General features: G+C 41.5%; 1 protein-coding gene across 1 annotated transcript; it reads left to right on the top strand.

The window, feature by feature from the left end:
- Window positions 1–7,681: 7,681 nt before the first annotated feature.
- TPH2 (tryptophan hydroxylase 2) lies at window positions 7,682–108,862 on the top strand. The gene is made up of 11 exons (XM_004583039.2): window positions 7,682–8,266; window positions 11,144–11,296; window positions 13,991–14,174; window positions 14,284–14,384; window positions 20,717–20,784; window positions 39,161–39,357; window positions 45,018–45,153; window positions 65,519–65,645; window positions 96,536–96,631; window positions 107,788–107,921; window positions 108,053–108,862. The coding sequence occupies exons 1-11, from the start codon at window positions 8,162–8,164 to the stop codon at window positions 108,225–108,227; spliced, it is 1,476 nt and encodes a 491-aa protein (XP_004583096.1). The 5' UTR covers window positions 7,682–8,161; the 3' UTR covers window positions 108,228–108,862.
- The last annotated feature ends 35,317 nt before the right edge of the window (window positions 108,863–144,179 follow it).

A 144,179-nucleotide genomic window follows, 5' to 3' on the forward strand; every position in this document is an offset into this window, starting at 1 on the left:
CGCCCCTTGGTGGGAACCTTAACCCAAGTTAGGGTGTCCCCTTACCTTCCCAATTGGGCCTGTTCCTAGCCGTAAATCACGCACCTGCCCGTGGTTGCTCTGAGGACCAGTAGGTGCAATTGCCTAGCTCGGTATGACCTGTGCTCCATGCTGGTTTCTAGTTTTGCTTGTAGGCTAAGGTTTGCTCAGTCGTGCCCAGTACATTCCTTTCGATTACCAATTTACACATTTTGGAGCTACTATGCCCTGCTTGTCCGACCCCCAGATCTGGACCGCATGTTCACCAGCGAGAGCTATGACTCGCCAAAGGAGTTTCTCAAGTTCTTCCACTTGATCCTCTCCCAGACCCAGTTCACATACATGCCATTGGATTTTAGGCCAGTGCCCGGTGTACTCTGGCCTTCCATTTGGCCTTGTATGAGCTGGTGAATGTTGCAGCCCGGCCCACTCCACACCCTATTCAGGATGCACATTTGGGCTGCTGCCTTGCCCAGTCTAGACTGTTGCGGGTCCCTTTATCTGTGATTGATGGCAGGCTCCTTGGTCACACCTAGCTTAGTTCATAACCACCCAAACTTTTAGGTTTACCAGTGGGGCTAAACTTTCTACAGGGTGTGGCCCACACATCTTGCACAGAATCTACCCCAGGATAAGGTTCTAGAGTGCTAGTTAATATTATGGCCCTGCCTAATGTGACCAGTCTCCTGAACCATCATCATGTCAGGCAAAACAATATCTTGCTAGACAAGCCCTGAGCCTTATCTTTTGTATGATAGGTGTTCACAGCTCAGCATTGTTAAGTGATTAGAAGTTCTTCAAAGGAAGAGTTACTGGCATTGGGAATCTTTAGGATTGACTCAGATCCCGGAAACAGTGGGATCAGCCTGGAGCTACCTAAGCAGCGATTTGGACAACCAATACCCCAGAGCTCTCTGGCCGGGCAGCCAGCAGGCACAGCCTGGCGCCAAATGGCACACTGGCAGCCTGGGCCCAGCTCATCATGAGCACATGGTGGCTGGGATCGGGATCCGAGCAAGAGGCTCCCTCCTGCAGCCCCCAGCAGCCTCCCGGCTGCCGAAGTTTAAACCCGCAGGCCCAAGGTCACACCCCACCCCAATCCCGTCCACCGCCCAATGAGGGCGGTGGGTGGGCCCCGGACCCCCCCAGTCCCAGAGACTGCCCCCATCGGTGTACTCACCGCGAAAGGAAGCAGTCCCCGAATCCAGGTAGGGCCCAGCTCATCATGAGCACATGGTGGCTGGGATCCGAGCAAGACGCTCTCTCCTGCAGCCCCCTGGAATTTAGCTTTTCTGATGAGACCTCACTGAATGCCTGCCTACTGTATTTCACACTTCCTGATTCTGTTGGCTCATCTATCACTGCTGGTTTCTCACTTATCATGATTATGAGGACAATGACCTCATTAAATCTCTTTAATTCTGCCAGAGATTCCAAACCAATGCTTAATATTATCTCCCTCTGGCTTTAGAATCAATGAACCATCGTAAGGTAACTAACACTTTGAGCATCCAATATCTGCCAGCCACTATGTTAAGCACTTTGCCTTCAATTTAATCAACATAACGATCCTCTAAATGATAGGTATTATCATCTTGCTATTAAAGAAAGGGAAGTTGAGAAATGTAAAATAATGTGTCTTCTGTAAGTACAGTTCTGCAAGTAGTGAAGCTAAGATTTAAGCACAGTTGTACTAAAAACCAATGTCCTATTTCTATGTGCTACAGTTTAGAGTTTTATTTTTGTAATCAGTATCACATGCGTATATGGTTTCCATATGATTTATCGTTATAACAGATGTTCTTTTCTTTTTGCCACATCCTCCAATTCCCTCCCAATGAAGGCTTTCAACTTTCAGCTGATTCTTTTGGTATTTATTTTCATGTCACTCTGTAATATATGTGTATTACTGCTGCTGAATTTTGGCTTTAGACATTAATTATTATCTTCCCATTTTGGAAGACAGGGAGTTGGCTCTTTATTCTCTCCTCTCAGTCCTTACTATTTGTACCAATCCCTTCCAATCTTTCCATATTCCAAAATAATTGATGTTGATTGGGTCAATATTCAGTACTTGTATTATGATTTTGTAAATGCAGTTCTCAGCTAAAACATGTTTCTCCTCAGGTCTAATTTTCATTTTCCTTTGAGAATTAAATCTTCCCAGTTTTTTTCATTTGCTGGCTTTATTTATCCACATGTTGTACCAAATGCTTAAGTTTGGACTTGTCAATATTGGGTAGTTCTATACGGTAATCTGTCTGCATTCTTTTGTTGAGTTTTCCAAGTGTTAATGTTAACTTTAAGTGTTGTTTTGGGTCTTTCCTCCCACCTTATCAGATTCTACAAAGTAAAGTTTTTCCCTTCATCTGGTAGCCTGAGTGTTAGCCTTCTGCAGTTCGGGAGCCCCTGCATGTAGTGCGTAATCATTCTCTTTCCAGAGTCCTGTCCGTGTTCTTAGTTATGCCTGAATATTGTAAGTACAGAGGATTTTTTGTTTTATCTATTCCAGAGAGTAACCTGCACTGTTATGTAGGAGACAGGAAGGTGGTTTGGCTTTGTAGAATTGGGGAGAACCACATAATATTCAACTGCTTAAGGAAAACCTGCATTATTGAAATAGAATTTACATATCACAAAATTTGCTCCTTCAGTGTTCATAGTTTGGTGGGGTTTTTTTTGTTGTTGTTTGTTTTTAGTTTGCTCACAGAATTTGCATCTTCATCAGATGTTAATTTTGGAGCATTGTAATCATCTAAAGAAACCTGTATCCATTTGCAACCATCCTTCTTCCTTCTTTCTTCTAGCTCCTGATAACCATGAACCTATTTTCTGTCTCTTTTATTCTATACTTCTTTAAAAATTCAGATATTTCATATAAGCACCATTATGTATTATGTAATACTTTGTGGCTGGCTTTTTTTCCCCGCTTGGCTTAATGTTTATATATTTATTTGAAAGCGGGAAGAGAGCACATCTTCCATCTTTACTTACAAAATGGCCACAACACCCAGAGCTGGGCCAGGCTGAAGCCAGAAGCCAGGAGTTCCATTCAGGTCTTCCACATGAATGCAAGGGGCCCAAATATTTGGATCATCATCTTCTGATTTCTCAGATATGTTAGTAGGGTGCTGGATTGAAAGCAGAGCAGCCAGGACTCTGGCAGGTGCTTCAATACAGAAAGTAGTCAAATAGCAGCTTAATGAGCTGTGCCACAGTGCCAGCATAATGTATTTACATTTATATGTAATATGTGTTAGCACTTTTCATATTTCCAGATAATATTTAACTTTATATACAGTGACTTACATCAGCTACTGAGTCATATACACTTTGTTCTTAGGAATAATGTTGCCATGACCATCCATGGGTAGTTTTTGCACAGATGTATGTTTACATTTTTCTTGTGTGTGTAACTAGGAGTGAAATTTCTGAGTCATATAGTGACTGAGGAACTGCCAAATGGGTTTTCAGAAGTGACTATATCATTTTGCCTTGTACCTAATAGTGACAACGTTGCGATAAATGGCAACTTTATGCTTCATATTTTTAGAAACTACTGGCCAGCTCTCCAGAGCAGCATTTTCCAGTACCATTAGTAATGTCCGATGGAGGGATCAAAATAGTCTTCTTACCACCACTTGTCATATTGCTTATCTCTTTGCATTTTAGACTTCTTTGTCTGGAGTAGTATCTTATTTGTGTGTGTGTGTGCGTGCATGAGTGTGTGATTTGTATTTCTCTAGTGATATCTTCAGTGATACAGAACATCTTGAAAAGATGGCTTATTGGCTTTGTCTTTGGAGAAATGTCTTTTCAAATCCTTTGCCCTCTTAAATATTAGTCTATTTCTCTTTCCATTGTTGAGTTGTAAAAAATTTTTTATTTTGGATAATGTCTCCTATATGACACATGATTCACAAATACTTTCTCCTGTTGTGTGAACTATTTTTTAAGAACAAAGTTTTCTTTTTTAATTTATGTGAATCCTATTTGTTTATTTGCCTAGATGACTTGTACTTTTGGTGTCATGTCCAGTTTAAAATCATAGAGATTGCTTCTTTGTTTTGTTCCAACAGTTTCATAGTTTTTGTTAAAAGTGCTTATTTTTATCTGTGAGAGAAACAGAGGAGGGAAGGCAAGATGAAGGAATGGAAGGGGAGGGAAGAAAAGATAAAATAAGGTAAAGGAAGAAAATGGAAAAGACAAAGGAAGGCAAGGGAAAAGGACAGAGGAAAGAGAGATTGATGTTCGACTTGCTGTCTTACTTCTCAAATACCACAACAGAACCAACTGGGTCAAGTTTAAATGAGAGGTCTGGAATTTGAAGTGTCTCCTACATGGGAGACATCCTAGGCAATATTAGCAGGAGGCTGAATGTAAAGCACAGTAGCTAGGACATGAATTGGCACTCCGGTGTGGGAGATAGGTGTCACATGTGATGGGCTTAACCCACTTCATAAAGTTTAACCCCAGTTTAGCTCTTATGTATATGACATTCTTTCCAGCAAGAATAACATGATTATTGAATTACCTTGTCATCTTGTTGGAAATCAGTTGACTATAGATGTAAAGGTTTATTTCTAGACTCTCAATTATATTTCATTTATTAATATGTTTTGATTACTATAAGTTTTTTAAAAGATTTATTTATTTTTATTACAAAGTCAGATATACAGAGAGTAGGAGAGACAGAGAGGAAGATCTTCTGTCCAATGATTCACTCCCGAAGTGAGTGCAATGGCCGGTGCTGTGCTGATCCGAAGCCAGCCGGGTACCTGGAACCTCCTCCAGGTCTCCCACACGGGTGCAGTGTCCCAAAGCTTTGGGTGGTCCTCGACTGCTTTCCCAGGCCACAATCTGGGAGCTGGATGGGAAGCGGGGCCACCAGGATTAGAACCGGCGCCCATATGGAATCCCAGTGCGTTCAAGGTGAGTACTTTTAGCCGCTAGGCCACGCTGCCGGGCCCGTACTATAAGTTTTGAAATGACATAATTAGTCTGGATTCCACAGCTATTTAAGCTTTGGGAGATTCTGTAGCATATCTTGAGTTGCATTTTGGTATTCTTGATTGATAGTGATAAGTTCATCTTTCTGCTGTCTATGAAGTTTCTAATTACTATTTTGTCTTTGAAGCACCCACTGTGTTGTTGTTCCTGTTTTCCAGCTTATACTGTTTTTGTATTACTTAACAAAGACAGTAAATCCTTCATTTTTTCTAACAGGGTTTATATTCTGAGAAGGAGTAACAATAGTTACACCTTTAATATCATAAATAAGTGACTTTTACATCCTTTGTTTCCTATCTCACATTTAGGCCTGGACATTGTCCTACAGATGTTACCTTTCACATCACTGGTTTTTTTAGTTACATCTTTAAAGCTGTTGCCTTAATCTCATTTTCATCTCTTGTCCCAAACCTGCACTTCATCATCATTGAGCAACCATAATTCTCTGTGTATTTTCTGACACTGTCTCTTGTAACTGGAATCATCTCCTTACTATTTCTCAACCCCTTCTGATGGACAAACACCAACTCACTTTTGATGATTCAGCACAGGCAGCTCAGCCTGGTCATCCCTCCTGATTCCCTAAAGTAGCATGTGTATACTCTGTCTCTTCTGTTCTCTGTGTTTACTATAGAGAACCCGAAAATATTTTGTTTGCTATTATTTTTGCATGTGTGTTTCTTTTAACTGGACTGTGGTCTCCTGGAAGGCAGACACTGTATCTCCTTCATCTTTGCATTTACGGAATTCAGTTTTAATGTCTAATGCAAAGGGAGTGCTTGGCAAATATTTGAATTACAGTGCTTCCCAAAGCACATGGTAGCTGAAATAATCTAGGTGTGGTATGTGGCACATGCTTTTGTAAATATATTGACATGAAGTAATGGTTGAGAAGATGGGCTTTTGAGCCAGACTGCCTGAATTTTAGTCCTATTTTAGAAATTAGTGTTGTGGTGCTAGTGCAGTGTAAACTGTGCTGACATCCCATATCCAAGTGCAGTTCAAGCCCTGGGTTGTCACTTCATTTATCATCCATAAATCGGCATGGGCCCATGTCTCCCTTGTGGGAAACCAGGATGCAGTACTTGGCTCTGGTTCTTGGCTTTAACCTGGACCAGTCGTGACTGTGGCATTTGGGGAGCAAACCAGTACATGGGAGATCGTATTCTCTCTTTCCCTCCCTCCCTGCCCTCTTTCCCCTTTGGCTGCTTGCTCTCCCTCTTCTCCTTCTTTCAAAACAATTTTTTAAAAAAATTCCTACCTGCCAACTCTTTGGTTGTATGAATTTTTACAAGGTCACCTAAATTCTGTGTCCTTCAGTTTCTCCATATATAAAGCAGAAATAACAGAGAATGAGTTCTAAGTGGCGTTGTGATGCTATTGAATGATTTCATGCCCTACAAAGTGCGTAGAAAGTAATTAAAAGATGGCAAATACTAAGCAATCAGCAATATCATCTATGATGTTGTGGAATCAGCTTTTTAAAATTTTCTTTCCTATTAGCTAGTCAGTTTATCTTTAGAGGCAGTGCAGCCAAAATATTTCCAGAATTAGATCAAATAAAAATCATATTCTTCAAGACTCCAGAAACAAAGTCTAGCCGTATTTAGTTTACCCACTATGTTTTGAATGTTTTGGGGTTTTATTTGTTACAGTTGTTGGAAAGAAAGATCAGATTTACAGAAACAATTACAGGCAGAGAGAATGATCTTCAATCTGCTGGTTTACTCTCCAAATGGCTGCAGTGGCCAAAGCTGAGCTGATATGAAGCCAAGAGCCAGGAGCTTCTCTCAGGTCTCCACACAGGTGCAGGTTCCAAGACTTTGTCCTGTCCTTTGCTGCTTTCCCAGGCAGGGAGCTAGATGGGAAGTGGAGCAGCCAGGATATGAATCGGTGCCTCATGGAATCCTGGCACTTGAAAGGTAAGGATTTAGTCACTGAGCTATTGCACCAGGGCTACATGTTTTAAAATCTTTTCATTTTGTATTCTATATGGACAAACAGTGTCAGTCTCAGATTTTGTGTAATTTTTCAGTCAAGCAAGAAACTTGCTCAAAAGTTTTCCATTCTTTGGGAGACTTGTAACATTTTCTGGTGTCATGGTTTTATGACTTTCTGAATTTTGAAAAGTAAGAGTATTGATTGATCTATACCTGCTGAATTGATTAATTTGATCTAGTTAGAAATGAAAAATTCTATAGCATGCAGCATATCAAAGAAATGACTTATGTATAGGCATTTAGATTTTTCTAGAGTTAGTATTTGAACTCCATTCATACATGGTTAAATCAAAGAATCACATTTTCTTTGCTGTGCAGTTGCTTAGAGGTACTGCAAGATTAGGAAGAAGTGCCTTTTATGAAAACCATCACATGCAGACACACTCACACATAAATGCATTAGGCCAAAAAAAAAAAAAAAAAGCTTGCTAACGCAAAGTGGCTTTAAGATTCAATAGTGCTGCGGGCTTGGCGGTGTGGCCTAGTGGCTAAGGTTCTCGCCTTGATCCCATATGGCCGCTGGTTCTAATCCCGGCAGCTCCACTTCCTCTCTGTCTCTCCTCCTCTCAGTATATCTGACTTTGTAATGAAAATAAAATAAATCTTAAAAAAAAAAAAAGATTCAATAGTGCTGATCCTTATTTTCCTAATTTTGGAAAGAAAGTGAAAGCTCTTTGAATTCACAGTAACTGACATACTGAGATGAACTTGCTGATAGTAGGCTTGAGAGTTGACAGCTAACACTGGGGACAGATGCTGACTTGTATAAATAATATCCCCTATGCATTGTTCTTCACTACACCCTGCAGCCTCCCTTGCTCTAACAGCAACTCCAGCTATGAAACAAATTGCACCATGAGGACAGATAACCTCTGGCTTCAGGCCTGTAATCTAACTGTGGCCATCGGCAACAAGAAATGAGTTTCTTTCTAATCAGCTTTCCATCAGTCTCCAGTCACTCATATAAAGGAGCCAGGGAGTGGAGGATTCGCATTGCTGTTCAGCACCCGGGTTCTGGACAGCACCCTGAGCAGACAGTAGATTGTGCGTCCCTCCCTCGCTCTCCTCTGCCAGCACGTCTACTGCCTCTCTAGTCCCCCCTGCTGCAGAGAAAGAAAATTACATCGGCATCCATGCAGCCCGCAATGATGATGTTTTCCAGTAAATACTGGGCAAGGAGAGGGCTGTCGCTGGATTCAGCAGTGCCTGAAGAGCATCAACTACTGGGCAACTTCGCAGTGAGTACCGAGTACCTGGCACCCTCTGGAGTGTTTTCTAGGGTGGTGACCATCTTAGCTTCACCATGTGGACACCTGATGCAGAGTAAGCACACACATCTCAACTTTCTCCTCCTTGATCATCTCTGTAGTCTGTTAAGCTCCTGTCTGCTTCGGTCTTCCTTCTGTCTCTGTAAAGGCAAGCAGGTGTACTAATAGCTATGTACTAAACACCCCTTCTTTAAAGTTTGTAAATAGGAGATTGATAACTCCCAGACAGGAGGTTGTATGCCTTACATCCCCAACAATAGCGACTAAAGTGTAGATTTTGAGAGTCAGTTTATCTTGAGGAGGGATGAACTGAAAGAATTAAAAAGGTTTCTGTGATTCTTGTAAGATCATTGTGCCTTGAACATCCCCGCCTGTCTACAGTGACTTATCTTTAACACATGTCTAACATTTATTGGCTATAAGATTAGATTATTTGAATAAAAGAGATAGAGCTCTTTTCACAGGTTTTCCTGCATGCCTCATTACTCTATCTCTCCCTTTTTTAGTTTAATTGGTAAATTAATGAAAGCGCTATGCCACTTTTTTTCAGTGTTTAAGGGAGTTTTATATTTGAAATATTGACAAACTTTAGAAAAGATTTTAAATTGAGGTAATAGCCGTAGGATCTAAAAAAAAAAAAATGGCAACAAAGTAAAGCATGTTCAGGTTCCCTCCAGTAATTACAAATAGGAAATGTTACTTTCATTCCCACCATATTGGAATTCATCAACTAATTCCCATTTGGTTTAAAGCACAGAAAAATCTGTTTTAATATTATTGCTCCAAATATGTGCCAGAGGGTTGTGTTATACTGACATTGTTACTGCTTAAAATGTTAAAAAGTAATCACAGCAACTTCTGTATGTAGAACTGTTAAATCAATTTGCAAAGGTGAGGTAAAAATGTAAGTAGAGTTTGTAATGTTTAGGTATTGCGAATGCTTGGATGAGACATTGCGTTAAGAAATTTTGCAGCAATCATGAATTTGAGGAGGAAAACAAAGGAAACTCAGTTATGGCTAACGTATTACCCTTTCATAAAAATACGCTGCTTGAATGTCTGAGATTAGTGCTATATGGTGAGGAAGAGGCAGATGTTGCAAGTACTAAGACATTTAAGGTTATAATGACTAAACCATATTGGCAAATATCAATATATATATATATATATGAATGAGTGTAGTAACTGGGGCAATAATAACATTTAAAAATATAGCTAGCAGAGCAAAGAAAGACAATAGCAAATGACAAGTGTACACTTGTCAGTTTCATGAAGATGCTATAGATTGATGTGATTGTATCAGATCACCACTTGCTAGGGAGATGGTTCTCTATTTGCCCAAGTCTGAATTTGCATATAATGAAGGCAAAGCAGATCATCATAATTTTGCATTGCCAACCAAAAAGTTCTGTTTTTTAAAGATTTTGCACTTCAGACAACGTGATCCATGTTTCCAGAATCTGTCATTTCTACCTTTAGACCAATAGTCATTATTTAGTTGTGCATGATAAGAATGAATGACTTATGAAGTATTCCTCTTTCTCAGACAGGGAGCCATTTTTTCCCCTTTATTTGTAGTTGATTTTTAACGACCATTTTTCAGATAACAGCTCCTGACACAGATGGCTTTTGCTAAATTCACTCCACTGACTGGATTTCTGCAGGTGGATTCACAAGGACAGTGCTTATGGACAACATGAATCCAATGGCATGAAGTAAACGTATCAGTTTTGGTGCTTGTCCTAACATATTTCAGAGAGAAATAAACATTTCAAATCAAAGAAAAAACTTTAAAACATTTTTAATTTTTGATGATGACTACATGGTTGATCATGGTGGGAAGGATCAAGGGTTAGGGAAAAGTGGGTGAAATCATTGTCTCCAAATTTTTCTGTTTCTTAGTCTTATCTTGGGGGGGGAAGGGGAAAGAAAAAGGGGGAAGCTACACTCAGCCTCCCCAAAGTCCCAGTACCAGGGATAGGGAACTGCCACCTGGTACCAATCCAGGGTCCTGCTCTTGTGCGTGTTCTGAGTGCTCTGACCAAGTGGTTTGGATAGTTCTGAAATGCTGTCAGTTTCACTGGTCCAGGGGAGAGGCAGCCCTCCCTATGTCCATGGGCTGACACTGCTGACCTCAAGTCTCCATTGGCCCAGAATTTTACTGTTATCGTCTTGCTGGGGTAGTTGTCCAATGTGTTCAGTTCTCCTTCCTCTGTTACTGTACCCCACGGGCTGCCGTAGTCTCCATGTGCATCGGGGTCTGCATGCACTACTTTGCTTTTTTCGTTCATAGGCAGGTCCAAGGACCTGGACCAGGAGAGCTGAGCCCTAGCTCCCACGTCCCAGGGGCTCAATGAGCCAGCACAGAAATGAACTTTTTAAAGAGAAAACCAAAACTACTATTGTTGAAATATATTGTTATTGCTTTATTTTTGTTATGTTTGGCCGTGAAAATATTCCTCCTTTGATTCAGCTATACTGAAAGGTCAGATTTCAGGCTGTAGGACAATCCTAGAAAGGTAGGAATTGCCTATACATGATATATTTTACTCAATGATGGTCAGATTTTCTGAAAGTGAAAGAGAAAGTGAAGCAAATCTAACTTCCTTCTTAACTCTAACCACTGTGTGATATCTCTGAACCCTGGACAATAGCATCTGTTGTAAATTAGATCAATATCTGTTATTGAAAGACATACATGAGGTGTAACCTTCACCTAGAGTTGCTATGGTTGATTGGACTTCTGGCCTATGAATGCAATATCTGGGGGAGAAAATCTAATATGGAAAAATTTTGAAATCCAAATTAACACTTTTTTTGTGTGTGTATGTGTCTGCCTTCTTGAAGCTAAATAAAGCTACCTCTGGCAAAAGTGATGACAAGAAGGGCAGCAAAGGCAGCAGCAAAGGCGAAAGTGCTACTGAAAGTGGCAAGACTGCGGTGGTGTTCTCCTTGAAAAACGAAGTTGGTGGCTTGGTGAAAGCGCTCAGGCTCTTCCAGGTGAATGTAAAATACCATCACGTGGCTTTCAAAGTGACTGTGTGCCTGCCTGGCAGCCTGTCCTCTGCTGTGAAACCTTGTTGAATCAATTTAGGGATAATATGGTGAAAAACACAAAGGAACCAGTTTCACAGGGGTCTGCGAGGAGACTGTCTACTAAACAATGAAATATAAGTAGGTTCCCGTCAGCTGTGATTTATTAATGCAGACTTAGCACATTAGGAACGCATCATGCTGTTGCCAGGTGAGAAAGTAATTCAGAAATGTGAGCCGCATGTCTGATACTGCAAATACCAAAGCAGGCAAACAGAATTCCTTTCAATGTCGAGAGCAAGCAACTTGATTTTGTTCATTAAAAGAATTGTAACCATGTCCTAAAATGCATCTCTTGTGTTTCATGAGATGCGCGTAAGTAGCCACTTGGTATTCCCTTAAACCTCATTGCTTGGTGAACTTACTATTTTTTTTTTCCTAAACCTGAGTTCCTGCCCTTATAGTGTTAGCTTTTTCCTTAACATATGTTAATGCAGTAGCACCCCTTCCTCCCTGATCTCTGCTCTGAATATTTAAAAAAGAGCCTACCTAGAGCTGAGTCTAGCAACCCCAGGAAAAGCTCATGTCTTCATGGGGGTTTGCACCTGATGAAGGCTCCTCCACCCTCTGACTGTATTTTGTGTTGGAGATGCAGCTGCTAATTAGAGCTCCAGGATAAGAACCAGGCTGTGTCTGGTGCCTTGGGCTGGTCCAGAGGAAATGTGGTTGGGATTACAGTCAGGGAACTTAGCCCTGTGTTCTCAGGCTTGGCTAATCAAGCAATAATAATTCCCACCTGCTAGGGTTGCTGGGATGAAATAACATAAGTGAAAGTGCTTTGTAAAGTGTACAGACATGAGGCATTATGATGATGCCTCTATGATGGTCGTACAGGAGGAATTAGCAAGCTGATTGGGCAAATATTTCCTTGTTCTCTTTTGACCCTGAAGAAAGATTAGGCACCATAAACAGTCATATTGTAAATGTAGGGTGATATTTTACACATAATTATGTCATACTGGGCTGCATCCATACAGTGCCCAAAGGCAAACCAATTCAGTTGGACATCTGGGTGCAGTGCAAAAATCCCTGGAGAAGGAAATGCCCTGAGTTTTCACTGTGCCATCAGCTAGTCATGGGGCCTCAGCTAATACACTTAACCTATCAGGCCTGCTCTTCCCTCACTTATGAATATCCGTTCTGCTTCAATCAGAGGACAGTAAAAGCCCAAAATGAAAAAATGTGTGTGAAATCTCTTGAATCTTGACTTCATACTAATCTTTTGTTATCAGCCATTTTAGAATGGGTGACTTCATTGCGAAAATTAATAAAAACAGAAATTAAGTATTTATTTTCCTGGAACCAGGAGTGGGCTTCTTTATATAGGGGAGGATGCTATCCAATTTGATGCTAATCTGGGGAAAAAACCAAAAATATGTTTTTGCGTTGATAGTTTTAATATTACCCAGGACCGCATCAGCAGTAATGCTGATGATCAGGTGTAACATCTGGAGGGCTGGGAAGGTTTCTGCTTATTTGGGAGTGGGTCGGGGTGGAGAAGAGAACTTTATTTTCAATTAATGAAGGAGAAAGAAAGCATCATTGGGGACATTTATATGTGATTTAAAAAACAAGATTCAATTTAGTTTTTTGAAAGGCAGAGTTGGAGAGAGAGGGAGAGAGGGAGGAAGGGAGGGAGAGAGAGAGCAAGCAAGCAGTGGCTCACTTCTCAAATGGCTGGGCTAGGCCAGAGTCAGAAGTTAGGAACTTCTTCCAGGTCTTCCACATGGGTGCAGGGGCCTAAGGGCTTGAGCCATCCTCTGCTGGTTCCTGAAGCACATTAGCAGGAAGGTGGATCAGAAGTGGAAAAAGCTGGACTTGAACTAGCATCAATAGGAGATGCCAGTACTGCAGGCGGCAGCTTAAGCTGATGTGCCACAGCTCCAGCCCCTAAACATAATTTTACGTGTTCAATGTGTGTCTTTGCTCCTTACTTTACAGTAAGGAGGCCTTTAACCTCCGAGATCCAGCATATGGTGAGAGTGGCTGAAGCATGTTCTCGGATGAAGAGTTTTTTTTTTTTTTTTAACTATGTGAGTGATGGCCAGACCAGGATTCCCCATACTTCAGCCATTTGCCTACTAATTCCCCCCATTTCTGACTGCCACTTACAGTATTTTCTTATCTTTAAAAGCACTGTTTCATTTTTAAGCTTACTTTTAAAAAGATGCTTTGTTATCACTATGCAGTCAGGAGTTGCATTTCAATTAGATTTTCTAGAAATAGCCTATGATTATAACATAATATGCACATGTTTTCTTGGGACAGTCATGAATCACTAGCAGGTTGTAGACTGCTCCAGGAAATAATGTCTGTAATTCTAGCACATGTCATAGGGATCCTTATTTGTTACAAATGTCCCTTTCTTTTTCAGATGAGGTTGGACAATCTAGACATACAGATGTAAGTACAAAGTTTTATTGTCAACAGAGATGGTGGCTGGAAACATATCCACATCTTGGTCACTGAAAGAACAAGATTGCCTTTTCTTCTATTGCCTTTCTTCTAGGTCACTTGCCACTTTGTTGCTTGAGAGTTGAACAAGAAAAGCTGGTGATGTCCGTTTCATTGTGACTTGAGACATCATTTATATTTTCACAGGAAAAACATGTCAACATGATTCATATCGAATCCAGGAAATCTCGGCGCAGGAGTTCTGAGGTTGAAATCTTCGTAGACTGTGAGTGTGGCAAAACAGAATTCAATGAGCTCATTCAGCTGCTGAAATTTCAAACTACAATTGTGACACTAAATCCACCGGAGAACATTTGGACGGAGGAAGAAGGCAAGGGCAGTTTTTGCTTGCTGGGTGATTTCACAATCTGACAAATGTTGCAAAGGGGGAAAATGCAATTTGTGAGCTAATATTTTTAAAAGTGCACTGTTTTTCACAGAGCTGGAGGATGTGCCCTGGTTCCCTCGGAAGATCTCTGAGTTAGATAGATGTTCTCACAGAGTTCTCATGTATGGTTCTGAGCTTGACGCCGACCACCCAGTAAGTGTCTGGTAAATCTATTCCATCCATTCTTAGCTCTGTCCATGTGCCAGGCAGTGTGCTCTATTTCATGCTGCTATACCTTATGATAGCACATTTGATGTTTGACTCCCCTTACCTGAGAGCAGACTTTCAAATGAAAAAGCTGTCCTGTACATGTGTGTTGGCTGGAACCAGCTTAGAAGGACAACATGTTCACCTGTCAAAGGCTTGGGTACAGGATATTCTAAACCATGGAGATTATTTCTGTTGAATTAGCCCAAAATATATCTGGAGATAGTAACTCTTTTTTTATGGTTTTTTTTCTTTTTTTTCTTTATTGTTTTTAATTCATTAATTACATTGTATTATGTGACACAGTTTCATAGGTACTTGGGTTCTCCCCACCCCTCCCCAAACCCTCCCACCATGCTGGATTCCTCCACCTTGTTGCATAACCACAGTTCAAGTTCAGTTGAGATTCCCCCATTGCAAGCATATCCCAAACATAGAGTCCAGCATCTTATTGTCCAGTCAAGTTCAACGGCTTCTTAGGTATACCCTCTCTGGTCTGAAGACAGAGCCAGCAGAGTGAGATAGTAACTCTTGAAAAACAATGAATTGAAATTGATCACACCTTGGGACATTGGTCAGACTAGGTGTGATGGGGCTCATTGAGAGAATAACATTCTTCTTGCTGTTTTCCTTGACTTGAGCTAGTCAGGAGTAGAGTGATGTGGTTGACTATGGTCTCAATGGAAAGGCATAGGGATTTACAAGAAGGCTGCGATGGAAGATAGATCTCTTTCCACATCCACCCTGAATCTATTTCCCACTGCTCTCCTCTACTGCAATAAAATGACCACCTTCTAAGAATTACGATACTTGGGTAAGCATTTCCATTATTCTCCCCCAACCCCCCTTATATCAGTTTTTATTTAACACAAGAGACATGAAACTTCTGGTGGTCAGAATGAAGTATAGTTAATAGTCTGGGAGCAGTAAGCAATGCATCCATTCATTACAGACATTTTTTCTCCCCTGGTACCACTTGTCTAAAAATGGGAAGATGAGAGGGTAACCCCTAGCAGATCAGTCATGCGAAAAGGAAGCCCTTGTGGTCTGAGCATCATCATTTACAGCTACTTACACTCTTAAAGTGGAGGAAACCTTGGAATCTGACAGTGTGGTGACATTTCTCTCTCAGCATCACCTGGGATCTTCTTTCCACAAGTGCACATCATTTTGAAAACCACTATTTTCAAGGAAACTATGATGACTTCAACAGCAAGGAAATTTTCAGTCAAGCTGGTAATTTGTCAGGATATACCACTTCAAACCAATTCAGAATGCCATTCAAACAAATGGTCAAGCAGACCTAATTTAACTGCATTATTTAAAAAAAATATTATTTCACTCAAAAATATGGTATATTGGCCCACATAGCCTTAAATTTCAGCATATGTACAAGTAATTTATATTCTAAACATTGGAAAAGTATTCCAAAGTGCCTTCGGTAAGCATGTTTGTAATTATTGCCTTCTTCCAAGCTCAGAGCAGTGAAGATCAGCACCACAGCTCGACGAGACTGGCAGGGTTCACTGGACTAACACTGCATGGATGCCAGCTGTTAACTTGCAGAATGACCCTGGCTAAGTCCTTCTACCTCCATACACCAAGTTTATTGTATAAAAGTGAGAATAAAATTCTTATTGACCTCAAAGGGGTGTTTGAAAAGCTTAGTTAATAAAACAACTGAAAGACATTTTGGCAAGAGCGAATGCTTAATTTCAGTAAGAGAAATGCTGTATTTAGATTACCCAGATCTAGGTCCGGACAGGAAAAGATGTTTTGATTACCTCCTATTTCCAAATTCTCTGGTTTGGAAAGTATTCACCATGGAGAAAAGAGCTGAGTCATTTGAATGGAACGGCAGGCACCACTGGGCCGACTGTGGAACATTTCAATCTAGTATCACACATAAATCTTCTTGTGCTTAATTTTATTCCATTACTGCTAATTATACCCACCTTAACATACACTCTTTTATTTTTTTCTGCAGCCAGTTCAAATAATTGCAATTACCAAGCAATCTCCTAGCTCTCTTGTCATTTTTTTTTTTAAATTGCATGTTTCTTTTACAAGTACACCAAATGTTCATTATGCAAACTTTGCTTTTGGTAAGTTGTTTTTTTCTGAGTTATTATTTGATGAGGATGGAAAAAGTTGTCTCCGCATGTTTTATGCCTGGGGATAATTCCTATCCTGACACAGACCAGGGACCTTTTCTGTTGTTTAGCTGAGAAGGGCCTAGGATAGAAGAACCAGTTGCCTGAAGCTCCCTAGAAGGGGTTACATGTCCAGTTCAAGTGCCTCTCAAATTCTGATGGACAATTAAATCATCTGAGAGATGTTTTTTGAAAGTTCAGTTAGTGATTCTGAAGAGCCTGAGATTTTCCACTTTTTGAGCTCCCAGTTGATGCTTACACTGGAGGGCCTGGAGAACATGTGGGGTGTTCAGGATCTAGATTGGGAGGGATATTTAAAGTGTAGTTCACAAGTATAGTTCAAGATGCCTGTTGAAAGTACAAAGTTCTGGGGCCTGTGCATTGGCTTGCCATCCTGAAATTCAAGTTCAAGTTCCAGCTATTCCACTTCCTATCCCACTCCTTGCCTATAGCTTGGGAAGGCAGCCAAAGATGGCCCAAGGAGATCTGAAAGAAGCTCCTGGCTTTGGATCATCTCAGCTCTGGCTGGACATTGCAGCCATTTGGGGATTGAACCACTGGGTAGAGGATCTCTCGCTCTCCTCTCTGAAAAATCTTACCCTTAGATAAAAATAAATAAATCTAAAAAAAAAAAAAACCCCAAAACAAAAAACAAACAAAAAAACCCCACAAAAAAACCCGAAACAAACAAAAAAATTAGCTACGTTCTAAGGCCCATCTGACGTCTGTTGAATCAGAAGTTCCAGGGATGAGCCCAAGAATTAATGTCTAAAAGAATCTGCAAAAGATTCTGATGAGCTGTGATGTTTGACGATCAATGTCCTACTCATGACTCTCAGGCCCAGCTTTCATTAAAATCATGTGTGGAGAAAAAAAAAAAAGACCAAGAAAGTTAATGCCAGGGCCTTAACCCAAAGTGCTTAAGGCAGAACCTCTGGGAATGTGGCCAGGTTTGGAGCATTATTTAAAGCTCCCCAGGAGATTCTAACATCCCACCAGGTTCAAGCTTTTGGAATAGTTAATGTAACTTTAGCTAAGAACTTTAGGTTTCAGGCTGGGCTTTAGCTCCCTTTGATTTAAATGGTAGGAGGAAGATGAGTTTGTGCAGCAGGCGTTCTCTGGACACTGGGGTTGCCAGTTTTCACAGGTAGCTATTTAAGTTAAATTTGAATTTCAGATAAACAATAAATAATTTTTTAACTTCAGTCTTAGGCAATACTCAAATGTGTTAGTGTTGAAAAATTGTATATTTATCTGAAATTTGAATTTCATTGTACAACCTGGATTTTATCTGGTAACTCAGTCCTTGGCTTCAGTTCTGAATGCACAGCCAAGGAATGCTGGGCCTGTAATTGCTGAAGCAGCTAGCACCCCTTCTTCTGCCAGTGCCTGGTGCAGTCCAGGAAGCTCTGGATTGCACACAACATTTGCATAATCATCACCCCACCAGGCTAATGAGGCATGATGAGGAAATCACTCTCTTGCATCCCTGGAAAAGGTGCAGGTGTTTGCTGAGGAGAGATGGTGGAGATTCTTCTGGAAGCCCAGCAGATTATGATGCTGTTACCATGGCGTCCAGTCTGGCAGGAATCAGGGAACAGATGCTGTGTTGTTCATAGTCCTCTTCCTGTTGTTGTGGCCTTCTTTCTCTCTCAATGGTTAAAGGGGCCTGGAATTCTTCTGTTTTCCCATCCCAGGTAGGCTGGCTTTTACTAGTGAGTATTGAAAACAGGTGCTTTCCGGTGAGACGGTATCTTCTACCACGGAGCCTTTTTAAGCTGTCAGACTCGTCCATAAATGTGCTAACTCTGGTCACAAGACTTTGCAAGTAGAAATTTTAGGGCCTCACATTGTATTGATTCATTTACCTGAAAGGCAGTTAGAGAAAGAGAAAATTAGAGAGAGAGAGAGAGAAAGAGATCTTCTGTTTCTTGGTTCACTCCCCAAAATGGCTGCACCTGCCTAGGCTGGACCAGCCTGATGCAAGGAGGCAGGAACTTCTTTCGGATCATCCATGTAAGTACAAGGATCCAAGCATTTGGGCTGTCTTCTGCCACTTTCCCAGGCCATTCGCAGGGAGTGGGATTGAAGATGGTGCCGTGGGACACAGATTGGTTCCCATAACGAATGTTGGCATTACAGGCAGTGACTTTGTTGGCTGTAGCAGGCACGGACGGGTCCCTCGTGTGTGTGTGTGTGTGTGTGTGTGTGTGTGTGTGTAAGCCTCAGTTTTCAGCACAAGAAAGAATGTGCTAATGTCAGGGTTGAAGTTAATTAATTTCTACAAGCTGTTAGGGTTATTCTAGGGCATTTTTCTCTCCATTCGTAACTGTTGTCACCCCTGAAATAAAGGTCATCCCAAGTGGAACTGCTTTCTGTCCAACATGCAGTGCTGTTAAGGTTTCTGGCCTCAAGACCAGTTCCTATTCAGCCAGCTAAGAGAATGGACAGCTTTGCAGGGAGTTGAGGTGGGCTCTCTTGTACAGCTCACTGTACAGGAAGGTTTGCACTGGTGCTGGGATAGACTGAGCTGTTGTGGGCTCCGGCTTGGTTCTTTTACTCTCCAACCGCATGCTCCCAGTGGCATGTGGCCTTCCTGGGACTCCATGGTTTTTTGGCCACCGCTTGCAATCATCCTTGAGAGCTGCAGGGTTTGCAGAGTTGAGAAGTCCAATTGAAGCGATTCCTTCTGGGAGTCCAACAGCTTGAAGAAATGACTGTGGAAAGAACTCTTATGGCACAAGAGGAAAAGGAAAAGTGTTGGCAAGAGGGGTGATCCTTGTGTAAACCATAAGTCCATTCTGTAGCATTCCGCTTGACTGAAAGTGACGGGCATGCTGTTTAACCTTCTGAGGAATGGTGGTGTATAAAACCCTTGGTGTTGGCTAAGACCAATTAGAATTACAGGAACTGCAGGTGAAATGAAGCCAGCCTGCGGCCTGTGCATGACTGCCTGGGGACTGACTTTGTAATCTGTAGCTACAGTCATCAAATACAGCAAAACCTCTTTCACGCAGACCGATTTGGGAGATCTGATAATTATTTTTCCAAAAGATAAAAATATTGAAGATTTATTTGTTGGAAGAGTAACAGAGGGAAAGACAGAGAGCAGATTTCCATTCAATGGCTTACTCTCTAGATGGCTGCAGTAGCTAGGGCTGGACCAAGCAGAGGCCAGGAGCTTCATCTGGGTCTTCCATGTGGGTGGCATGTGCCAAGTGCTTGGGCCAACTTGTGCTCCCTTTCTTAGGTCATAAACAGGGAGTTAGGAAGCGGAGCAACCAAGACTTGAATAGGATGCCAGTGTCACAGGTGGTAACTTTACTGCTATGCCACAACAATGACTTCATGAAAAGATTTTTTAAAAAATATTTATTTATTTTTATTGGAAAGGCAGATATACAGAGAGGAGAGACAGAGAGGAAGATCTTCTGTCCAATGGTTCACTCCCCAAGCGGCCACAACGGCTGGAGCTGAGCCAATTCGAAGCCAGCAACCAGGAACTTCTTCCAGGTCTCCCACGTGGGTGCAGGGTACCAAGGCTTTGGGCCGTCCTCAACTGCTTTCCCAGGCCACAAGCAGGGAGCTGGATAGGAAGTGGGACCGCCGGGATTAGAACTGGCACCCATATGGGATCCCGGTGCGTGCAAGGTGAGGACGTTAACCACTATGCTATTGTGCTGGGCCCTCATGAAAAGAATTTTTACCAAATGCTACATTTATTATTTATTTACCCCAGCCAGTTCAAATTAGGTTAACTTACTGAGCAACCATGTTAAAGGAATCTATTTTAATTTACAGTTCAACTTGTAATTAAGCCTAATTTCATGTAAATGATTTTTGAAAACCAAAAGATACTGTTCAAAATGTCAAGTTGCTTAACCAAGGCATTCTGCTTATTTTATGGAAAGGTAAATTGCAGCCCAAATTCCCACACATCTCGAATTAGTACAGACCAACTTTAAGGGGGTTTCACTGTAAGCACGACTTGCTTCTGCCTGTGCCGTTAGGACAGTCATCCCAGGATAAGATTTACATTTCAATGGGACAGTAATTTTCTTTTAGGCCTTCTGCAGCTAATTTTTCCGAACTTTGTTAAATAACTTCATCTCTTTCCTGTTTAAGGGATTCAAGGACAATGTCTATCGACAGAGAAGGAAGTATTTTGTGGACGTGGCCATGGGTTATAAATAGTAAGTACCTTGTATAACTTTCTTGTCACTGGCTGGTTAGGCAAAGCCCATGCTGTGTTCAACAGATCTGTCTTGACTTTCACTTTGGCGGCAGGCAGACAGGAACAATTTTACACACTCAACCAACTCCGCAGGTTTTAAATGCCGACACTGATGCCTGACACCTGGGTATAATTGTAAACTAATGAGACCTGCGGGCCACGTGCCAAGTACTGCATTTACCCCTGTGCTCGCAGCTTCACAAAGGCAGGGGACCCTTCCTGTACACTTCACAAAGCCTGGAAACTGCTTTCATTTTGCTTTTCACTTGAATGCTGAAAGCACTCATTTAACAGTCGTGCTTTACATGGAAAGGGAAACATCCCAGGAATCGGAGTGGCGTAGAAAACTTAAATCCGATTCCGGAGCAAGGGTGTGATGGAAGCAGAGAGCCTCGCTGGTTGGCAGAGAGCATCAGGCCTGGTGTGGGAGAAGCGACGGCGGCACCTGGGTTACATGTGGTGAGCTGACTTCAGACCCTATTTGGAAAAATGAAGTGAATGTTACATCCCTATTTATCATACTTGCCCTGGAGTAGTTTATAGGCCGTAATGATGCTCTCCTTCTTTTGTCTGGCTTGCGGTCAACCACATGAAGCTCTATGTCAGAGCATAAAGTGAATCCACACCCAGCCAGGGAGACACTGTTTCTTGTTGAGGTTAGCTAAGAATTTTCACTGTCCTGACAAGGGAAATTTGTAATTGGTGAGACTGAAGGATGTTGTATGTGTTATTATCTGTTGTGTTTTTCTTTTTTTTTTCTTTCTTTCACTGTGACACACAGGTGCTCAGAGGCACATCACACGTCACTGTGGGCCAATCATTTGTTCATCCCTGTCTGTCATGAGTGCTTCTCTGCTCTTCGTCTTCTTAAGCCCCATGCACCCTTCCTCCCTTGTCCATGAGGAGTAGAGGTTGAAGCTTGGAACTGGTGGAGGCCTCATACTGTACAGAAAGAACTGGATGGGTTGGAAGCGTTGTAGAATCTGGTTCTGGTTTGGAGGGCAGGGGAGTTCTCATATTCAAAGGGCTTGGCTCTCGGCAGCCCAGTGTTCCAGAGGCTGAGGGAGGCATGAAACTGCCAAAATCATCATTGTACAGTGAGGAACAAGACTCTCAGCTAGTCCATAAACCCTTCCCTGTTGGTATGATGGCAGAGAAAGTAAAATTTTCTGTTTTGTGCCTAGAGTCAAAGCAAATGGTGTTTACCTGAGAAAACCTGGAGGACAGTTTTGAACCCAGAGTCAGAAGGTAGAATGAGAAAGTGCTTAGAACCTGGGGCATTGCTTGGGCTCGAGACTTGGCTCCCTGGCTTCCTAGCTGGGTGATTCACCTCACTGTGCCTCAGTTTCTCCATCTCTGAAGTATGTTTAACAATAGAATCCAGCTAACATGGTTGCTGCAAGGCTTCAGTAAGAGAATGCCCAGGCTGTGCTTAGTAGAAAGAGCCATGGTCACGTGTCAGTCACTACTATCCTTCTCTGCCTCCTTTCTGTAGCCTGTTTTAGCTTCTGGTTGACTTAACTGTTTTCTCTCCTTTCTCTATGTGAGCCTCGCTGTTTATGCTGCTGTCTTAGCAAATCATGTATCTCAAACATCCATTTTGTTGGAAGAACTTTGGTTTCCCACTGAAAAATTGCTTCTTTTCTGATGCTTTTTAGATTGGCCCACATCTTTTCACGTGTAGAAACTACACTAGAGGCAATCCTATCCAATATTTGTGTAGGTGAGGGAGAAGTTGATAAAATACAGATAACAGATCACTGGTTGCCTTGGGTACTGCTTGTCAATGGACAGAGTTGAGGAGGTATCTAACTAGGAGTGGTCAATTCATGGAAACGAGGACCCAGAACTTGGTGAAAAGCAGAGTGTGCAAGTTCCTCAGTGCCCCAAGACTGTCCCTGCTGAGGTTCCTCTGAATGTGATTTTTGAGAATGGGTAGATGTGTGTGTGTGTGTGTGTGAGAGAGAGAGAGAGCGCACACCTGTAAAGTCACTTTCAGGCCCACTGCTACTTGCAGTGGTGCTCAGAGGGTGGGGTATGGACCCTTGTCTCTAGTTTGCCATGGTAAATGAAATTTCTTTCTTTTACAGAAAATAAAGATGTAATTTTCAGTTCAAATAGTTGTACTTCTAGTGCTGATAGCTTTCTGAGTTAAGTGAGGGAAAATGATGTCTATGCAGTAAGTATTTAAGTTAAGTTCATTAAAGTGTGCTTTGGGTTGATTCTCCATATCCAAACTTGGACCCACTTGTCTGAAGAGTAAGAGATTTGAGGTTTTGGGTAAGTTTTAAAACCTCCAACATATGAGAATCCCAGCAAATGGGAGCTGGAGGACGTGCTGGCCAAAGGGTACCATGTTTTAATTAGAAGGAGCACATGGTATCTGGGGTGACAGATATGTTAATATGGCTGATTGAACCATTCTCCATCATATGCACATATCATAGCATCCGATGTACCCCAGACATCTAGAAAACAACTTGCCGATTTTTGATTAAAAAGGCAATTAGGGGATCATTGTGACTTGGAGAGAACATTTCATTTTCCTAATGATAATTAGCTAAGGCTTTGAGCACACTGCAGAGGTGCCAAATACATGGTCAGGCAGATAGAAAAACATGGAGTAAGAATGACTTGGGTTGAAGACAGGAGCAGCAGGATGTGTTTTGAGGTGTCTAAAGGTAAAAAGAAAGAGAAATGGAAACAGAATAATAATACATTGAAACCACAGCCAAGAGGCCCTCTGGGGATTCTTGTTGAATACTGTATTTTCTATGATAGTCTTGAAAGGATAAAGCCGGAGGAAAGAATCAACACAAGCAGAGAAAAATGAAGAAATTCCACTCTATGATGAAAAAACAGCAGGCTCAAAGTCTGCATTACCAGGGAGCCGGGAGAGGAGAGGGGGCGGGAAGCAGCCCACGCTGAGCACCGTCAATAGATGCCACTCTGGCGAGCTTCTGATTGACAGCGTGGTGGAGAAACGTGAGTGATTACCCAGAGGCCCGCAGCGCCCGCGGACAGGCCTGCGCTCAGCTGCCCTAATTGCCACACGAGTAATAGCAGAGGAAGCGTTCGTTAGCACATATGTTTTTAAAAAAAAACACCCGAGAATAAATAACTTGGACCCAGAGGGCCAAAAATCATCCCTGCGGTTACATCCTTCTTCACCCAAAGAACAAATTTGGGTATATACAGGAAAAGAAAGTATCCCATGATTAGATAATGTGATGCGGTGTAGGCTTGGAGTTCAGGGGAAATGGAAGTGCGTGGGGGGCAGATGGCATGTGGAGGGAGAGAAAATGATGACTACCATGTTGGTTGCTGCTAGGGTTGTCTCGAATGATCTGGTTTTCTGTCATTGGCACCTTCATATTTTAACCTCAACATTAATTTGCTGTATTTCTGTGGGTTGTAAAATTGCTTAAAAAAAAAGTAGTACAGTTTTTTCCCCCCAATTGATTAGAAATAAACATTTTTCCCCTTTGGGGGCTGTTATAATGATTATTTCTCAACCCTTGCATGCATATTTAATTTAATTATATTTTGTTGGGGGTGGTGGAAGTTATTTCAGTCCATCTTCTGTTAGAAAGAGGCCCCAAGCTCTGGCTTTAATTATGCCGCACTTGTTTGTTTGACTTGATTTTGAACATCACAATGATTTTGCTATGAATGCTCTAAAGTAGCACATGAACATTATGTTAGTGGGGGCTGCTTCCTCTCTACCGCTTAGGTTTACATATATGGAATTTAAATATAAATCAGTAAATGCCAAAGTCAGTAGGCAGAGTAAGAAAGAGAATTTCAACATGTCAGAATTTGTTACCTAGATTAGGGTTGGGAAATCCCTCCATTTGCCAAGAAAACACACCTGATTTAAAATTCAGGGGTCCGAATGATTACTTAACATTTCTCAGCCTCAACTTTATCCCTGTAAAATAGACTAAAAATCTTCTCTCCTTCCCAGAAAATATTTTAAGGATTAAATGAGATGAGTAGAGAATTGCTAGGCAATATATTTTATTGTCTTGATGAACATAATTAGTAAAGAGTGCAACTGTAAACCAAATGTATTATAAAAACAGGAGGGGGGAGTAGGGAAGCAGAAAGAGAAAGAGAGAGAGAAATAAAGAGAAACAAACACTTCTACTTGCTGGTTCATTCTCCAAATAACAGCAATTGATGGAGCCAGGCCAAAGTTGGGAACTCAGTTGAGGTCACATGCGACTGGGAGGGACTCAAGCACCTAGAGACCACAGGTGCCTTCCAGGGAACATGTCAGCAAGAAGCTGAGGCTAGGAGCCCAGCAGAGGGTGGGATCCAGGTACTCTGAGAAGAAACAGATGCTTTAACTGGTAGGCAAGCATCTTCCCCTAATCGAATACCCCAGTGTGTGGAGTTTACTCAGAGTTCTGACCAATTTGGATGAACTTGGTTATTTTCCACCCTGTTTCTCTCATTTTTTTTCTAGGTTAACTTTTTGGTTTTAAAGTTATCTTTTAAATTAACATGTAAAGTTATGTACATTTATGGAGTACAGTGTGATATTTCAATTCAGGCGTGTAATATTTACAAATCAAGGTAATTGGCATTTCCATTTCCTTATTGAGTTTTCAAGTGACTCTCTTCTAGGATGGTGTGAACAAAGTTGCCCCATGCTGTTGAATGACAAAATTCCTATTCCAATCTAAGTGTATTTTGATACTTGTTATAAGCATCTTGTATCTATCCTTTCCCATTCGATTTCTAACTTCTCATAATGATTTATTCTTTCCCACTTTTTTTTTATGCTCCACAGCTGAAAGAGATAATTGCTTTCCTGAGTCTAACTTGTTTCACTTCACATGTGTTCTAGTTCTATTTATTTTGTTGCAGATTGTAGAACTTCATTCTATTTTGTCAGTGTTCACCGTATTTTCTTTATCTGTTCATCCACTTATGACTCACTTAGGCTTCAGTGTCTGCTTATTAAGAATAGTTCTGAAATAAACATGGAAGTGCAGGCACTTTCATATGCTGATTTCTTTTAAAAATTTTATTTTTTATTTGAAAGGCAGATTATACAAAGAGATAAGAGGAGAGAAAAAGCCTTCCATCCACAGCCAGAGCTGATCTGATCTGAAGCTGTAGGCCTGGAGTTTCTTCTGGGTCTCTCACATGGTGGGTGCAAGGTCCTAGTGCCTTGGGCCATCCTCCACTGCTTTCTCTGACTATAAGCAGAGAGCTGAATCAGAAATGGAGCAGCTGAGTCTCGAACTGGCTCCCATCTGGGATGCTGGTGCCACAGAGTGGAGGATTAGCATGCTGCACCACTTGCTGGCACCTCAGCTGCTGATTTCATTCTCTTGGATACATACTTAGAAAGCGGATTGCTGGTCACACTGGTAGACCTAGTTTTAAACCAGCACGGTTGAAGAGTTCCCTTTTCTCTGTGTTCTCACTGCAGTTATTACTCTTACTTGCTTAATAACAGTCCATCTACCAGGGAACAGAGTATCTTTGTAGTTTTCCATTTCCCTTACAAATAGGGATGGGGGAACATTTTTATACTCTTGTTGGCCATTTGTTGATCTCTGAGAAATATCTGTTCAGGGCATTTGCTCACATTAAAAAATATTTATTTTCTTGAAAGACAGAGAACCATAGAGAGCATCCAGGTTTGGGCTAGTCTTAAGCTGGGATCCAGGAACTCAATCCTGCTCTTCTCTGTGGGTGTCAGGTGCCCACTCTGTGTCAGGTGCCCAAGCACTGGATTCATGCATCTTCTGTTGCCTTCCTCGGTATTTTATCTGCAGACTGGCTCAGTAGTAGAGCAGCTGGGACTTGAAAAAGTTCTCAGGTATGGGATACCAGTGTTACATGTGGCAGCTTAGTTTGCTGAACCACACATCAGCCCCATTTGCTCACTGTACAACTGGAGTGTCTGCTTTTTTAAATTTTAAATATAGTTACACACACTCTCTCTCTCACACACACACACACACACACACACACACATATCACTGATTCACTCCTCAAAGAGCCACTACAACCAGGACTGGGCTAGGCTGAAGCCAGAAGCTAGGAACTCCATCTGGGCTTCCTGCATGAGTTGGAGGATCCCAAACCGTGGGGCCATCTTCCACTGCTTTCCCAAGCACATTAGGAGAGAGCTGCATCAGAAGTAGAACAGCTGGGGCTCCAACCGGCCCCATAAGGGATGCCAGCATTGCAGGCAGTTGCTTAATGTGCTGTGCAACAATACCAGAGGTTTTGGTTTTGTTTCTGTTTTTAGTTCTTTATGTATTCTGGACATTAATCCACTGTCAGATGAACAGTTTGCAGGTATTTTTCCTGTTCTGCAGGTTGTCACTTCCTTCTGTTGATTGTTTCCTTTGCTGTGCAGAAGCTTTTCAGGTTTGATTTATTTGTTGCCCATGCCTTTGAAAAGTCATTATAAACACTGATCTCTTGAAGTGTTTACTCTGTTTTCTTCTACTAGTTCCAGCTTTTGTGTGTATGTCTTTGATTCATTTCAAGTTTATTTTTGAATACAGTGACAGGTAGGAGTCTTCTGTTTATAGACTCAAATAGTTGTTTGCTTGGGGCTTCACTTTCTGGGGTGAATCCCAACTTTACTATTTACCAGCTGAGTGATCTAGGAAAGCAATTACGGTCTGTTATCAATTGTGTTACATGTACATAAGATTGTCATGAGGATTTAATGAGCTAACATTCTAACAACACTTATAGCATTATGTAGGAGTGATACCTGTAAGTATTTGCTTACATTGTTTTTTCCTCTTGATCTCTATTTTTATCTAACTTCCTGGTTCACACCTCCATATTGTCATTTTTTCAGCACCCTTCTTTACTCTCCTTGGTAAGGCTGGCTTTAGAGTCTGATATATCTATTTTAAAAAGATTATTTTTTTATTTGAAAGGCAGATTTTACAGAGAGACTGAAGTTTTCTCTCTGCTGGTTCATTCTCCAAATGGTTGCCATGACCGGAGCTGAGCTGATCCAAAGCCAGGATCCAGGAGCTTGCTCTGTGTCTCCCTGATGGGTACAGGGCCCCAAGACCTTGGGCCATCCTCTGCTGGTTTCCCAGGCCATTAATAGAGAAGGATTGAAAGTGGAACAGCTGGGACTTAAACCGGTGTCCATATGGGATGCCAGTATCATTGGGTGGAGGAGTAGCCTGTTGCGCTGCTGACCCCTGGTTTATGTCTTACTTCCATACTGACATAACTATTTACTGCTCCAAAAATAGCAACTTAAAACAACATATGTTTAACTGTTTTATCCTTTCTGTTAGGAATTATAGTGGTGAAGCTGAATGGTCTTGGGTCAGGAGGGAAGTGCTGGCCAGGAAAGCAGTCATCTGAAGGGTTGACTGCACTTGCAGGATCTGCTTCTTCTGTGGTAACTCCAGGGCTGATGGCAGGAAAGAGGCCTCAATTTCTTGCAGCCTGGCCCCTTCACTGTGCTTAAGTATTACTAAAATATCCCTAGAATATTACCCTGAATCAAATGATGAAAAGGATACATGAGAGAGATAGAGGGAGGGAGACAGAATTCATCATGTTGTTTATAACTTAGCCTTAAGTGACACACCATTACTCTTGCTATAGTCTGTGGTTTCACATGTCAACACTAACACAATATGGGAGGGGATCAAACATGAGCATGCATACCAAGTAATAAGGTTCTCTGGGGACTAGCTTGGAGGTTTTCTTATCATACACCTTTAACGTGTGGTCCATTTCAAGACCTTCCTTAACTGGTCTACATGGTTGGAGCTGATGTGTTATCACAACATGGTAACAGGATAAATCCTGGTGGAATCAGAGGTATCACAGGGCCACAGAACTTGTTGTAAAATGTAAATACTTTGGAGCTGGATTTGAGTTCTTATTCTGCCACTTGCAAACGCTGTGGCAATGCACCATGCCAATGTAAGTCTAATGTCTTCTTCGCATGGTGGGAGGGTTAGCAATGATCACAGCGACAAGGAGATGTCAAGAGGTATTAATATTAACATACATTAAGTAGCTAATGATTCTGTGATTCCAGGCAGTCAGTTTTCAAGGTCATTTAAAGTGAGTGAAGAACTTTAAAGGGGACTCTGAAGTGATTCAGGCTCTGTGGTGGGCTGGTTTATAGAAGATTTTTTTTTTTAGTGTGTATATGTGTGTGTGTGTGTGTGTGTGAGAGAGAGAGACAGACAGACAGAGACCTATCAGTGTCAAAACATCATGCGTGCAGTTTGTAGTTTGTTTCAATCTGGAAGATTGACTTGGTCAAAAGTCTCCAGATGAGCGAGTTTCAGGCAGAATACAAAGGAAAGGCCACTTTGTGATTGGGTTATTTGGACTCACTTGTGAGTGACTGATGGTGGCAGAAACGTCCATTACTGGGGCGGGCATATGCCACAGGGGTTGAGACACCACTTGGGATGTCTGCATCTGAAATCCAAATATCGAGTTTTGAATATTTACTCTGCTTCAATTTGGAGTTTCCTGCTCAAGCAGCTGGTGCTGGCCAAGTAGTTGGGTCCCTGCCACTCACATGGGAAGCCTGGCTTGAGTCCTTAGCTCTTGTCTTCTCTCTAGTCCAGCCCCAGCTATTATGGACATGTGGGGAGTAAAGTAACAGATGAAAGATTTCTGTTAGTGTCTCTCAAATTTAAAAAATGAACATGTATTTTGAAAGCGTGCATCATAAATAGACCTTAGTTCACATCTTCAGGCAGCTTTATTCCTTTTCTTAAATTCTCACCATTTTTTTTTTTCTGGGCACTGTGTTAAAATTGTCCATTTTATGCTATGTAACTTCACAATGAGTCTTTGAAGCAAGCGTTATATACCTTTTTGAAGGTGAGAAAATTCAGCTTCAGAGAAATTAATAAATTTGTTGCAAGTGACACAGTCAGCTGTGTGAATGAACATAGCTGCTGTTGCTTCCAGTCCATCAAGATGGGGCAGTAAGCTGAAAAGTAGAAATAAAGCAAATTTGTGCTGTGCTAGGTCATTTCCTAGGTAAGCAGAATAGTTTCTAAGTGAGGTTACTTTCAGTAATTTTATGTGAAACTCACTGTCTTTCTCTGCTTCAGAAGCCTTTCCCTGTGGCAACTTCCAAGTCACACAGAATGTTCTGTGTGCCAATTGAACATCACAGTAACAGACCTAAATGATTTAGCATGCTTAGAAGTTACTTTCTTTACAGAATTCTTAGCACATTCAGATGCACAGTTCATGGAAGTACTTAATATGCTTAAGGTTTCATAGTAGCATTCTCCAGGCCGTCCTGCTCAATGTCAAGGTTGTGGAACCTCTCAGAGATGGTTGGGAACATCAGCCATTCTAGAGCATGGCGGAACTGTGTCCTAATCTTATGTGGTGCCTTTCTTCTGCTCTTCCTGGTCCCACACTGTTCTCACCTGAAGCCTGATCCTCACGGGCTATAGGATGAATGGAAATAAACACAGCTGGGCTGACGCTTGAAAGCCAACCACCAGGGATTTGTCACTCTGGTTTGCAGCAGTTGGTAGCCTATTTATTTCTTGATTTTCTGATTTATAAAATTGCACCCTCTGTGATTCATTTGCTCTGAGTATAAGTACACAGCTAAACAGAAATCCTAAAACAAACAATACAGCCCCAAATGGAGATTAGCATATTTGAAAAGTGCAATCACCGGCCCAGCGGGCACTTTCAGTTTGGATGAGTTTGTGAATACTCTACTGTCCTATCAGCGAGAGTTTTCTTTTTTAACAGGAAGTGATAGTGATGCTGAATCTAACCTCCTCGCCATATCAAAGCAGGAAAAGGACTTTTTTTCTGGCTAATCTCTTTTCCCCACGCACACTTGCTAAATATTATAGGATGTGAGATGTCAGGTGTTTGGATACATAACTGTGGAATGGATGTGCCTTGGAATTAAAAAAAGAAAAAAAAAAAGCTGAAGTCTTGCTCTTCTAGAGCTCCTCTGAGTTCTCTCTCACTGGATGACTCATCAGGAGCCAGCTGAACTCCTCAAGGATGCTCAGAGACAAGGGAGCAAGGTTTCCAGACCTTCATTTGAGCTCTTTTCTTTGCCCGTGGCCTTTCACTTCTCAGCGTTTAGTTCTGTGCATACTGGAGTTTCCTCGGCTTATAAACAGCTCTTACAATTTGGCTTCGTATTGTGTTTCAGGTGGAAAATTACGGATACTGAATTTTTACTAAGATGGATTTACAGTTGTTGCAACCTGCAGAAAAATAACTGGGGTGCCTCCACCTTTCCACCTTTGCACAAATTTTACTTGACCTTAGTATTTCTCATTTCATGTGTGAAGAGGCGTGATTTATGGATCCTACTTAGTTTCAGAGTGCAACTTCAAGGAATACATTACTAAAAGAAGGCCCGAGGATCACATTACCTGTTTTAAGATAGGTGAATCTTAATTGGAAACATAGCAAATAGAAGATGAGAAAGAATGGAAGAGAAAGTTATACTTGACTGAGGGTTGAAAATTTTTATTATTTTTTATCTCAAATAGAATTTACTCCTTCAGTTTCATTGGCAGACAGTCAAGTTGATGGATTGTGGACTCTCCTGTGATGTGGAATCCTATTTTCATTTTTTCCCTCTTTCCTGGCTTTTTGAGAGGAGACAACTTAGAAAGCAAATATGTTTTCTCCCCGAGTGAGCTAATTTTATCCTTTTCCATTGTCCTCCATTGATTTGCTTTCTCAGGTTTTGAGTGAAACTGAGATGTATGTGGCTGTTTGGGTACTTTGTGGCTCCTGCATAAACACCAGTTGTTGATGCTTTAATTTCTCTGAAATGGAGCGGTAAATTGAAAAGTAGAACAAAACTAAATGTTTGTAGTGCTGGGGTCATTTCCCAGATGACTAGACTCATTTCAGAGCAAGGTAGCAAGGTCACATTAGGGATTCTGGAGTGCCTTGCTTGAGAATCTACATATTTTTCTTTGCTCATGAGGTCCCCACCTTCTTCTCTCTCAGTAATCTGTGTTGCCATTTTCATTGGTTATAGGTGATAGTGCATATAGGCTGGAAACAAATGCAATGACGTTAAATGACCTGAGCTTTTAAAAAGTTATTTTCCTCATTACCAAATTCTTAGCATATTTGAACTGCACAGTTCTTATAAGTATTTAGAAGATTTTAGGCTTTACAGACAGAATGATTTTCATGCCAACTGTTTCTGCCTACCTGAAGTTCAGCTGGATGGCTAAAAGGAAGGGAGCCTGGGAGTTGCAAAGAAAGACAAAAGGGAGAATTGATTTGGAACAAAGTTTCTCCTTTTTATTTTTTAAAGGCTTGTTGGGCTTTTTAGGTGTGCATGAATGCCTCAGTAGGATGTTGTCTGATTATAGCATGGCTCCCACAGCTGTGGAAAATGTTAACACAGTAAGACCCGTATGACTTACTGACAAGGGCAGCGGCTGCACCAAATTCTGACACGTTCCACATGGAAAGAGGTATGGGTATTTTTACTTTAAAATTATTTCCACGAACATGAAGGATTTAAATTACTACTACAAGTCCTGAGAGGTGAATGGGTTTATATGGAACAGTGCCATTTTGTCATCTCCTGACCTATTTTTAACCCTGCAGGAAAGTGATGAGATTTTATTCATTTTGCATTCCTGGAGGAAGGGAATTAGCAGTACTGAGTCCTACCTAGGGCCTGGGTGCTTTACTGATGGCCTCAGTCAGTTTTTTGAAATAATGTTGTGTCCCTATGCTTCCATTGAGGAATCAGGGGCTAAGCCTGGAAGCCGAGTGCACACTAAATACTCGATTCCTGTGTGGACTGTCAGAGTAGCATCTCTGGAGTCGGCCTTTCTAGGTTTGAGGTACCACCTTGCCACAGTCACTCATCTTGGACAGATGACTGTAAACCTGTTTCCTCAACACTAACACAGGAATACTACTTACTTAATCATCAAATAAAATGCGTCTTATAAAATATAATCAGTGCAATGAGATATTGCTGTTGTTGCAGTTCAGTAGATGGATGAACTGGTATAGGACCACGAGCTGTAGTGTAATTGTGTTTTTTTTAACATTTATTTATTTTTATCGGGAAGGCAGATTTGTAGAGAGGAGGAGAGACAGAGAGAAAGATCTTACATTTGCTGGTTCACTCCCCACATGTCTGCAGTGGTCAGAGCTGAGCTGATCTGAAGCCAGGAGCCTCCTCTTGGTCTTCTTCTATGTGAGTGTAGGGTTCCAAAGCTTTGGACCATTCTCTGAAGCACGTGGTTTGCAGTATTGAGTCCTTGTTCATCAAGGTACAAGAGCTATCAGTTTAAAACTATTGGAAACTTTGGATTTGGGTTTCTTCATCCTGGTGACTTGAGTTAATTGGATGCCATTGATTGCGGACAATGTTGGCTCTTTTTTTCCACTGACATTTTTAGTTCAAGCTCCTGTGTATGTTAACCATGCACAGAATGATGGATGTTAGATTTGCTATTGCTGTTGATATTTAATTTCATGGTAATTTTTGCAGATGAAAATCGCTTTTCTGGAATGTGAGAAGGCTTTCTCTAAGGTGAGAAAATGGTGAGAAGTCCTATCCTGTGGTGCACAAGACAAATAAAAACAAATAATTTCCAGGAGTTAAATCTCCACTCTCCCTGAGGCTCCTTAGGTGAAGTAGTTTATTTTCATTATGTCTCTTGTAAAGGCAGCACCAATATTAACAATGTGAACAAAACATAGTAACATTTTTGTTTGCTCCCATCTGAAAATTCCTTAGGGCCCATAGAGTCATTTATGAAAATTCATGTGCAAAAACTCATTTGCAAAAGCAAATAAAATATGTGATCATAAATGCTCTTCACCTTACTGGCCTAGGGGACTTGCTGTGCTTTCACATTACTTTCTGGTGTGGCCTAGGGAACTTTCTGTGCTTTCATGTTACAGTCTTGGGCCTGATCCCTCTTGAGCCCTCATCAAGCCATGTACATCAGAGGACTGGACTGTTCGCTAAAGTATTCTTGATGTAACTCAGGCGGTAGTTCAACTGTTGGCCTTGATTTGAGTTTTTTTTTTTAAGTTGAGGAAGTGTAGATGTTGAACCTTGTGGTCTTGTGGTCTTGAAAGTATCTCTGGAAGATCATTAGGATGCCTAGCCAAGGAAAAGTTTGGACTTTTATGTCCCTTTGGGCTTCTACATGCTACTTTTTTGTTTTTCCTGGTGGAAATGTTTGGCTGCAGTTGCAACTGGGTGACAACGATGGGATGGGGACCAGGAAATCTGAGTTGTGAAACTTCGAAAATAGGAAGTTATACTTGTAAAATACAGAATGCATGGGGATCCTTGGAAGCTACCAGATAAGTTATTAAAATTCCAAGTATTTGGAGTATCTTATCCCATAGCAATTTTCATGTATGGAGCCAAGATGAGGGAAGACAAAGATAACCAGAAGACTTTCTGATTCACACTAAATGTTCTCGAAATTTAAATTTATGGCCTCTTTTAGTGTGATTAGTTGATTCGTACAATCAACACACATTATTTCGTGAGCACCAATAACTAAGGTTCCATTCTGAGTGACAGAGTCCTACCTTTGAGAAGAGTATATTCTAACAGAAGGGTGTGTTTAGCAAAGTATTCTTTCGCCTCTTGTTTTTCTCCCTGGCTAGTACTGACATGTTACCATAAAGTTACTGAGTATCTTTTGTGATTTAACTTGAGAAGTATGATTTTGCATATGCACAGGGTATAGACTTATACCTTCTGAAAATTGTTAGAGAAAGTGACATTTTCTTTTGGGTTAAACCTTCAAGGATTCCAGCCATTCCATTTAGGATATTTTTCTCTTTGGGGGGCAAAGTTTTCTCACACGGCAGAGGCACAGGTAATCTTGCTCAACATTCAAGTTCTCTGGAGATCCCATCATCCAAGAGACACGAATTCACGAATCACTATACTGATTGATGGTCGTTGCTTACAGGTGAGAGCCATCGTGTGCTGATTGATACACCAGTGTATCACAAGCGTGGGCAGGGTAGCAAACACTTGCTAACAATAGTAGATTCTGTGTATGGTAATTATTTTCTTTTAAAGTTTTATTTAATCAAAGTAAAAGTTATTCTTAGAATACTTTTAAAAAATGACAACCTCGTTTTTTAAAATTCTTAGATGCTTCGTTGGCTATGAAGAAAAGGGGATAACAAATAAGTCCCTGGACATCATGCAGGATTCAGGATATGCTCACGGAAGAGTGCAGGGTGTGCACTTCTTAAATCAAGAAGGAACAAAGCTAGAGACCGCTAGCCTTGATGTTCCTATAATCTTTCTTCAAAGATCTGTAAGCCCTTGGAGGAACTGCCGATCACTAATGAGCTGCAAAGTTGATGGGTTTCACATTTCATGTTTTCATTTTCTTTCTCCAACACTCAGGTGGAGATGTTAATCAAGAAGCTCCTAAGGTAGGGAAGGAGGGAAGTGATGAGACACAAATGAGAAGGACAGTCTTTTCCAGGTAGATGAACAGCACTTGAATAGGCAGGACAACTCCTGCCCTGAGGAACGGATAATGAAATAATAAAACAGAATGTGTTCACTTCTGTTTCTTTGTCACCCATTCGCTGTTTAGGTTGTGCTCTGTTTGGTTTTTGTTACTGAAAAAGTCCAACTGTTTTCAAAGAACACAACTCGTGTTCTTTGCCCATCTTACTATCCATTGCAGCCTGTCACATCTTCCTCCACTCTTTAAGTGATTTGCTTCCCACAAGGGAGTTCCTTTGAAGATAACCCAAGCACGGAAGCCGCATTTCACATTCTGAAATCCGGCAGCAAGGACTCCAGGAGGCAGCCAGGTAGTACCATAAACAAGCAGTTTCTAATTCGCTTAAATAGAAAAATAGTTGGTTGTTGGACCTACTGGAGCAGAATATCATACAGTTAACTAAAATGACAGCATTGTTGCTCATTCATCTGCCTGTAGAAAGCACTCCTACCATTTTAGTCCTGGCAGGATGTGTCTCTCTGGGTTTCTGTGTCCAAAAGTGTTTATGAAAGAATATGGCTCTAACAAGCTCTGGTCTTGCACAGAATCATGGCCTGTCCCTGCCCCCAGTTAGATGGGTCGATGTGCTTCCCACTCTCTATTCTTCTGTGGGGAAAACAGCGTTTTTCAGTTGTATAGACCAATGCCTCCCACGGCCTTCAGCATTTCCAAGGTTCTTAGCACAATGTGAGTAATGGAATCCACCGGGGACTCTTGTCCATTGTCAATATAAATCCACAGGGTGACCATTTCTGTCCCTTTCAGTAGTGTCCTCACTGAACAGGTTCCCTGTCTGTCCTGATAAAGCTTGTATGTGCCATACTTTGACAGAAGGGGACAATCTGCAGCGAATGGAAACTGCCTCCAGCAACATCTGTCTTTCTCCAGTGAAGTAGGAATCTGAAAAATAATTTTGGTGCTGGTTGAGAATTCTGGAATTCCAATTCATTCCGTATCTGTGCAGCAGACTTCCAGCTATGCACTTAAATATTTGCCCATAGTCAGTCAATTGAGCAGTAGTATAAGGGTTTATGCCAACAGAAAATGGTCCTTTTTTCTCACTCTGCTTTCAGCTGTTTTGTGCTGAATCCCTCTTTCCTGCTGGGAAGCAAGTTCCCTAACAACATCTCATTTCCTGTTTTTCTCAATTGTAGGTGTAGTCTCACTTGGACATTTAAGATCTAGTCTTGTTCATTTTAGAAAAGATTAACCTAAACTTCATTCAAATAGGACCTCCCCACAGTCATTTGGATTGTATGTGCCTGTTTTGGTTTTTTTGGGGGGTGGGGAAGAGGTGTAGCTGGAGGGGGATAGGAGGATTGCTCTTGTTTTGAGGCTCTTTTCCTTCCTTCTTTCATGATCTCATTCCTCTAGAGCTGTGGGCTGCCATGTGGGTGAGTGGGCCAAGGTCCTTTAACATGATGGCTGGGACAGCATTGATGAGCAGTGCTTCTGCTCGAGTGTTGTCTGCAGAAATGCTGTTCTCTGTCCAGTGTTATGCCTACCATTCTTGGACACGGTCGCTCCCTTCAATTCTACCCCTGTAGAAATATGTCCTGCCACTCTTTGGCTTTGTTGGTTGGCAAACCCTCTACCTCTGCTCTGGGTTGGGCACATCATGGCTGGGGTAGCCCTGCTGCTTCGTGAGGAATGATGCAAACTACTGCGGTCGTCTTCCTCCTGAGAACTAAACAAAGCTTGATGGAATGGATCTTCTCCATCTTCCTCCCTGGCACACTCTATCCATTCCCGCAGAATTCATATGAACTTCAATTTCCAAGGTCTCCCACCAAAAATCATTTTTCCCTCATGGTGCTTCACATTCCTTGGCTTTCAGCTTTTCTCCAAGGACTATCCCTCCCCTACTCTACTCTGGAAGTAACACCCAGAAGGGATTCTGCTCTTGATGTTGGGATAGGTGAGACCAGATCCTCTTTGTGCAGGTATCTGCAGTTCCTGAAATGGCTTGTCTTCTTGATGTGTTGCAAATAAGACCTTCTCATTTTCCTATAACACTGCCTCCCACTGTGCTGAAGATGTCTCCTGATGTGTCCAGTTGCACGTTACATCAGTCATGAACCCAAAGAGTAGGACAGTTAGTTACTCAGGCAGGGCAGACATGCAGAAACAAGTGAGAGTTTGTGAGGCCATTGGTCCCTATTGCCAGGATTGCAAAGCTAGGAATTCATTATGAAGTACCAGATTTGTCTACCTCTCTGTTCCTTCCCTATTTTATCCTTGTTCGCTTTCTGTACCTGCTTTGTTCAGCATCACTGTGAAAAGCTGTATGTTTGCTCACCAGTAGTGGGAGGGGGGAGATGTTTGCACTAGGAATTCTGTTCAAATGGCTTCTCAATATTTCATTCATCATTTCAGCCTCATCACTCTCCCATCTTCTGATTATGCACAGCCTTTCATAGCTTTATTTGGCTTTACTCAGATTGATTGAGCTGATTTTCTTGGAACCAGAGTCAGAGCATTTATTTATGTACTTACATCCTTTTTATTTTTATTTTTCCTGGTCAAGTTTTCATTCTGAATCAATCAAAGATGCTAGATATTATCAGCCTTGATCATCCCTGCAAATATTTGCCAGGTTGTAATGTGTTATTTGCTATCAACAGCCAAATTTAAACAAGGTTAATCTTGTTCTAATTTGGTCTTGATACCCAAAGAAAGCACACATTAATTTCTGATTCTTTTCAGTATGTGCTACTCCCACATCTCTAATGTACTGCATACGTATAAATATATATGTCTGGAAAGCTGCAGAGATGGTCTGACCAGCAAGTCTCTGTTTAAAATTGTGCCTCCTTTATGAAGCTCCCTCTGCCCACTGCAGTCCAGGGAAGCTTCCCAGTATTCTAAAATGTCCTCAGAACACTATTGTTTGTGGGTCAGATCAAGAGAGTTTTATCAGTATACAACTGTCCATTTGTTTACATATTGTCCGTGGATGTGTTTGAAAATCGTGTGGCAACTGACTAGCTGTAACAAAGACAGTATGACCTACAAGCCTACAATGTTTCCTTTCTGGCCCTCTCTGGGATGTATTTGTTGACCTGCATCCCACAGTAGGAGGATTAAATGTGTGGGCCTTTCAGCTTGATCTGCTGTTTGTGGTTTGCAAAATTCTCACTTTCTATTCGCCATGTCTCATAGTTTTCCCCCAACATTTGGGGTATGCAATCAAAAAGATCAAAATTAGATTGAATTGAGTCTGGACAGGGGCATTTTAAAAAAATATTTTACATATAAGCATATATATTTAAAAAATATATGTGAGGCAGAAGTCCAAGTACTTGGGCTGTCTTTTGCTGCTTTTTTTCATGTGCATTAGCAGGGAGCTAAATAGGAAGCAGAACAGCCAGGACTGGAACTGGTCCTTCGATATATGTTGGAGTTGCAGACAACAGCTTAACCTGCCTGCCACATTGCTAGCCTTGGTGATTTTGGTTTATTTTCAAAAGACAATGTTCAGATGATTACAGAAAAGACTCTCTGATCAGTTTTGCACCTGAGCCAAGTTATTCCAGCCCAGAACTCTTGTTGCTTACAGAACATTTAATCTTACCAAAGCTCTATAAATCTGTATGAAGATGGAACTTAATGAAAAAAAGTTCATGAAAATCCAAACACACCCACACACATACACATACATGCAAACACAATGCAAACATAGATTAGCACAGACTTCTTCTTGGGAGTTTTTGTGGTACTCAGGTGTTATCCTTTATGAGAATCGGGCGGAGGTAAATGCTAGGATCAGAACACACAGAACTTGATGATCTGGATTTGCTTTTCTTGTCTCCTGCTTAGTGGTCAGCCAATCCCCAGGGTGGAGTACACCGAAGAAGAAACTAGAACTTGGGGCATCGTCTTCCGAGAGCTTTCCAAACTCTATCCCACTCATGCTTGCCGAGAGTATTTGAAAAACTTCCCTCTGCTGAGTAAATACTGTGGCTACCGGGAGGACAATGTTCCTCAACTAGAAGATGTTTCCATGTTTCTGAAAGGTAAGTCTTCATATGTGCTGCCTCTTTCCAGCTCATATTCTCATTCTGCAATCTAAGGACACATATCGTGGCCATGGCCCATTTTCTTTCTTTTTTTTTTTTTAAGATTTATTTTTATTACAAAGTCAGATATACAGAGAGAGGAGGAGAGACAGAGAGGAAGATCTTCCGTCCGATGATTCACTTCCCAAGTGAGCCGCAATGGGCCGGTGCTGTGCCGATCAGAAGCCGGGAACCAGGAACCTCCTCCAGGTCTCCCACGCGGGTGCAGGGTCCCAAGGCTTTGGGCCATCCTCGACTGCCTTCCCAGGCCACAAGCAGGGAGCTGGATGGGAAGTGGAGCTGCCGGGATTAGAACCGGCGCCCATATGGGATCCCGGGGCATTCAAGGCGAGGACTTTAGCCACTAGGCCACGCCGCCGGGAATGGCCCATTTTCTAAAAACAGGAACAGCGAATTAAAAAAAAGAAGAGCAATGAATCTTTAATTACCCATAGACTCCTGCAGGAAGTCGGGCAGGAATCTGGGGCAGCCCATGTTGACCCTGTTCTGGGCTTGCTGCAGCCTCTCTGATGGGCTGTAATAAACTGATCCCCAGAAGACATTTACAAGTTCACCTTTGAGCTTTTTCTGATCCCAAAACTACTCTGTTGGGTTATAGGATATACAAAGGCTGCCAAGGTGCTTTATATGCTTTTTTTGTTACTAAAAGTTACTTCCTGGCTGAAGAAATGTAAGAGATAATGTTGAACATTGAAAACTTTCCTCTGGAGGCAAATCCATCAATCAGTTGATCAATCAATCACTCATTGATCTACTGAAGTCTTAGATTGACAGCAATTGTAATCATGGTTGATGTGATGGTAGTAGCAAAGTGGCTCATGGAGGATGCTCAGTTGTCTGTCTGTCTGTCTGCAGCCTGGCCTTTCTGGGAGCAATATCTGGGAACAATTAAGGGCTCTTGGGAGGGGTCAGGGGTGAGGCAAAGTGTCGTGTGGTCCTATTCTCTCTGCTCTTCTTTGTGCTGGGGTCCCTGGGCTCCCTTCTCTCCCCTTCCAAGGACAACAGTGGGAAAAGCAGAAGCCATCTTGCATTCTTATCCTGGAACTTACTTTGTGACCCGATGCCTGCCTTTTGTTCAGGGAAACGTGCTTTCCCAAACCGGCTTCTAAGGGACCCTCTGAATTCCTAACACCCACTCCTCTGCCTCCCATAGTAAACACTCTTTGTACTGGTGTCCTATTGCTACTCTTAACACATTACTGTAACTTGTGACAAAAAATGACATGAATTATTGTCCTAGAGTTCTGGAGATCAGAGTCCAAGACCTGGGGTTGGCAGAGCTGTGTTGTTCTGAAGATGTTGTTGCTTCTGAGGATTCATGCCATATCTCAGCTTCTGGTTTCTCCCTGGCATTCACGGCCTCTTACTCTGTTGTCACATCTCCTTCTATGACTAGAACTTCTGCCTCCTTTTTTAAAAAAAAATGCTTTTAAATTTTCATTTTGCTTGGAAGGCAGAGAAATATTGATACAGACAGAAAATAAGGACAGAGTTACTCCATCAGTGGTTCACTCCCCAAATGCCTGCAATAGCTCGAGTTGGCCTGGGCCTAAGCCAGAAACCCAATTTAGATGTCTCAGATGAGTGGTAAGGACACAAGTGCTTGGGCCATCTCCTGCTCCCTGTAAGCGTACATGTTGGGAGGAAGCTGGATTGTAAGCAGAAGAGCTGGGGCTTGGATCAGGCACTCCAGTGCAGGGATCCTAAGGAGAAGCTTAGCTGTTGAACCAGATATCTACCCTCTGCCTCCTTTTTTAGTAGAGGTGTTGTGATTTTTTTTTAAAGATTTATTCATTTTTATTACAGTCAGATATACACAGAGGAGGAGAGACAGAGAGAAAGATCTTCCATCCGATGATTCACTCCCCAAGTGAGCCGCAATGGGCCGGTGCTGCGCCGATCAGAAGCCGGGAACCTGGAACCTCTTCCAGGTCTCCCACGCGAGAGCAGTGTCCCAATGCATTGGGCCATCCTCAACTGCTTTCCCAGGCCACAAGCAGAGAGCTGGATGGGAAGTGGAGCTGCCGGGATTAGAACCGGCGCCCACTTGGGATCCCGGGGCTTTCAAGGCGAGGACTTTAGCCACTAGGCCACACCGCCGGGAATGGCCCAGAGTTGTTGTGATTTTTTAAAAAAGTGTTTATCTATTTTTATTGGAAAGGCAGATTTACACAGAGAAGAAAGAGAGAAAGATCTTTTAACCACTGATTCACATCCTAAGTTGTCACAGTGGCTGGAATGGGCCGATCCAAAGCCAGGAGCTAGGAGCTTCTTTTGGGTCTCCCTTGCGGGTGCAGGGTCCCAAGGCTTTGGGCTGTCCTCGACTGCTTTGCTAGGCCACCAGCGGGGAGCTGGTTGGGAAGTGGAGCTGCTGGAATACAAACCTGTGCCCATATGGGATCCTGGAGGATGCAAGGCAAGGATTTAGCTACTAAATCATCCCACTTGGTCCAAGACCTTTGTGATTGTATCTATGATACTCAGATAATCTGGGATAACCTGCATATGCTAAAATCCTTGATTTAATTACATCTGCAAAATCCATTGTGCCATGAAAAGAACATGAGTAGTCAGAGACTCAAGAGATTAGGACACAAGCATCTTTTGGGACCATTATTTGGATCTCCATAATTTTCACACATCATCCTTGTATCTTTATGTGACACATCATAAGTCTGTCCTTTCCTTTGTTTCTACTGACACCAACCACACAGTTGCTATCATTTTATAACCTTGATGTCTCGTTTCCCCTCTGTTCTGTTGCCCACTGTTTCGAAATAAGCCTTGCTTTCCTAGCAATTACCTAGCACATTACTGGCTTCCTTTCATCTCTGCTAGAAAACTCTGTGCTCCCCATTGTTTTCACTATTAGCGAACTGTTTTGGTAGACACAGATCATGAGTATTTTAGACATTTTGGGCCCAGAGGTAAAATTATTTTATGGACAGCCATTTAACATGTGTCTATTAGAACGATATAAAAATTATTCTTTGCCAATGGGGTGTACAAAAAGAGACAACAAGCTGGATTTGTTCTGCAGGCCATAATTAGCTCACCGCTTGCTTGCAAGATCAAGTCTGAATTGCTCAGCCTCAGTTCTAGGGCCTGCCCCAGCTTTCCAAACTGGCCTCCTACTGTGGCTGCCCTGTGCACACCCTGTGCGTTTAGCATGGGCTCCACGCACCTTTGCTGAAACTCTGTCTTCACTAGAACAGTTATCTCTTCTCTACTTACTCGAGTACTGATTGTTCTGCAAGACTTATGCCAAGTCCTGCCTCCCCTGCAAATCTGGACCATAGGAGGGTTTCATTTGCTACCATGTGTGTGTCAGGAAAAAGCTGAACTAGGCCATGGCCTGGGAGAAGTACCCCTAATCTCAGGGCGATACCCATATCCTTCGTCCCTAGTGTGGACAGCATCTTCTATGCAAAATTTATTACTGAGGAAGAGATTGAGAACCACAGATCAGTGTCACATAATTGGCACCTACTTACATAGTAAATTATGTGACTGTGTACCAAGATTGTGGTCCTCTCTGTCATGGCTCTCTGTTATCTCTCTCTTTTTTTTAAAAGATTTATTTATTATTATTGGAAAGCCGGATATACAGAGAGAAGGAGAGACAGAGAGGAAGATCTTCCGTCCGATGATTCACTCCCCAAGTGAGCCACAATGGGCCGGTGCTGTGCCGATCAGAAGCCGGGAACCTGGAACTTCTTCCCGGTCTCCCACATGGGTACAGGTTCCCAAAGCATTGGGCCGTCCTCAACTGCTTTCCCAGGCCACAAGCAGAGAGCTGGATGGGAAGTGGAGCTGCCGGGATTAGAACCGGCGCCCATATGGGATCCCGGGGTGTTCAAGGCGAGGACTTTAGCTGCTAGGCCACGCTGCTGGGCCCCTCTCTGTTATCTCTTGAATGTATTTGTGCATTCAAAAGATTCCTGGAAGATGTGTGTGAAGAAAAAAATGCTATGCATGGATTTCAAATTTTTTTTAAATTTCCAAATAAACTCAGATTTTAATCAATTTTTGTGAACTTTTAACATTCTTTCCATTCTCCATTGCTCATATGAAGTTTATTTTTGTGCTATTGTTTCTCTAACCCATGTCACTTAGAATATTGTTGCATAATTTCCCTATATTTGTTTTCCAAATCAATATTTTTGTGAGAGAAGGTATAGGGTAGTGATATAGAGCATGGATTATGGGTGGAAAATGCCTAACCTCTTTGTGTTTGCTCTCTACATGGAGACAATAATGCTATCTGCTTCACAAGGTGATTGGGTGGGAAAGTGAGTTGGTGGATCCTAAGCTCTAACGTGCCTCACCCATACTGTGCTTAGCAGCATCTCACTGTTACTATTTTCACTCTTTTCCATGGGTCCTTGTGACCTGAGGGTGGAGCCTGATTGTCATCACTCATTAGCACACAGAAACTCAGTAGAAGTGTGTGTGTCCTTCTTTATTTCAACAGACTCCCTCTAAAAATTATTGTAAAAGGAAATGCTAAAAGTATCCACTTATTCGAAGTTCTTCACACTTGTGAAGTTTAAGAAACTTGAAAATACAGAAACAATAGAAAGGTGGCTACTGGGGGCAGGAGGGTAAGGGAAATGGGAGATGTTGCTGAGAAAGCAAGGAGTTAGGACAAGTCTAGTGATGTAATGGATGGCATGATAATCATGGTTTGTAATACTGTATAATGGGAATTTTCAAAGAGTGGATTTCATGTGTTTTTAACACATACAGAGAGGTAACTGTTGGTAGAGAGCAATATTTAATTAGCTTGGCTAGAGTAATCCATTGTATGTATGCACATCAAAGCATTGTAGTATACTTCTTAAATGTACACAGGTTTTATTTTAAAACATAGAAATGCAAGTGTGAGAACAGAACAGAATATGGACTAATCATTTCAAACCATGTAATTTTTTTAAAAATAAAATGTATATTTCCAAAATAAAATGAATGACCCTCCCACTGTAGATTCTCTGGATTTTTATGAGAAGGAAGCATTGGGGGGCTCTTAAACTAATGATAAACCAGAAGCTCACAGAAGATAGAGTGCTTTAGTGAACCACTCCAAATAAGAGCAATTAATGTAACACCAGAGAAAACAACACAAATGAGGAGCTGAGGGTATTGCCAGTATTGCCAGCAGAGTGGTGTAGGGTGAACTGTCTTCAAGATGCTAGTGAAAGGGGGTGGTTGGCTGTGTGGGACCCTACACACTCAGGTAGGAAACCCCAGGGAGGTATTTTAGAAAGATGCCAGACAACACATGCTAAGCATCACTTCAGAGTGTACTTTTCCTCTGTGTGTTTGATGTTTCTTGTTCTAATTTAATTTCTGAATTGAAACCCTTAAATATTGTTGCTTTCTGTTTTAATAAGTGTTTTCCCCTGGAAACTGTTATTTGTGAGTATTTTTGTCAGTAGAATTCCCACTTGATAGCTGTTAATAGCACACTTATCATTGAGCTGTTACATTGATTGCCTTTGTTTCTGATGTATTCTTAAAAATACTAGGTCTCCTTTCTTGGGCTCTGAAGTTCTGTGGGGTTCTCATTTAGTTGTTCTTTTTTGTTGCCTCTTTAGAAAGGTCTGGCTTCACAGTGAGGCCGGTGGCTGGATACCTGAGCCCACGAGACTTTCTCGCAGGACTGGCCTACAGAGTGTTCCACTGCACTCAGTACATCCGCCATGGCTCGGACCCCCTCTACACCCCAGAGCCGTGAGTACCTGTCGCGAAAGGTCAGGCTGGACTGACACTGCTGCTCTGTGGACTGGTCAGTGCTTGTCTGGCTTTACTTAGGCTATCTTTGACCTTTTTAGTGTTTTTTGTTATTTGAGCTAGTTAGTCTCAGTATGTGCTTTTAGCAGGAGCTGCGCACTTTCAGCTCTGGCTCATCTCCGTAATTCTCTCCCTGCATGGGCCTGCTGCTTGGTCTGATTTCCTTTGGGCCTTGTAGCCATTTGCTCCTGGGTGATGGGAGGACTAAGGGAGAGAAGAGAAGAGAAGCAGGGGAACCATATTCTATTTCACTACCATAGGTAGTAAACTGGAAAACTATGAGACCCAAGTGTTAGGTCATTTGGTCTCATCACACATGGGATTGCAGCCTCAAGATGTGAGATGCTTTTGTATACTTTTTATTTTTTAATGTAGCAGACATTTATTGGGAGCCTGCTATGTGCTTGAATTGTTGGGGAACAAGCCAGTGTGTCCCTGCCTTTCTGGATAAATGGAGAACATGGTGGGAGCATACAAGATGTGTAATATAGAGTTGAGTCTAAGGGTTAACAAGTTGACAAGTACTATGCATCCTAATCGAGCAGGGGAAGGTTGGTGGGGGTGGGGGGGTAGTGGATGGATGCTGCATTTTGGATAGGATTGTCAGGTCAGCCACTTGTGAATGTCTTAAGGTAGAAGACTGTAAGCCAAGAGAACATGAAAAGCACAGATCCTAAGGCTTGGAGCTGCCATGGGTTCTCTGCCCCAAGGTGGGTCTCCATTCAGTGAAGCATCTTGTCCTAATCATAGCCTGATTTGTTGCTCACTGTTCTTCAGGCCAGTCAGGTTATCACTTTGCTTATGATGCTGCTTTACTTGAATAAGCTTGTGATGAATGATCTGCCATGGTCTTCACTGGGGAGTGGAAAGCCTTCAAGGTTCAAGCAGTTAAGCAGCTGATGGTGGCAGACGTGGGTAGGGTTAGCGTGGAGGCTCTGAAGTCCCTCTGCCCTTGCTAGGCTGGCATAAGGCACAATGGCCTGGCAAGTCCCTGCAGGATTGCTACATTGTTTTTTAGCTCCTTTCAGCTCTTCTGAAGTGTTCAGGGTACTTATAGGACCCCAGATATTTGGAAAATAAATGCTTCTTCGTGTGGCGCGAGTACTCAGAGGACTGTTGTGAGTTAGACAGGCAATCTCTAAATCTAGCCCAGAGGGTTTACAAATGGCCCTGTTTACAAATAGCAGACACTCTGTTAGCGCCCTTTGAATAACTGGCCCTCCTGAGACCTGGGATAGTGTGCCAGTAGTAATGCAGAGAGAGAAATGGGGGGGGGCAGAGCAATGAAGTCTATAAAATTTGGAGATAATGTGTTCCGTTTTCAGTCAATTCATTTAGCGAGCATTTATGTACAGTGTTAGGGAGGTGCAGTGGATTCAAAGATGAATAAAATATAGTTGCTGTTTACTCAAAGGAGCTCAGAGTCTCACAAGGGAGATAGGAATATAAATAATCAGGAAGGAGTGTGGTGAGAGCTGTAATAGCATGCGTATGAAGTGTTGGAGGATTGCAGAGGAGGTGGAAGTCGTGAAAGCCTTCTCAGAGAGGATGGAAACTGAGTGGGGGTTCCAGAAGGGTGAATAGCCTTTCCAAGAAAGAGCAAGTTCAAAGTTGTGGAAGCATGCAAGAGAATGAGCAAGATGTGTTACACCAGAGTTTCAAGATAAAGTTTATATATTAGAGATGAAATGTATCTTCGGGCCACATTATAAATGCTCACTTGTCAAATTATGAACTTTAGGCTAGATTTTGTAAGCAGAGGGGGAAGGTGCTATCCAGGGTTTTCCAGGGGAATGTGAGTGCACAGGAAGAGAACCATTTTGAGAGATCACATTCCAGAAAAGGAATGTAGCATATAAGTGCTACACTAGAGAGGTAGGTGGAGGAGTAGCGAAGAGAGCCCATTTGATGTTAACACTATAGAGGTGGCATTAGCAATACTCATATTTGGTGGTTATGGGTAAAGAGGAGAGGACCCTTGAAATAGTCAAAAGAAATTTATATTGGGGAGCTTAATGAATAGTTATTTATGAATAATGATTGAAAATATTGGAGGGATAGTAAAGGTTGGAGAGAAGAGGGAAAGAATGAAGGAAGGAAGAGGATAATTTGGGTTTGGTCTATGTAAGCCTTTTTAAAAAAGATTTCTGTATTTATTTGAAGGGTAGAGTGATCAAGGGAGGTAGAGGGAGAACGATAGAGCAATAGAGGAGAGAGAGAGAGAGAGAGAGAGAGAGAGAGAATGCATCCTCTGTCAATCTAAATGCTGCAAAGGTCAGGGCTGAAACCGGTTAAATCCAGGAGTCTAGAACTGTGTATGGGTCTCCCATGTAGGTGGCAGGGGCCCCTTGTACTTGAGCCATGTTCTGCCGCCTTCCCAGACACATGAGCAGGGAGCTGGATTGGAAGCAGAGCGGCTGGGACTGGAGCCAATGCTCGGATAGGGGATGTTGGTGTTTCAAGTGGCTTCTTAACAATACTGGCCCCTGGTGTATGTGGTCTCTGGTGTGCTGTTGGGTGAGATCTCCAGATGGAGAAACCCCTGGCAGTTGGAAATAAGGGTTCAAAGTTCAAAAGTGAACTTAAAACTTCCAGAATAGATCTGTGTGTTTTTCTTCCAAGTCTCTTGTGACTGTTCTAACAAGCAGATTAAATCAGGGATGGAAACTTGGGTTTACGAACTCTTCCTTTTGTGAGTTTTATAACAGTTACCTGTTTTTAAAGTGTATGACTGTAGGAAAAGGTAAAGCTCAAGGAGGACTAGGAGGTGTCCTGTGAACTGTATGTTCCTTTCCATCCTCAGTCCCCTTGACATCCAATTCTTTCTGCAGACACCAACATGATCCCTGTTTTTCCATTACATCCCTCTAGAAATAGGTTATGCAGAAAAAAATTTCTCTGTGAAGTCTTCTCCAATGCTTGTATATTTTTGCAAAATCCTCCACGCTTGCTCAGCCGTGTCGTTTGAATCTATGGGACACAAGGCTTAGAGTGTTGCTTCCTGCCCAAGCATTTTTGCAGGCATTGTCTCTGTAATGAAACTCTATTTCCTCAACTGAAGACCAACTGGAGGGCGGCTTCTCTCTAATTTGTGAAGTTCAGCTTGGCTGCCGTGCTTGGTGCTTGTGCTTTGCTTCCAAATAACTGGCTGCAGTAGCGGAACAGTGTGGTGGAGGCAGCACTAATGAGGTGAGGCTGAGCCTTGCACACCCAGGTCGAAATGGGAATCGAAGCAGCAAAAAAGACATTATCTGAAAAATGAATTGTATTGTCCTTTTCAAGTTGGGAGGAATATATTTTACTATCACAGCTTTAAAAAAAAATAAAAGATGTATTTATTTTTATTGAAAAGTCAGATATACAGAGAGGAAGATCTTCTATCTGCTGATTGACTTCTCAAGTGGCTGCAAAGGCCAGAGCTGAGCTGATCTGAAGCCAGGAGCCAAGAATTTCCTCCCTGTCTCCCACGTGGGTTAGGTGCAGGGTCTCAAGGTTTTGGGCTGTCCTTGACTGCTTTCCCAGGCCACAGGCAGGAAGCTGGATGGGGATCAAGGCTGCCAGATATGAACCGGTGCCCATATGGGATCGTGGTGCGTGCAAGGCAAGGACTTTAGCCACTAGGCCCATGCTGGACCCATCACAGCTTTTGAAAAAATATTTGTTTTATTTTATGATACAGTTCCATAGGCCTTGGGATTTCCACTCCTCTCCTCCAACCCTCTAAATCCCCTCCCCATACTGATTTACTCCATATTATGACAATAATACAGTCTTTCAAAAACAGTTGTTAAGTCCATCATTCTGCTATTTAAGTGTGTCCTGACATTGTAAGCATTGACAGTGTCAAAGAGTCCAGCATCCTATCGTCAAGGTATATTTAACAGCTTCATTGGGAATCCATCTTTGAGTTGGAAGTAGAGATGCCTACAGCATTGTGTCTTCACATCTGAATACGATAATTCATAACAGTTACTGTACATCCCCTTAAAAGAAAAAAACCATAAAACAAAATCAACCACAAGAGGAAAAATAAAAAATTTACAACATGAAGTTAAATAACATGCTACTAATATGTTGCTGAAGAAATGAAAATCAAAAAGGTTCTTGAAGAAAACGAAGCTACTGCATGACTTATGTGTCACTGAAGAAATTAATATGAAAAAAATATTTTTGAAGAAATGAAAATAAAAACAAAGATTTCAAAACCCCAGAGATATAGCAAAAACAGTATTGAAAGGGACATGATCTAGTCATGTATCTCAAGGACTTATTAGAAAAGAAAAATGAACAAGAAGCAAGAAATGATACAGCAAAAATAAATGGAATTGAAACTATAAAACCACAAATTGCAATAAGAAAGAACCATTTTTTAAAGAAGATAAGCAAAACAAACTTTTAACCGGACTAACAAAGAAAAGCAAGAGAGAGAAACCAGGTAAAATTAGAGATGAGAAAAAGAAAACATTCTAAGAAACCGGTAAGGTGAGCTCTTTTTGCTGAATGGACCCTTTGATCATTATGTGGTATTCTTCTTCATCACTTTCAGCATTTTTTATGTCAAGGTTTATATTACCTGAAATAAGAATGGTTATACCAGCTCATTCTTCTTTTCCATTAACCTGGAAAGTATTTTTCTGTCCTTGCAGTTTCCACACATCTTTGTTGGTAAGATGTGTTTCCTGTCGACTTCAGATAGATGGGTTTTGTTTTTTGATCCAGTCTGCTAATCTGTGACATTTGATTGATGAGTTTGTGCCATTTACATTCAGAGTTAATATTGATAGGTAGTAATTTGGTCCTGTCAGTGTAGCAATGGGTTGTTCATTGTTTAGTCTTTTTTTGCTGTATTATTGGGATGTTCTCCATGTTTGCCTTTGATTTTGGTAGGTGCTATTAGTTTTCTCTGTCAAGAGAAAGAAAATCTTAATCATTTGTGGGGCAGGTCTGGAAGAAGTGATCTCTTTGAGCTTTTCTTTATTGTGGAAGAATTTTATTTCATTTTCAAAGGCAAGGGAAAGTTTTGCTGGGTAAGTTACTCTGGGTTGACTTTTTTTTCTTTTAGAATCTGGAACATGGCACTTTTCTGGCTTGTAGGATTTCCTCTGATAGGTCAGCAGTTAATCTGATTGGTGTTTCTGTGTTAATTGACTTTTCTCACTTGTATATTTAAGAATCTTTTCCTTGAGTTCAACTGAAGAGTGCCTGATTATCATGTGTTGTGGTGAAGATTGCTTTTGTTCAATCCTATTGGGAGTTCTGTGCTCCTCTTGTATTTTTCCCCCAACTCCTTTTCCAAATTAGGAAAGTTTTCCTTTACTATTTCATTGAATATGTTTTTTAAACCCAGCTTCTCTTTCTGTGGCTTCTCCCATAACTCTGATATTCAGCTTTTTAATAGTCCGTCTCTTAATTTTTGGGTACTTTTTTTTTTTTTAACTTAACTCAGTTCCTCTTCCAACTTTTTAATTCCACCCCCATCGTCAAAGTAAATGTCTTCCAATTCTGCGATTCTTCTGCCTGGCTCATTCTATTATTGAGGTTTTCCACTGAGTTTTTAATTTAATCCATTTCTCTTTCTCCCTTTAAGTAATCTGTGATGGAATGATTCTGTACTTCAGTGTTGTCTAGTTGTGGTCACAAGAAACTAATCAAGTGTTGACGTTTTCAAACTATTTCGTTTAAAAAACCAGTTGAATCAAATTTAAGGTTATTTCAGTGGTGCCATCTCATCATTAAAATGAAAGGAAAAGATTCAGAGCTCTAAATTATATAGACGTATGAGCAGCATCAGAAGCATAGTGACAGAATAAAAGTTTGAAAAGTCTTCTGCTCTTCCCTGTCTTTTGTCTCTGGTGAGAGCATTGTGGAGGCTGTTCTTCTGTGTATCCTAGCCATCGTATCTGCTTTAGAATAGTTTCTTTCTTTCTTTCTTTCCTTCTTTCTTTCTTTCTTTCTTTCTTTCTTTCTTTCTTTCTTTCTTTCTTTCTTTCTTTCTTTCTTCTCTCTCTCTCTCTCTCTCTCTCTCTCTCTCTCTCTCTTTCTTTCTTTCTTTTTTATACAACAGTTTCTAAACCTCAGCCCTATTGACTTTTCAGCCAGATGATTCTGAATTGTGGAGGATTTCTTGTGCATTATCGGATGCTCAGTAATATCCAACTATATGTTAAGAGCACCTGTCTACCAAAAACGTTCCCTGAAAGAGCTCATCAGGTGACTGTCCTAGAATAAGACATCCGACAGATCATGGTCACATTGCTTTGCCAAGGACTGTGCTCCTTTCTTTTAAGAACAGTCTGTACACTTAATTTCCTTTTAAATACTCGGATCTGAAACAGCATTCCCTTGTTTAAGTTCCGATGGTTCCTGTTACAAATAAGGAAATGATTGATCTCATCAATTATCTTCAGCCTTCCATTCTTTCTCTTCAAAACAAAAACCTCCCTCCAACCCCATGGGATTTCTCACCATTCTATTGAGACCACTGGTTTGTGGCTCTCTGTCTCTTTATATCGCTGGTCCATTCTGCTGGGAATGACTTTGGAGAAATACTTTTAATTCTCTAGAATAAGCTCAGATGTTGTCTCAGTGGGGCCATTTCCAGGCCGTGTTGCGTGTTCCTGCAGCACTTTGCTTTGCTTTTGCTTTAGCCCTCATCCCATTGCCTGTTAATTATTTCCGCATGAGCTTCTCTCTTGCCTGAGACTGTAATGGACTTAAGGCCAGTTGGCCAGAGCGATAGAGGAACAAGAAGACTCAGACCGGGGTTGGAGTGGATCCTCTAAGTTGGCATATAAAATGAAAACTGAATCCATTGTGGCCTAAAGCCATGAATGGCAGAGCCACTAGGAAATGCAAGTTTTGGGTCATACACAGAACCTAAGAACCAATCTCGGATGTGTGAGATGAGGGAGCACATGGGGAAGGCAATACTCCAGTCCTCTACGATGCCCAGGGCACACTCCATTGGCCTTTTCTCTGAAGCACTCTAGCCTTTTCCTGCTGGAAACCTTCCACGAATCCCTATGACTTCACTCTGATTTCTGATGCTGGGCATCCCTCCATGAATAAGGAATTTTTACATGTTCACTGTCCTCAGGTGAAACTATAAGACTTTAATGGTGGAATTGCAGGCACTGAAGCAGGTTATAAAGACAGGTCGTTCAAAGCAGACCAGTCTCCTCAAATAGCACCTACTGAGGGACCATCTACACTTTCATCAGTTTTTGCCTTTGGGATGAAGATAGTCTCATAAAAAAAAAAAAACGGTGAGTCACTGTGACACTATAGAAGTTAAGCTATGGGAAATTTTGAGGTTGCCTCTACTTCCTTACTAAAAAGAGGAAAATACTGGTAAAAGTAGAGGGAGAGACAGAAAGAGAAACTAAAAGACAGAGTAAATGAGCTTCAGATGGTGCTAAAAATTAGTACAATTGTTTTCCCCTTAGGATAATTAATCCTAAACACTATCTGCATAAAAGGCAGGAGAGCTTGTGGCCCACATTTGAAGAATGATGTCAATCTATTACATGTTCAAAATTACATCTGGGATATTTTAGGTTATGCTGGGAAAAAAATTTTTGTGAGACTGGCAGTTTCTGCCAGGTGTTGGTACAGGCCTAAAGGGGCTGTCGTATGGGTACTGTGTTGGCAAGGTCTAGGGTGTGTGGGTGGGTGCTGATTTCTGAGTACAGAGTGGATGGGTGATTCAGTAGTACCTCTCGATTTGTTTCCAGAAGCTTCTGGTAGGAGTGGAGTGGAATTAGAGGTTGGTAACATTCATGAAATTCTTGACCACCCAGGGACAAGGGACCAGCTTCATCTGCTTTGGCCTTTGTTGTCAGGCTTCTGTTTTCCAGAGAGCACTTTGTATTATCTGATGCTGTCTTTAGCCACCTCCCCCACCCCTACACCAAGGCTTGCTTTAGTTCATCTGGATGTTTTTCTCTGGGTGTTTCCTCTAGGGACAAGGTAGTCTCTACTCAATTCCTGCAGATTTGCTGCCATGTTTGGTGCAAGGTGGATGTTGAATAATAACTAGTTCATTTATATGTGTACATGCACTTGTGCATATGTTTTGCAGTTTTGTCTATGGCCTTAGTGATGAGGGAAACCTTAGAAACGCAAAATTTTTTAAGAACCCTAATTTAATAAAACCATATTCACCTAGGGCCGCATATCAGGTACCTTCAAGTACCTTTATGGAGCCATGGAGGTCTAGGAAATAGAGGCGAATAGGACAAGCTATTTTTCACATTAAGAAAAAATTTTTTTATTTGAAAGGCAGAGAGACATATAGAATCTATCCTCTAGTTTACTCACCAAATGCCTACAATAGTCAGGTCTGTGCTAAGCTCAAACCAGAGCCAAGAACTCCATCCAGGCCTCCCATGTGGGTAGCAGAGGCCCAAGGGTTTGATCCGCCATCTGTTGGATCAAAGTAGAAAACTGGATCAAAAGTAGAGCAGCCAGCACTCTAATCAGATTAGGCACTTGGATTGGGGTATGGGTGCAACAGGTGGTGACTCAATCACTGTGCCAATCACCCACTCCTCAAAAGATCATGTTTCCTAAGATACTATTTCATATATCTATCTATATATTCAAGAGAATATATAGGATATATGGCATGTAAAGTGAACACTGAATTCATATATTATATAATATTATAATCCATATAATAGTCTAAACCCACCCTGGTCTAGCTGTCTGGATGGAGCCAAAGGTGTCCAGTTACCTTATCCTGTGACAGGTGCCGTATGAAACATAAAGCACCTCCCAGAGCAGTGTTGAAACACACATTCACAGCAGCACTCCTGTATTCCTTGTCTATTACTTAGGAAAAAATAGCCAGGAATATAACATGCAAGCATTTATTTTTCAACAGTATTCTTTTGAAGTCAAGCCAATACAGTGTCTGTTTTGCTGAAAGATCTGTTGCCAAAGTTATAAAATAATTTTGTACCAGAAATTTGTCTTTAAGAATGTTTCAATGAAAGAAATTTAGGATATTCTGTTTTGTGCTTGGATATAGTGCTTAACCTGTCTGAAACAAAAACATCCTTGGCACAACAGCATGAAAGTTTTTAGAGTCAGGGACGTTCAATGGGATGATGGAGCAGTGTCTGTGCGCTTGCTGGTGGTTTTTATTTGCAAATCCAAGGGCAAATTCTAACCTTTAAGCAAGAATTCATGGAGCTAGTGTGGTAGCATTGCGAGATAATCCTCTGCCTGTGGCATCAGCACCCCACAAGGGCATCCCCTGTGTCCTGGCCCCTGCACTTCTGAGCCAGCTCCCTGTAGATGGCCTGGGAAAGTAGTACAGGCTGGCACATGGTCTTGGACTCATGCATCCATGTGGGAGATCCAAGAAAAGCTCTGGGCTGTCAGCATTTGATTAGCCTAGCTCTGACCATTGTAGTCATTTGGGGGAGTGAGTCAACAAAAGGAATTCTCTATTTTTCTCTCTCTGTTTAATTATTCCAAGTTAAAACAAAATCAGTCTTAAAAAAGGAATTCATGGGCCTGGCACGGTAGCGTAGTGGTTAAAGTCCTCACCTTGCACAGGTCAGGATCCCGCATGGTCGTGGGTTCTAATGCCGGTGGCCCTGCTTCCCATCCAGCTCCCTGCTTGTGGCCTGGGAAAGCAGTTGAGGACGGCCCAAAGCCTTGGTACCCTGCACCCATGTGGGAGACCTGGAAGAGCTCCTGGCTCCTGGTTTTGGATTGACTCAGTTCCAGCCATTGCAGCCACTTGGGGAGTGAACCATTGGATGGAAGATCTTCCTCTATGTCTCTCCTTCTCTCTGTATATCTGAATTTCCAATAAAAACAAATAAATCTTAAAAAAGGAATTCACAACACCATTGATTAATATTGCAATGTTTATTGCCATAATGCAACTAAATGTATTTACATTAAGGAAAATCTGTTTTGTTGCAGTTGAGCAGTTTAGGGGCAATAATGTTATTTTTAAATATAACTGTTTTAAAGTTTAAAATGGATTTTAAAATCAGATGATTTTTCATATAATTGCTACTGTATGTCAGTTTCATGAGGAAAATGAAGTGGAATTATTTCAGGTAATAGTTTTGTCCTTTTCTCAATCAAGTGAATTTTACTCTTAGATCTTATTATAAAGCCTGTCTAAAGCAGGCAGAAGATGCCATTTATTTTTTTTGAGGATTGGACATTAATGCAATTAATTTTTAACCAACGATTGTGAAGTAGTACCATTGGCGTGTAAAGACCGATGCTCTCACATTGGTAGCAGTGTGAACTGTTCCTCCCAGGGAGAACAGGTGCCTGATGCTAGTTGCATCGTGGAAGGAATAACAGGACCTGCCCTGACCAGCTTTCTCTCGTTCTCTCGTCTGTGAGAGTCTGGGTTACACACTTGTCTGACTTAAGCCCTCGGACTTACGGCTTCATCACTCCTCATTGAAGTTGATTCTGCACAGAGCCAGAAAGATAATCCTGAGGTTTCCTGGGTCTAAGCTGCCTTCCTTTGAGTTAGCTCCTTTTCACTTGCCCTTGTCCTTTCCTGCAGGACAGAGGAGCACGAGGCCAGGCCTCCTGGCCAGTTCCTGGCCTCCTCCACAGCCCTGTGTTGCTGCCTGGGATTGTTGAGCAGCATCCCTGCTCGGGATTCTCAGACACTGGCCTTTTCTCAGAAAGCTTTAGGCCAGGAATTCCAGGAGCCAGTTATCATCACACGGCTGTGGAAGCCACCTCCCATAGGCCAGGGGCAGGTGAGCAAAATGGCCCTGGCCAATCAGTCTTTCTTTAAAATAACTTGACCCCTGCCCTGGTTCATGCTCTGTCCTTGGCCGCCATCTTGCTCGCCACGTGTAACCCAGTGACCTTGACTGTTAGTTGCCATCTTGTTGACTTAGTGACCTCTTCCCTGAGCCCCACAATTTCCCACCTGTTCCACTGCTTGTTGCCCATGGAGCTCCCTGCTTGCAGCCTGTGAAAGCAGTTAAGGATGGCCCGAACCCTTGAACCCTGCACAAGTGTGAAAGAGCTGGAAGAGGCTTCTGACTCCTGGCTTTGGATTGGCTCACCTCTGGCCATCGCAGCCACTTGGGGGAGTGAACCAGCCGATGTAATGTCTTTCTCTTTGTCTCTTCTTCTCTCTGTAAATCTCCCCCTCACATTTTTTTTTTAAACTTATTTGAGAGGCAGAGTGAACAAAAAAATTCTAATCTCAGAGTTACTGCTTGAATGCCATTAATGACTAGGGCTGAGCTGGTACCTGAGGCATGAGCTGGGAACTCAATGCAGGCCTCTTCCTGCTATCACCTGCTGGCTCCTGGGAAGGTGGAGTCAGAAGATGGAAGTTTAGGGTATCAAACCCATGTACCCTGGTGAGGGACCTGCGTCTTAACTTCCAGTCCAACTGTCTGACCAGGCCACAATATTTTTACTATTACAGACAAACATGTACATATTGACTATGTATTTTTGTCATGCATGCTGTTAGGCACTGTTTTTCTGTTGTGTATGGATGAGTTATTTAAAATCCACCAAACCCTCTAAGCTGTTAGTGTTAGCATTCTGAGTTTATGGATGAGGAAATGAAGCACAGAGGGTTAATGAGTTTGCCCCTGGTGACACAGATGGAAAGGAAAGGATCTGGGATTGGAATTTGGACTAGTACTGTTAATCTTTAGGTTTACCCCCTATTTGTTTTTTTTTTTTTTTTTTTTTGATTTATTTTTTTTTATTTTTCTTACAAAGTCAGATACACTGAGAGGAGGAGAGATAGAGAGGAAGTGGAGCTGCCGGGATCAGAACCAGCGGCCATATGGGATCAAGGCGAGGACCCCAGCCACTAGGCCACGCCGCCAAGCCCGACCCCCCTATTTGTTAAATTGTAATATTCAACAGAAAAACTTGGACCTCACATGCATACTGAAGTTGAAGAGGTTCCTTACTAATTTTCTAGTTACAAAGTTTGTATGAGATTTGAACATGACCTCTTGCTTTTTTTGATGGTCTTGCTCTGCCACAATCCTGTGTAGTCTGTGCTGATCAGAATGGTCCACTGTTATCGCAGGCCTGTCAGAAGCCCACCTACCCCTGTGATCCTTGATTGGCCAGCTGCATTCCCTGGGAGGAGGTCTTTCCTGTTAATGCTGGAAATGAGAAGCGCTAGCCCCTCACCACTGTGCAGTAATGTAGGCGACAGACTGCTGTTTCGCATCCTGAGGCAGAAGGACCTGGGCAGATTGCATGTGCTCAGACACCGGAGCCCAGTGTCAACTCCCAGTGTGACTGTCCGCCAGCCACTTAGCCTCCCTGCATGAGGGATGATGAAGTAGCGCTTTGATCTTGGGGTGATGATATAAATACCAAATAGGCCCATTCTTACGCGACACCTCCTAACTTTGGGTGGTGTGCCACAGAACATTCCAACACATCCTTAGTTACAGTGCCATGTTCCAAGACTCAGACTCCCAGGTTTTCAAGCAGCATCTTTTCTCATTTTGTAAAGTGCCTAAAAGTAAGAATAACTGAAACTTTTTTTATTGAGTCCAAGAGCTTGAAGCACTCTAATGGTACATATTCTGTTAAAAAAAAATCTGGTACATTATTTAAAACCTGTGCATTTAGAGGTGAGATTTGTGCCTGCAGGGGCCAGTTCTTTCAGGTTGTTTCCTGTAGTGACCTGGGATGAAACTCCAGCTTCTCTCCCACCCTCAGCCTTTTAAGCAGATTGCCCCTTTCACATCTTCCCATCCATCCCACCCCTGCCGCTGACTTGTCTTCCTCGTGTGGAGCCCATAATCCAATATTACTACTGTGAGGAGTCACATCTAAAGGAAAATTCATATCCCCTCAGCATCCCGTAGTCAGGAAAAGTTCCTTGCACATCTTTAGGTGCGGAACAGAGGACCAAAGAGTTGGTTTTTTTTTTTTTTCAGTGATATTTGCATTTTAAAATTGCAGGTTCAGACGGAATTGAAAATGATTGAGTTTTAGGCAAGGAAGTGGTAATTGCCACCCATCCCTCTTCACTCTGGTCTAGAGAATTACATCGACACACAGGCTCAGAAGCCGCTGCCTCTAGAGAGAAGGGAAAATGGCCTTGACCTTTCCCACGCTTGTTCTGTCTGACTGCCATCATCCCGCTCTTCTCTGTGAGGAAGGAAGGATTCTCACCATTACACAGGTGACGATTCCAGGGTTCCGAGAAGTCATCATTTCCCTAAGGTTCTAAAGTGTGAAATGGCAAACCCAGGAGTCGGGTCAAACCCCATTTGTGATGCTGGGAGTTGGAGGCTGCACTTGGGTACACCTTTGCTTCTAGCACTTGGGGGCCAGCCTGTCTCTGGTCTGTTCAACCAAGTTCTGCAAGCAGTGATATGGGGCATTTCTCTTGTGCCAGGCTTCCCTAAGCACTGGGTATCCAGAGATAATCATGGCACTGCTTTTTTCCTGGAAAAGCCTACTGATATTGGAGTGATAAAATAGTTTCTAAAAGGGCAAAACTTACGTAAAAAAGACTTTGGTATAAATGTGATTTAATGTGCTGTGCGTAGTAATACCTGATTAAAGGCAACTACATTTTTAGTGCATTATTTAACCACATTGTTAAAAGAATTCTGGGGTGTGCATCTAGCCTAATTAAGATGCCAGCTAAGACTTCTGTGTCCCATATAGCAGTACCTGAATTTGAGACTGATTCCTTCCTGCTAATGAAGACTTTGGAAAGCAGCAAGTGTGGAGTCCTTAATTTTAGGGAAATTGGATAGGAGGATGGACAATTTGAACACATATGAAATATCTAGAACTAAAAGGTATTTTGTTGAAACAGGAAATTGAGTACTTCGTGTTTTTTCTTTTATGGGACTATAAGGTGACTTTGGCTAAGAATTCTAAAATTATGCTTTGTTTATTTTTCAGTTTGGGTGCCTGGTTCACAATAGGCATGGCATAAGCATTTTTGGAGCTCCATGTGAATAAAGATAACTTTCATATTTTACCATCTCACAAAAATTGGAGTGCAAAAGGATGGCACTAGTGGCTTTCCATACAGTTTTCAGGGTGGGAGTGGGGGACTAGTGGCTTTCCTTAAGGTGCTGGGGTGGGAGTGAGGGGCTGTTGTGGGGTGAGAGAGAGATCACACCGGACCCAAGTGTAGGATCTTAGGAGGAGTCTTTATTTTCCAAGCTTGGTGACAGCAGCTCCCACTACACTCCAGGAGCCACTGTGCAGAGTGGCAGAAGTCAGGGATTTTTAAGCTCTCATCCTCCAATCAGATTGCCAGCCACCCAGTACAAAAAAAATTTCAGGCAGGCAGAGAGTTACCAGAGCCCAAAGTTTTCCTGTAGTTAACTAACCTAACGTAGCACAACAGGAAGCAGGAGGGCCCGGGTACGTGGAACCTCCAGATTGATTGTCTTGCTGTCAGTTGTTGTGAATGGTGCAGAAAGCAGGAGGGGCAGGTGCAGAAACTTGGTTTTTGTGCCCTGGCTGCTGTCAGTGAACCTGACAAGCTGTGTGTGCCATTAATGGCAGTGCCCCATTACAGGGTTAGTGGCTTTCCTTGTGGTTCTGGTGTGGGAGTGAGGGTAAACTTGGGGGGCTGTGGCTTTCCTCACAGTTCTGTGGTGGGAATGGGGGCCTAGTGGCTTGCCTGATGGTTCTGGGGTGGGGTGGGGGGGAGCATAAAACTTCCCTCCAGGAATTTGCATTCTAAAAGAAGGCCCCATTTGTGTTGATCTACAATGATTAGGATGTGAGAGTTGCCTAAAGTCCTATCTGGGCCAGATAAAATATGCTTTTTAAAATCTAAATGAAAGAATCCTCAGTGCAAGCACCAAGCAAGGTTTCCTTAAAACCAAGTTCATTTCCCTTATCACAGTGCAGTGAAAGCCAATCAAGCCTGCCCCACCTCCAGCATCCACAATTACTTGCATTTACCCACAAAATGTTGTGTGGAAACTGAAAAAAAACAAGTAGACAAACAAAAAACCCATCAAAAACCCACCCTATTTTGACTCTCAGCTTGCTCTAACTGGCATAAACTCTCCTCTTTGCTCCTGCTCGGCTGCCTTCTCTGGGTGGCTTCGCCGAAGTGTTGACTTTGGAGCCATTTAGAACAAGCACTGCTTATACAAATACATTTTAAAAGGAAGATGTACTGATCTGGTGTGGAAAGGCACACCTTGGGTGCTCACTCGCTGCCTCTTAAAAGCTTTCATTCACAACAAGAATAAAAAGGAGTTGTCTGAGATGTAGTGCAAGGAGTCAGCTTTGAAAACTGATAAGAGGAGAAAAATGCCAACCTCATTTTGAATTTGAACTTAACAACCAGGACCCTTATTTCCCCACAGCAAGATGATTGCAAGTTTCTTAGAATGATTTAAGAATTCCCTGAAGGCGTTTTGGCCTGGTCCCCTCTGTGGGCCTATTTTGGCAGACTTTAGAATCCTCTGAGCAGGGCTTATCAGAGAAGATTCCAATTTAAAACAGCAGAAGTCTAGTGTCTGATATCAGCTCGCGCTTTTCATTTTCTCTAAAAGGAGACATGATGTTTTACAGTGTTAACAATTTTGAAAGGTCCCACATTTCCTGTGAACAGAGGGCTTTTGTGAAAGGGGCCCTGTGAAGCATTATTTGGGTTTAAATGCATCAGAGGCCTGGGAGTTCAAGAGAGAAAAGTTTGCCCATGTGGAAATTGGAAGGCAGTATGTGTGGACAGTGCAATTATAGATGAATAATTGGCACTTTTAGGAGCGATCTGGTGAAATATGGCAATAGTTGTAGAAGCACACTGGGTTTTCGTAATTCTGTTCCTTGGGATCCAGCTGTGGATGGTGTGACCAGTGTCGGGATCTAAAACCATTTTACACTTGGGACACAGACATGGAGGTTTGCCTGCTGTCAGATTGAGTGAAATGGTGTGATTTGGGTCCAAAAGATCTTGACTGATAAAAAAAAGTTTTGGGAAGTTTGTGGTGTGAAATTTTCCTCAGACTTCCAGAACCTTCATCTACTCTTAAACCCCAGAAGTGCTCATCACCACAGCTTCTAAGTCCTCAGAAAGAAAATGTACATTTTCTAGAGTTAGTAAGTTGCTTTATTACTAACATTAAACCTTTGTCCTTTGTTTGCAAAATGTCCAAGCACTTTAGTTCCCTTAGTCTACAGCGTATCTTAGCCTAAGACCGTGAAACACCACGTGGTGCTTATGTTTTTAGAATGTTTATGAAAGATATAATAACCTTGTTCTTGGTCTCAAAATAATGGAATGTGAAGCCTTGGCCCCATGACGGGTGAGGCTAATAGTCACATGACGTTTACCCTTTGGGAGTCTGAGGCTCTTTGCATGAAGACGGAGCTGAGAGTAGGGTGTGAGCTAGCAAAGTATAGTGTTTCTGCTGAAAACGGAGCAAAAGGCACCCCAACACTCCATTAATAGTTGTGTTAGATATCTTGCTTCAGGCTTTTGTTCTTAATGAAATAACTTATTCTGCTGTATATGATTTTTTCCTTCCAAGTTTATAATGTCTTTTTATCCACTTCTATGTGGATTGATTACTTAATGAGTATAAACTTGTTAAAGTTTCCTAAGTTGGCTGGTATGTTGTAGTTTTATGATACTGACACCTTAATGTAAAACCCAGGTGATAGCTCTTTTCCTGCTGTGAAGTGTCTGTTTAATATCATTTGGAGCTCTCATGCTTTCCTTTCTTTTGTCTTCAACTGCCTTTTTTTTTTTTTTACTTAGATTTTACCAATGTACTTTGGGATTTCATCAGTGCCCACAGAGATGGAAAACTGTCATTTGTATCAGTCTTTTTCAGATACTTAGCAACTTAAATTTCATGTTGCCCCAAGAATCTACTACCACAGAACCATGACCTCATTTCTTTTGTAACAAAACAGTGGGCAGGAGTGATTGGCTCATAGAGGAAATTCACTAGAATTGTAATTTTAGATTTTGCTCATCCTGTTTATTTACAGCTTGAGCTAATACCATTCTCAGCCTTTTCTTGGAGTTTGACATCTGTTCTAATTTGAAATTATCATATTTATAAGTTGTGCGGGGGATATTTAGGATTTTCCAGGTGGGCCTCTTGGTTTTAGTTCCATGCATGCTGCATGACCTTTTAAAAAATTGATCACAAGAGTCTCTTGGTTCCATTCCTGGCATGGAAATATTAGACTTATTTCTGAATTGAATGTGCCTGGAAGATTAGTTGCCTATTTGCTTTTCAATCAATATCTCCCGTTATTCTCCAATATCATAATATGATCTTAGTGGAATTAAACTTTAGCAGCTCAAAATTACATAATTACACTTTGATCACTTATTAATGTTTTAAAAACATGCATATTTTAATATCTGTGGGATTTCAATACATGAATATAGTATATAATGATGAGAACAGAGTAAATATTATTGGAGACATATATCATTAAAAATCTTGTTAGCTATTTTAAAATATTCAATTGATTATTGTTAATTACAGTTATCTTACTGTGCTGTGCAACACCTGGTGCTATCCACCTGCACCTTGAACCTGCTAATTCCCTCTCCACCCTCTCTCCCCCTTGCTCCCCCATGCTCCCCGGGCTGTGGTAACTATTATTCTGTTCTTTACTTCTTTGAGATCAACAGTTTAGCTTTCACATAGAAGCACTCTCCTGCAGTCTTTGTCTCCAGTGGATGGCATTTCATTGACCATAATGTCATTCATTCCTATCCCTGTTATTGCAAATGATTGATAAATTCGTTCTTTTTAATGGCTGAGTAATACTCTGTTGTGTTTCTAATACCTACTTTCTTTAACTGTTGTTCTGATAGTTGCCTGAGTTGCTGTCATATTTTTGCTTTTGTGAATAGTTGCACTGTTAAGTGCTGATTCATGCTGGAAGTCTCCCCAGGAGAACATCTAGCACCTCAATCAGAAAACTGCAACTCAACCATCGCTTTATCTCCTTATCATCTGGAGACCTTAAGGCTGATCATAGAGACCCTGATTGAATGGATTTTGGACGGGGTTTCACCCTTTGGTATTTTCAAAAAGGCCTGAAGGAGACTTGAGGGGCGAAAGAGCAAGAGGAGGCTTGAGGAATACTGGCTTCATTTTTACTTCTATTAACGAACTTGGTTAAACTGTCTCCCCTGAGCCTGTGTCAAGACTAGCCATCAGCTGTTCCTCATTTATGCTGTAGCAGCATAGAGTAGAAAGAGACTAACTTCGGAGTCAGAAGAATTTGATTTTAAATCTTGTCTCCATCCTTTACTAAAAGTATAATTGTCCCTTGGAAAAACTTTTCTAAAATGCTCTGCATTTTAGTTTCCCCATCTGTCAAAGAGGCCTCCTTGAAAGTGAAGGTTAAATTATTAATGTGATATGATAACATTTAATAAGACACAGTACTTAGATGGAGTCCAAATAAATTTTCTCTCCTCTTTTTTTGTCACTTCATCCTAAGTAAAATGAGCGACATGGAAATTGTTTAAATACCTTTTATGTCCTAAAATCTTGTGACTGATTTTCTGCCTTAAGCAATGTGACTGGGGAATACCCATCATGTATTCTTTTCTAATAAGTCAGTATATGTGCAAAGAAAGCAGCAGCTGTCACACAGATGGCAGAGGATAAATCTGAACTTTCTCTTGAATATCCTGTCCACATAATTTCATGTGCCTATCTTTCCATCTGACATGGTTCTGAAGGGGCTGCTTGAGACTGGGGCTATGGTTAGAGTTGTAGGCACAAGGTTTTTCTTGCTGAGTGGTACTCTCTGTTTGATGTCATCTTCAATGTTATACCCTTGGCCATCGTTCACTTCAATCATATGACCACCTAACCCACTTTATAGAGTTGATATTGTTGGTAAGAGGTGATATTTATGTTCCAGCATTTGTTTGAATTGATACAATTCAGAGGAGCAGAGGTGAAACCAGAAACATGCTTGAGTTACTACCTGGCTAAAGAGTTTTTGTCAAGAAAATCAAATGCTGCTGCCTCTCAGTGTAGTCCCTGAGGGTCCCAGGAGAATTTCTTCTGAACTAGTGTGGTATCAAGGAATAGTTCATTCCTCATAGCAGGGACTCAGACACATCCCCTGACCTTTGCCTGTGTATCCAGCTCCAGACACTGGCAAATGAGAGTGGCTTAAAGCTTCTGTGATGACTTAGTTCAGGCTAACCAAAGCAGAGAACTAGGAGACTCTTCCAAAGGGCAGAGAAATGGAGGGGCAAGCCACTTGGTGATGACCATATGACTGTTTTCCAGTGTCTGTCCAAGTGTGACAGGAATGCAATGCAGCCTAGTGGTTCAGAGCAAAAGTTTCAACATGCTGATAATCCAGCATATTGTCAGGACAAATTACAACCACGTTATAGATTCTAATTGGCTTTTCTTCTTGATTCTTGAAGCAGAGCCAAATCACATTCAAAGACGTCTGGGGCTGACGTGTGAGCAGACATTTATGGACAGAAAATAGAAGTGACAGGCAGTATAGTTGGTTACAGCTGGGTGTTTTGCCTTATCTGAGTCAGCTGGCCAACTCTGATTGTTTCAAGCTCAGCCACTGCGATTGAGTCAGACAGCTATTTGTTATAAGAGCATTCTCCTAAGCTAGGCATTCGGTTATTTTATGTGCTAACTTAGATTGCAGTTTGTTTCCTAAGGACTCAAGTACACAGCCATCCTGAGACCTGAATTTAGTTTCGTTTAACAGTGTCTACAACAAGAATCAGCAAAGTTTTTCTGTCAAAGGCCAGCCAGAAAAGACTTTAGGATTTTCACGTCATATGATCTAGTTGTACCTGCTTCACTCTGCAGTTTGGTCCAAAGTGGCCATAGACGATGTAGAAATCAATGAGCATAGCTGTGTTCTGTACAACTTACAAAAACATGCTGTGTGTTAGATTTGGACTATGGCTGTAGTTTATCTACATTTGATCTACAGGATATTTTACTAGTAAATTAATAATTTCAGTTCCCTGAGAGTGTCTTGAGCATCAAAAGACTCCCCCATAGACATACACATACACATGATACTACAAGGTGCTTAGCATATAGTGAGTACTTGAAAATAGTTGATGTGTTTTACTTAAAGTACTATATATCATAAAAGTTAAGGTGGCATTGAATACAAGATGCAGCTGAATTTGAGAGATGCTAAAGTATGATTAAGTCTTAGAATTGATGAAAGATAACAGTAACAAATTATACTGCCAAGGGTATTTTTAAGATTTTAAGCCTTGTTCTCCCTAAGATAGCTTAAATCTTGTATAATGTGTCATCTTGTATAACAGTGATGTTTTCTTTGTCAGAGACACCTGTCATGAACTTTTGGGACATGTCCCCCTACTGGCGGATCCTAAGTTTGCTCAATTTTCACAAGAAATAGGCCTGGCATCTCTGGGAGCGTCAGATGAAGATGTTCAGAAACTAGCCACGGTGAGTTCACATCCCAGTTAAACAGTGTTCGATATCTATTTGTAAGATAAAACCCGGTTTACTTTTGCATCATTGTACTTTTTTCATGTTAATGTGTTAATACAAAGAGAACATATTCAGTGTAGTTCATTGATGAAATCTGAGAACATAATGGTAGTCCCTTCCTCCCTCTTACTCTCATCCTCTTTTTCTTTCTTTTCTTTCTTTCTACTGAATATTTTCAGTTTACATTATAGTCAAAGGCTCAATGCTCCATCAAGTAAAAGTAAAAATGAGGGTTATAACCTAATGAAAACAATCCTTGGGGTAGTGAAGGATATGGCTCCATATTAAGAAGCTGTTGATGTGCATCTATGAACATAGACACAGTTTCTGATTTTTCTTCTCCTGGCAGCTCTGCTCATCTAGGCTACAGATAGGTCACTGTAGGAGAGAGGCTGTTCTTGCTGTGCCTGGACTCTGAAATGTGGCTGAAGTCAGGGGTGTGAACTTGCTGTTGAGCATCTGAAAGGCAGTAACCTGAAACACCTTTCCTCTCATACTGCTTTGAGAACAACCTTGCTGACACCAAAGTGTCTATTCAGTCTTCTTTCTTTCTTTCTTTCTTTCCTTCTTTTCTTTCTTTTCTGTCTTTCTTTCTTTCTTTCTAGAACTGTTGAGCTCAGATTCCTACGTCTGCCTCCAACCATCTCGACTAGTCAAGAGATACCCTAGCACAGCCTTACTTTACCATGAATGTACACCTTTTATTATTAGAATGTTTCTAAGTATCAGCAAACAACAACAACAACAACAACAACACACACACACAAAACCTTACCCACTACCAGCTTTTGTAAATAAAGCTTTATGGGAGCACAGCCATACTCATTCATTTCTGTATGTTGCAGAGTTGTTTTTCTAACACAGTGGCTGAGTGGAGGAACTGTGAAAAATACCCTATGATTGAAAAACATGAAATATTTATTACCTAGTTGACAACTGAGAAAGTAGGACAAAATAAAAATATTTTTGTGACCAATAGGTCAAGAATTCATGTTGCTGTGGAAGAACAGAACATGGGATTCATGGGAAAGGGGAGAATCATCATGCTCTCCATAGAATATTTTCATGCATGTGTTTGAGCACACATGTGTGCATGTACATCTATCCGAGGAGAAGAGATAAAGTAGAAGTTCATGGATGAAAATGGGTGTAGTTTGCATGCAGTTTGTTCTCTTGGAAACACAGGTTGAAATCTGATGGGTGTCTGGCCGTAGTGGGAGGTGGGGACTTTAAGGGAGGAGTAGGTCCTTTACAGGGAATTAATTCTTGTGGGGTTGAGGAGTTATGGTGAGGCCTTCAGATTTAGCCATCTCTGTATGCATTTGCTCTCCCTTCCCCTGCCCACCGTGAGTGGAGGCAGTGCAAGGCCTTTGTGGGCACCATGCTCGTGGACAAGCTGCAAAACCCTCCACCGATATCATCAATTGCCCCACCTTGGGTATTCTGAGCCAGCCACAGGAAATGGACCAAACGTGAAGGGAGGTGACTTCTTACGAGTGCTCTTATTCCTTCTTTAAAAGCAACGAAAGGAAGCAGTTTTATCGTCCTTTCTTTTTATACTCCATGATGATTGTGAGTTCCATCGTTCAGACTGCATTTACAAGGAAGAAGAAATAGTTCTCACATTTTAGAGCTTTACAGCTCCAGGTGATAAAAGTAAGGTTTTTTTTTTTCCCGCTGGGGGAAAAAATATTTTTGCTGAGCCTCAAAGATAAGAAAGAACAAGTCCTGTGGGGAGAGGGCAAGGGGAACAAAGACTATTTCTCCAAGAGAAAGACATCTCCCTGGCTCGCCAGGGCTGGCTTCCCCGACGGCTCCCAGCGGAGATCTGATTCTGTGCTTTTTCCAGATTCTAGAGGTTTCTAGCATTCTTTGGCTCAAGCCCTTCTTCCTCTGTCAATACAGCCAGAATATTTACTCTCTCTCTCTCTCTCTCTCTCTTTTTTTTTCCTTTACATATCTCTCTCTGACAATGGCTGGGGGAAATTTTTTTCCTCTAAGGGTTTATGTGAGTAGATTGGGCTCATCTGGATGATTCTTGATCATTTTTCTATTTCTAGCGCCATACCCTTAACATCTGTCAGGGCAACATATTCATATAGGTTCTTAGGATTAGGGCATGGATATCTTTGGAAGACCATTCTTCTTTGTTTCTACTTTTAGAAATAGAGCAAACAAAACTCTTCATAATTGTTCCTTGAAATCTACTTTAGTACAGCCAGCAAATTTTTAGGGTAATTTTTTTTTAAGGAACATCAAAGGTGAACTTATTCGAAACACACATAGATATCCTATCTCCTGTTTTACTCCTCAGATGCCCACCGTAGTCAGGGATGGGTCGGTCAGGCTGAAGCTAGGTACTGAGGACTATGTGACTAGGTGGAGGGACCAGTGTTCTTGAGCCATCACCCCCTGAAGTGCACTTCTTTGGGATCTGGGGTTGGAAGTGGAGTCAGAACTTGAATCCAAGCACTCCTGTATGGGACACAATCATCTCAAGTATTTTTCTAACCACTGGGCCAAATACTTGACTTCTTTAGGAACTGAAGTTGCTTAATGTGATTCCAATACCTCTGTCTTTTGATTGTCCTAACTCTAAGACATAAAACACTTCCATTTGGTAAAGATCATTAGGTAGTTAGTCATGCTTTCCTCTTTGCTTCTTCTTCCTTGTGTTTTCAGCATCCTTTGCTGAAGTGTGTTTACTTTTCAGCAGTAACCAGTTCAAAGTGACATATACTCTCTAAGTGGCTAAAGAATCCTAGGTACTATGAGGAGGGGTAGTAAAAAGACAAAGAGGTAAGAACCTGGTGCCCAAAAGTCAAGAAAATTGGAGTTGGAGTTCATATGATTTTTAAAATTTGTTTCCAGGAGCAGATATATAGAGGAAGTAGATTTAAGGTCAATTTCCCCAGCATGTGGGATCTTCAAGTTTGGTGTTGGAGAACATTTGGAATTGGAGACAGGAGCCAGAAGAGATAGTTTTCTCTATAAAGGATACATTGGTGACCTGTGAGGTTGTATTAGTCATCCATAAAAAAGCCAGCTGCCTCTGTAAGCTTGCAAAAGATTTCAATGCCAAGGATTCTGAGTCTCTTCTTTTTTTTTTGATTTTTAAAATTTTTAATTCATTAATTACATTGTATTATGTGACACAGTTTCATAGGTACTTGGGTTCTCCCCACCCCTCCCAAAACCCTCCTACCATAGTGGATTCCTCCACTTTGTTGCATAACCACAGTTCAAGTTCAGTTGAGATTCCCCCATTGCAAGCATATCCCAAACATAGAGTCCAGCATCTTATTGTCCAGTCAAGTTCAACAACTTCTTAGGTATACCCTCTCTGGTCTGAAGACATAGCCAGCAGAGTATCATCCCGATCAATTAAAAGCTCCAATATACCATCAGCAAAAATTTACATCATTATGGAATTAATTGACATAGTAATGAGTAACCAATATGTTAAAAGTAAATGCGAGTTCTTAACCACCTTCTGTGACCACCTCATTGACATTTCAATTTTAGTTTATACACAACATATAACATACATAACATAACATGTTATACATAACATCATATCATCTTAAATTAAGGCAAACATGTGGTATTTAACCTTTTGGGATTGGCTCATTTCCCTTAGCATTATGGTTTCCAGTTTGGCCCATTTGGCCACAAAGAACTGCATTTTGTTTTTTTTAATAGCTGAGTAGTATTCCATGGAGTAGATGAACCATAGTTTTCTTATTCAATCCTCCGCTGATGGTCATTTTGGCTGCTTCCATGTTTTTGCAATTACTGATTGTGCTGCTATGAACATAGGGAAGCATGTTGGTTTCTCATAAAACAAGTGTTCTGGATATATTCCTAGGAGTGCTATTGCTGGATCATACGGTATGTTGATTTTGAGTTGTTTGAATGTTCTCCACACTGATTTCCATAGAGGCTGTACCAGCCTGCAGCCCCACCAGCAGTGGAGTAGGGTTCCCTTTTCCCCACAACCTCGCCAACAAGTGTTGTTGGTGCTTTTATTCATGTGGGCCAGTCTTACTGGCGTTAGGTGGTACCTCATTGATGTTTTAATTTGGATTTCCCTTATTGCCAGGGAACTTGAGCATTTTTTCATATGTTTATTTGCCATTTGGGTTTGTTCCTTTGTGAAGTGTCTGCCCATTTCCCGTGCCCATTTCTTGAGTGGCTTGTTTGTTTTGACATTTTGGTTGTTTTGTAGCTCTTTGTATATTCTGGAGATTAGCCCTCTATCACCTACGTAGTGCGCGAAGATCTTCTCCCATTCTGTGGGTTGCTTTTTTACTTTATTGATTGTTTCCTTTGCTGTGCAGAAGCTTCTTAGTTTGATGAGGTCCCAATTGTTTATTCTGGTCTTGATTTCTGTTGCCTTTGGTGTCCTTCTTAGGAAGTAGGGACCTACCCCTAGATCTTGCAGAGTATTTCCAACATTTTCTTCCAAAAGTTTGAAGGTTTCTGGATGTAGGTTTAGATCTGTTATCCATTTAGATTTGATCTTAGTGTATGGTGAGAGATGTGGGTCTATTTTTTTGTTTCTGCAGGCTATTAACCAGTTGTCCCAACAGCATTTATTGAACAGACCTTCCCAATTGCTGGATTGTCGTTTGTCTTTTTGTCAAAGATTATTTGGCTGTATATGTGTGGGTTCCCTTCTGGTGTTTCTATTCTGCTCCATTGATCTTCCTCTCTATCTTTGTGCCAGTACCAGGCTGTTTTGATAACCACTGCCCTATAGTATGTCCAGAGGTCCGGAACTGTGATTCCCCCTGCTAACTTCCTGTTCTTCAGGATGGTTCTAGCTATCCGTGGTTTTTTTGTGTTTCCAGATGAGCCTTTGGATCATTGTTTCCAGTTCCATGAAGAATGTTTTGGGCAATTTGATTGGGATTGCGTTGAATGTATATATTGCTTTTGGCAGTATAGACATTTTAATGATATTGATTTTACCTCTCCAGGAGCATGGGATGTTACTCCATCTTGTGAGGTCTTGTTCAATTTCTTTTTTAAGTGGTTTGTAGTTTTCTTCAAATAGGTCTCCTATTTTTGGTTAGATTTATTCCCAGATACAAAATTAATGAACAAAAATCAACAGCCATAGTGTATGCAAACAGCCCCAAGATGGAAAAAGATTTAACCAGCAAGATACCATTCAAAATAACAGATTCTGAGTCTCTTCTAAATGCAGTGGAGAATTTCTTGGTATGTGTAGCACACTATGTTTTGGACAAGTGTTCTCATTTTTCCTGAGATGGCTGAAATGGTTTCTGTGCCCATCCCAACTCCTGCACTTTCTGCATCTTCAAGGCTGTATGGTTCCAATACATTCCATGCATGAATTGGACACATATTTTTCAGACTAGAAAGAAGTTCAGAAGTATTGCTTTTCCTGTGTGGTAGGAAGCTAGAAAGAAGGGTGGACTCACAGTGAGAGGAGCTTGGGGTGATTTTTTTCCCCAGAAATGACACTAAAACTGCTATTGATTTTTGCTGGCACATAAGATCATTTAGTGAAGAGCAAACTGAGTGGAAAACTGCCAGACGATATCCTTAACATGAAGCAGGTTGGGTTCCAACCAGGGGATTTCAAAGTAACCCTTGGGACAACTAACCTGTTAGAGAATATGCATATGCATAACTCTCAAGCCATAGATTGAAGCTACAAGGTTAATGTAATGATTTGTAACGACTAAGAGAATACGGATTGAAGCCTTATCAGCAGGGTAAAGTAGAAAGCTCTATTGTGGGGGTTAGTGGTGGTGGTGAACAGGCCAGGCGAGAAGTGGAGGTCTTGGCAGCTGATTTACTCAAAGTTGTTTTCATGAAGTCCCTAAAGAAGTACTGGAGGAAAATGAGAGATGAGGCTCACAGCACAAGGAAAATCCATAGAGGGGACAAATGGAAAACCACAAAATCACCATTTAGTCAGAACAGTAAGACAGGCTCTATTATTCTTTTACTCTAGGTGAGATCTGTATTATTAATGGCTCTGTTTATAAAGGGCCTGTTTTTCCTTGTTTAGCGAATTTAGGCACTTATGAGGAAGAGAGGGCTAGTGGAAGCAGGCACTTAATAACTTTCTGTGATGTCTACAAATCCATCTAAAGGAGAGAACAGCCTCTAGTGGGACTAATTGGCCCACCAAATTCAGTTCTGTCTAAAGTTGCTTTTGAATATCTGGGCCTGATTTACAAAGAGACCAGGCTCTACTGCCTGTAGGTGGTGTGTTAGTGTGCCGCATTGCTGCATGGTTTTTATTTTGACATGCTAATAATACTCAGTCTTGAGAATTAAATGATATGCTGTTTTATGTGGACAGTGGTTTCTATGCCCCCCAAGGGCCATTTCAGTGAGACTCTTTCATAGCTGAAGATATGGGTGATGATGCTTGGAGAATATATTTCAAACGCATTGTTAGACATAAATAATTTGCTCTCTGGTGGATAATGAAGAAGGGCACTAGTTTTGGTACCTGTATTCTTGTCATACTTACCACAGCTGTCTGAGGTTTGTGCATGATAGATATGCCCAAAGCATTTGCAGTTACAGCTGCTTAGACTGTGGGCTATTTAGAGACTGGGTATTTCCCACAATGTTACTGGCTAATGTGGATTTAACAGATAGTATGTTAGTCATTGTAAACGTAAGGGTCTTGAATGGTTAGGTAGGTAGCAAAATATTTGACGTAAGTTGGCATAAGTTTTGGTGAGTATCAGAGCCTGTAGATAACTGGAAAATGCAAACCATGCTCAAAGGCCTTCTGATTCAGAAATTAGAACATAATGTTTGGCTGCAGATCATCTGTACAAGCTGTGAAGACGCAGGCTCCCAGTCATCAACCCCCGTCTCTGAAGTTAGATTTTACTCCAGACCATTGCAGCTTTGAGGAATGAGTATATGTCAGATTCATCTTTACATCACATTGTACTTTTTCAATCGCTGTTGCTGGATAGCAGAATGCTTCCTAAGGAAAAAAAAATAGCTGTTCTGGTGCTTCCAGCGATAAAAATCTTATTGCAGCAGAGAGGTGATTGGTTTTGAATTACAACTTGAAGCAGTTACAAACATGTCTCATATTTATGTACTGAGCACATGTCAAAGATTTATTCAGCTCTTTAATGAAGAGAAACATGATTGTAAATCTAGTTGAAAGAAGACTTTGAGGTTCTAGCATACAGTCATTGAAAGAAGGCATCCTGGATTGAGCTACACGTTGGCTGATGTTTCATAGAACAAGAAAACCCTAACCTTGAGGTTCTAGGTGCTATTTTTTTCCCCTACTGAACAGAAACCATTTACATGCTTCATAATAGACAAAAGTAATTATCCATTTGTCGATCTTCACAAATTAACACTTCATTTAACAGTACATGGGCCCTCATCAACTATAAACAGGAAGTTAGCAACAATTCCACCTTTGACATCCAAATCCTGCCTTTGAAATCCAATGTTCTCTGAGCAATGTGTGCACAGTCAGCTGGGGATGTTGTTGAGGTGCAGGTTGGGATAAAGGAGGGCTGGTATCGGGCCTGAGATGCTGCATTTTTGACCTGGCCCCAGGTGGTATTGATGCTGTTCTTCTGGGATCCATCCTTGGGTGGCGGTAGAGTCAGAGGACATGTTAGACTAGAATAGGTGTGAGGATAGTGTTCAAGTGTGCCGTTCCAGAGGCATGTAGTAGATTTTCTGTCTTATTTATCTATTTTAAACAGCTTCCTAAAAAGTAGATGAATAAGATTGGTATTAGATCAGTACATGGCTGTGTACAGTGAGTTCGCTCTTGACTTACTCATTCAAAATCTGAATATGAACTTTTGTGCCCGTGAAAGCTTTTGTCTAGGCTATCTGTTCTCACACTCTGTTCATGTGGTATTTTTCCACTTGAGTTTGTACCACTTATTTGTACAGGAATGTGTAAACAGGAATTTACTGATAAAATGAACTTAGGAACTAATTCTAGAATAATATTGATTTTTCTTTCCCTGAATGCTACAAAATGTAAAGGGATTTCCACCCCCCCCCGCCATAAAGGGTGTGTGTCATCTTATGATGCAGATGGCTTTAATTCAGCCCATTCATTTCTCACAACATAAAGGCGTTTGAAGCAGACAAGGCTGTGCATCATGTGTAGGAAAAAGCAATCAACACGAACACACCACAGATGTTTTCCAAGCAGAATCAATCAGCCTCTGGCCCAGTTAGAATTTTCCCTCTACCAGAGTTTGAGGTCATCCATTTGGTTCTGTTGACCCTGAAACATGTTCCCCTTCAGGTTGTGATGGGAGAAGATTCTGAACAGGCTGATGTGAATAAGTATTGGCCAAGGGTCAGGGAGGAAGAAGCAACTTTTGCCAGAATATTAGCCTCACACAAGGTTATCCCAAGTTCTGTCATTCAAGACAGGATCCCTGGGCGAATGTGTAAGGATTTGGGAAATACAGAGTCAAATAAATAGGTTTGTTTTAAGTGTAGAAATTCTTAAACTCTTTAATAAAATAAAATGCTAAATGAACTTCCCCCAAATGCTGAAAAGTTTATTTTTACAAGTCTCTCATATGTCTGTCATACTAGGAACATATTGATTGTCAAAATACTTTTCATTCAATACTGGCTTTTTGTTTGCTTTATTGTTAAAAGGGAAAAGATTCAGATAGCAATTTTTTTGACATTGTGAAATGTAAGTTCATTTTGGAAATGTTAAAATGTGAAAGTGGTATAGAGAGTTGAGAAAATGCGTTATATGGCAGTGGTCTCCTTTTATGGAATGCATATCACCGTTCCAGGCTGTGAGTGTTCCTAGGAGTACCGTTTAAGAAGCACGAGTCTCAAATGTTTTCTGAAAGGGAGGAATTCATTATGAGCTAAGACCTGACCAGCTAACGTTTATTTATTCATATTTTCAGGAAACTCACTGAAGCATCTGTATGTATTTTCCTTTATATATTAGTATAATATGAAAATTATATTAATCAACTGAAATAGGTTTAGCTGATTGGTATTTTAATGGCCATGAATCAAGGGTGTTTCAATTTCCAGCTATAACCAGTACATTTTCTGTTTTTTTTCTTACTTTTTAAAAAATTTTACTTTTGATGATGTTTATATAGTTGAGAAGGATGAATGCTCATGTGGGGGCACTGATTAGGGTGGGAAGAGTTAAGGAATAGGGGAAAGTGGGTAAGACCATTATTTCCAATTTTCGTTTTCTTCTTCCTGTATCTGGGGAAAGTGGGGAGAAAAGGGGAGAAGCCACACCCAGCATCCTAACTGCATCAGTACCCAGGGTGGGGGAAGGCCACCTGATGTCATCCCAGGGTCCCTGATGTGCAGCATGCTCTGAGGGTACCAACTCAAGTGGTTTTGATTGCTCTGAGATGCCACTGATTTCATTGCTCCAAGGATGAAGAAATCCTTCTAAGGCCGATTGACTGACATAGCCCACCCTAGAGTCTGCGTTTTTCTCTATACCAGATGCTTGCTGTTGAAGCTTGGCAGAGAAAGTTGTTCAATTTGTTTTGCCCTCCATCCTCTACTATGATATTAGATGTCTTCTGTAGACCCCAGGGAACTGCCATGTCTCCCATGTGCATCTGAGTATGCTGTCCACTGCACTGTCTTCAGCAACTGTGGAGGCAGCCCCAGTTCTGACACATGTACTCCAAGGTCAGACCATAGATCCTATAACTCTCCCTGTGATTGGAGTTCTGAGTACAGCAGTTCAGTTGCGGAGGGCGTTGTCCCCAAAGAAAACTCACCAGAGGTGACTCCAGAAATGACTCCTGTGTGTGTCAGCCAATACAGGGTCTGGCTGAGTCCATCACCCACATCAGCTACACGCACACTGGTGGTTGCAGTTTCTGGGTCAGTTCTGTCTCCAGCCCCATCACTTATGCAAACCAATGGATGCTGCAGCCCAGCCCAACCCTTCCCATCCTATACTCAGCCCTCATGTACACCAGCAGGAACTGTAGTCCAGTTGGAGCGACCCCCAATAATCCCCACCAGATCTGTCCCCAGCCATGGTTCCTGCACATGCTGGTATGTGCAACAGACTGGTCTGATCTGTCCTGCATTCCATTTGGTTCTTGTATACACCAATGGGTGCTTAGCCTAGCTCAGCCCAACTGGCCCCACTATCCAACTCATATTATGCTGGCAGATGCTACTGCCTGTCCAGCCAGTCACCAGTACATTTTCAAGATGACAGTGGTAATAATGAACTGTAGTTCCACATTAAAAATATAACTGTACTGCTAGATAACATGTTCCTAATTGCCAAGGACATTTGCCTGTTTGTTGGTCTCTTGCTTTTACCTATCTGGCGGGGGGCAGAGATCCTTTGGATGCTGAAAGATTTATGCCCAGCTATAATTCTTTCTGAACATGGATGACATTAAAAATGACCATTTTAGTGTCTCTACAGTGAGTTTGAAATAAGCCCCAGGCTTATTTATTCCATGTAGAGTCTTTGAACTAGGTTAGCTCTTTGGATCATTTGATACAAAGCTGACAAAAGGCTGGAAGAAATGCACTTGTATAATTCTTAATTGAGTAGTCTGAGTGGATGATCAGCTTGTGTGTTACTTCAACGAGCAATTTAATGAAAAGCTAATAATGTCTATTCCAACTCATTACTTTCACTTTTGTATCTGTCATAAATATAGAACAGTTGTAGCATCTTGTAAAAACTCTAATTCTTAACTATCCCCATGGAACTTAACTTTTGTCCTTTATTATGCTTTCACTGTTACTTTTCCTTGATCTCATTTTCTGTGTTGTGTTTTTTAACGAAAAAATTACATATTTGAGAGTCAGAGTGACATGGGTGTGGAGTGGTGTCAGAGAAACCGAGAGGTCTTCCAGCCTCAGACATTGCTGGGCCAGAAGTTGGGAAGATCATTTGGTTCTTCCACATGGGTAGTAGGCACCCTTGTAGTTTAACTATCATCTGTTGCCTCCCAGGTGCATTAGCAGGATGCGGGATCAGCAGTGGTGTAGCTGGGACTTTAATCGGCACTCTGTGATACTCTCCCAAGTACTCTGTACTTGTAACCTGCTGCCATACAAGGCCTGTCCCTCTCTTTGTTTTTCCCTCTCTTTGAGTGCTTTAAGGCCTCATGCCTATGACTAAGTTTCCCTTGAGAATATTTAATATTGCAGTCCAGGATGTTTTGCTTTGTCTATGTGCGTATGTTTCCCTTGTGATGTTTTTTCTGCTATTTTGAAGCATCTACCATCTATTTTTATTGTGATTAGAGCAATAGTTATTTGAAATAAAGAAGAAGGGCTCTGGGCTCTACATTGCCTGCTATGTTTAGAAACAAGTCTATTTACAACCTGAAGGAGTTGGACGTTATTGGAGGTTGAATCTTTCTGTCATTTATAACTGTGTCCTGGTGGCCTCAGAAACCTGGCATGATGAGAAACATAAATGAGAAACACAACACAAGCAACACAACACAGCAGATCTATTTTAGATATTTGGAAACTCATGGAAATAGAGCTGCTTTGGTAACTCTTGTTTCTCTGGGTACTGAGGGCAAACTCACTCTGCTGGGTACCTCTTTCCTTGTATCTGCTTGATGCTACTGCCACCATCTGCAGTTGGGACCACAGCATCATCAGTACTTGGTGGATATGCTGCTTTGGTCACTTGATGGATGGTGCATAGTGTGGTGCACTGTGGTGGAAAAAACCTGAACTTCATGTTAGTACGTTCCGGTGGAAGCTTTGGTATTTTCCTGAGCACAGGCTCAGGCTAGGCACCAAAATGAAGAACACTGACCCTTGTTTCTCTTTGAATGTGGGGATTTTCTCTTCCTCCTACTTGGTGATGTGTTAGGAGCAGATGTAATGCATGCCCTGGTGCTCTCTGTGTTATGCCCTGGGATGGCAGTACTTGGATCTCTCTTTAATATCTGAGAAATCCTAACTGTACCCAAAAGGAGCTATGTTGTTGGTAAAATAAATTTAAAGCCATTTTAAGCAACCAGATTGACCAGCTTATTCCATGCCTCCCGAGTTCTCACACTGAGTTCTTCCTTTTTTCTGCTCTCAGTAAGTTAGTATGCATTCATCAAGAAGAGCAGATTTCTGCAGTCATTTTAATTTCAATAAAATTGTACAAAAGAGTTTCCTGGCTTAACTGCAATGGAGTAGGCTCTCAAAATCTTAAGTTGTATTAACAGAAATATCTGTGGTGTAATTCCATCTCTAGCAAAAGCGGAAAGAAGATGGTTGGGATTTTTTTTATAAGCTAGAATAGCAGAGGTAATGTTGTATCAAACCATAGGAATTTAATTACCTCATTCCACAAATGTAGTTTTCAAATAAAGGAGTCAAAAGGATTTCCAAAACTATTCTTTTGAACTCTGATATAAAAACTCAGAATACATTTAGTAAATGTAAAATGTATTACTGTACATTATGAGCCACTACAATGAATGGTAGCACAATAAGAAACACGACATGAGATTGAACCCACAGTGATTAAAAATCTCATTGCTTTCTTCTTAGAAATATTGGAATTTGCTTAGAGTTTCTTATGCTTGCCACTGTAAGGGTGCAATCTTCTGGAATGTTCCTGGTGGGTTGATTTCACCCAGGAGAAAGATCTTAAGGTCTCCCAGAAAATGGAAAGGCTGTCATTTGAAGGCTTACATTCAGACTAGATGTAGTTAAGAAATGCTGTTAAAGATGGAAGGAATGAATTACTTGGAGTGGGGTAGGAGATTCAGTATTCTCAAGATCTTAAGGTCTATCCTTTACAGTGTTCATAAAAAAGTATTTGCTCAGCAATGAAAGCGAGGCTGGCACAGACTGATTGAGGTACTCTATTATTGAAAAGCCTTTAAAGACTTTACAAAAACCTATGTGTCTCCTTCTTATTACAAAGGCGACACATATTCATTGCAGAAAATTTAAAAAAATGGATAAGGGAGCAAAAGAAAATAAAGATAATTTGTAATATCACAGCCGCAGTGACTTACTCGTAGCATCCTGGCATATAGCCTGCAAGTTTTTCTGAGAAGTCGTTTTGCCTTACCAAATAAGAATGGAGTAAAAGGGAGTTCTGGTTTTGGAAAAAGGAGCAAGGAGGTGTTCATCCATTTATCAAACACTTGGGCTGTCAGGAGAGACTTTATCTTTTATACCCACAGAAGCAAGAATAAATTGGAAGTACTCTAGAAATACGGGGCTTATGACTTTTCACTCAGCTAAGTTGCAAAGTGTCTTAGTGAGTAGCATATGTGACTAATGAGTTTTGTTTGCTTTTCATTCTTCTTTGAGAGAAAGCAATGAGTGAATAACACTTTTTAATTAAAATATTTATCTCCATCCATAATTTCTCAATCTTTACATTTTGCTTTAATTCTCTTCCCATTGGTGGGTGCTAACCAATCAGTCATTCTGTTTTCTTTTTGATTAATATTGTGGACATCTTTCAGTAGCAAACATATTCTGAAGCTTCCCCACAGCACTTACTCCATTATGCCCAAACTACAAAGGGAGTAAAAGGGAAATTGAAATCTAGAAAATTGAGTGAACCCTGTTGTGTAAGACATCATTTTTTTCTTGAACTTTTATGTTGTAAGGATTGACAAAGAAGTGATGTAATGTAATGGATAATTCAGGGTGTAGAGCTCATGATCAAATTATGGGTTCAGGACTGGGTTCTGTTAGTTACTGGATAGGTGATGTTAAAGGAAAAATTATTCATGAACTTTAGTAAAAAATGATAAGGGAGACTTTATTCAGGGCCATTATGATAGATATAGGAACAAATACAGTGGGAATTTTGCAATAGAGGGTAGAGATTGAGTTTAACTTCTAATGTAACAAAGGAGAGTCAAAATTTGTTATCAAGAAGCAGGTTGGAAATTTGCTGGGCATGAGCATCTGGAGAATAAATAAGAGGAACTCTGGAGGTGAAGAGGGCGATGGTTAATCTGATAGAACCAGGCTTTTGTTGAAGCCAGCCCAATATGATCAGACAGCCATTGGGGGAGAGGAGGAACTTAAAAACCTGGTCAGATATTGCAGGTTACCCACTACCAATGGTGATTCCAAACAGATCCTGTGGGCAGGGGAGCTTGGCTGCATGGATTTAGCAGGATGCTCACCAAAACTGAACAAGGTCCACATGAACACAGAAGTCACAAAAGTTCAGACTCATGGAAAGGAAGTTCAGAGGAAGGGCACTAGAGTTTGGTCAAGGAGAGTCTTTGTTAACTAACCCTGGGCCACTTACTCAACTCCATTGGGCCTTGGTTTCATCTCTTTACAAGGAGACCAATAATACCATCTAATCCTGTGCAGTTGTGTGGGGATCTACGAGATAATGCATTGTAAAGTTGCTTAGCACAGTGATGCTAAGTATTCAAAAACTGCCAGTTAGTGTAATTTCCATGACTGCACTGGGAGATGGGAAGGGTTCCTGGGGAAAGTTTCCATCTTTCCTTGGGTAGAGAAGTAGAAATGTGTGCCTTTGGGTAGGTTTCCAACTTTCAACAACTTAGGCTTTCTTTTCTGAAGTGTGGACTGTGTTGTTCATTTTATAAAGGGTTTTAGGTGGGGATTGAGTGCTACTTTCTGATGTAAAGTGTTTCAACCCTGCACAATGGAAGTTGCCTTCTTTCTAAGATGTCAAGTTTCTCCCTGGATCTGGAGAAGGCTTCTCCTGAGTTTAATGGTGCACTTTCCCTGAGTGAACTTGAAAAAAGACAAGTCATAGGAAAGCCTAGGAAAATAAGGGAGAAATTATTGTTTTTGTCCCTGAGAGCACATGAAATATGAATTCCTGATGAAATTTCTCAAGCACATTTGAAGCAATGCTGTTCTTTCACGCATGCAGCCCTTTCGTAATAATGAAATAAAGCAATAAATTTGGGATTTCAAATCATGGCTGCTCCTCCTGCTGAGTAAAAGCTTCTGAGAACTCAAGCTGGGTGTTTGCAGTCTGGCAATATTAACATAAAAATACATTTAAAAGACTATTGGAAGAGTTCCAAGAGAGGTGGAAATACATTTCACATTTGTCTCCATGTTTGTGCACAGGGGTCCTATGTGGCCTGCAATGAGCAAGGGTTACAAGTCCTCGGTAATGAAACTAGAGGAGAGGCCTTAAAATGGCGTACTTTAGGAAGATGTAAATGGTTAGCTGTCATACAACTTTCCTTGGGCTATTTGCTTTGTCCTTTCTCAACACTGGATGTCTTTCCACAACTCTGATGGTCTCTCCTGTAGTTTATTTATTGATTGGATAAATATTTATTAGGCATTTGCCCTGAGTCAGCCCTTGGAAATTCAGCTGTGAAACAGGTGCCCATGGGTCTACTCTGGGGGTTTACAGTCCAGTGAGAGATACAGATAAATATCAAGAGATACAGATAAGAACACACATGCCAATGTAGCCTGATAAAGGCAGAGATAGGAAGGAAGAGCCCTTGCCTTAGGTTCAGGGAGAGGGATTGGAAATCAAAGGGGCCTCTTGTGGCAAGGCTCTGGGCAATCAGATGGTGCTTTGATGACTTTGCTGCTCTATGAGCTTATTGATAGGATGGATGTTAGCACTTGGGGAAACTTGCATTCCCATGGGCTGAGTCCATGCTGGAAAGTGCCTCTGATTTGAGTTGTAGAATCTGTTAAACTATGATTAAGTCCGTCTAATATGTAATGTCCCAGTAGAATCAGAGCTCTGAGACAAGGAGTGAGTCAGTCATGTAGACACTTAGGGAACCTTCATCTAATTTACAAGTCTTAAAGTTATTTAGCATTTGACATGCGTTTGTCATGTGAAACTCATAATGCTGCTTCAACATAAGCAGGGCTTTGTCCTTTCACACAGATCTGGTGCCTGCATAATGGAAACTCATGAAAAACTTCGTAATAAAGGGAAGTTTAGATAAGTTAAGTAACATTTCCAAGGCCACACAGCAAAAACAATGGCAGAAATTGACCTAGTAGTTGTACACTAGTCCTAATCCCATGTACCAAATCACATCTTAGAAGTTGTAGGTCTCAGGGAAAGTATGACTGGGCTAGGGCCAGCAGGGGCAGGTGTTTGGTCTGCTAGCCACGAAGTGGCTTTTAGATTTTTAAAATCCTGCTCTTCTCTAGCAGGATGGTAAGTGAGCATCTTCTGATCCAGAAAGTATCTGTGATCTATGACATCACATATGATGTGTGTATAAGCATGCACACACACATTTCTGCATATTGATGAAATTAAAAATGCTAAAATTTACACATCAGAGGAATGTCCAGACTCATAACTTCTCTTGGTAAGACCAGCTTCCCTAGGAGTCATCTTGTCTTTGAGCCAGGAAATACATGACCAGTGCTTACTTGCTCTTGTCCCATTAGAGGGGTTTCATGGTTCTCATTTGGAAAGTAGAGCTTCATCTTTAGCCACCTGTCTCTTCTCTGAGCAGGGTGGAGGGCTTGCCTGATGAGGTGCAGCCCTGGGGAACCTTTCTTCTGCAATGCTCATTTTTAAAATAAAGATTTATGTTTCTATTGGAAATTCAGATCTCCAGAGAGAAGGACAGACATACCTTCCATCTACTGGTTCACTTCTCAGATGACCACAAGAGCCACAGCTGAGCTGATCTGAAGCCAGGGTCTTAGAGCCTCTTCCAGCTCTCCCATGCGGATACCAGATCCCAATGTTTTGGGTCATCCTTCAAGGTTTCTCTAAGCCATAAACAGGGAGTTGGACTGGAAGTGGAGCAACCAGGACATGAAATGGCACCCATAGGGAATCTTGGCACTTGAAGGTGGAGGATTAATTTGTGGAGCCATCATTCCAAACCTGTCATTGTATGACTAATGAATGGTTTCAGTGGCAGGGTAAGATCAAATGATTTCACAGGCATTGTACAGCCAGTGGGCTGGACATCCCCCATCTCTTGTAGGGGTGGGGAAGCAAAACAGGATTGTTGTCCCAGGCTGTGAAAGACATCACCTCTCTTGGTAGGGGGGAGTTAGAGTTTGGCAAAATAGCCTGACTTGAGACAACAGAAATATTTCAAGTCATGCCATTCTTTCTTGTTTCATGAAATCTTATCATCCCAAATTAATTTTGTGTCTCTCACATAACATATCTAAATCAAATATAAGTAGATCCCTATAGTTTTAAAGTAATATTCTGCAGTACTTAGCTTTGTGATTTGTGACATGGCTTTTTTAATATAAACACAACATAGTCTGTTTCTAACCTAGTCTCATTTATTAGAGTCTCATGTCTCCTGAGGGATGCTAATTGCTTCCCACCTAGCCAAGGACAGTCTTCCTCTTTTGACTGGTTTATAGTGTGTGTTACTCCTGACAAGCCCATGCTGTTACTTAGTTGATTCAGGTGTCACAGAGGAAATGAAGGTACTAGTACTAAGGCAAGCTATGGAAGAATGGTTACAAGCAAGGCAGGTAGACCTCCCTCACCCATTTCCTGGCACACATCATGCTCAACCTTGGCGGATGCGATGTAAACATCTATTGTAGAGTCCTGTCTCTGGAAATTGGAGGAGGGCAGTGGGGTACATTGCAAATATGGGCATGGAGGGTTCGGCACATCTGATTCCAACACAATTCTCTTGCCCTAAACTTGCAGATGTTATTCAACCTGAGTCTGCTTCCTTATCTGTAAAATGGGGAACTTGGCTCTGGCTTGTGATAGTAATTCAGTAAATGATGGTTATTGATTTATTCTATTTTCCCCATTTCAAAGACAAGGAACCTAACACTCAGAATGGGTTGGCAGTGTTCCCAAGGTCAAGTAACTAGCAGAGCCTACATTTGAACCCTTGACCTCTCACTTCAAAGTGCATGTGCTTTACTGCCACACTGCTCACAGTCATGGTGCCTGCCGCACAGGGCTGTTCTGTGAGGCAAAGTGCTTCCCACTGTGTAGATTGCAGGCTTCAATAACTGGCAGCGATTGTTATTAGGGCTTGGGGAGCTCAGCTGAGCTTACGTGCTATCTAGAGGTTCAATTATCTGCAGCCCCTCATCGTGACAGGGCCCCCCGAGTCGCAGGTACATCTTTTCAGGCCCATTTACACATATCGATGGTTGGTGTCAACTCTGAGTGTGAGAGATGATGATGGTAATGGTGATGCTTAGTGACTAGAAAAGAAACATGACTTCATTAATACAAACTTAAAATAGAAGACTGCTCAGTGCAACAGACCGGTAAGGATAGCTCTCCTCACTAAGCGTACTTTTCTCATCAGTTCTCAGACATACAATCATCTTCCAGGATTCCTGCTCATGCCTGAAAAGAAGCAGGTGAAAAAGTGCACGCTCTTTAGCCCTAAGGTCTAAGAGGGCGTTGCATTTTGTAATGCAGGGATAAAAATAAAACGACCCTCTAAATGCAGTGGTGACTACCCACAGTGAACTTGGGAGTCAGTAAAAACCTCATTTTTCACACTAACATTCTAGAGCTGACCTTTAAAATCACCACATCTGGGGAGAATGTGTGATATGAGGCAGAACATTTTAGGGCATGCCAAAGGAGAAATGGCTCAGAATGTGCTCATCAGTTTTCTTCTCCTTCAAGGAGTCCAGAATTGCTTAGGTTATAAAAATCAGCTCTTGGATATTTCCAAACCTATGGTGTTTGCCTAAGTAGGTATTCTATATAAAGTAGATTAAACACATACCTAAATGGAATGCTGATCTGTGTGCCTAATGAAGTGAAGTGTGTGTGTGTGTGTGTGTGTTTGTGTGTGTGTGTGTGTTCTCTCCTGGTGAGCTGTAGGCATTTCTAAGAACAGCTAGTTATAAATTAAGTTCAGCAAAGGATTGTTTGAAAAAAGATGGAATTGCTTTGAAAGAAGAGCCATACTCTGTGCATTGCTTTGTTATGGAGATGTTGTATTGAGGCTTGTGCACTGCACCAGGGTCCAGAGTGTAATACTGTTGCATATTAAACTGGCTTTTTGGATTTGTGAACTTCAAAATACTTGCAGGTCTGGAAGGCACAAAAAGAAGCCTGTTTGTGTTGGTAATAGCCTTCTTACAGAACCCTGGAAATTGTGGAAAACAGAATTGTGGGAAATGGAATTGGATGGGTTGGTATCCCACAGATTCATCTCCAAGAGAACACATCATCTGTCTGATCTCATGGGTCATTGTCTGCTAAATGAAGGTCTGGGTGGCGATGCCAGTAGAAATCCCCCCTAGATGCTGATTCTAAGCTGTCTGTACTGCGAGGAACTTCAGTGCTTGGATCTGTCACAAGTGCCTCCATCCCCTGACCAGGCACAGTTATCATTGTCCCTGGCTAAGCTCCAATTGGCTACAACCTTTAGAAATAGCACATTGGCAAACTTTCCCCCCTGACATTTTCTGATGAGGATCCAGATGTCAGAATTAGTGGGTTTCCAGAATAGTTGCTTGTAATGGAGGAGGCCAGAAGCCACTTAACTGCAAGGCAGCTGAGCCTCACTAGGAAATAGTTGCTAATAAACCATTGTGCACCTGCCTAAAGACTGTGGCATCTCAGGGCTTGAGTGTAGTAAGGAAGCCAGATCCTCTCTCTCCGATGCGGAGGGCCACTGACTTTGAAGCCAACATTTTCTGGTGATTAAAACATTCAATTCCCACTTTGAGTGCCTGGTTTCAAATCTTGGATCTGGCTCCCAGCAAGTTTTTTGTTGATATTGTTTGTTTGTTTGTAATAATACATCCTTGAAGGCAGCAGTGTTGGCTCAAATGTTTGGCTCCCTACTACCCAAATGGGAGGCCTGGACTGAGTTCCTGGCTCGTGGCTTCAGACTGGCTGACACCTGGTTGACTGATGTGGGCATTTTGGGGGAGGCAGTGAATCGGTAGCTGAGAGATTTTCCTCTATTTGTCTCTCCCTGCCTATTAAGCAATGAAGTAAGATAAAGAAGCATAGATGAGTCCAAGCAATGGATCTCTTTCTCAGAGCGAAAACCAATTAGAAGGCTACTGTAGAGGAGATAACTGTCTTTACAGCCTGTAATATTGGGAAATTGGCTGAGTTTAGTAATTGCAGATCTGGAAAGCTGGCATTGACCCTATTGGCATAGCCTACTGGGAAACTCTTCTTGTTTAGACATTTCTTCCTTCCTTCGTTCAGTGTTTGCCGAGCATCTGCTATATGTCAGGCAAGAGGCCAGAGAGCAAACATTCAAAACAACAGCAACAAAACCGAGTTAGAACTAGTCAGTTCATGAAGTTCAGGGTCTGAGAGAGTAGACAGGCAAGAAGACTGGCAACCTCAATATGTATAAAGAAAAGCTGCATTGAGGCTGAGAGGACACCCTTACCAGGACAACCTGTGGGGATTACTCAGGGAAGAGAGAACGGTGTTCCAAGGCGTTGGTGGGAATCCAAAGAGAGCGAAGTCACAATGGCCACACGTCCTGTGTAGGATGAGCGATCAGGAGAAAGGGGGTCAAGGACTCAGGCCCCAAAGGAGGCAGGGTGTATATCACGAGGTCTTCTCTGCTGTGTGAAGATGTTCTGTCCTTTTTTGGAGGGCAATGTGGGCAGTGAAGGTATATAACTGGGTTCTCACTTGACTGTTGTGAGCTGGCCTTGGGGGGTGGGACTGCCTCAGAAGATCCTGGCAGAGTTCTCGGGCAGGTGGACCAACTCCTTGGGTGACACTGAAGTCACATGGATGTGTGGTTGTCCTGCTAGACCACAAGTTGGAGGAAGAAAATTGGAGAGTGGACATGTCTATATGTTTCATTTTAAAATACACCTTTGAAGGCTGGTGTCTGTTCAATGTTGAATGATGGAAAATCTGGGTAGCTGGCCTTTGAAATTGAAAATGTTCCCAGATAAGTTGAACAAGGGGTGATAAAAGAGCAGTGACCAGAGGACACTTGCAAGAAATTACCTGTTTGATCTTGAATACAACCAGAAGATACAGGCAATAGTAGTTAAGATGCACACAGGAATCCTCTGAGTCAAACAATGCGGCTGAAAATCACCCAGGTGAATGTATTCTTCAATAAACGTTTCTGCTGACACCTTTTGTCTCCCCTATGGGTAGCTGTTTCTTCTGTGTTTATGATCAATTTTCCAAGAGGTTTGTCATAATGTTTCCTTAGCACCTAGGAGTTTACATTTTAATTCATCTGTTGGCTGTTTTTAACCTAAGACACTTTAAGCTATTTTCCCAATTCAGGGTAATTGTGTACTAGTTGACAAAACATTTACTCATATCCAACCCTTGTCTTTACTTCTGTTTATGTATTTGGCAGACAAAAAGACAAAAAGAAAAGAGAGAAAGCAGGAAAGCTTGCATCTGCTGGTTCAATCCCCAGACGCCCACAACATCTGGGACTGGGTGAGGCTGATGCCCTGAGCTGGAAGCTCAATCTACATCTCCCATATGGTGCCAGGGAGCCCAGCACCTGGGACAGTGGCTGCTTCTATGATGCGGATGAACAGGATGCTGGGATAGGGAGTAGATCCAGGACAACAATCCAGGCACTCCAAAATGATATGTGGACTTCCCAAAAGGGACTTAACCACAAGGCCAAAATGCCTGCCCCAACCTTTCTCTTTTCATCTATTTGTTTCCCTCTATTTTGGAGTGGGGAGAATCATTGAAAAAAGAGATCAAGTCTACAGGTTCAAGTGGAACCTGCAAATCTGTAATTAGACTCACGTCTTCCTCCCTGAGACAAACATTCCTAAGATCTCCTTCCACCTCCGCACACTTCAGGTCTCAATATCCTAGACAAAGAAGCACATTACCCTCCCCAGAAACTGTCCTTGCAGCTCCTATAAGGTCCCGTGAAGCCTTGGAGGTCCAGTCTGAGTTTCAAATTCTTCTTGTCCCCATACAGATAAGCAGACAAAATTACAAGACAGATTTGTAGGATAAAAAACAACGGTTTTATTTCTTTTAATCTTTCCACCTCACTGCAATTTTCTTGTCTTTAGCTACTGTGGTAATCTCAAGAGCTTAGTACAGAATAGTTTAATAATCTTTAAAAATGTGAGTTAAGGCTTGGCTGAGGGCTATGGTAGTTTTCATCCAGAGACTTGAGGAGAGCTTTTGGTAAAATATGAGAAAAGTCTGGGTGTCATTATCTCCACAAAATGTTTGGAGTCTGTGAAATGATGGCCTTCCCACTGTGTGACCATGTGAGCAGTGGCTTCCTTTTGCTTGGGGGAGGCTTCAAGGTGTGGCTTGGGTGCCTGTGACTGCAGCAGCTGTAGTGCCAGGAATGCTGGTGCCATGCTGATGGGTCCTAGAACAGTAGACTGATGGTATTCTAGACATTAGTCTTCCAATCATAAGTTTCCAACATTTTTAATGTTCTTGTTTTACATAGGACTATTCTATTAGAAGGAATAATGAAGCAGGCTTATTCTTCAAGCCCAGTGCTAGGGAACTTGTGCTACAGAGAACCCGACATTGCATATAATGGCTTACCATGCTATACCACAGTGCCAGCCCCTGTATGTTGAAGTTTTGATGTAGCTGAAATACAAACTTTATTTGCTGGGGGTAGGTGGTAGAAGGGTAAGTGTCAAGGGGCAATGATACACCACATTTTTGAGAAATTTTGTAGGTATTTACTTTGGCCTGCTGGTGATTTGGATGAAGATAGACAAATGTCATCACTGTGAAAAGAAGCGTGTGAGACATGGAGCCCCTTGTTTGTGTTTTCATCTGTACTTGCCAGCGGGACAGACCCCTGATGTTAGAATATCTTTAGGTGGTATTCTTCCTTTTATTATGGCATGTGCACCTGATAGAATAGATGCTTGTTAGACTTGCCAGGAGTTGTCAGGTCTAATCACTGAACCTTTGTTTGCTAGATCATGGGGGATGGTGGGGTTGGTAGAAAGCAGAAAGAACGTAGAAAAGGACTGTGGCAGCAAGGATGAGTGGGGGCGTTTGGGGAGTGCTGGGTAATGTCTACTGATATCTGTTCTTTCTTAAACTCTATCTTAGTTGTTTAAAAGGCAGTGTTACAGAGAAAGGTAGAGACAAAAAACAAGAATTCATCCAGTTACTGGTTCCCTCTAGGAGTGGCCACAATGGAGACGGTTGGACCAGGCTAAAACCAGAAGCCAGGAACTCCATCCAGGTAGCACATGTGAATTTAGAGTCCCAAGTGCTTGGACAATCCTTTAATGACTTTTCAGGCACATAGGCAGGGAGCTGGATAGAAAGTGGAGCATCTAGAACTAGAAAAGGTACCCCTGGAGATGCTTGAATCACAGGCCATGATTTAACCTTGACTCAGGCCTCTGGTGACACTTGGTCTGTGATCATTTAAGTATTTCGACAACAGCAATTACTATGCTAGTGTGATGGGTAAATATAAACCCTGCATTTGTAAGCATAGTTACTGATGAGGAAAGGATACTGGATTTGAATCTGGGAAACTTGAACTTGAGAGTTCGTGTGGCGCTTCTAGCAGGGGAGTGCAGCTCCTCATGAGCAAAGATCAGTTCAGCTCTAGTGGAGATAGTCTTCCTCTTTTTTTTTTAAAGATTTATTTTATTTCAAAGTCAGATATACACAGAGGAGGAGAAACAAAGAGGAAGTTCTTCCATCCAATGATTCACTCCCCAAGTGAATGCAACGGCCGGTGCTGCCCCGATCTGAAGCCAGGAGCTCTTCTGGGTCTCCCATGCGGGTGCAGGGTCCCAAGGCTTTGGGCCGTCCTCGACTGCTTTTTTCAGTCCACAAGCAGGGAACTGGATGGGAAGTGGAGCTGCCGGGATTAGAACCGGCATCCATATGGGATCCCGGCGCATTCAAGGCGAGTATCCTAGCCTCTAGGCCACGGTGCTGCGCCCTAGTCTTTCTCTTTGAGCATGCAGCTTTGGGAAGGATGCACAGGGTGTGGTGAGGGAGGAAGAGAACACCTGCCTGCCCAGCCGTATCAGTCGAGTTAACCCTGGTGGTTAGAGGGGTGACAGATGTCGCAGCCAGATGGCCCTCAAATCTGGAGCTTGAACTTGATTCCTAGCTCTGTCTACCACTAGTAGTAAATCTTGAGCAACTCACTTGAGTTTTGGGTGTCAGTTTTCCAATCCATAGTGTGGAAATAACACCTGTTGTATTTCACAAGTGTGTAGTAAGATAACATATAAAGAATACTTGATTAAACTAGGAAACCTTTTCTTGGCTTAGGCTCCAACATGTCTTGATGCTTTAGTGGTATTGGTGAATTCTGTTGTTAGGTGATAACTTTACCATCCACATGATATTTTGGAGTTCTTCAGTCTGCTTTTTACATGTTTTTCTTGTTCCTCCCATAGTTCAGGACATGGGTTTGGAAGACACCTAATTAGGCTTTGTTAGAACTCTTGTAGGACAAGGAAAAATGAGATCTGAGTGATAGCCTGGCGAATCTCTCATAAGCACAGTCACTTGAGCATTTTTTGTTAAGTTTTGCACATATTGGGCAGGGCTATTTCAAACTTTCTTTGCTAACTTTGTGTTTTGTTGCCAGTGTATTGGGTAAGCAGATAACGGTATTCTATATGTGACATGATGTGTGTGATTATTTAAAAATACATGTGACCAATATGCAAGGTCAAGTTCCTAGAGAAGGGGATAGAAAAGTGTATCACACACTCAAAAAGTTGCTAAATTACATTTGTAAGCCTGTAAGGAACTTGTGGAAGGCAAGATAGTTGAATTTCTTCCTTGACGTTTGTATGCAAGATTTTAGTTTATGAATGTGGAATGATTATCAGCAAGAGGCTATGAAATCATTGTAGAGGTTGCAAAGGACATGAGAAGCAACAGAAAGACTGTAGCAGTAACCTGCCTTCCTGTCAAGAGTTCTTTAACAAAGTCCGTCACGGGCCTTACATGTAGCACGTGAGCTTAGGAAGAGCTCCAGGCACCTAACCGCAAATGTAAGAGGTATGTGGTGCTTTTGTGAGTCACTGCCTGGAGCTCCTGTGTGTTTTGTTGGCTTGATTCTGTCTGCAGACCTGATCGCCTTCAAGTTTTTATCATTGTCGCTTGGGTAGACAAGATCTGCTGTGAGATAGTGTAGTACCAGCAGTGATCGGAAGATGGCACCATTGGGTGATCTATCTCATTTTCCTAAGCCGGCTCTTGTTTAGCTGTTTCTAGGCTGTGGATTTCAGGCTGTCACTCAAATTTCTTCTTGCTTAATGACTGTGTGTATGCAAATGACTTTGTTTTTCTTCCATAGAAGAGGTCTGATCTATTATTTCTGTTTTGGCTTTCAGTTAATGATTACATGTAATTATGTTCAAAAAATATTTATAAATAATTATGTATTATTAGTGGTATCTAAAATTTGGAATTCATGTGTGTCAACTTTGATGAATGGTACCCTTCAGTTTGGGAGGTATTGTGTTATTTGTTTCTATTTGAAAGACATTGGTGGCCAAGAATCTGCAGGTGTTTTTACAAGTTTCACGGTAATTTTTTTCCCTCGTTTTTTGATAATAGGTAAGATATTTGTTTGGTAAGCCTCCAGGGAATATATTATAGATCCACATCTGGAGAGTTCTCAGAGAAAAGCAAATTATCTTTTCTTAAAGTTTTACGGAGCAGTAAGTTAGATTCTTAGACTCTGAAGAGTGCCCCAGGGGTCATCTAGCTTAACCCTACACACTCTGTGCTTTTCCGCACACAGACAGGAGAAATCACTTCTGCCTGGTTGTTTGTTAGGCGCTTTACATCTTGAGGTTTTCACCGCTCTAAAAACCAGAAAAGGAAAAATTATCCCGAGCCAGTCCATAATTCAAATTTGCTACCACCCAATTTTCAGGTTGAATTTACCATTTCTTTTTATCTGTTAGTCACACATGGAACTGCAAATGGAAAAACTGTCTCCAGAGCAGGGCACGGAGCAGTGTCCGGGTAGCCTTCTTCTGGTGAGGACGGCAGGCAGTCAAAGGGGCAGGCAGGTAGGGAGTGAGCAGATGGAGCTGGCTAAGGTCAGTGCTTCTGGAAGGATTCCCAGATGAGGTGTGTAGCCAGAGAGCATTCTGAACAAAGGGTCCTGGAGAGGCACTGTGGCTCTTTCCTGATTCTTGTCCCAATTTTAGAAGCACAGGATCTAAAGACAAAACTCGTCAGAGATTCAGCTTTGAATCTTCGGTCCTATTGATGCATACCTCTTAATCCCTACCTTAAAGTAGGATGGGCTGCCAAATCCATGGGTAGACCATGTGTGTGGCTGTCAAGGAGTTTCCAGTGAAGGTCTTGCCACCTGTCTGCATTTCAGCCACATCATGCATTATGTCTGTGTTGGCACAGGGTAAGAAAGAAATAAACAGGCACTGAATAGCTGGCCTAAATGCGCCATCCATGGTTCCATATGTTCCGGATGCTTTTGAATGTCACAGCACTTCCCCAGACCCCCAACTCCCCCAAACTCCTCTATAATCAACCAGACATCTGCAAGTATTTCATGTCATGTGCTTAATTAATTAATTAACTATTCCATTATATAGCTCCATAAGCTTTGGGATTCACCTTTCCGCCTCCTCAAATCTCCATCTCCCCACTTATTATCCCCATAGCATTACAATAGTAAAGTCCCTCACAGTGCTAAATCCATCATTCTGCTATTTAAGTGTATCCTGACATTGTAGTATGGACAGTGACAGAGTCCAACATCCTATTGTCAAGATATATTCCACAGTTTCATTGGGAGTCCATCTTTGATGTGGTAGTAGAGATACACACTGATCGTTACATCTGGATGTGATAGTCTCTACTACACAGTTACCATACGTCCCCTTACATGAGAAGCCATGAAAGAAAAAATTCAAACAAAAGTTTGTTTTTCTTATTAATTTCCTCACTGACTCATAGGTTGCATGATAGCACTGTTCGCTTCTGGAAGGTCTTCGATTTTCTTTTTCATTTCTTCAGTGACACATTGGTCATTCAGTAGCATGTTATTCAACATCATGTTATAAGTTTTATTTTTTTTCTGTTGATTTTATTTTATGTCATGTGTTTTAAATACAATGTAAATTGGGGATATCAGCCAGAGGCACAGTACGAGGATATCATGAATGTCCAGTTTCCTTTGTTTTGAAGTGTTATTTCTCCATTCTTTAATTCTAAAATCATGCACCCATTTTTTTTTCTCTAGAAACTTGAAAATGTGGCACATGTCAAGCTCTTTGAAATACTGAGCTCTGGATCTCTTAAATTTGAGTTTTCCTTTTACTGTTACAGGAGAGTTGAACTTCCAGGCTGCCCCCAAGCCTTTTGTTTGTGACTGTGTGAGTAAGCCATTGGGCCATGCTTGCGTGAAGCCGTCGGGATGGTAGTCTTGAGGGCCGTGTTTCAATCTTCAGCACCTGTTTGCATCTCTTACTTTGCTTATCTTTTTGAGGCCTCTGTGATACCGACTCTCCCTGTCCCCTTCCTTTCCCGGCCCGAGCCACAACCCTCCTCACCGACGCCTCAGATCTCGGTGTGTTTATTTCCGCTTCTACCCTTGCTCCTCTGCGTTCTGTTCTTTACACATGATTTCTCTGACATTTGTAAGGAGAGAAAAAGAAAAGAAACATAAAGAAAGATGGACAAAGAAATCTTCTACCTACCGATTCATTTTTCAAAGCCTAGGAGCTGGGAATGCACACCAGGTCTCCTACTTAAGTAGTGTATACCCCGTTGAGCCATGGCTTGCTGCCTGCCAGAATGCATGTTGACAGGGTCCTGGACGTGGGAGCAGAGCCTGGACAGAACCCAGGAGCACTTACGTGGGATCCTTTGAAAGCTTTTTCCTGCCGTGAACCATCCTGTCCCTTCCCTTGGAAACAAGTCTGCCGGCAGGCCTTCACATTTGCCATTTACTGCATCAGGAATACTCTCCCATAGACCCTTGCTCAATCTCTCTCTCCCCCCCTTTTTTGTCTGAATGAAAACCTGCTATTTAAATGGACTGCAGTTTAAATATTATCTCTTCAGAAAGGCCTTCCCTGGCCATCCTATCTAAGCAGCTGACACCTTGCAGGAATGCGTTATCCCTGGAGCCTTTTCTACCTGAGCTTTTCATCTCCATTGCTTTTTACTGTTGCTACAGTTATTAGCTTCAACCATGTAGCATGGGTACTTAGTGGGATCAGAACTTTTTTTGTCTTAGCCACTGCTTGTGATTCGCGTCTGAAGCAGGTTGTGATATACAGTTGATGCCCAAGAGGTATTTGTAGCATTGATGAGTGAATGGATGGACAGATGTCCTAGGAAGGAAATTCAAACCCCAGAGATGTCTCACTTACATAGCTAATTCGGGGCAGGATACAGACTTGGATCCAGGCTTATCCTCTGCACCATGCTGTCATGCTGTACACCTAACCCCGGGCTCATTCATTCATTTATGCGCACATTCATTACCCATTTGTTTGTTTGCTTATCGAGTTCTTATGATGTCTCAGGTGCTACTCTGGAGTTGTTCTCAACCAGAGGTGATGTCGCGCTGAAAACATCTGGCAACATCAGGAGAGGTTTTCAGGTGATACAACTGGCCTGGAGAATGCCATGGGCTCCTGGTTGGTAGAGGCCAGTGTGCTGTTCAGCACCCATCAAAGCACAGGAAAGCCTCCTCCATCAAAGACCTGTGCAGCCTAAACTGTCCGTAATGCTGAGGCTGGGAAGCCCTGTTCTAAATTAACATAGGTGCTGATCTTCCGGAGTTTATAGTCCTGTGAAAGGAACAGATAAAAATACGCCATAAATTTCAGACTGTGTTAAAGGTAATGTGATGGAAAAGAAAGAAAAGTTGGGACAAAATAAGAGGGAGTGCTTGCTGGTGGGAACTGTGGGCGATGATGAGTAGGAAGGGCTGTGATGCCAGCCTCTTTGGGAGAGGTATACAGAAAGGAAATGTGGCCTCTGGAGGTTAAGTTCCATGACCTGAAAATGTCCAGTCTTTTGATGCTAGTCAGGTGCACAGCACTGGATCATGCACATGAACAAAGTACAAATCTCCGCCTGAATTAAGGGACGGCTTAACCTTCAAATAAAAATAGAGCAAACTGCCATGGGCTAGAAATAATTATTTTCTGGTCCCTTTCAGGAGTGTTTAAATTCTTTTTCTCAACACCTCCATTGCTCTATCATCACTAATGTGGGACAGTGTTAATTTAATGCAATTTTTACTGTTCATCGTCTGCTTCTCACCTTTCTCTGAGAACAAAAATAGAGTGATTTCAGTACACCCCCCCACACCAATAGCATTGTGACGTGTTTTGTGTGTGTTTTGTGTGTGTGCAAAGATTTCTCTGTCTAGGTTGATTTCTTAAACCCAACAGAGGCAATTGCGGATTTTAATGTCCAAGGAAGCTCTGAAAGTTGGTTCTGATCAAGCATAGGCCACTGACACAGCTCTCTGTATAACACAGACAGGGCGTACAGAGAGCTATGAGAAATTTCCAAACGTTTGTGGAAAGTGTAATTAAAAGGCAAGTTGAAGGTAGCAGGTCAAAAGACGGAGTCTCATGTTGGGATTTGAGTCCCAGCTCCAGCTCCTGGTTACAGTGAACACAGTCAGTGGCGATGTTTCAGGTCGAGGAATTCCTTTCAGTTACATGGGAGACCTGCACTGAGTTCCTGGTTTCCAGTTTTGCTGTGTCCCCTAGCCCTTGCAAGCTCTTGAGGAGTGAACCAGTGGATGGAGCTGCTCTGTCTTTCATTTGTCTATCTTCATAAGTGTGTCTCCCCCTCTCTCTTTATTTCTCAAATATATTTTTAAAACATTTTAAAAATGTTTCTTTTTGAATGAAATTTTGATATCCATGCATTTTTTTCGTAATATGCATTTTCTGTGAACCTATAACATAGATTTCAAATCTTATACATCAGCATATCTTTTCATAAAATTATCTTTAGTACCATTTTTTCACGACATTTGTTTCTAATATTTTAGAGGGCAAGGAGATGCAGTTGGGGTGGAGATAGGAAGAGAAAGAGATGCTCCAATCATTGATTTACTCCCCAAATGTCTACAATAAGTTGGCAGCCAGGAACTTCCTCAGGGTCCCCCATATGAGTAGTAGGCATCCAAGTGCTTGGGCCGTCTTCCGCTGTCTTGTAGATGCATTAGCAGGAAGCTGGGCATAAAGCACAGAATACCTAGGAGCACACTGGCGCTCCAGTGTGGTGTTTGGGCTTCCCAGGGGCTGACTTGCTACACCATAATGCCTGAGTCCTCATGAACTTTGTGGAGTTTGTCAAATACACATGTGCGTACATATGCAGTGTAGATGTGAAGTTAAGATGTTACTAGACCATCCTTAAATGATAATTTTTAAGTAATTTTGTAGGTATTTGCATTTTTTCTTGGTCACTCACTTTTTCATAACTTTTTAGCAAGCCTTGGTACCTATTAAATACTCAGCTTAAGTTTGTTGAGTGAAAAAATGAACTGTAAAAACTATTTTCTGATCCCGCTTGTTTATTCACATTTACATGAGCTTGTTAACATCCCTGACCCATAATTTAGTTAATGTAGTAGCACGTTCTTATGACTTATTACATGTATATTTATTTATTTATGAATCTATATGTTTTTATTTTTTAAATTGTAGGGAACATAATGTAGTCCAAGGGGTTGCAGAGTTCAAGGAACACAAGATTGTAAGATGCTAGATGCTAATACTTTTTACATATACCTCAAACCTATGGGAGAATTAATCGAGAGAATAAGTTTCAACGCATATTCTGTATTTACAGTGTATTTAAACTGATCATGTTGAAGAAATCACACATAGTGCAACATTTCAGTTTGGGTACAATTTTATGCTATCAAAGAGCTTATTGACCAGTCCACTGTGTGTGTGTATGTCAATTTTGCTTTCAGTGCTATTTCTTTACGATTGAGTTTGGCCTTTGCAAGCAAGAAGGACAGCTGCGAGCATATGGAGCAGGCCTACTTTCCTCCATTGGAGAATTAAAGGTATGAAGCTGTGGATGAAAAGATCCTTCCCAAGCCAACTTGCTCAAGGTCATGGGAAATATCGATTGATATGTCTGAGTATTTCTATTTACAGACTCCCCATAAATACTTAATAGAATTTGGCACCTCAGATGTGGGTGCTGACCTACACTTAGCACCTCTGAAAATGGGTCTTGCCTTTCTGGGTTTGTAGTGTGCCTCAGATGGATGAGTGGCCATGTGCACAAATCAACAGGAATGACAAATATATGTCCAAGTGTCAGGTAACAAATGACTTTTCTCAATTTAGTGCAGGAAAGAGTATAATGAATTAACAAAGATCTTGTTCTTAGATAGTTACTTGTGGAGGCAGCTTGAATAGTGTTATTTCTGTTACTGCCAAGACTTCCATAGATTCCCCAGAATCTATAACCCCAGAGGAGTTTGAATTTATTTCAGCTTCTTCAAAATTAATGTGTAATAAAAAGTTTGTGGATATAAGCATTAAAAAAAATCCAAGTGATTACCTTGTCAGAGAGCTACCCAATATATATAGCAGTGCTTACCAAATGCTATTTTTTGCCTTAATATTATTATTATTGTATTTTAATTGTATAGATTTTATTTTTGATAATTTTTACATATTTGATTAGGGTGTAAAGAGTCAAGGGCTAGAAGAAAGGAGGTGAGATAATTGTTTTCAGATTCTCTTTTTTTCTTCCTGTATCTGGAGGGAGGGGAGATATAAGGGGAGCAGACCCACCCAGTCACCCAACCATCCCAGGGTCCCCAGTGTGGTGCCTGCTCAAGTATTTTCGATAGCTCAACAGTTCTGAATTACTGCTGATCTCGCCACTCCAAGCATGATGAAATCTCTCCAGAATCCACTGGTTGACGTTCACCTTAGAGTCTGTTTGTCCAGGAATTCACTACTAACTCTTGGCTGGGTTAGTTGATCAATTTGATCTGTTCTCTGTCCTCTGTTATAGTACCAGGTGTCCTCTGCAGGCTCCATTGTACTGCCATATCCTCCATGTGTGTCTGGATATGCTGTCCACTGCTCTAAGCCACTAAAGAGGCTCAGCTTTGACACATGCACTCTGTGGTCAGACCATGGAACCTGCAATTTTCTCCATGGTTCTGAGTTTGGCAGTTAGACTGGGAAGATGCCCAAAGAAACTTTGTCTGAGGTGATCCTAGACCAAATTCTTGTGTGTGCTTGCCAATACAGGGTCTGGCACAGTCCATTGCCCAAATCAACCTATGTGCACACTGTTAGTTACAATTGCTGGGTCAGTTGTCTTCAGTCCTGTCTTCTACACAAACTAATGGGTGTTGCAGTCCAGCTGGATCCTGTCCATTGCATGCTCAGCCCTCACACAAACCAGTGGGAGCTGCAGTCTAGTTAGAGTGACCCGCAATAAGCCCCTACCAGGCCCAACCCCTGCCCTGGTTCCTGTGCTTGCCAGTATATACAGCAGACTGATCCTGTCTGTTCCACATCCCATTCAGCTCTCCTACATGTCAATGGGCATTGAAGCCTAGTTCAACCCAACCAACACCACTGTCCAGCCCACACACTTGCCAGCAGGTGCCACTCTCTGTCTAGCCATGTCTGTTCCAGTCCTGATTCTCAGGCTTACCAGTGGCAATGGCAGCCCAAGAGGGAGGTGCCCACTGTTTCCCTAATGGGCTCATTCCAACTCCTGGATCTTGCACTCTCCAGGTGGTACTGCAGTTTAGCTTGACAGTTTTCCCCTTGTGCCAGCATCTGCCAGCTGATGATGTAGCAAAGCCCAACCAACCCTCATCCTCTCTGGCTTATGCATGTATCAGTAGGTATAGTCTGCCCAGCCTGTCTTGTTTCTGATGTAGCTTATATGCAGGCCACTGTGTTGTAGCCCTGCCTGGCCTGGTCTGTCCCCAGTTCCAGCTCTCATGGTCACCATTGGAAATAGTAGGCCAGCAGGGGAGCTCCCTGCAGCCCCCTACTGGTTTTGCTCACTCTCCCCCAGGTCTCACGTGTGCTGGCTGGGTGCTGTGGCCCAGTCTGGCTTGGCCTGTCTCAGCTTGGCATTTGCCAGTGGATGCTGTAGCCTGGCCTGGCCTAGCTTGCCCGCAGTTCCAGCTCATGCTGGTGGGGGCTACAGCCTAGCCAGCCCAGCCAGCCCAGCCAGCCCCAGTCCTGGTCCTTGTGTGAACTGGATGGTATTGCGGCCCAACCTGGCATGACCCATACACCATTCTGGCTCTTGGATTTGCCAGCGGGTGATAAGAACTGGCCCAGGCTGTCTAACTCCCAACCTGGGACAAGGGTAAGCCTGTGGGTACCGTAGTCTAGCTTGGTCTGGGCTTCTTCCTTTATTGGTTCTTGTGCTCACCTGCTGGGACTGTGTCCCAACAGAAGACTTCCCCAAGCTTCGCCATCAGAACCTCTCCAAATGCCAAATCTTGTGCACACTGGTGGGTCCATTGGCCAGCCCTATTGAGTTCACCTCCTGTCCTAGCAGGAACAATATCCTTTCCTGACTGGCTCTCACCCATTCTGGTTCTTACTGTTGGGTGCTACAGCTTAGCTAAGCCTAGTCCATACCCAGACATTGCTCACACCTGGCTCATCAGGGCAGAGACCTATCTCAACCCATTCTATACCCACCCTGGTTCTCATGGGCACCAGTAGGTGTTGGATTCTAGCCCAGTCTGGCACATTCCAGACATAGTTCACAGCCATGCCGAGGGAGACTGTAACCATGTCAAGACCAGACCATAGCCCCAATTCCAGCCCCTGTGCTCACCAGTGGGACCCACAGCACAACCAGGGCATCTCTTTAGCCCCAACCAGGCCTGATCCCAGCTACAGATCTTGCATGTGCCAGTGGTTGTTCTAACCTAGCTTGGCATAGTTTCTCCCCTGTTTTGGCCTTTGCTTTCATATGCTGCAGCCTGGCCTGGCTCCTCTGGCTCCCAGTCCTAACTCTCGCTGGCAGGTTCTGGAACCTGGCCGTGCTCAGTCTGCTCTCATCCTTGACTCATGCAAACCAATAGGCATGGCAGCCTAGCCTGTCATGACCTGCACTTAATTCTGATTTCTGCACTTACCAGTTTCTACTTAGGATTCCTGCTGTCTTACTAATGCAAGAGATGAACAGTCATATAATATACCAATAAACTAGGGCTATGGTTTGCTCTGCCCCAACCTGTCTGCCCCCTTCCAAAACCAACTCACACATTTGTGGATAGATGGAGTACCCTACCCAGCCTGCCCGACCCCCAGACCTGGACCACATACTTATCAGCAGGAGATATGACCCACTAGAGGAGTTTCCCAGGTTTCCCCACTCAGGCCACTCCCAGACCCAGATCTCACACATGCCTGTGGATGCTTGACCCTTACCTGGCATGGCCTGTCCCATCCATCCTGGCCTTTGTATGAGCTGGTGCAACCTGGTCCACCCCACACCCAGTTTTAGCGTACTCATGCGGGTGCTGCAGCCTGGACCTGCCCTGCTTATCTCTAGCCCCAGTACTGGTGAGCATCAGTGAGTTCCATGGTCACGCCTAGCTCAGCCCGTCACTATCCCAACTCTCAAGCTAATCAGTGGGACTTGTAGTTCCATAGGATTGGGTCCACATATCCACCACAGAATTCACCCCAGACCTGGTTCTGTTGGGTGCTGGTTGGTTTCATGGCCAAGTATAATGTGACCCATCTACTGATCCATCATTCGCTGTTAGGTATTGGGATCTAGCCCTGCCAGACAGGCACCCAGCCATAGCTTGCATGTGTGCTGCTGTGTGGTGGTCAGCCATGTTCCATGTTAACAAAACCAACCCAGGACTCCCATGTAGACTGGTGAATTAGTCTGACCCATAACGATCTTCAGGTCTCTCCCTTCCAAACCACCAGGTCTCAGTCCCCTCGCTTACCTGCAACTACAGTGGTCCTGTCGTTGGGTGTCACTCATGATTCGTTCCTCATTTACACTTACAGTGGCCTTATCCATGGATAGACAGTAAATTTAAACCCCCAAGACCCCAGAGTTCACCTCCAGGCAACCATCGGGCGAAGTGCCAGTTGGCAGTCTGGCTGCCCACAAGCCCAGGACCCTCTCCCCACCTAGCAGCAATGGATGGGGAGCCTGGATCCACTGCAGGAATGCTGGCCTGGCATGGGTCCCCTCATCACAACCATGTGGCTGAGGGATCCAGACACCTGCACCGCTGCTCAGGCTTACCTGGACTCTGGCATTAAATATTATTCAATGATCATTTGAATTGAGGCCTGAGGCATCCTGATAATTTAAATATTCTGGTTGTTTAAGAATTGCTATTAATACCATTGGTGCATAACAAGTTTTCATAAATTTAGAATTCGTTGTGATATGCAGTGTGGATATGGTACTAAAAATAATTTAACTTTTATTTGATATTTAGGCTAAGTTCAGGATTGTAGATGGTCCTGGAGTTTTTATTTTGAGCATTGACTGGGAGTGTACTTGAGAAACATATGGTTATTAGAACATTTTGGTTCTTTGTGTTATTGAAATATGCAGTTTAATTATAGTTTTGTTAGGTCCTTTAATTTTGATTCCATTTATTAACTCATTCCTCAACAATTTGGTTGAATATCTACTATTTACCATGTACTGTGCAAAGTACTGAGGACAGAAACACAAATAGTTATGATGATGAAGAATGATCAGAAGAAAGTAATAGAGCAGACTTAGCAAACACCTAAATAGATTGAAGTATTTTTGATGCTTTGTATGTATTAACCTACTTAAATTTCATAACAACCCAGTGAGGTAAATGATATTATCACAGATGAGCTATAAAGACATTAAGTAACTATTTTAAGCATTTTTACTATCACAAACTAGCAAGTTTTGGAGTAGTGTGGTCTAGACTTAGGATCTGAGCCTCTATGAGTAGGCAATCCTGCTTGGGATTCCCGCTGTCTTACTAATGCAAGAGATGAACAATCAGATGATATACCAAGTGTGATTGAAGTGTCTGGCACACACTACAACATGCCTGAGAAGGCTCTCTACTGAGGGCCCTCCTTTCTGAACCAGTTCTTAATTGATGGGAAGAGTGAATAAGAAGATAGAACACACAGAGCAGTCATCCCAGTGGTAGATGTATTACCTGGAATCTGGCCAAAGCCTGGCCCATTGAGGAAACTGAGACTCAACACAGCCAGAATAGAGGATAATGTTGTAATGATGTAATGAGTAAAGTAGTTTTTGCCAAGTTCATAATCAAAGCATCCATTTGGGTGCTGATATCATTGCAGTGGCCCAAGTCCTAAGCAGTGAGGGCACATTCCTTAGGACCAGAGGCTTTGCAGATACATCAAACTATATAGCTTTTGATATAAATCTATTCACATTCTCCTCAGGTGGATTATAAATTACACAAGAAACAATAGTACCAACAACAAAATCTCCAAGCCATTCCCACAGCCTGAACTTTTGACAGGGTCCTCGGCTCTGGCTAATGAGGCATGAGTAGGTAGCACTCTGGTGAAGCTGTTGGCTTTGTTCCTATTGGTGCAGGCAGAATCATCTGGAAGGGGATATCAGCCAGAAATATGTACACCGAAGGGCATTGTCTGTATGCATCTTCTCGTTCTGGTCGATCACCTCCAGTCATTAGCATTCTTCCATTCTCAAGTTTCAACACTCCGACATCCCTGCGATTGCTATTCCAGACCATTTTTACAATTCAGAAATTCTTTCAATAAGAAATAGCCTCTGATGGTTTCCAGAGGATACGTGGCTGAGATTCTTTGTCACCTTCATCCCCTGCAGCATGCCTGATTTCTACAAGACCCCAAGACCCTCTTACAACCCCTCCGAATATTCTTTCAGTTGAATGAATAAAAGGTGGTCCTAGACCATATTCTTACTTGACTAACAGCATTATCATAATGCCTGTGTAAACACATTTACACATACTGCAATAAAATATTTTCTGCAACGCAATTGCTGCCTAATAGGAGGTTCCAGCTACGTTGCTGCAGGCTATTATTTCTTACATTTTTCAAATTTTTACTTGAAAGCCAGAGTTACAGATAGAAGAATAGAGATAGAGTCCTTCCATCCATTAGTTCATTCCCCAAATGGTTGCAACAGTCACAACTGGGAGCCAGGAGCTTCTTCTGGGTCTCCTATGTGGGAATAGGGGCCAAGCCCTTGGACTGTCATCCACTGCCTTCTCAGGCTATAAAAGGAGCACTGGATCAGAACTGGAGCAGCCAGGACACAAACCAGCACCCGTATGGGATGCTCATGCTGCAAACCAGCACCTGCATGGGGTGCTCATGCTGCAAACCAGCACCTGTATGGGGTGCTCATGCTGCAAACCAGCACCCGTATGGAATACTCATGCTGCAAACCAGCACCTGTATGTGGTGGAGGAGTAGCTTGCTGCCCCACTGCACTAGTCCCGGAAGTTTAATCCTTCTTTAATGATTTTTATATAGGTGCCCACAGTCATCTTCTCTTTTTAAAGGTGTGTTGTGAGAGGTTAGATTTTCTTGAGTCATAAATGTTGCTTTTCAGAGTTAACCAAATTCTGTAAGTTGTTTGGGGGATAACTTTCACTTTTTCTATTTTCTTTTGATGATTTTGAGGGAGGCTGAAGAACTGGTACAGAAACACACAGAAAATGCACATATACATTATACAAAACTAGGTCTTTATTGTTATTCTGACATGAGAAAACTTGATTATGGTGTGATGCAGGACTGTCTGCAAGTTCTTATTCAGAATCTGGGACCCAAACTACTCATAAACCTGACTTCACACTTGAGGTTTTGTTTTTTTTCTTCCCTGACAACTTTAACCAGCCCTAATATAGAGAGTGAGGATCACAGGGTTTACAGCAAGAATAGTTGAGAGAGCTGTGTGTCACTGCAAAGGGAAGTGTTTAGGCGGGGGTGATTTTTGAACTCATGAACCTAGGGCAGGCAACACTATTATAGTTGAGGAGCTGGAAACCTTATAGCCAGGACCATGGCTCTTTTTCTCAGGGTTCCCAGCTCCTGAGAGAGAAGGATTGCGCATGTCTGGGAAGATACGAGTACCAAGCCATGTCTCTGAGCTGAATTAAAGATAACTAAATACATTGAGCTTCACAGTAGAGATTTTACACGCATTTAATTTTGGTATATACCTTTTGTATACATACCACTAGTGATCCCATTGTCCAGACAATACTGGAATCTGCCTGCAGAAGTGAAGTAACTTGCTCAATGTCACATTATTAGGAAGGGTTTGGGCCAAATTTGAGGCTCAGGGTTTTACCTTAAAGACCTTTACTCCAGCTCTTATAGTATTATCTACTAAAATTGGGTTCTGAGACTGCTTTAATGTTGAGGAGAGACTTACATGTTCAAAAGACTGGAATGACAAATGAATCTTACCTGATGCCTGAAGTTCAATGACTTTGAGTTGTGTGGTGAAGGCTAGGAAGGCGCAGACCCAATAGGAAAGTCATAGTCCATATTGGTTGGGACTGGCGAGCCACCAACTTTAAATGCCAGAATTCCGGTGGGTGACACCTTGGTGTCCCAGGTGCTCTATTTATAATCCAGCTTTGCTAATGCATCAGAAAGCAGGAGAAGATGACCCAATTGGGTCTCTGTACCTACATGGGAGACCTTGATGGAGTTCCAGGCTCTAGGCTCGGGCCTGGTCCAGTCCTAGTCATTGTGGCCATTTGGGAAGTGAACCAGTGGCTATAAAAAATTCTTTTCTCAAAAAAATTTTATTACATTTTATTTGGAAATTCTTGACTATGACACCAAAAGCAATATAAAAAAATTCTTGCTCTGGCTTTGCCTTTCAACTACACAAATACATTTTCAGAAAAAATTATAGTGTCTGAGTAGAGGAGTAGGTAGTGGTTGGTGGTATGAGTGCTGTATATTTGCATGCCCAGTGAAAATTGGTGCTGCAAAGGAGAGCACCAGAATTCATGCAAATTAATCTTTTATTTGTAAAAGAGGAAACCTCAGTCCACTGTGAAGTAGTTTAGCTTATCGAAAATTATGCAGAAATGTCAGGAGAATGGCTCAGTGTTGATGAAATAATCCATTCTGCATGCAGAGGGAAGAACACTTAAGGTGTTCCAAAACTGAGGAGGCTTAGAGGGAAGTGTGGGTCAAAGTTGCAAAGAACACCCAGAAGGGGGCCTGGCACGGTAGTCTAGTGGCTAAATCCTTGCCTTGCATCCACTGGAATTCCATTTGGGTGCTGGTTCATATGCCAGCTGCTCCACTTTCCATCCAGCTCCCTGTTTGTGGCCTGGGAAAGCAGTTGATGGCCCAAAGCCTTGGGACCCTGCACTTATGTGAGACCTGGAAGAAGCTCCTGGATCCTGGCTCCTGGCTTCAGATCAGCTCAGCTTCAGCTGTTAGGGCCTTCTGGGGAGTGAACCAGTGGATGGAGGATCTTTCTGTAGCTCCTTTTCTTTGTATATCGCCTTTCCAGTAAAAATAAATTAATTCTTAAGAATAAAAGAAAACCCAATAGGGCTTCTTCATCAGACAGTAGACTTTGGGGTCATGGAGACATGGATGCATGACTTCCATTGGGATTTCCCACATCAGTGGCAGGGTCCCACACCCTCAGACCAACATCTGTTGCCTCCCAGAATATGTTAACAGTATTGCTGGCATTTGAACGGTCACTCTGAAATGGGATGCTATGGCTTAACCCTCTGTGCTACAACACCCACCACTAGAATACATTTTTGAGACTTTAAACCTGTCATCTTGTAGTTTTTTCCCTTTGAATATTATGTGGGAGAAGTGTGGGTCTATGTTGTTTAATGGTCTTTGCCTTATATTGTATCATTTTATGCCGTGAATACCTCTTTTAAAAATGAAATTTAGGGCAGAACATCCTGCCCTTTGGAACTTTTCCTGATCTACTTTAATTCTTTTTGCCTGTTAAAATGACTGAATAAAGTGGTCTGGATATCCACGCATATTGGCACATGATTTCTTTTAAAAATCTTGATTTGGATTTCTACCGTAGTATATATGCATTCTGGAGTCTCATCATCTATGCATAGTTTCTGCTAACGTTGCTAATGTGCTATAAGAGCAATGGAGACCCAAAGTTTCAAATTTTTGTGCTGGTCCTTGACCTGGTGTAACGTGATCACCTCAGCAGGATGTTCCAGGGGAGCCATGGCTTCAATAACTTGGAGAATGTAACTTAGTCTGCTACCACTCGGCCCATGTCCCTGAATGGAGAGATGCGAGAATAGACCTCGAAGCCTGTGGGTTGGCCACTGTCATCCCTCTCCATGTGCTGTTGCATGAATAGATTATGAGAGCAACGTACAACTGCTCAGTGTACCCAGAGTTAATGACTGCCAAGAAAGCAGCTTCTTGTTTGCAAGTCACAGCCAACCAGAAGGAGGCCAATTCTGTGCAGAGGAGCAACAGTTCTTATCAGAGGACATTTTGATTCTTGAAACCATGAAGTTATTTTAAAATGTGTACAGAATTACTGGTCATGTGGGACCCAGATCCCCTGATATTCACTGCGCTGTGTTGGCTTTAGTACAAATACAATTGCAGGTTTAGTAAGCTGCAGGTAATAAAATAGTTTTGTGGACAAAAAAAAAAAAAAGAATTAACTTTGAAAAGCCCTCTGCACTATTTCTATGATTCTTAAACACATTGACCTGGACAATGGGACTTGGTTACAAAGCAAATCACAAGCCCATTTCTCAGCTGGCAGTCCTTTGGTTTTCCAAGTTAGGCACCTACAGCCTTCTCCAAAGAGGGCTTTAAATCATTCTATGAGTTTTGAAATTTGGGGGAAATGGGCTAAGAGTATTGAATAACAAAAGTTTTCAGAATTTTACTGGGAAACCTGAGTCACTAAGATATTTGAGGAGATAGAAAAGCTCTTTTCGGTAGGATCCAGATACTGGCACGGACTGTCTCTTTGGAAGTGTGCAGCACAACTCCTGTGTGAAGTCAAGGCAGGGGAGGCTCTTTTAGGGACTATACAGTTAAACAAGAGCAACTCCTGGGCTGCAGCCATGGTGTTAACACGCCTAGTTTAAGGCCGTTTCTACCACCCCCTTTCCCTCTCTTTATTCTAATTTATCTCTTAAAATCTGAAAAAAATAAAATCTGGAGGGCTATCTCTCAAAATATAGATTTCAATCATTTATCTCAAAAAATCTCTGTGGATGCCTATAAAATACAGACTTGTGGGTTTCCTTCAGAGTTACCAAATAAAATAAAGGCCTGGGTGTCAGCATTTTCATAACTTCCTCAGCCGTTCTTCTGTACACTACATTTCAGAACCATCAATCTGGGACCTATAAAAAGGCAGATGACACGTGCCAGGAAATGGCCACTGACATCACTGAATTTATCTTGAGAATACAGTCATTCTTTATTTCTTGCTGTTTTAGTGCCAGTCATGTAGTGAGCCGAACAGAGCTAATGATGGTTCCAAGAGTAATTACACCAGCCTTCCTGTTTCTCTATTGCCTGCTCCTGGCATAACTATAGCTATTAATATTAGCTCCTTTCTCTCCCCCACCTGACAATATCTATCTGCTGTATATTGCTTTGCTAAACTTGGTGGAAGGCAAATGAATGCTTTGTGGGTATCCTCAAATATCCTGGCCTCCTCCAAGCTTGTTGATACACAGTACTTGGCCTCAAAATGTCTCGCAAGGAGTCCACAGATAGTTCAGTGAGAGCCCCAATTACCTCTCCACGCAGTAATTATTACTTCTGCCATTTAAGTGAAATTTCAGTATATTGCTTATAGCAATAAATTTAGAAGCATGTTTATGCTGTCCCTGCTTCTATTCATAGCATAAATTAAAAATCCCATTTCTGTTGGGGTACAGTTCTGAACTGCCCTTTGGTATGGAAATGCCTTATAATAAAAACAATTATAAAAGTCTCATCTCCTTCTGTCCCCAGGATCTGAGAGACATAAAAAAGTGAAATAAATAAATAGCACCCTTCCCAACACTCGGTTTACCTTACACATAGGACAGTTCTGTATCTCATGGCAGATTAGTAACTGAGGAAATCTGTAGCTATAACTGCGTGGTAAAAATGTGATGTCATGGCTCTTTGGAAGTTTCATTATGGAGTCTAACGGGTTTTGTGGTGTTTTTTGTAGCATGCTCTGTCTGACAAGGCGTGTGTGAAAGCCTTTGACCCAAAGACAACTTGCTTACAGGAATGCCTTATCACTACCTTCCAGGAAGCCTACTTTGTTTCAGAAAGTTTTGAAGAAGCCAAAGAAAAAATGAGGTAAACTTGTTTTGTCTTTCATCTAGAGAAAATGTTTTTTTTTTTTTTTTCAGGCTCTGTTCCCTCCTTTATCTGTCTCTTGTACCGACGGGGGTTGATCAAATATCCTTCTATTTCTGTTTATTCTGCAGGGACTTTGCAAAGTCAATTACCCGTCCCTTCTCAGTGTACTTCAATCCCTACACACAGAGTATTGAAATTCTGAAAGACACCAGAAGTATTGAAAATGTGGTACAGGACCTCCGCAGTGATTTGAACACAGTGTGTGATGCCTTAAACAAAATGAACCAATACCTTGGGATTTAATGTCTGGAATCAATGTTGTTGCTTGCATGATTCAGACGATGTCATATAACACCAGTAGTGTTCTGTGTGATGCTTTGGTTAGTAAGCCTGCAATTCTGTATATCTAGACCTCCTAGTAACTTATTGTGTTTATGTGTGAAACGTTGTGAAGAACCCCACAGCAGATAACCACTCACTGTAGGAAAAATTGTAGCACGCCTCAGTGTCTCAAATGGCTCTGGTATTCTCATTTATTGTCTTTAACCAAACCTCATCTCTTTAAAACCTGTAACAAATGACGTTCTTAGGATTCCAGCTAATGGCCCTTTCTTCCTTGGTCCTAAGCCTTTCCTTGGTATTCATTAGATAAAATGGAAAAAGAAGTGAGGCTGTTCTATTTTCAATAGTATCAGTGTTTTCACAGCATGCTTTGAGGTAAACTGGACTTGTAGCAAAACTCCCATCATGTTAGCAAAAGACTCAGCATTGTGCTTCAAACATCATTGAGGTAATACTGTAGTTGGAATGATGTTTAGGTTGACTGTTTTTGTTACACTAGGAAAAAAGAATGTTTTGCAAGTTGAACATGTACGTTGCATTGACCTTGTAGAATATGAATTGTGGCAAGCTTTGTTCAGTATTCTGAAACGTCAGACTTCCAGAAAGAATGTTTGGAAGGACCAACAGTGATGAATAAATCCTGGAACTGTGACATTTATGCTGAAATAAAGTAAATTATCATTTCAAGTATTTATTGTTTCTCTGATCAGAGGACACTGCAATCATAGGGTAATAAAGAACATCTTTGATTCCAAAGATGTGGCAGCTGAATCACAGAGAAAATGATGTGATTTTCCTCCAGTGGCATACTTGTGCCTCAACATTCTCAGACCATCTTTTCTTTCGTATTGCCAAGAAGTCCTTTTTGGTATGTGTGTGTATATTTATGTGCAGTTGGAGAACAGCAATTAGTGCCTAGCAATATAATGGTTATCACTCAATAGGATGTGTTCTCAATCAAGGGTCGCCAGCAGGGGATGTGTGTTTCACCTCTTTGTCCCAAACGAGGACAGAACCAAGAGTGGTTACCCGATTTCTGAAATTTGGGCAACCTTAGGCTAACCCTAGTGACAGATCACATCTTTCTGATGTTCTTTGCTGTGGGAAATAAGATCTGGTTATTAAATGAACAGGTAACTGCTGAGTGGATGAGAGGATGTCACCTTATTTGGATTGCCTCACAAAACACAGCTACTCTAATGATTGTGATGTTGAGAGTGCGGAATATTGGGTAGGGGAAGAAAGGGGCAAGAAAACTAGAAGAAAAAGGTGACAAAATAATTTTTATGTTCACTTGACTGATTTCCAAGAATGTCCTTTTAATAAGAAATTACATGTAATTTCAAACTAATTGATATTCATATATAGGGCACATTGTGGGTCAGATTCTTTGGACTAAATGTTTTCAGGAAGGACATGAGAAACAAGTATATAGCAGGGAGAACTCAAAATTCCAATGATAATTTAGAAATTTGAATTTGGATTGTCTCAACTGTTGAGGATTTTTCATTTCTGAAGCATTCTCCTTAAAACAGTCTCTTTTCTTGTTAAAGATTTAATCATTTTTAGTGAGAGGAAGATTTACAGAGAGAAAACAATAGCTTTCATCCTCTGGTTCACTCCCCAAGTGGCCACAATGGCCAGAGCTGAGTTAATCTAAAGCTAGTAGCTGGATGTCTGGAGCTTCTTTCTGGTGTCACATGGGTACAGTGGCCCGAGCACTTCAGTCATCCTCCACTGCTTTCCAAGGCCATAGGCAAAGAGTTGGATCAAAGTGGAACAACTGGGAGTTGAACTCTCTCCCATATGGGATGCTGGTGCTGCAGATGGAGGATTAATCTGATTTGCTACCAAACCGGTTCTCAGAAAATGGAATTCTTAAGAAAGGATTTGTAGGGCCATTCCCGGCGGCGTGGCCTAGCAGCTAAAGTCCTCGCCTTGAAGGCCCCGGGATCCCATGTCGGCGCCGGTTCTAATCCCGGCGGCTCCACTTCCCATCCAGCTCCCTGCTTGTGGCCTGGGAAAGCAGTCAAGGACGGCCCAATGCATTGGGACACTGCACCCGCGTGGGAGACCTGGAAGAGGTTCCAGGTTCCCGGCTTCGGATCGGCGTGCACCAGCCTGTTGCGGCTCACTTGGGGAGTGAAACATCGGACGGAAGATCTTCCTCTCTGTCTCTCCTCCTCTGTGTATATCTGGCTGTAATAAAATGAATAAATCTTTCAAAAAAAAAAAGAAAGGATTTGTAGGTAGAATGTGAGAATAATGAAGTGTAAATAGTAATGCCTTAAGAAAATATTGGCGGGGAGAAATGATAAATTGAACCCAATTAACAACAAATAGAGTGAATCTATCTATCTGTCTGTCTATCTATCTATCTATGATCAATTCTCATTCTAATGAAATATTAATACTAAAAGTACAGAAGCAATGTAGTTCCTAGATACTATTCTAATAATATAATAATGCTTTTCTGCCTTGCTCCAGACTCCTTTCTCCCTTCCTCCCATTCAACCTTTCTTTCCCTGCTTCCTACCTCTTTTTTAGTTGTTTTAGGCATGCAACTATTTATTTTCTGTTTTCCATTATTATTATTGTTGTTGTTTTATTATTATTATTTCCCTTACCTCCTCCCCAGTCTCCCCACCCTGAGTTGATTTCCCCTGTATTATTACAATAGTATAGTTCTTCATAAACAGTCATACGTCCATCATTGCGGGCATGGACAATGGCATAGAGTCCAGCATCCTATTGTCAGGATATAGTAAACAGTTTCATTGGGAGTCCGTTCCAATCTGGAAGTAGAGATGCATACTGCATTGTATTCTGACATCTAGATATGACAGTCTGCATTACGCAGTTACTGTACATCCCCTTAAATGAAAAGCCACAAAACAAAATCATCAACAGGAAGGAAAATAGAAATTTATAATGCCATGAAGTTAAATAATATACTACTGAATGACTAACATGTCACTGAAGAAATGTAAAAGAAAACCAAGAATCTTCTTGAAGAAAATGATGCTACTGTATGACCAATGAGTCAGTGAAGAATTTAATCAGAAAAAACTGCTTTGAAAATGAAACTAAAAACAAAAACATCAAAACCCATGAGATATAGTTTTCACTGATCTTTGTTGGTGAGATGTGTCTCCTGTAGTCCTCAGATAGATGGGTTTTGTTTTTTAAATCTGGTCTACTATCCATGACATTTGATTAAGGCATTTATATTCAGGGTTAATATGAATGGGTGGTAATTTGGTTCTGTCATTTAAGCAATGAGTTGTTCCCTATTTGGCTTAATCTCTATTGTTGTTTCACTTGGATGTTCTTCACATTTGCCTTTGCTTTGGTGGGTGCGATTGCTTTTCTCTGTCAAGAAAACATCTTTAAGTATCACTTGTAGGGCAGTTCTGCAAGAGGCGCATTCTTTGAGGTTTTCCTTACTGTGGAAGAATTTTATTTCATTTTCAAAGACAAAGGAAAGCTTTGCTGGGTATGTTATTCTGGGTAGACAATTTTTTTTTTTGCTTTTAGAATCTGGAGAATGTCGTTCCATTCTCTTCTGGCCTGGGGAGTTTACTGTGGGAGGTCAGCTGTGAGTCTGATTGCCATTCTTCTATATATCAATTGAATTTTTCATGTGCACATATAAGAATCATTTGCTTATGTTCAACTGAAGAGAGCTTGATTATCATGTGCTGTGATGAAGATTGCTTTTAGTCAACTTTGTTGGGTGTCCTGTGTCCCTCCTGGATGTTGTTTCCCAATTCTTTCTCCAGATTAGAAAGTTTTCTTTGTTATTTCATTGAATACGTTTTTAAACCTGGCTTCTCTTTCTGTACCTTCTGGAACTCCAAAAGGTATTTGGCCTTTTAATAGTGTTTTTCAATCCTGGAATACATTTTTTAAGCTCAACCCAGCTCTGCTTCCAGGTTTTTGATTGTTTCCCCATTGTGACAAGAAATATCTTCCAATTCTCAGATTCTTTCTTCTGCCCCATGCATTCTACTTTGGAGGCTTTCCACTGAATTTTTAATTTGCTATATTGTGTCTTTCATTCCCAGTAATTCAACCTGATTTTGTTTCAGTGTTTCTCTTTCCTGTGTGACATACTCCTTAAATTCCTTTAACTCCAGTATGTGCTCATTGTTGATAAGAAGCTTTTATAATGAGTTTTCTGAACTCTGTGTCCACCATTTTCTTGATGTATTCATCAGTTAACTCTGAGGTTTACAAAGGCTTTTGCTCCTTTGCAGGGGAGTCTTCAGTAATATTCATTGTATCTTTGTCTCTTCTTCTGCTCTTGGTCATTGTACTTCCTGTTAGCAGTCTTCTCCTTGGAGCAGGTTTCTAAGCTGTGTCACCCACAGGTCTACAGTTCAATTATACTCATTTTGGTTGGTGTCTGGTTCTTGCTTGTAGTCACTTGTGCTACTGCCTCCATCAAGTTTCAGGTCTGGGCTATTGGGTTAAACTTGCACCATGGTCTCTGTAGCTCCAGTTACTGGCTCACCATTCTCCACCTCCTATGATCCCATGCTGAGGCTGTACCATTGTCTATACAGTCTTCCTCCCACTTTTGGTTCAGTAGTTCCCAGGATTAGGGAGACACGAGGTGTCCTAAATAGTTAGGTTGTCGGAGGTGCTGATCTTGCCAGAACATGCTGGCTGTTAGGTCTGAGAGCCACCTGCACCTGCACCTATATTGACCTATAGGATGCCAAAGTTGGAATTATTTCCTCTGGGGGACCAGTGCAATGCACTGAACTGAAAGTGAGTTCACACCCAGCTCAGTGCATGTGCAGCTCACTGTTGTCCCTTCAGTCTGACAACCTTTGCCACACTGTGCAAAATGGCACCTGATGTGCCACTAATAGAGTTCTGGATCTGCTGGTCATTAGGTTGGGGGCCATCCAGACCTGTTTTGTGTGGAACCTGCAGAATGCCACGTTACTGTAATGCACTGAGCTAGAAATGAATTCATTCCTAGTTTAGTGTATGCACAGTCCTGTCCCATAACCCTTGGCTCCTTAAGCAAAATGGTGCCTGATGCAGCTCTGGCCAGGATCTGGGCTGTGGAATCCACCCTGTTCTTGCAGCGCCTGTTTCGGGATATGCTGCTCTCTCTCTCTGCTCCTGGTTGAATCAAGCAAATCAGCAGGATGGGCAGTTCTTTGCCTGGGGTCACTTTCTGAGCTCATGGTGATTACCCGTTTCCACCTGGCTGCTGGTGGAGCTCTCGCCACTGGTGGAGCTCAGATCACTGCTCACTGACTGCTACTGGGGTATCTGGTCACTGTAACATTTTGTCTTCGCTGCTTTCCCATGTCCGTCAATCTCCAGGTGCCCCTCTAATGTTGGCCTGACCTCTCCTATTTCTTGGAATGTGCTCTCCTGCTTCACCATGGCTAATGATTCTCCATCTGTTTAAATGTGTCCGTATGCTATTCTGCCATCTTGATTCTTGTCCATTTTTAGTTTTTAAGATGACGTTTTTAAACTTACATTATATTTAAAAGCTTGATATTCTACTAAATAAAGAGCTCAACAAGGAAATGATCATAGTTTAGTGGGAATATAGGCATGGGTTGGAATAGAGATAGGTTTTACATCCATATATGCATTGTTTCTTACATCTTGCTTTGTTAGCTATAATCATCTGCTCACCTATAGTTATTAGCCTAGGATGATAATGCAGAGCAGTAAATGCTGAATTTTTTTCAGAAGTAGTTTCTCTCCTGAGAATATAAACATTTAGCATCTGCCTTTTGTGTCATTTCCATAATTTTGAAGTCATATTTTTTCCTCAAGAAAAGAAAAACAACCATAAGCAGCCATAAATATTCTTATGAAGAGAGACTTCTTAGTTAACTGTAGAATAAAAAGAATTAAATTTAGCTCTAAACAAAGCCCCTTAACAAAAATAGTATTTGAGATATCTTCTGCTTGACTTGTAATGAAATCTTCAGGCAGAATCTGTCTTAGGTCAAAAACAGAAAAGTTGCAAAGTAAATAGGCTTTCCCACAGAGCTCAAACAGGTATCATCGAAGGAGGAGGAATTGCTTGGTTCTTTTTAGATTTGTTCTTCACCTGGAATAGCAGGAACCATGGTTTTCACCGGGTAAAACAATGGAATCATGGTTTTCATTTATTGTGAGCATTTAACATGCAAATACCATTACAGCTAATGGTGGGAAAAAATCCTATAAACATTAACAACCACCATAGGAAAAGTGTTGGCAGAAAAAGTTCTCAGGTGGAAATAGTGCAATAGGATATTCACAGGCATCTTCTTTTCATATCTGATACCTGCTCTGTGTAACCATTTATCTCAATTATGCCTTATGACTTGAAGCTAAATTAAATGGATCCAAGGGCAATTATAAATCTAAAGACACTTGCTCACTGTCATCTCAGCATGAATCATTATTTTGGCTTTCTGTCTGACTTCTGTAATCAGCTAATCAGAAATCAACACAAAGTTCCTAGCAAGACCACACGCTTTGCAAAAGATAACCCAAATCCCATTAATCTAGTTTTATACTTGAAGCATTTTCGCCTTATCAGTTGAGGTCAGTTCTCCAGTGTATTCTTGAGTGATCAGTTTGTTTGACGCCATAAGAGCATAATTGTTCACAGATTGCACCTTTTCGCAGTGGGGAGCTTTGACCCAAAGGTTTTGGTTTGTTTTTCATGTTGTAAGGAGTGTGAGATTTGGGTTTTTGGTTTAGTCTCATTTACTTACTGTAATTTAGAAATGATGCTTTATGGGGATGATAGATCTGCTTGTCTTGCTTGCACGTAGTGAATGGGCCTATGCCTAATGAATGTAAAGTACTGCAACATTTAACAACACAAAAAAGTCTAAAATGAAAAACAAAGTGCGCTAACGTGAAAGCAAATAGAAATACAAAGTTTCATTTTCAAATGGAGTCATGGCTCACATCATCTCATTTTCTTCATTCCATGAGGAAAACATTAACCCAAGATGTAGTTGTCTTCCAATTCATTTGCTCTAATTTTCAAATTTGAAAGAAACCACTGCAGATGCTCATTCTCATGAACTTTGTCTTACTTAGAATGTAAAAGGAAGTATCCCGTAATTTTCTAGTACATCTGAATATTTTTTTCTTTGATTTCTGAAGACATTCTCCATTTTGGAAAATGAGGCTTACACAGATTGCCATATTCTAGGAAGAGTCAAGGGAATTAACAGTGGGATACTGCTTCTTCTAATATTAGATTTACATATGTTCAAAACAAGCCAGCTCCAGCACATGAAATGGGGGATTTTTGATACTGTGACTTGGAGCCTCAAAACATTCAGGCACTGTCTTAGAGTGGAGCTGGCACTGGTCTAGACACTGGGAGTGTGGTGTTGAAAAAGACGGGATAGTTAATGCCTCTTTTGAAATTTATTCAACTTGGGAGACAGAGGCAACAAAAGTCCCATATGATGTGAAACCATGGCACATTTTATGTAGAGAATGATGAGGGTAATTGATAAACAGCAATAGGAAAGTTAGAGTAAGGTGACCTGGGAAGGCCTTTCTGAGCAGGTGGTGTTTGACCAAGAAGCTTGTGCTGAGAGGCAACCAGGAAAGAGAGACTAGCAAGACCAAAGGTGATAATGAGGCTGATGTGTTTGTGGAGAAGAGGTTGTGAGTGGGCTGGGAAGGAATGATATAGGGACAATGTGCGAGGCAAGGATGCAGTAATACAGGGCTCCATAAAGTACCAGGTGCAATCTAAATACAGGGAAATGCTATTGGAGGGCTGTGAGGGAGTTCGTGTCTGGCTGTGATGTTTTTCTAGAGCTTACTCAGGCAGCTGTTTGGAAATGGATTATGATGGGACCCCGGGGTGGGTTGGGGAGTGGAAGAAGAGTAGAAGCAGTGAAACCAATTATGAGGACACTGCAATTCTGGGGGAGCTGCAAGTTGGTATCTTGCTAGATCATGGTGGACCGCATTAAAATATAGAACGGTAGCTAGGTAAGTTACAAAGTTAAGTGTGTGGGTGAGAACCATCAGGTTGAAAACTAGAAGAGACTGGAGCAAGTGGTGCTTAGGTTGTTTCGCAGTAAGAAGAGGTCATCTAGTTATACCCTATGTCTCACAAACGTTTAAAGCTTCCTTAAAAAAAAAAAAAAAAGAAACAGCTTTATGTTAAAAATTTCTCTGGCCAGATAAGAAAAGCTACTCTGGAAAACAAATCCCATTCGTTTTTTCTCACTGTGACTCAGATATTGATGGCTGAAATAAAAACGAAGTACAAAATGTGGTGTAATTAATGATGGTTGGTGGAATTGACAGATGATTCCTGACAAAGAAGTTCTCTTATCTCCAGGCAAACGAAAGAGTGTGCTCACTGTCCACTCTGGCCATGCCTTCGGGAATAGGCCATAAAATGTAAGTGAGTTAGCTAAGTCGATTACTCCTCTGTTTGCCTCCTCTCATATTCCCAGATGTGTAGTTCAGATATCCTGGAAAAGGTTCGCTTGCTGTTATTCCTTCTCTCTCTTCAAGAAAAATGGGTCTGGTGCAGCAGCTGGAAGTATGTTTTCTTCTTTGGGAAGATTGCAGTGAGCATGATGTTCAATCCAAGGGCATCTGCGGTTATGGTGCCTGCGGACAGCATTCTCATAATCCAGACTGGATACAGTTTTTATAATTGAACAACGAAAACGTCTGACAGATGTGGGCAGGGTAATTTGAAAGCTAAATGGCATGATGAAATCAAGTTCAGTTTCTGTCAAATTTAAATCTTTAAAAAAAGATGTGAAACTTGCTTTCATTTTAAAGGTTGAAAATATTAATAATGGGACGGTGATGGGGATTTCCTGGTCCCCTGCACTGCTTCTACTTCCACTGCAGTCTCCTCACTTTTTAGCTTGTTCATTTACATGGCACTAGCAAGATGCTGAGTCAGTTGGTCTATTATTCCCCAAGGTTTGCAAACCACTGAACACATCTAATGTACAGCTTGCCCAATTTTAGTGAACAGCTAACTTCACACACGTTAATGAGGCCAATTATTGGCAAGTGAATTTCAAGTGAAGAACACATTAGGTTTGCCACTATGGCAGTTATTTGTTTATTGGGATTGATTGAGGCAAACTTCCTTTTGATCATTATGTCTGATTGATCACTGCACGTGGTATTATGAAAGAATGAGGCTCTCAAATCAGATAGATGCTTGGAAAAAAAAATCTCCGCCTTGCAAAGGCAAAGCATGTTCTCCTCTCCATTTCAATGTGAGAGCTGAGCTGTTAAACCAGAATGGCTCCTAATTAGTCCTTCTCAAATCTCAAACTTTTTGGTCTTCTCTGTGGAGCAGAACTTAAAAGAAGCTTAAAATCTTCCTTTGCCCGTGTACAGCCAATATCAAAGAAAATCACTTGCATGGTGATACTTACTGCTGAAAATGAGTGCCGACATAACAATCCTGATTTGAAGTGGCATTGGAAAGTATAATTTGATTCACCCAGCCAAATGATTACTGAGAGTACAGATCATCAGTACAGCCCACTCCAGGACATTTGAATTGGTGATCAGCTGATAGCTAATTGCCAGACTGAGTCGCCTCTTAAGCTTCTTCTGCTGGTGAGCAAAGGGAAACTCTGTATTGCTTCTACAAACACCTATCCTGGGTGGAGGCTGTTTTTCCATTAGATGCATGTCTCAAGTGATTGTCACTCTGCTTGACTGGCCTAGCATTCACACTCTGTGTTGAGTGACTGCATCCCCTGTTTCCCTTTGTGAATCTCACCTCCAACCCTCAATCTTCCCATTGAGCAGAGCTGATTCCATCTCTCAGCTGTGAAGGTGGACCTCTAACCCAGGGTTAGTCAATGAGATTTTACGCTCTTCTCTCCAAGATGATTCTTTTAGGCCTGGGCCAAGCCCTAAGTTAGGGTAAAAATGAGATCAAACTCTGAATTTTCTACAACTATTGTGAAAGAGATGTGGTGCTTTCTTCTCTGATGATGAGGTGGTGGAGTGTAAATCTGGAACCTGTGCAAACCAGCATATAGAAAATGCAGGGCCACAAACAAAAGATAGACACAATGTGTTAATGATGTTGTCAAGTACACAGAGTTAGCTGTGGCTGTACCTACATGTATCTTCAGAATTACCAGGTCCTAAAGCTAGAAGGTGGCCCCTACTCCCATGATCTCATTTTCCTCCTCCTTTCACTGGCATCAGACTAGAGCTCATGTCCAGTGTAAAAGAACAAGAAGAGAAACAGGAAGTAGTATATTTGTGATCATCACACTCTTCGTCCTTGTTCTGGGACTGACAACTTCCTGGAGAAATGATATTTAAGTCTCTTTGGCTTAGTCTCTTCTGTGGAAATATGGCAAGCCTGACCTGTTTATTCTTCTCTAATTTTTGGGATGGTATGACTTCTTCCACTAAGATCTCACTTGCAGAATTGTTGAGCAGAAGTGTTTAATTGGGTTCCAGGTGATAAAGTTGAGATTCAATCTGTGGGGTTGCAGATTTTTTTTTCCCATGGAAAAAGAATTTCAAAGCAAATTCAACTTTAGGTGAGAGGCAGGCGAGATAACTGGTTAAGACTTTTGCTGCCCTAGTTTTTCACCTTAGCTTTTTAGGATATGGTTTTATTAGGTTTGGGTACTTTTAAATAAGTATTCTCTTGCACAGTATAGTAGTGAGAGCATGGACTTCGAAAAAGACACAAATTCTGGATTGCCTGCTTATTAGCTATTGGAGTGATGGCTAAAGATTTACTGTTACTTTTTGAGTTCCATTTAACTTTCTGCAGAATGAGAATTATCATTCTATTTTACATATATTAGGTATGTATAAATAGCATTGTATTGCAGTAAGATGGGTCTGAGGCATTTCAGAACTGTCCATACTAGAAAAGCTGAAAATAGAGGGAAGAGTGGTTGCTGGGTAATTGTGTTCCAGTCGCCATACCATCTGCTAAGAGAAAGGTGTCACTTCCCTGTACTTCAGAGGCGCTGCCTTTCTAAGTCTCCATTTCAAAGAGCAAGTGCTCGGAGTTGTCTCTGATGAAAATAAAGTCCTGGTCAAAAGGAACAAATTAAGTCCAGAATATAAATGTGTATTATTTGGCAATCAGGAAAGGAAAGTGCTAAGTGAAAATGGGAAATTGGAATTTGATGTGTTGGGAGAGCAGTTCCTTTCATCCTTGCAGTTAATGGACTGAGCAAAAAGTGAACAATTTGTTTCATGTGATGATTCACTAACACTAACTGACAAGGTTTCCATTTCTGGGTCCTGTTCTACATTCAGCTGCTTGTTTTGTAGTGCAATAGTGCAATTATCTGTCTATCATTTGCATTTGCATAAACAGGACTGCTGAAATGTATGTGAGGAATAACCATCACTGCTTAAATCCTTCCTGTTAAAGAAAGAACGAGGGAAAGGCAATATGGAGTGTCTCCTACTTGCCTTAAAATAACCATCTGTTTCCTTTGTGATGTCCTCTTCTCTGGGGAATTCACTTTTAGAAAAATATCTTAATATGGGAAAGGCAGCAGTAGCTGCTTTCAGTTTCATTTTGAGCTTTAGTCTTGCCTCCTTGTAGTTTTCATTGTAGATTAAACAATGTCGAAAGGAGTGCCGGTTCTAACCACCAGCCCACACAGAGCAATAACCCTCGTGGCTTGCCTTTGCATGATAAATTAGATGCCATGGGGGCGGGGTGGCGAGGGGAGAAGTGACAGGCTGCAGCCCACCTCATTTCTGTACATTTTATAATTAAAGATCTGTCCAGTCGTAGCTTTATTTTCCATTGCTAGACATTTATTTTGTTGACTTTTAATTTTCTACTATTTGTGTAATTTGGTTTCACTTGGCAAATGAAGGAGAACTTTTTTATGTATGACTCTGGGCCTCAAAAGAGACTACAGTCAGTAACTCAAAAGATTCCGGAATATTCTCTTTACTTTCCCATCTACTTTTTCTGCATATGTGTTTTGATTTACTCTCTGTGACTCTTGCTCTTCTCTTTTCTCTGGGAGGTACGATTTTTCTATTTCCCCATCTGCATGCTAGAAGATGGTGGTTTTATAACTCTTGAGTTAATATATTATAGTTTTGGACAAGGACTCATGGCCTCTGAAGCCAAATTCCAAATTCTTGGGAAAGAATCAGATTGACACAGTGTGGGTCAGCTGTGCATTCCCAATCCAGTTAGCTGTGGCCAGCATGGGAGAGTGAGCTGTTTTAAAAATGGCTATAGAGGGGGGCCTGGAACGATAACCTAGTGGCTAAATCCTTGCCTTGCATCTGCTGGGATCCCATATGGGTGCCAGTTCACATACTGGCTACTCTACTGCCTAACCAGCTCCCTGCTTGTGGCCTGGTGAAGCAATAGAGGATGGACCAAAGCCTTGAGACCCTGCACCCTCATGGGAGATCCAAAAGAAGCTGCTGGTTCCTGGCTTCGGATTGGTTCAGCTCTGGCCATTAGGGCCACTTGGGGAGTAAACCAGTAAGTGAAAGGTCTCTCTGTATATCCTTCTTTCTGTATATTTGCTTTTTCAATAAAAAATTAAAAAATACGAATCTTTAAAAAAAATGGCTACAGGGGTACTCATCTGTGAGTGGATGGGAACACAGTTTTGAAAAAAGATGTCTGGGAAAGAATTCCAAATATGTGTTTTATCCATATTTCCAAATATGTGTATTGTCTCATTTTGGAGATGAACATGCCTAATGGAGTTTGTTCTTGGAGTGTGAATGGATTGGACTTGGAGCTGGACCTTATCCTGTACCCATCTTTGTCACCTCTATTGGAGCTGCTGGCCTCTCATTTAAATGTTCCAGTTTGTACAGTGGATGAAGAGGACACGACAAAGGTTTAGCTACACCAGAGATATGAATGCAGCACCTGTGCACTGGGTGAAACAATTAGCAAAGGCAGACATGTTTCATGCATCTTGACCATGTTCTGCCTGGGATTCCTGCCTTGTTCTGGGAGCAGTATTTTTCTTTAAGAGCCAAGTAAATTTGATCATGATCTGACTCTGTCAACATAGCTGCCTGAAAGGCAGGCTGACAACAAAGCTAATCCAGTTTCACTGGCTACATGTCACACGTTAGAGGTTTGTAGTCCACACTATGGGAAAATAGGGTATGTCTTCAATGTTTGCAAAACTTTTTCCTTTCTACATTGTGACTGTGCAGCTGTGATGATCTGACCTAAAGAACTTAGGAAAATAAAGGAGACGTTCAAGTCTATAGAGCTATTTTTAAAGTCCTCCTTTCAACTTAGAAATAATTTGTTAATTTTACTAATGTTTCAGAGTAGAAGCCTCTCTCTCTATATTAAAGATGTTATCATTCTATGACCACATCGGATTTTGCAAGATTTATTTGAAAGAAAGAGTAACAAAATAAGAGAATAGGAAGAGAGAAAGAGACTGAGGGAGAGGAGACAGTGAGATCTTCCATCCAATGGTTCACTCCCTAACTGGCTGCAACAGCTATAGGTTGACCAGACCAAAGCCAGGACCCTCGCACTCCACTCAAGTCTCTAAGTTGGATTGAAAGGGTCAAAGTACTTGGATTGTCTTCCATTGCTTTCCTGGGCGCATTAGCAGGGAGCTTAGACTGAAGAGGAGCAGCTGGGGACTCGTGCCAGGGCTCCAACATGAGATGCCCACACAAGTAAGCACTAGCTCAACTCACTGTAACAGTGCTGACCCCCACAGTCAATTTTTAAATTATGATTTTCCCTCCTCTTTTGAGACATGTAACTTATAAAAAATAGTTAGCATGTTTCCCTAGGTAACCCCACATTATCATTTGGAATTGCCTCTCTCAATCCAAGAAAAATGAGATAATGCAGACTAATATTAATTAGCTTTTGGGGGTCAGGATAATGTTAATATCCAAATTTTTAAGTGTAATTGTTATATATAAAATGGAATAAAAGAACAAAATGCTGACTGTTCTGAACATGAAATTACATTGCATTGTGTCTTGGAGGCAAACACATAGAAATTAAAAATGAGTTTTAGTTTATATACTTTCTTCTTTCTTCTTCCTGAATCATGTTAAAGCTGGAAAGACAGGCAGTATCCTTCCTGTGCGGATGAAGAAACTAGTTTGCTTGGTTTTAGTAAATGTGTTAATTTTCTTTTCTCTGAGATGCAGCGTGTAAGTTAGACACTGGTATCTGATAACTCAATTAAGTACCCAGTTCTGCTTCTAATTAGGGTAATTGGCTCCGATACTCTGTTCTCTCTGTGAAATGGATGTGATAATGATACTGATCTTATAGCGTGGCTGTGAACTTTAAATGAAGTGGTACATTTAAATGCACTCACAATGGCATCTGTCATGGATCTCCAAGTTTCTGTGAACAGAGGAATTCATGGAAAGCATTTGGCTTTGTCCATAGCATATGATATTTTACATTTTATTAAAAGTGAGCTACAATTATAGTATGCATTGTTATTTTTAACCATGTGATTATATCCCATAGCTGTTATAAAATTAATATTACACTTCATTTTTTATTGAGCAAGAGTCAAATACCCAAAAGAATAGAAGACAAAGCATGCACGTCTTTATTTATCCCTTATTCCATCAAACTCAATCAAAATATGCTTTTGGTTTAGGGAAGTTTTGGTTCCTTAGTTCTCTCACCACGATCTCTTTTGTCTTTCCACATCATTCTTCAGCAGTGACACCTTCTGTGTGTGTGTGTGTATGTGTGTGTGTTTCATTTCTGCAAAAATTCCAAGCAAACAGAATTTGGAACTGTATCTATTGCTAAAAGTGTCTGATCTCTACATCCACTTTCTGTGCATTGCTTTGATATACATCTTTCTTTGGAATCATAAGGTACAAATTACTTTCATCATCATGATGTTCTTTCATGGCAAAGTGTGTAAGCTTACTTCATGCATTTTTTAAAAAGCTGCATTACATCTGTAGTACAAATAGTGCTTTCCTTTAACTATTATCATTTTAATGAACAATTATATGTGTTACTTTCCACTATTATGAATAACATAATTTGATGGATCAACCCATTGTGTTATAGGTCCTAAAGTTTTTTTCATACTTTTTTGGTCTATTTTCTTTCTATTTTTTGTGTTGCTTAATTTGTTAGTTAATTTGCAATAATATTTTGCTGTTCAAGTTGTTCATCATTTCTTTCAACTGCAGAGTTTTTATTTGATTATTTATATCTTCAGATTAAATTTTTAAATTTGATTCCTTATATCCTTTACTTCTTCTGAGGCTTTCTATTTTTCATTTGTTTCACTTAGTCTATAATTGTTTCTTGGAACCTTTTTAGGATAGATAATTTAAAATATGTGTCAAGTAACTCTAACATCTCTTTTTTCATATTGGTGTTCATATCTTTTGATTGTAATTCTTCATTCAAGTTAAGATTTTTCCACTGGTTGATGTGATTAGTGATTTTCCATGGGAAAATAGGCATTTTGGACAAAAGAGTGAATTAAGAGCCTCAATTCTGTTTAGACCTTTTGTTTGTATTGATTTGCTCTGATGCTACTCTGCCAGTACAGGAGTTATATCTACCTCATTACTACCAGGTGAGGGGAGCAGGCCAGGTTCCCTACAGTTTCTGTCAATGTCTGAGACGGAGAGGTGGCCCTTTTATTTCTGAGTGAGGGTAAAAATGCCTGCTCACTGCTTCCCACCTTCCATTTTGGTCCCCACTGACACTGTGGAGGAGGAGGAGTTCCTAGTTTCTCGTCAGTGACAAAGAAAGAATCAGTCCCCAATTCATCTTCCCACAACACCTCCATAGAGGGTGTAGGGTGCTTTTTTACAGTTGGCCTGAATGGAAATGCTTGTTCTGATTTGTACTTTTGTGGGTCAGAGGTAGAGCTGGTTTTTGTTGTTATTGTTCAATTTTCAATGCTGTTTTAGTTGTGGTATTGTCTTATTAGGCAGTGCCCTTCTCTGTACTTTAGTTGGACAAAGTGGATTTTGCTGGGACTATTTTTATGTTTGTTTGTCCCTGTTGGTGTGTCTAGCTTGCAGTCTGGGATATATTTTTTTTTAATTTTAGTTTTGGTGATGATTACCTAGTTGAGAAAGGTACATGCCCTTCTGGACCACTGATTAGGGTGGTAAGGATTGAGGAATAGGGGAAAGTGGGTAAGACCATTGTTTTCAATTTTCTTATCTGAGGAAAGGTGGAGGGAGAAAGTGGGGAGAAGCCACAGCTAGCATCCTAACTGCATCAGTACCCAGGGTGGGGGAAGGCCACCTGATGTCATCCCAGGGTCCCTGATGTGCAGCATGCTCTGAGGATACCAACTCAAGTGGTTTTGATTGCTCTGAGATGCCATTGATTTCATTGCTCCAAGATTGAAGAAATCCTTCTAAGGTCCCTTGGCTGACATAGACAACCTTAGCATCTCCATTCGCCCAGATGTCAAACCTTGGCAGAGAGAGCTGTCCAATTTGTTTTGCCCTCCATCCTCTACTATGGTATTAGATGTCTTCTGCAGGCCCCAGGGAACTGCCATGTTTCCCATGTGATCTGGGCATGCTGTCCACTGCACTGTCTTCAGCAACTGATGAGGCAGCCCCAGTTCTGACACATGTACTCCAAGGTCAGACCACAGATCCTATAACTCTCCCTGTGATTGGAGTTTTGAGTACAGCTGTTCAATTGCAGAGAGGAGTGTCCCCAAAGAAAACTCACCAGAGGTGACTCCAGAAATGACTCCTGTGTGTGTCAGCCAATAAGGGTCTGGCTGAGTCCATCACCCACATCAGCTACACGCATACTGGTGGTTGCAGTTTCTGGGTCAGTTCTGTCTCCAGCCCCAACCCTTCCCATCTTATACTCAGCCCTCATGTACACCAGCAGGAACTGTAGTCCAGTTGGAACGACCCCCCAATAACCACCACCAGGCCTGTCCCCAGCCATGGTTCCTGTACATGCTGGTATGTGCAACAGACTGGTCTGATCTGTCCTGCATTCCATTTGGTTCTTGTATACACCAATGGGTGCTTAGCCTAGCTCAGCCCAACTGGCCCCACTATCCAACTCATATTATGCTGGCAGATGCTGCTGCCTGTCTAGCCAGGTTCACTCCAAGCCCTGGTTCTCATGCTCACTGGTGGAAACTGATGCCCATCAGAATGGTGCCCATAGTTTCCCTACTAGACCCACTCTCAGTCCTAAATCTTGCACTTTCCAGGTTGTTCTGTAGTCTGGCTTGACAGGAATTGTCCCATTTCCAGCACTTACGAGCTGATGCTGCATCAGCATCTGACCAGCCTGCCATTACTCTGGCTCATTCATACACCAGTGGATACAGTTGATTAGCACAGCCTGGCTCTCCCCCAACCCTGCTCACATGCAAGTCAACAAGGCTGTAGCCGTGCCCAGCCTGATCTGCCCCCTGGTTCCAGTATTCACACTCACCAGCAAGAGCAGTGGCCCAACAGGAGAGCCCACAGTCTGGGATTTTTTGTGGCAAAAATAAAATCCAAGGAACTCATGGCTGTATTATTTCTCAGGTTCTGATATCTCTAGCTTGCCTGGCTTCTCTCTGACTTTCTTGTTTTTGTTTTATGTATTATGTCCAGGAGAGAAAGAGTGAGAAACAGAGAGTTAGAGAAAGAAAAAGCAACACAGAGACACTGAGCAGAGATGGGGCATGGAATGCTGGGTTTGCTGTTGACAGTGCTAGGTGGAAGTATGAGCGCACTGAGCTTGCAGGTGAGTTTCTATCCTGCCCCATAAAGGAAAGAAGCACAATAATGGGAGTGGGTTCGTACTCCTTTTATTTTTATTACTATTAAGCTACAGGATATACTGTCTGTTCCTTCTAGGGGTTAAGTATTGATGGAAATATGATCCATACAAACACTGATCACCAACACAGTATATTTCTTTAGGTGTTAAGGTAATAGGAAGAATTATTTAATTCAATATGTTCTCCGTTAGCCAGTCTATGGTATCACTTTTGGGCTGATTATGTCATGAGCTTATACTAAGCTTTATGCTTCATGGATACATCTGTTAGTTTCATCCATATGTATGGGTCACAGAGCCAAGTGTCTTGTGTGTATGTAGACAGAAAACATACAAACATGTACACAAGTTTCATTGCTTTGTGATATTATGTGAACAAATGCACATGGGCTCTGTTCGTACATGGGCTCTATGATCTGGGATAGAAGGCAAACATGAATGAAACATTCCAAAATTAATGGAAAAGGTTTGTCAGTTGCAATGATGGCTGTTAAGGAGAGATACTAATTTCAGTGTTGTCAGAGGATGGCTATGAAATCTTTCCTGAGGGATGATGCATAAGTTGAAATATTAGAAATGATAATGAGGCAAAGTACTCAAGAAAATCAGTGGACAGGATGGGAGAGGGGTATGAAAGAGCTTTCCATGAAATCACAAAATTATGTGATATTTGGCAGGATGGATTACCATCAGTCAAGTGGCCATTGGATGGCCTAGTTTCTTTTCTAGAATGTGCTTGGATCTTGCCTATGCCATGTGTAAATGTTAGGTCCATGAAAGCCAACTTCTTGCTTACCTAAAGTATAAGTGGTTTATATGAATGAGTCTAACATTTGCACAAGGCTTGGCTTAATTAGGAAAATACACTGATGGCAAATAATTGAGTCTAGCTGGAACTGGATTGATCAGACTAAAGGAGAAAATTATGGAAAGTCAAATATGTTAAAATCTTCAACTTCATATAAATTGGAGATAATCATTTAAACAACCAGTATTAATTGGTCCCTTTTATATGACATGGAAATGTGCTAAAATGTGAGTATTTTCCTTAGTGAATGCCCTGCCTAGCTAGAAAAAAGATCTGCAAATATAATATTTACTGTCAGAACAAGATTTTACTAAACTCTAAGATGGTAAGATGAACTTATGCATTTTTTATGGGTTCTGATTTTTTTTATTCTGAAAGAGTAACTTCTGAACTGATAACTCCCAAAAGATACCTATTAATTCATAAGGAGAACTAACCAACATGAGCTGCTAGAATGACCAATTAGAAGTAGAATCCATTTGAACTCTATTAGAGTAAGTCTGTGACTCTTATATTAATGATTTTGCACAGAACACATTCTGTCTCCTCTAGTAGACTGTAAGTTCCTTGTGTCTTTGCTGCTTTTGTGTCCACATAATCTAATGTTATGCTTTGTACAGGGTAAATGCTCAATTACATTGGTTTTGATGGAAATTAGGGTAGCATAGTTTCTGGAAACTAGTATCATCTGAGATTGATGTGAAATGGTATGTACAGACATTTGGATGTCAGAGATTTCTGTGGATCATCTGCCTTGATATGCTCATGTATACATATGGTAAAACTTTGTTATTATGTATGTTCTGCACAGCCACTGCCAATTTTGTGAAATGATGGCCTGGCTTGCATTTAGAGCACAAGGAAATCTAATTTCTTTTAAAGATTTATTTATTCTTATTTGAAAAGCAGAGTTACAGAGAGTAGGAGAGACAGAAAGAGCTATTCCATCTGTTGGTTCACTCCCCAAATGCCTACAATGGCCACAGCTGAGCTGATCTGAAGCCAGCAGCCAGGAGCTTCTTATGTGAGTGCAGGGTCCCAAAGTCTTGGGCCATTCTCTGCTGCTTTACCAGATCACAATGAGGGCACTGGATCAGAAGTGAAGCAGCTGGAACTTGAACTGGTGCCCAAACGGGCATGCCCGCACTGCAGCTGGATGTCTAGCTTGCTTCAGCACTGCCCCCTCAAACTTCTTTCAGTATTTGCTTCAAACTACTTTCTTTAATCTGTTTTTTTTAAATTTGTGATTGAAGTGGGCTTTTTTGCAACATTTGGGAGGGAATTGGAAGACATTCATGTTTGGGAACATTTAAAAATAATTTTGAACGGCAAAGAGCGCTAACTATAACCCCCAGTGTCTTGTTTATTATGTATCAAATATGGTTGAAAATCTAAGATCTTTATATGTGTTATATTGTTCATTTTTACAACAATCTCACTAGGTCTTTTTAGCTTTTATTGTTTTTAAGATAAGTGATCTGGAACTCAGATGAAGTATATCATGTACCCAAGCTCATGCTGAGTACAGTGTCACATTGTAAAAGCCAGGATGCCAGACCTCCAAGTACAGGCCCTGGCCTCCATATATCTGCACAGTACAGATACACAAGACCCGATTCTCACCCACATGGTCTGTTGCCTCAGATCTGGTGTCAAGTCAGAGTATCTCTGGATCCAGGCTACATGGGCTGAAATTTCAGCTCTGCCACTGAGTGGCTGAGTACATTAAATAACTAAACGGCAAGTTATTCAAGATTTCATTGCATCAGTTTTCATGCAAGTACCAAGGATGAATGAAAGGACACATTGGAAGCCTTGGGAATAGGACATAACCTTGTGTATATTAAGTGTTCAATGTTGCCTGACACCAGTACTGTTATTATCCTTCTCATTGTTTCTGGGATTAGCAGAGACACTGGGTGTGGTACTCACTGTTCAGTTGCAGGGGCATCGAAGAAGCTCCTTCCAGTTCCCAAAATGAGCTGGTGAAGGAGCTTTGTTTGGGAGAGTTACCTGGAGTTTTTTTGCTGGGACTTAGTTACAAAGCCTGAAAATGCTACTTTTCTTGCAAAAATGTGGTGTCTCTCAGCTTTGAGCATTTCCTTTCCAGCCAAATTTGCTGCCCCATTTTGGCTGCTGTTCTGAGTCATTTATATTTTCTCAGTTCCCAGAGACAGTTAGTTTGCTCCAACAGTTTACTTTCAGAGTTTTTTTGACACCTAAAATAATCATGGAGGGCCTGGTGTGGTTGCCTAGTGGCTATACTCACCTTGCATGAGCCCGGATCCCATATGGGCACTGGTTTGTATTCTGGCTGTTTCACTTCCCTTCCAGCTCCCTGCTTGTGGACTGTGAAAGCAATCAAGGATGGCCCAAAGCCTTGGAATCCTACAGAAACTTGGGAGACCTGCAAGAAGCTCCTGGCTTCTGGCTTCAGATCGGCTCAACTCCGGTTGTTGCAGCCTCTTGGGAAGTGAACCAGCAGATACAAGATCTTTCTCTCTGTCTCACCTTCTCTCTGTAATCTTTCTGATAAAAATGAATGAATCTTACAAGAAAATAATAGTCATGGAGTTATAGCCAGGTCCTAAATTTTGAAGACCATCTGCTGTTTGGGGACTGTGTGCCTGTCCATTGGCCTTGGCATTCATCAGCACTGGCAAGCCATTGCATCTCCCTGAGACTCACTTTTCTCTCTGTATTTCCAGACAATTTGCATTTCCAAAATGTAATTCTCCTATGTTCTATGCATTTGTCCTTGTACCCATGTATACAGGTCAGATTTGCAGAGACTACATAAAATCTGTATATTACTATTACACGTGGTATTATTTAAAGGCTTTTAGGTGTTTCCAGAATTAATTACTCTCCACAGAGAGCATTAACAGTTAGGGTTCCTTCCACTATGTCATGTTCATCTCTTTACTTCTATATCCCTAAGTGCAAGTACCTGTAATCACATTTAGAAAAACCTCTCGGAGACTGGCTTAACCCACACAGTCTGTAGACCTTCTCTCACATTACTTTCCGTTTAATTTCTGCTCATATACTCATGTGCTCTTTCACAGTACAGTATTTTTCTATTACCACAACAACTTACTACAAGCTTGTAGCTTAAAACAACACATATTTATTATCTTACATTCTGTAGGTTAGAAATATGACACCACTCAGACCAAATCAATATACCAGCAAGGTGACACTCTTATTTAGGGGATTCAGGGAGGAGAATCTTTGATTTTCCAGTTCCTGGGGACTGGGCATTTTGTAGATGAGGCTTTGAAGATGGCTCATGTTTCTCTCCCATCCTTAAAGCCAACACTGGCAGGTTATGATCCTTCACTGCAGCTTTTCTGATATAGTTTTATATTTATTTATGGTTAGTGTTACTAGCACAGCATGGTGGGTTCTTTCTTCAGCTTAGTATAGAAATAGAAAGCTGGGTGTCAGTTGCAGACAGGCAAGTTTCATTTATGAAGTGAACAGGTGAACATGAAAAGAAGAAGGAATTGGAAAGCACCTCGCAGGAGGGATCCAGGAGATGGGCTATCTTCGGAAAGGAAAGAGAAAAACACTGAGGTTTCTGCAAGTGTCCCAGATGATTCAGGGTTCCCTGACTTTTCCTTTTTCTGTACAGAAACCTTCCCCACTGGGAGTCTCTCAAACAATTGGGCAATGGCTGGACAATTCTTGTGCTGCCCACTTGAAAGTGATTTACCTGGCTACTTGGTGAGGGACAAGTGGTGGCCTTCCTGGCACATGCCAATTTTCTGTTCTCACTGAGCTGTCTGGTTTCTCAGAGTTTAGATGCAATCCTGTTTTCCAGTGCATGCAGTATGTGCAAACATGGGGCGACGAGATGAGAGCATGGAGAGTATGGCCCACTAAGGCTTGCCCCCAGACCTGGCTTAAGATTTTAGTGGGGTTTGAAACATCTTATTGATAACATCCTCTGCTTCCTCTCCCCACTTTTAGTGATTCTTGGGATTATTACATTGCGCTCTCTCAAAACCCAATAAAGTCGATATCTGCCTTAGTTCTGATTTTCCATACAGTCTACAATATTCAACTTCAGTCTTCAGACTTGGACATATTTGGGGGACTGTTAATCTGTTCTCCAGAAATGGGAACATCTTCTAAAACTATAGCTGTATCTTTAACTTTAGATATAGCTTCCTTTATGTTTCATATTTCCTTTCCAAAAAAAAAAAAAATCAGTTAAGAGTTCTAAAGGAATTGCCAATGGCTTTGGCTGAGTATTGTTAAAATTTCCACATTGGTAAAAAAAAATTTGAAATCTTTCCTCCAGTTCCTTATTAGTAGTAAGATTAATAGATTTCCTGTAAGAATGGAGTTCCTTACTTTGTGTTCGTAAACTGCGTCGTGGAATGAAAAACTTATTTGAGTAGAGTTTCTCTTTTTAATGGCCTTTTAAATTACAGAGTCCTTATTCATTAATTCAGGCAACATTTATTTTAGTATCTTTGAGAGTCTTATGGTTGACGTTCAGTTTCCTGCTTATAGAGGCTTGTAGAGGCACAATACTCAATCTGCCTGCCCTTAAATAATTAGCTAAAGAGTGAAACATCATTAGTGGAATGGTATCAACACACTGTGTCCGGCAATCATTCATCGTTCCTGACAATGTGCCTTCTATAGGTCCAAGATTACAGTTAAAAGACAGACAGCTCTCCAACTTCCAGGCGCTCTACTCTTGAGGAGTTATAACCAAGTGGAAAAGTAATACCTTTTCATTATAGAATATTTGAGAAATTAAGTTAGAAAGTAAATTGGCATGAACACCCTCAAAGTGGATAGACACTTACGACGACTCAGTGCCTTTCTTGTTCTCTCACAGCCTAACTGGATGCTTCTATTGTTGTGAAATGAAAGAAGGGAGAAGAGGCAGAAAGATATTCCATCCACTGGTTCATTCCCCAAATGGTTGCAATGGCCAGAGCTGAGCTGATTTGAAGCCAGGAGCCAGGAGGTTCATGTGGATCTCCTAAGTGGGTGCAGAATCCCAAGGCTTTGGGCATCCTCTGTTGCTTTGCTAGGCCACAAGCAGGGAGCTAGATCAGAAATGGATACAACTGCTTTTCCACAACCCTGGAACAGCTGGGACATGAGTTGGCATCCATGTAGGATATAAGTTGAGGATTAGCCAGTTGAGCCATTACACCCCAAAATGACTGCATTTTTTTAGGGCCATATAGTTTTCTACATTTGATTTGTGTCAGTGTTATGCTCTTAAAGACTGACTTTGTCAGCTGTGAAAGTGTATGTGATCACCTGTTCTGAGTTTACTTAGACTTTCTAAAAATTTCAGTAAAGGTTGCACTGTTAATTGGACAGGTCTGCTTCATGCTATTATTTTGGAATCTAGGTATGTTACATTTTTTTCTGCTTCACCATTACTTAGATCATTGTCCTGATTAGCCAGTTGAAACTAACTGAATAATACGCGCAAATTGTTATTCATGGATAGAGGAGACAACATGTTTAAGAGATACTCTAGAAACTGGTTACTTTATTTTCATTATATCCTTAGAGTTGAAATAAGCAATATTTTTTACACAAGAGGCTGCAAATTTTCAAATCTGTCTGGTGTATCATATGTCCACTCACAGTCCTACTAATGTAGATGAAGGAACTGATGGCCGGAAGCCTTTGGTATGACTTCCTACTTCCAGAGTGCAACTACAGCTCCAACTCTTCACTTGTAATCTGTCTACCCTTGTTTGTTCAAACTTTATCTTGGGAGGAAGATTTATGGGGTCTATGGCAATACCATAGGAGTTCTGGGAGAACACTGAGGAGTGACATGGCATATCAAATGCTTATTTGAGAACATATGTATCTATTGGTCTGTCTGTCTATCTATCTATCTATCTATCTATCTATCTATCTATCTTTCTATCTGAAATACTTCATAAAGAAATGGACATGTAAATACATATACAAGTATTTAGGATTTTCTCTTTTCTTTTAAACTTCTTTTTGTCTTTCTCTATCTCCGCCTCACTTTCTCCTTCAAGATATGTGTTTCTAAAGTTTTATTCCATCCATCCATCCTGTATCTTTTACACAGTTCTTTAACATTTAAATATGCTTGACTTGAACTCACAGTCAGAGAACATTGTTTTCCAATTTCCCTGGGAAAACATTTAAACCACTTTGCTCAGATATTGCTTCAATTAGATATACTCAAACAGATGAGTTACGGTCTATGGGTTATAGAACCTAAAAATTGTCCTGTAATTCCTTACTTTGTCTCCTAACCAGAAGCAATGGTATCCCAAGGGTGAGCTTTAGAGTCTCTAAGCCATATCATTTGTTAGCCTGTTGACTTAAGCAGCTGTAAACTCCTTCACTCTCACTATCAGTTGAACTGTGATTTGAGTGGAAATAAATTTCCGTAAGACACTAGTCTTGGTATAGTAGGTAGAATCAGTGTGAAACTAATTTTTTTATTAAATAATTTTCAATGCCCCAGTTATAATTTGTCACTTCTGGGATGTTTATATATCATGGCAGCCCCCTCTTTGAGTTTCAATATTATTAAAAACCTTGCAATTGACTCATCTCCCAATTTTTTTGAGCAATCTTCCCCCTTGCTCAAGTGGAAGAACAAACAGCTTCTGTCATTTGATTTTATCCACAACTCCTGGGATTTAAGTTATTTGTGTGCATGAATATTCATAGCAATGCCAATGAGTTGAATATTTAAAAGTTCATATTCTGGAGTGGGTGTTGTGGTATACTGGGCTAACATGCCACTTGGGACACACACATTTCACATTTTTCTGCTAAGCTGGGTCCTCTGATTCCAACCCAGCTTCCTGCTATTATATGCACCATGTGAGGCAACAGATGATGCTACACAGTGCTTGGATCCCTGCCATCCATGGAGAAGACCTGGTTGGACGTCTGGCTTCAACTTGGCCCAGTTCTGGCTGTTGTGGACATTGTAGGAGTGAACCAGTCGATGGAAGGTCTCTCTATGACAACTGACATCCTATTTCCTTTCCTTCCCCCTTTAACTCCAAATTAACCACACTACTTTTGCAAATCAGTTGGTAGCTACACTATTAAAAATCCAGATGTGTTTATTTATTTGGAAGAGAGACAGATAACTTTCTTCTGCTGACTCACCTCCCAAATGACCATAAGTCCTGGAATTGGTCCCTGCTGTAACAGAGAATCAGGAGTTGGAATGTCAATCCAGCTATCCCCATGGGTGGCAACTAATTGAGCTACTCCTTTTTTCTTTGCATTATGTGAACTAGCAGTAAGTTTCAATCAGGAGCATAGCTGGGACCAGAAGCCAGACACTCCAATGTGGATACGAGCATGCCAAATGCCCTCCCCAGGTAGCTACTGTCTGCCTAGTCCTAGCTTACCTAGCTTATTCTCAGAGTCTCGTCATCACAACAAGAAAACCACATTCATGGAGACATGTTAATTCACTCCGAGTGCTAAGCCACTTGCAAGAAAGCCCCGGCATCCCTTAGGTTAATACGGAACAACCCTTTCTAGTATTGGCTGCTACACAAAAAGACATAGTAATATTCAGGTGGTTAGCAGCTTTTGAGTGAAAAGGGAGAGCTGGTAGAGATGCACATTCTCATGGAGCTGAGTATGGGTCACCTGTTTAGATGGCCAGGCACTCTGGTGTTCAGCGTGCCAAGGCTGTCCTCACCACCACTTCTCTATTCTGTCACTTAGACATGGACCATTTCACTCAATTGTGATACTTGTTTGATTCCTTTAGGCATATGAGCTGACTGCTTTTCTCCCATTTCTGAAAGCAGTCTCTATCCTGTATGACCAAAATATTCAATGCAAGGAATAACAAATAGTCTCCTCTGAAGAAATACATATTGTCCATTTTGTTATTTATCTGGTCCCATTGAAGTTGCAGTACTACCTATCAACATATCATTTTTTAATCATCTCAAAAGTTGTTAATTTATTTCTAAATCTTTATAAATATTTATTTAATATCCGTAAAGTAAATTTCTAGAAATAGCAACACTTGGCAAATATGCATAAATAAGTTGAAGTGCCTGTTCCATATCACCAAATTGCTTTAAGAAGTAAGGGATATCAGTTTTGCCTGTGGTAGTTAACAGGGTTTTTATTTAGTCTTAAATTATAGCTCTCACAATGCCTGTAAAGTGCTTTAACTTTAAACTTTCATTTTGACTGAATTCATGTTATGGAATGAAAGCTATGTAAGGTTTAGTAACTCAAGTATAATTACATGTGGTAAACCATAAATTATAAGACCATCATTTCAATTCATCTTTGGAAAGAATGAATATAAACTTAAGCTAAATATGTCTGAGAGAATACTTTTGACTTTAGTTTTTTTTCTTGTACCATCAGATTCTATTGCTGTACTCCTGTATCATGGTGTTCTTGTACCACACTGAAAGGCTACTTGCTTTAACAGGACATTTATCACTGCTTGCAGCATATTTTTGGTTTCTTTCTGCTTCTTGAACTGTAGAGCTGATTATTCTGTTCCAAAGAGGTGTCTTTCCTCTTCCACTTTATTGAAAACTTCTCTGATTCCTCACCAACTTAGCAACATTCTCTTTGTTTGTAATGCCTCCACAAATGCAATCTCTTGTCTGGTTATGGTAATTTCATTGTGAGTTTTGAATTTAGGCATAAATATGGGACCAAACTGTGCAGTAGCAAAATCATCATTGTATTACCTATGTCACATTGTTAACAGCCCCTGGAACAATGCAGTGTAATTATTTAACTGCTTCTTAGCTGCATTCATGCTGCCCATTGCACACATGCTTCAGTGAATGATGAATGTAAAGTTCTGTAATTTGTTACAGCAAAATTTTATTTTGATATAAAAGAAATCATAGAAAAACTTCAATGCAGAGATTCTGATCCTTTTATGTGGTCAGGAATAGCCTGTGTTAAAGGCAAGCACATGGTTGATACTCCCAGCGTGCTCCCATTCCAATAGAAGCGCAGATGCAGGGGAAATGAAAATCACTAATCAGTCCAAACCAGTGTTGTTGGTTCTCCATCTATAAAGGACTTAAAAGGAGCAGGAATGACTCATAGGATGTATATGTGTTTGTCTAGTTTAAAACAGCATCAGAAGCCCACTAATGTAATCAGGATAGTAATTGGTTAAAGTGACACACTGCAAAAGTTGATTAAAGTAGGGAATTATTTTTTGATAAGCAGAATTTTTACTTACCTTACAATATGTAAATTTCCCTTTATTAGCTCTTTTGATGCAGACTTACCCTGTGTTCATTTTTTTTTTTTGTGCCTCCCCTGTTTGGAGTTCCGCATCATCTTTCTGCATCAATCATTCCTTTAATTTTCTGAGAGTTCTGATTCAACTTCTTTCAGTGGAGCTACGATCTGAAGACACAGGAAAAGCAATCTAATGCTGACACCTAGACTTTTACGACTCTTTAAAAGTATTTTGTGGTTGTCTCACTTCAACTAACCTGACACCGTATTTCTTTGTGGCACAACTCTATAACATCTTTCTAAAATTTAAGATGATTTTTCTAAAAAGCTACATGATTTTGTATTCCTATATCCTTGACTTATATAATATGTAATATGATATATAATTATCAAGACTAGTTTAAGAGGCCTACACTGTGTTGGGAGCTAGCTTAACCAGGACTTGGCCAGCTTCCAGATCAGCTGGTGGACAAGAGGTAACCTCTGTCAGCTGCTTCCTCTGTTTTCCAGGTTTCCACAGAAAAGCTTTCTAGAGAATGGGGAATGATGGGTAATTGTGGCAAGAGGGTTAAGGAAGATAGCTTCCTCTTTAAAGATCCCTATTAAATGTTTCAAAGAAAAAGTTGAGTGCTGCTTACTATGGTTTCAGTTAAGGGATGAAATATCTAACTTGTAGAAACTTGAAACCTTTCCAGAAGAATTTTACTTTTTGCTTCACTGAAACCCTTAACACTTCTTCCCGCCAACTTCAACATCCCAGCGTAGATGACTCTTCCGATCCATTGACTTCTCACTTCCTTTACCTCCCCTCCCCCCGTCGAGTCCTTCATGCTTCAAGCACTTTTTGAAATCACACCTCAACTTTGTTGTCAACAGCAGCGACCTCTCCACAAACTCTTTCCAAGTACCACTTCCTGCTAGCGCCACCCTTACTGTAAGTGCCCTTCAGCCCCCACAGTTCCACAAGTCCTTCAATTCAGTGTTTTCACTTTCCCACTGCCTTCTGTGCACGTCTCGCTGCTTCAGCTACACTTCCATATTCATTGTCTCCCCCTTCCTGCATCTTTACCTCCCTTTTTATCTCCTTATGTTTTCTAAATCTGGTTTACCCCACATAAATACATCTGATTATCTTCCTACTTTATGGTTGACACCATGTTCCAGGATATTGTTGCAGAGAAACACACACTGTGTGACGGGTCTGCTTTAGATTTGCGATCACTCACCTCGAGGGTCTTATGCAGTCCGTTTGCTTTTCCTTCTGTCTGATCAATTCACACTCCCTCATCTGCTTGTGACTGCCATGCCTCCTCCTCCCTTCTCTGTCTTAGCTGACTTTGTGTTCCGTTCCATTGAGAAAACATCAGCAGCCAAAGATGCCTGTCCATGAGATCCCATTGGGTGCTGCTTACCTTCCAGGATTAGCTCTCACATACCTCATCTTTCTTCCCTCTGTGAATTATACACCTCTCCTTGCTTCAACTTTTCCTATTCTGTGTCATCATTCTCATCAGTGTACGATACGAAAAACAAAAACGAAAAATAACCCCTCCCTGAAACCCACAGAGAACCATTCTCACTCTTAGTAGGGAGCAACCCCAAACCTGCCTCCTCCCTCTATTTTTCTTAAGATTTATTTTATTTATTTTTATTGGGAAGACAGAAATACAGAGAAAAGGAGAGACAAAAATAAAGATCTTCTATCTGCTGATCTGCTCCCCAAGTGGCTGTAATAGCCAGAGATGAGCCGATCTGAAGCCAGGAGCCAGGAGCTTCTTCTGGGTCTCCCACATGGGTACAGGATCCCAAGGCTTTGGGCCATCCTTGACTGCTTTCCCAGGCCACTAGCAGGGAGTTGGATGGGAAGTGGAGAATCAGGATTTTGGTGGAAGCAAGGTGAGGATTTAGCCACTAGGCTATCATACCAGGCCCTCGCCTCTCCCTCTCTACTCCATTTCTCTGCTCATCTGTGTAGAAAAAGACGCATGAAGGAGCAATCTATCCATACTTCCCATTTTTCCCTCCTCCTACTCTTTCAATCAAGTCTTTACCACTACCACATCATCAGAACTTAGTAACTCAGCGGACTCACATGGCAGGATCTAAAGGTAAGCTATCTTAATCACCATCCTAACGATCAGTGCATAACTTTACCGAGGTTTGCTTACTATGCATATCACGTTATTCACTAAACTTGAGGCATCACTACCTTCTCCTGTGCCAGTGCCTGCTCCTGTTCGGTTCCGTGCTAATTCATACTCTAGCCTCTTCACACTGGTTGGTGTCTCAAGGCTTGGATCTCATCTGTTTGCCTACATTTACTTCCTTGAAGAACTTGGAGAGATTTTATAGCTGTGAGCACCATCTAAACTCCTGTAACTCTTTTTTTTAAAGATTTGTTTTATTTTTATGGAAAGGCAGACATACAGGGAGGAGGGATAGAGAGAGAGAGGAAGATCTTCCATTGTTGATTCACTCCCCAAGCAGCCGCCATGCCAGTAGCTGCATTGATCCAAAGGCCAGTGCCTCTTCTGGCTCCTCCATGTGGGTGCAGGGTCCAAAGGCCTCGGGCTTGACTGCTTTCCCAGGCCACAAGCAGGGAGTTGGATGGGAAGTATGGCCGTTGGGGTTAGAACTGGTGCCCATATGGGATCCTGGTGCTTTCAAGGCAAGGACTTTAGCCACTAGGCTACTGCACTGGGCCCAACTCATGTAACTTAGCCTTAACCTCTTTCTTGTTACATGCAATTCCTTTCCAGTTATGTGCCAGCTCCCATTCAAGCTTCACTTTAAAGCCAAGTAGACAACTCAGGTTTAATATATCCAAGATGAGAATGCTGATTTTCTTGCCCCAAGCTTAAACTTATTCCTCCCACAGCCTTTCATATTCTAGTAAATTTAACTCACTCTATAAGTTGTTCAGTCTATCAGTAAGCTATTGTGTCATAAAAAATCATTCTAATCCTCAAAAGCGTAAAACAACAATCACTCATTGTTATATGTGTGGGGTGAGCTTAGATTTGTTCGGTTGTAACTGGGCAAGGGTAGGTGTCTTCACTTTGAGCTTGACACAGAATCAGCTTGCTCCTCACTGAGGACTGTTGGTCACCTGCGCTGCTGCTGCTCCGCTTATTTCTTCTCCTCCTGCAACAAATAGGATGTTCAGGGCGTATTCTTCTCGTGCAGAGTGTAGGAAGGTAAGAAATAATGTGCCAGGCCTTTTCGGTTCTAGGCTTAGATCTGCAGGCTCTCACTTCTACACCTGTGTCATTAACCCAAGTTGAATCAGAGGTGAGCTCCTATCCAGGAGCGGGAAAACAAAAGCTCCCCACAATAAGGCCGCGGAAAGGTGTGGATGCTGGGAAACAGGAAGAATCAGCATCAATCCTTTACCCGAACACAGTCAACAAAAATCCCTGGTGTCACTATTAACACCTCCTACCCAGCTCTCATCCCAAACATCCAATCAGTAAATTCTACTGACTGTACCTGCAAAATACAGCCCATTTCTAACTTTCTTACTACCCTCCGTACTATCGCTCAGGCCCCAGCCACAATTCAGTTTCATTTGGATAATGACCTTGGCCACATTTCACTCTTTTGTTCATATAAAGGAAACAAATTTCATGTATTCAGTTTTAAGAGTGTAATAAAAGTTCTTATTATTCTTTCCCTCCCTCACTCGGATACTCCCTTTTCATTTCTTCTACGTTTTTTTTTTTTTACAATGATATACTTTCTTTTTTTTTTATTAATTATTTTGCATTATGTGACAGTTTCATAGGCTCTGGGAATCCCCCCACCCCTCCCCCTCCCCTCCCCCCAGTGGATTCCTCCACCTTGATGCAGTATTACAGTTCAAATTCAATCAAGATTCTTTCCTTGCAAATGTATACCAAGCATAGAGTCCAGCTACTTATTGTCCAGATGGGTTGAACAGTTTCTTGGGGAGACCATTTCTGGTCCGAAGTTAGAGCTGGTAGAATATCGTCCCAGTCAATTAAGAGTCCCAATATAACATCAACAGCAGTTTGCAATATTATGGAATTGATATGGTTTTGAGTAACCAGTATGTTAAAAAAAAAAAAAAAAAGCAAGTCCTAACCACAACCTATGATTAGCTCATTGACATGTCAATTTTAGTTTATGTACAGGACCGGCTGCTATATACCTACAATGATATACTTTCAATGTACTTAATCAGAAGTTAACCCATCTACTAAATAAAGATGTAACAAGTAATAAGTACAAAAACCATTATTTCTCAAGAGTATAGACAGGGTCCTGAAACAATTATAAAATTTTAAAATGTCAACTTTACTCACATGCATCACATTTTCTTTTCTGTGTCTGAGCTCTCAGCTGCTAGTTAACTCACAGACACCTGCTATGGCCAGGGACAATGCCCGGAGATGGGAATTCAAGCTTGGTCTCTCACGTGATTGGTGGGAACCCAGTCACTAATTGAGCTACCATTGATACCCAATGCAGGAATCTTGTGTTAAGAGAGGTAGGAGTTAAACCCAGAAACTCTGATATTGGACCTGGGCGTTTTCATGAGTAGACCAAATTCCTGCTCCAGTGAGCTGGAATTTAACAAACCAGCTTAACTAGGCAGCTAGAGGGGTAGAAACATGGCAGATCATGACTTCCTTTGGAAATCCTTCTGAAAACTTCCCAGCTTAGAGAAAAAGCCTGCACTCTTACAGTGCCCTGAAGGGAAGTGCACCATCTTGACCCTGGCCCCTGACCTCTGTGATAGCTTCTTTACTTTCTTCTATTTCATGTTACTGCAGGCATACTGCTGTCTGATGTTCTTGGAAACTGTGACCATGTTTTCGCGGCAGGACCTTTGAACTTCCTGTCATCGCTCCCTGAAATTCTCTGGCTGTAGATGCCCCCATGTCTTGCTACTTCACTTCTTTAGGTTTTCTTTTTTCTCCTCCTCCTTATTCAAAATGCATCACTTTCAGAGAGGCCTAACTATTTTTCTCCCTTTCACCTGATGCCAACCCTGCCTATCACTCTTCCCTACCTTGTTTCCCCACAGTCCACATCACTATCTAGAGTAGGTTTTCTGTTCACCTTGTTCCTTCTGCCTTTCTTCAGTGGAATGAAGACTGCTCTCATGACCCGAGTTTAAAATCCTTGTTCACTCATGGACTTTCAGCATCTAAAAGAACACTTGGCACAAGGCAGATCATTCATAAATATTCTTAGAGAGAAAGAATGATTGAACAAATTTTACTGTTTCAACCTTGTTGAGTTCATCATAGGCAGAAAGATTATTTTTTGTGCTGACTTGTGAATAATTACCAGTAACTGTTTTGGCATGTTTAACCTCAGAAAGACTGCTGATTGCATATCGTTTTCTGAATTTGGCTATAGATTTAGGAGTTATTTTTACCAAAAAAAAATGTGTATGATTAGATGCTCATGAACTAGTGATCACCAGAACAGTAAGGAATGCATTCATGGAAATTACTTATCTTTAACAGAGCTTTATTTTCATTCTTTCCTCCTCCTCCTTCTGCAATCTCTAACATTTACCCTGGACAGCACAGGATCGTTATGATTTGTTTGCTTTCTTTTGTAAAATGACTGGTTTTGCAATTTCAGCAAAAATGGCCTCAGTTGTAGGAATAAATAAGCTGCATTCTCCTTGCAGTTCTGAAATGATTAAAATTGAGAATAGGTGGGATGCTTCTCTCATGTGTCATTTTTTTCAGCTTTATGATTTTATTTTCAAGCTAGTTTATTTTCTGAGCCCCCCTCTTTCCTTCCCTCCACTAAGGGCAAAGTAAATCGCTTTACCTTGCAGCAACATGCCAGCAGCATTCTGCAAAAAAAATCTTTGAGGAAGCTTTCCCATTGTCATTAATTTTGGAAGATTCATGGAGCTCTGCAAAGACATAAAAACTCAGTGCTTGCATGCTGGTGATGATTATTATTATTTTTTTTTTTTTACTTTTCTTCATATGCAAGAGGTGGGTGGGTGTATGGCTTCAGTTTTAATGTTAGTGATACATGATCAGAGACAGTCATTCTTTCCCCAGCTCTCTTGGGAGGGGGCAGCTGTCCATTCCCCTCAAAGTGGAGGCTGGTCTGCAGTTAGAATTATGTGTGTCTGGATGAAAGGAATTGGTTTAGGTCTTCCAGCATATATCAGTAAGTTTAGTTTCCTATGTATATCGTGCGAAGTTTCTTTCATTTCTTTTGCTTTATGAAAGGTGATTGAAGTGGAGGTTTAAAGGAACTACAATTATTGCTACAATTCCCTGCAACTATTATGTTTTCTTCCACATGTCAGGCTGAAGACAATTATCAATCAAATATGTTGAATTTTTATTGGCACTGACACAAATCACACACATCTGTAAAGGCATAGGGGATATGTTGGGTGAGGTCTTCTTTATCTTTACAATTAGTTCTTTTGCTATTTGTTCCCATTTATATTTAAATGTTATATTCATATTTTTGTCTCCGATTTTTGTAGGAAAAAAACCCCTCATTGTTTGGCTGCTTCGTGTTCCACATCCCAAAGAGACAGCAATGCACATTTTTGCCCCCCCTAAAATGATCAAATGAGTTTCGCTTTACATTAAAAAAAAATTCAGCTTTAATTTTGCCATTTTAGTGGCTGGATATATTAAGAAAAACACTTTGCTTTCATGATTTGATCCCTTTCATAAAAATAAAAGCAATTTGTCACATACCTGTGAAAATGTATAATTGCTTCAGTATCCCATAGAGACCTTTGCCGCTTGTTGCTGGCATCTTCTGATATTTTTCTATAGGGCTTACCCCGGGTCTTTTCCTGAAGAAAAGTAGCATACTCTGCCCTGAAGAAACAAGGAGGAAGAAAAATGAATGGACCCATCTCCAAGGCCCTACTTTGCAGTACTTTCAAAGTTAATTTCTCCCAGAGGAAGAACAGAAAAACAGCTATTCACGTTGGAAGGTCAGAGTCTTATTTTTAGTGATTTAAAATGAGAAGTTAATAAGAACACGATTACAGTAAATAGTCCACAGCCCATAAGAGAATCATCAAAGTTATGAACAAGAGGAGGCATTTGAGTGATAAACATAATTGCTGAAATCAGGATACAGGGGGAATAAAAAAAGAGATTGGACTGAGAATATGCTGTGGGATTTTAATCAGATGTTTGCATTTTTAAAACATACTCCAATTGTTCCTCTCACCAAACTCGAGGTAAATTGGTCTTATTGGGCTACAAGGAAGGTGGTTGAATATTTTATAGAATAGATGGTTGATGTCCACCTTCCTTCCTAACTTTCCCTTTGTTGCCCTAGTTACTCGCACAGGTTTCATTCTTTGCTGGACCCACAGGCACAGCTCAGGAGGGCAATGTGGAGACGTGATCAGGCTTTCTCTATCTTGATGGCAAGCTGGACAGAAGGACTTGCTGGACCTTGACACACCTTTCTTTTACAACCTAGAAATATTAGATAGGCACTATGGTCAAAAGGGCTTGTAAGTTTCTGCTTTTAGAGGTTGTCAAGGAAAACAATCAGAAGCTATTCACGGAGCTTAGCTGGTTTGCATGTTCTGAGCTTTCATATCTGCTATGTTATGGCCATAGCAGGACACTGGGCACATGGAATGTCTGGTTTCATGAGATTTGGCTTGCCTGAAAGTGAGAGGTCCTACCCAGTCAGCAGAACTGGGAAAAAAGTTGACTGGGGATGACTGTGACCTTTGCAATCACACTGGTGGGCTTTGAGTGCTAGGTCTCTTGCTTGCAAGTTATTAGGACTTCGGTAAATTATGTAATCTCTTCATGCCTCAGTTTCCTCTGTTGTAATCCGGGGGGCAGTAACACTGTCTCCCTCCTTCCCAGGGTTAGGATAAAATGCTTAGAACAGTGTCTGACACATTGTAGCTCATAAGCTAGGAGTGGAGGAGGCTGCGAATAAGAATGATTCTACTTTGCATTTAATGTGAGATGTGAGTGAGCTGTATAAAATTAAAGTGACTCATTAAAAAGTGCTGCAGCAGCAATGAATTTTAGTCCACCCCAACACTTGGGTGAAAGAGAGTTCTTTCGCTTCTCTAAATCAACTTGAATCTGATCCAAGCCTT

The sequence above is a fragment of the Ochotona princeps genome, chromosome 15 (genome assembly GCF_030435755.1).
Source record: "Ochotona princeps isolate mOchPri1 chromosome 15, mOchPri1.hap1, whole genome shotgun sequence".
NCBI classification, from domain to species: Eukaryota; Metazoa; Chordata; class Mammalia; order Lagomorpha; family Ochotonidae; genus Ochotona; species Ochotona princeps.

Bases quoted from the DNA above. Each gene is read 5' to 3' on its own strand.
- TPH2 (XM_004583039.2), top strand. From the start codon at position 8,162: ATGCAGCCCGCAATGATGATGTTTTCCAGTAAATACTGGGCAAGGAGA. The intron at 20,785-39,160 runs GTAAGTACCTTG...TCTCCTGCTTAG, and splicing joins GTGGCCATGGGTTATAAATA to TGGTCAGCCAATCCCCAGGG. The intron at 107,922-108,052 runs GTAAACTTGTTT...TTTATTCTGCAG, and splicing joins GAAGCCAAAGAAAAAATGAG to GGACTTTGCAAAGTCAATTA.